The 108,724-nt window shown below is 50.6% G+C and overlaps 9 protein-coding genes and 3 long non-coding RNA genes across 19 annotated transcripts; 3 read left to right on the forward strand and 9 right to left on the reverse strand.

The window, feature by feature from the left end:
- Nucleotides 1–20,895: 20,895 nt before the first annotated feature.
- HOXA1 (homeobox A1) lies at nucleotides 20,896–23,713 on the reverse strand. Of its 2 annotated transcripts, XM_047850338.1 has the most exons (3): nucleotides 23,169–23,713; nucleotides 22,871–22,965; nucleotides 22,279–22,410 (listed from the first exon to the last, which is right to left on the reverse strand). In XM_047850338.1, exons 1-2 carry the CDS (start codon nucleotides 23,523–23,525, stop codon nucleotides 22,906–22,908), a joined length of 417 nt encoding a protein of 138 aa, XP_047706294.1. In that variant the 5' UTR covers nucleotides 23,526–23,713; the 3' UTR covers nucleotides 22,279–22,410; nucleotides 22,871–22,905. The 2 variants fall into 2 exon arrangements, with proteins under 2 accessions (XP_047706293.1, XP_047706294.1); XM_047850337.1 differs by having other exon boundaries at nucleotides 20,896–22,410; nucleotides 22,871–23,713.
- Nucleotides 23,714–23,854: 141 nt separating this feature from the next.
- LOC125160895 (uncharacterized) lies at nucleotides 23,855–27,731 on the forward strand. The gene is made up of 2 exons (XR_007150402.1): nucleotides 23,855–23,992; nucleotides 27,354–27,731. It is a non-coding gene; the product is annotated as an uncharacterized LOC125160895 (long non-coding RNA).
- Nucleotides 27,732–27,821: 90 nt separating this feature from the next.
- On the reverse strand, nucleotides 27,822–31,015 carry HOXA2 (homeobox A2). The gene is made up of 2 exons (XM_047850336.1): nucleotides 29,685–31,015; nucleotides 27,822–29,037 (listed from the first exon to the last, which is right to left on the reverse strand). The coding sequence occupies exons 1-2, from the start codon at nucleotides 30,073–30,075 to the stop codon at nucleotides 28,298–28,300; spliced, it is 1,131 nt and encodes a 376-aa protein (XP_047706292.1). The 5' UTR covers nucleotides 30,076–31,015; the 3' UTR covers nucleotides 27,822–28,297.
- A 3,662-nt stretch (nucleotides 31,016–34,677) lies between these two features.
- On the reverse strand, nucleotides 34,678–49,358 carry HOXA3 (homeobox A3). 2 transcript variants are annotated; one of them, XM_047850333.1, is made up of 3 exons: nucleotides 45,691–49,358; nucleotides 37,822–38,467; nucleotides 34,678–36,419 (listed from the first exon to the last, which is right to left on the reverse strand). In XM_047850333.1, the coding sequence occupies exons 2-3, from the start codon at nucleotides 38,345–38,347 to the stop codon at nucleotides 35,620–35,622; spliced, it is 1,326 nt and encodes a 441-aa protein (XP_047706289.1). In that variant the 5' UTR covers nucleotides 38,348–38,467; nucleotides 45,691–49,358; the 3' UTR covers nucleotides 34,678–35,619. The 2 variants fall into 2 exon arrangements, with proteins under 2 accessions (XP_047706289.1, XP_047706290.1); XM_047850334.1 differs by lacking the exon at nucleotides 45,691–49,358 and adding an exon at nucleotides 41,318–41,441.
- Nucleotides 41,407–50,032, forward strand: LOC125160896 (uncharacterized). The gene is made up of 3 exons (XR_007150403.1): nucleotides 41,407–41,704; nucleotides 42,246–42,339; nucleotides 49,065–50,032. It is a non-coding gene; the product is annotated as an uncharacterized LOC125160896 (long non-coding RNA).
- A 6,325-nt stretch (nucleotides 50,033–56,357) lies between these two features.
- Nucleotides 56,358–58,053, reverse strand: HOXA4 (homeobox A4). Its single transcript, XM_047850340.1, has 2 exons — nucleotides 57,354–58,053; nucleotides 56,358–56,801 (listed from the first exon to the last, which is right to left on the reverse strand). The coding sequence occupies exons 1-2, from the start codon at nucleotides 57,985–57,987 to the stop codon at nucleotides 56,455–56,457; spliced, it is 981 nt and encodes a 326-aa protein (XP_047706296.1). The 5' UTR covers nucleotides 57,988–58,053; the 3' UTR covers nucleotides 56,358–56,454.
- Nucleotides 58,054–68,394: 10,341 nt separating this feature from the next.
- HOXA5 (homeobox A5) lies at nucleotides 68,395–71,300 on the reverse strand. The gene is made up of 2 exons (XM_047850335.1): nucleotides 70,406–71,300; nucleotides 68,395–69,422 (listed from the first exon to the last, which is right to left on the reverse strand). The coding sequence occupies exons 1-2, from the start codon at nucleotides 71,298–71,300 to the stop codon at nucleotides 69,172–69,174; spliced, it is 1,146 nt and encodes a 381-aa protein (XP_047706291.1). The 3' UTR covers nucleotides 68,395–69,171.
- A 1,537-nt stretch (nucleotides 71,301–72,837) lies between these two features.
- On the reverse strand, nucleotides 72,838–78,541 carry HOXA6 (homeobox A6). Its single transcript, XM_047850342.1, has 2 exons — nucleotides 74,673–78,541; nucleotides 72,838–73,257 (listed from the first exon to the last, which is right to left on the reverse strand). The coding sequence occupies exons 1-2, from the start codon at nucleotides 75,112–75,114 to the stop codon at nucleotides 72,998–73,000; spliced, it is 702 nt and encodes a 233-aa protein (XP_047706298.1). The 5' UTR covers nucleotides 75,115–78,541; the 3' UTR covers nucleotides 72,838–72,997.
- A 3,617-nt stretch (nucleotides 78,542–82,158) lies between these two features.
- Nucleotides 82,159–85,529, reverse strand: HOXA7 (homeobox A7). Its single transcript, XM_047850341.1, has 3 exons — nucleotides 85,354–85,529; nucleotides 83,641–84,228; nucleotides 82,159–82,669 (listed from the first exon to the last, which is right to left on the reverse strand). The coding sequence occupies exons 2-3, from the start codon at nucleotides 84,017–84,019 to the stop codon at nucleotides 82,341–82,343; spliced, it is 708 nt and encodes a 235-aa protein (XP_047706297.1). The 5' UTR covers nucleotides 84,020–84,228; nucleotides 85,354–85,529; the 3' UTR covers nucleotides 82,159–82,340.
- Nucleotides 85,530–89,979: 4,450 nt separating this feature from the next.
- Nucleotides 89,980–93,836, reverse strand: HOXA9 (homeobox A9). 2 transcript variants are annotated; one of them, XM_047848656.1, is made up of 4 exons: nucleotides 92,892–93,836; nucleotides 92,778–92,860; nucleotides 92,515–92,604; nucleotides 89,980–91,402 (listed from the first exon to the last, which is right to left on the reverse strand). In XM_047848656.1, exons 1-4 carry the CDS (start codon nucleotides 93,092–93,094, stop codon nucleotides 91,164–91,166), a joined length of 615 nt encoding a protein of 204 aa, XP_047704612.1. In that variant the 5' UTR covers nucleotides 93,095–93,836; the 3' UTR covers nucleotides 89,980–91,163. The 2 variants fall into 2 exon arrangements, with proteins under 2 accessions (XP_047704612.1, XP_047704611.1); XM_047848655.1 differs by having other exon boundaries at nucleotides 92,515–93,836.
- A 2,404-nt stretch (nucleotides 93,837–96,240) lies between these two features.
- LOC125160091 (uncharacterized) lies at nucleotides 96,241–99,203 on the forward strand. Of its 3 annotated transcripts, XR_007150129.1 has the most exons (3): nucleotides 96,250–97,545; nucleotides 98,144–98,277; nucleotides 98,640–99,203. It is a non-coding gene; the product is annotated as an uncharacterized LOC125160091 (long non-coding RNA). The 3 variants fall into 3 exon arrangements; XR_007150127.1 differs by lacking the exon at nucleotides 98,144–98,277 and having other exon boundaries at nucleotides 96,241–97,545; XR_007150128.1 differs by lacking the exon at nucleotides 96,250–97,545 and having other exon boundaries at nucleotides 97,552–98,277.
- On the reverse strand, nucleotides 98,393–105,160 carry HOXA10 (homeobox A10). Of its 3 annotated transcripts, none has more exons than XM_047848654.1 (2): nucleotides 101,204–102,874; nucleotides 98,393–100,001 (listed from the first exon to the last, which is right to left on the reverse strand). In XM_047848654.1, the coding sequence occupies exons 1-2, from the start codon at nucleotides 102,165–102,167 to the stop codon at nucleotides 99,727–99,729; spliced, it is 1,239 nt and encodes a 412-aa protein (XP_047704610.1). In that variant the 5' UTR covers nucleotides 102,168–102,874; the 3' UTR covers nucleotides 98,393–99,726. The 3 variants fall into 3 exon arrangements, 1 of the variants encoding a protein (XP_047704610.1); XR_007150125.1 differs by lacking the exon at nucleotides 101,204–102,874 and adding an exon at nucleotides 102,881–105,160 and having other exon boundaries at nucleotides 99,899–100,001; XR_007150126.1 differs by lacking the exon at nucleotides 98,393–100,001 and adding an exon at nucleotides 102,881–105,160 and having other exon boundaries at nucleotides 101,576–101,678.
- Nucleotides 105,161–108,724: the final 3,564 nt, after the last annotated feature.

A 108,724-nucleotide genomic window follows, 5' to 3' on the forward strand; every position in this document is an offset into this window, starting at 1 on the left:
CCAGCTAAGGAGGTTTAGGTCTTAGACTCCGGTTTGTGCTTTGGGAAAGTGAACTCTCTTTGTCACTGGCTTTGTTACTGGGTTGATGTGTTCTTGCAGTTGCTTGAAGCCATCTTATATAGCTTGGCAATGAACTGAGTACAGCAGAAGGTAAGCCATATATCCACTGGAGGGGAAAGGAAGAGACATTCTAATGATACCACGTGAGCCTGGACCAGCTGTCCTTGAAGACTGTCCCTGGCCTCTCAGGTGAGTCAAGAAGTTACCTGAAGGGCTCTAACACATGGCATAATTGCTCTCTTTTGTAATTAAGCCACACTAGTATAGTCAGATGGCTTGACAGCATAGCACTTTGTAAAGTCTGCACTCCAAAGGAAGATGCATAAGCTTAGAGCATAATTCTTACCAAAATACCTGAATGAGTTCTGAGAATGTGGCATCAGGGTCACCGAATTCCATCATTATTCAACCAATATAGCACGCCTACTCTGTGACTGTGCTAGGTGCCAATTCCAGCAAGGTCAGGGCAGCTCAGCGATGGAAAATAAATGCAGTCCCTGAATGTTTCTATTTACTCAGTGACATATCTAGCTCTGTTTGAGATTTGAAGTTTATTTATTTATTTTGAGAGAGAGAGAGAGAGAGAGAGAGAGAGAGCGCAGGGGAGGGGCAGAAAGAGAAAGAGAGAGAGAATCCCAAGCAGGCTCTGTGCTGCCAGCACAGAGCCCAACACAGGGCTTGAAATCAGGAACTGTGAGATCATCCCCTGAGCGGAAATCAAGAGTGGGACGCTTAACCAACTGAGCCAACCATGCACGACTGTCTGAAATTTTTATAACAAATAAATTTAAGAACATTTCAGTAACATAACTGTTACTGGCCCAACTCCCTCCTGGATGATTGGGGGTCCAAATGACACACCTAGGCTGGGGTTAGAAGAACAGAGGTGAGTATTTGTTTAAGGCTTCCTCTAGCCCCTGAGCCTAGAACAAGGAAGATCCCAACAATAACTTCCAGTAAGAAAGCTGAGTCCAAAAAACCCAATCCCACCTAAGCAATAATATGAGGGGAATGGGCACAGCGAGACAAAAGCAAGTGGGAGCCAATGGACAGTTCCAAAGCAACTGGCTGGAACACAAGATGGAAGAAGTTGAAGAATCTCTGAGACCCAGGTTAGTACACCTTCAACCCATACCTGAGAAAGGACTATAAAGTTGCCAATATATTTCAGACAAACAGTAGAAAAATATTGTAGAATCATCATTATTTTTATTACTTTTCTGGAAGAAATTCACTTGTCTAAATGAAAACCAAAGGGCACCAGGAAGAGAAGGAGAACCCATGGATTTCCTACCCTGTTACATGTTTTTGCTTATTTAGGCCATGAGATGGAAATGGTAAATTAGCAATCAACATCCACTACAACTCCCCTTGGGGGTGCCTTCCAGTACTGCAGAGACTAGAAAGCTCACATTCCCTTGCAGCAACAGTTCTGAAATCGGGATCCACCAAGAAGATGTACTCACATGAGACCTTGAGATCTGGAAGGTGGGAAAGAGGTGGGACCAATCACCCTGCTATTCTTTCTCTTGCTGCTCGCAGGTAGGGCTGGGGAGGAGACATATTGGATTTTTCCACAGCAAAATTCCAGCATCCAGTCACTAGTTTTGTTGAGGCTACTGTGGTGGGCTTTTGGATCCATAGTTCTATGGCAGCCTCCTGATTCCTGGCCTTCCTGATCAAGTAGCAGCTAACACTTCAGGCTAGTTCCGCAGTACTGTTCTGGGAGTCGCTCCTGCAGACTCTGAGAACACTGAGCTCATAACTCCAATTGTATAAAGACAAAATTCTCTATATTTAACTCTCTTCTTACAAGAGGTAAAATGGAATGGTCTCTCCTTCCTGAAACTGAACCATGAAACATTCTACTTCCTAAAGCATTCAAGATTTGCGATGATACGCAAGTCAAGCCAAAGATGAGTCCCACTTACAAGGTGGTATCATTTGGGCAAACAAGATAGTGCCTACAAAATAAAAAGCATTGGGGTGTATGCAAATGAGCGGAGCAGCTGAACACACAAATTGCAGAAGCAGCTGATAGCAAGACTGTGTCTCACTATCTTTGTCCTCAGGTAGAAGGGTTTCCATGGGGCACACTTCCATAATGTCAACCCATCCGTTTACCAGTATTAGCCAAGTTAATGAAGTCACCAGTACTCACTTGTTGTCATTTCCCCATTGTAGGCACTTAGGCCCAATGTGAAACGTTAATAAATTGAATAGGTCACCAAATACAGTGCTCTGGTCAAGATGGAGCTGTTTGGAAAAGGTTATGAATCAGATTAAAATCCTCATTTGTCACAGAGCCAGGGAAGTAATACTCTTCTCTGGGTCCCAGATCCCTCCACACTTTCCACAAAACTATTATATAAACCCCAGATTACAAGATTATTAGAAGGCGTTACCAATTAGAGTATGCACATCACTACCTGTTTCTCTCATTAAAAGGACAGCAAAGAACAATAACCATGAAATGCCATCCTGAGAAAAGCATGGGTTTGGGAGTGAATGTCGCAGTTGAATTTGGCATTCTGCAATGGCCCCGGAGGGGAGGTGATTCAGCTTAAGTGTGGTATTTGTGAAGATCTGATTCAAAACCTCTGCTATTTTTCAGCACTGCAATTAGAAGGCAGCGGTTCTCCCTGCCCCCTCCCCACCCCCACCCCCCCATGGAGTCAGGGTGGGAGCTCCAGCTCTACTGTGTTTAGCACAGCCTCAGGTCACAGACCCCACAAAGCCCCTGCAGAACTTCCAAAGTGACTCTGGCAAATTCCAAATGCAAGATTGACTTGCAAGCTACAGTGTTCTTTGAAAAACTGAAAACCAGAGAAAGTTCAGAGAAACAGGGTATTGCTATGATTGCTTATTGTTTGTGAATCATTTTTTTAAATGCATTTTGCACTTGGAGGAAACTGTAGAGATACCATCCCAGTTGCATTTTCCCTGATTGATATATGAACATTTTAGTCATTACGCATATGCTAATAATACAAATACTGTAATTTATATCTTTTGTTAAGGTGAGTGTATCTACTTTTCATTCATGAGAATCCTAGGAAAAGAACTGTTACGAAAGAGAAACTCTCCACTTTAATCACTGAAAGCTAATGAGGTAGCCTGCATTCCTATTCCTTAGCTCCTCTGAATGTCTATCCCCTTATTAACATCTCTGCTTTATTACAATAACTGTTTCATATACCATTTCTGTAATAAGGGAGCACGGCAACTGAGCCTAACTGCGTATTCTGCAGCCCTGTATATGTGTTTCCCAAAAACCGTAATTACTAACCAAGTTATAAAGATTTAAGCAAGAAATTTAAAATGTAAGCAAGACTTAGGAATAAAGAGCTACCAAAAACAAAACAAAGGGTACATTTTATCATAAAGTGCCATGGACGATTTTGAGCACTTTAGAATATATTGTTCCATTCCTATAAAATTAATTCTTGAGGAGTGTATGTGCAAAATGTGTACACGCACACAGTACCAATATTTGCAGATACAGTCAAATTAGAGTGTTTTAAACAATATAAAAACTTGGTGAGTGTACTTTTATGAATCTTAACAAGCTTACAAAGGAGGGAACAGCCTAATAAACACGAAACGTTCACAATTCTGTCTGTTTTGAAATGTAAAAAAAAATTAAAAAGAGCATGGAGTTGACATCACTGTTTGTCACCTAATCTGTGTGTCAGACCTTGCAAGTGGTTCTGCAGTTGCCACACAGTGGGGGCCTCCAGGCCTGTTAGATATCCGATTCCTGCGCTCTGCAACATATCTAACTCCTGCACTCAGAGGGGCTCAGGGTCATTCTTAGGTCATGGTGGTTAAAGATGGCTGTCAATTCACTGCTTGGGCTAGGTTTCAAAACTCCTTTATCTCTGTTGTATTGATGATTCCTAGTGATAGCTTAGGAAATTAACCACACCATCCATATGCATCTTAATGGCGTGTTTTGTAGCACCAAAGTGACTGTATTAAAAGCTCAGTGTGCTGTATTTGAAACAGTCTGTCACCCTCTGAAAGCTAAGAACTGGAACAAATATACTTTTATCTGAATAAACAGTTATGGCTCTATGCTGCCTTGCAAATTTTAAAAAGGAGGGTTGTCATAAAACAAGTTTAAACTAGCTGATCCTGCCTTTTCTCAGTGCAAAAGTAATTATTATTCAGTCAAAAAATATGCAGTGAAAAAGAGTAATTGCATAAGAAGATATTATAATCCTGAGACTATCCACCTGGTGTTTTTATTTTGATGAATACTCTTTTGGATCCCTATGACTGTGCAACTTAATGTTTGTCACAATTCTCTACGGCTAAGGAGAAAGACAAGCCTTAATTGTAAATTTGCACATGCTTTATTGCCAATGCGACGGCATGAACACATTTAACAGGACTGCCATTCCATTTAATTACTCTGATTTTGACATGGACCTACCACGTATAAAATTGATGGCATGAATTACAAGCACCATAAAAAATCACTGCTTTCTCTTCAAGGGGTGAATGTTAAGGTATTCCTCCATATTCTCTACAGCTATCTGCATTAGGTGAAGAAAAAATAAAGCATGGTAATAGGATAGCCATCCTCAAATTGCTTCCTTCCAAGCTGAGTTATGCTCGTGACATGACAATGATGCATGGTCTTTTTTTTTTTTTTTTTTTTTTAGCTTACCTGGGTAAGATCTATGACATCTAAAGAAACATAAATAAACAAATAGGCAAGCGGACAAAAATAGAGAAGAGCCTTCTGCCAAATTAATCCTGTGTTTCATCTCTATTATAGTTGCCATTTTCTTAGCTTTTTCTTGGCAATATTTGATGGTACTTGTTACACTTTTGCCTGAAACAGGTGAAAAAAAGCTCAGGAACTGGAACTGCTCAAGATCTGTGTGGACGGAAAAAAAAAAAAAAAGGATCTGTGCAGACGGAGATGGGGTATGGCAGGGCGATGGTAACAGTCATTGCCAGAAATCTAAAACTGACAGTAAGAGGAAGTTGGCAGCTAATTCTATTCAAGGGAGAGAGTGGTGGTGTGGCACCTGGCATTCTGGCGTGTATAGCCAAAGGGAAAGGTGTCAGTTATTGGCTGGAGGGGCATATAAAGTGCTGGCTTTGTCTTCCCTAAGTTGAGGGAAGAGCTTTAGTAGCACATCAATGTTTTATGTAGTCACTTTAAACTGTCTGCTACTTGAGTTCATTTTCTACATTCTTGTTTATGACTCACTAAAGAAAGAAGCTGGTGTCTTCTTAAAATGTTTCCATAAGCCTCCCGCCACTGCCCATGGGAAAAAAATCTAAATTTCTAAATACATCTATAAATCGATTATCCACATAGATGATGAATCAAGGCATTTCCTTTTTTTTTTTTTTTTTTTTTTTTTTGGTCTTTTAAACTTGAAACTGTCACTGAAAATAAGTTCATATTTATTTGGCTATTGATCAAGTAGAAATCTTCAATAAAAATATTCTGTGGTTTCATCCAAGCTTCCTTTGTCTTTCAATTAAGAAATGGTTTTATGCTACACAAATAGGGTGAGATAGTCAGAGGATTAAATCAATAGACTATAAATTATGAGTAAAAGAAAACATCAGGTCACTGCCCTGACACAACAGATTTATTATTAAAGTAGGTAACTCCATGGCAATTCACTACATTAGTTTTTATAAAGTAAGAGACAGGGAGAGATCAATGATAACTTTGGCTTACTGTTGCTTTTAATGGTTCATTTATAATAGCTACTTATCTCCTATTATTTTAGCTTGCTATAATAATGTCAAGCCAAGAAAAAAAGATAATAACCATTATGGGAATATATATTTAATTCAAGTCTGACTGACTATTCTTTAATCTGATTCATGTATTTGTAGAGTGGCCAGAAATACTCTAAAATGCACAGTGATTCTTAGGTATACATAAAAACTCCATTATACAGTCTACATTAGGTGTAGAGTACAAAAAAATCTCGCAGTTTTTAGCTGTACTCTCAGAGGCATATTTTCAAATGAACACCTATATTGCAAGGCCCACCCATAGCCCACCAACTCAAACCTGCTTGGTGCTATTAACATCAAGAATAACAGCTGAGGGGCACCTGGGCGGCTCAGTCGGTTAAGCATCGGACTTTGGCTCAGGTCATGATCTCGTGGTTCATGAGTTCAAGCCCTGCATTGGGCTCTGTGTTGACAGTTCAGAGTCTGGAGCCCATTTCAAATTCTGTGTCTCCCTCTCTCTCTGCCCCTCCCCTGCTCATACTGTCTCTCTCTCCTTCAAAAATACGTAAACATTAAAAATAATAAAATAAGAATAACAGCTGAATTCAATGAGGTGCCTGGGTGGCTCAGTTGTTTAAGCGTCCAATTTCAGCTCAGGTCATGATCCCATGGCTCATGGGTTGGAGCCCCACATCAGGCTCTTGTGCTGACAGCTTTGGAGCCTGCTTCAGATTCTGTGTCCTTGTCTTTCTGCCCCTCCCCTGCTCATTCTCTCTCTTTCTCTCTCTCAAAAATAAATAAAACATTAAAAAATTAAAAAAAAAAAAAGAATAACAGCTGAATTCTAAATGGACCCTTCAGCCTCACTATGTTTCCTGGAAACTACTGTCTTTGCAAATATGAAGCATATTTTTGCTCCAGACACATACACGGACCCATACCCCATTCATGGATTCTCTATAACCTCCTTGCCATTCTTGAATATTTATTACTCTGATTTCAGTGGAGGTTTCATACAGGCCTCCAAAGGCCATCTCAAATGAGGAGGAATAAAGTCACCTATTTCTTTTGATAAGGCCAAAATACGGAGGTCCTCACCAACCAATCCCCTAGATATTTCCTTCCAGGGAAACTAGAATGAAATAAATATTAAAGGAGAGGTGGAGTCATTGAATCAGGGAGGGAAGGCTCCGTACTACCACCACCACTATTTCTTAGTGATACAGATATGATAAATTTTTAAAACTTGGGTCCTTTTGGTAACAAAAGGTGGCTCTACAACTGCTTGCCCCTGTTGGTTGTCTTGTCAGTAACCACTCTTGATTCTCCACACCTCTGAGTTACATTATTGGTACTGCACATGCAATTTCACTCTATTTAAAAGCAGTATTGGGGCGCCTGGGTGGCGCAGTCGGTTAAGCGTCCGACTTCAGCCAGGTCACGATCTCGCGGTCTGTGAGTTCGAGCCCCGCGTCGGGCTCTGGGCTGATGGCTCAGAGCCTGGAGCTTGTTTCTGATTCTGTGTCTCCCTCTCTCTCTGCCCCTCCCCCGTTCATGCTCTGTCTCTCTCTGTCCCAAAAATAAAATAAACGTTGAAAAAAAAAAAATTTTTAAAAAAAATAAAAAAAAAATAAAAGCAGTATTTACTAATATCCAGAATATAAAGAGAACTCCTAACACTCAACAACAAAAAAGCTAAATAGCCCAGTTTAAAAATGGGCAAAGGACTTGAAGAGATATACAAATGGCCAATAAGCACATGGAAAGATGCTCAATAGCATTAATCATCAGGGAAATGTCAATCAAAACTACAATAAGATACCACCTCATACCCAACAAATGTTGACAGGATATGGAGAAATTGAACACTTGTGTGCTGTTGGTGGAATGTAAAATGGTACAGCCATCATGGAAAACAGTATTGTGGTTCCTCAAAAAATTAAAAATAGAATTATCATATGATCCAGCAAATCCACTTCTGAGTATATATACCCAAAAGAAATGAAAGTGGGGTCTCAAAGGGACGGTTGTACACCCATACGCATAGCAGCATTACTGATAAAAACTAAAACATGGAAGGAATCCAAGTGTCTACTACTGAATGAGTGAATAAGCAAAATATGAATGTTATTTAGCCTGAAATAATATACAGTGGTTGCTATTTAGCTTTAAAAAGGAAAGAAATTCTGCAACTTTGCTACAACGTGACAGTTTTTAGAGGAACCCTGAGCACATTGGGCTAAATGAAAGAAGCCAGTCACAAAAAGACAAATACTGTATGATTCCACTTATATGAGGTACTTAGGGTAGTCAAATTCATAGAGACAGAAAGTAGAATGCTGGTTGCCAGGGGCTAGAATAAAGAGGGGAGTGGGGAGTTACTGTTTAATGGGTATAGAGTTTCAGTTTTATAAGAAGAATTCTAGAGATGGATGGTGGTGATGGTTGTACAACATTATGAATGTGTTTAATGCCACTGAGCTGCACACTTAAAAATGGTTATGATAGTAAATTCTGTGTATGTATATCTTATCACAATTTTAAAAATGGGGAAAAAATAGTGGTAACTATTTAGAATTGTAGAACTCTCCAGAAAGGCTAAACTATGACTGGCAGTACCAAGCATTAAAAAGGCTGTGGGGTGGGGCGCCTGGGGGGCTCAGTCGGTTAAGCATCCGACTTCGGCTCAGGTCATGATCTCGTGGTCCGTGAGTTCGAGCCCCACGTCGGGCTCTGTGCTGACAGCTCAGAGCCTGGAGCCTGTTTCAGATTCTGTGTCTCCCTCTCTCTCTGCCCCTCCCCCATTCATGCTGTCTCTCCCTGTCTCAAAAAATAAACGTTAAAAAAATAAATAAATAAAATATATATATATATATATATATATATATATATATATATATATTTAAAAAGGCTGTGGGGTAACTGGAACTCTCGTACACTGACAGTGAGGATAAATTGGTATGACCACTTTAGAAAACTATTTGGCAGCGTGTACTAAAGCTAAACATATGCCTCGCCCATAATCCAGCAATTCCACTCTTAGGAATGCATCTAAGAGATGGGAGTGTATGTTCTCAAAAGAATACTGTCAAAAGACATCAGCAAGGATGTTCATAACAGCTTCACTCAAAATAGCCAAATATTAGAAGCAACCCAAATGCTATCAGTAGAATGGATAAATGAAATGTGGTATATTTATACAATGGAATGCCATACAGTGATATTTATTTACTTATTAAAATGTTTATTTTTGTTTATTTATTTTCACACAGTGATTTTTGAATAAACCATTATTACTAGCTAGGAGATGAATGAATCTTACAGATATTACATTTTTAAAAAGCCATACAGTGCCTACTGTATGATTCGATTTATCTGAAACACAAAATAGGTAAGATTAATATAATGGTAGAAATCAGAAAAGTGGGAGGAGGTTACTGACTGGAAAAGGACATGAGAGAACATTTCAGGTGCAGAAAAGTACTATATCTCGATCTAGATGGCCATTATATGGGTATGTAATGAATCTCAAAAAGATTATAGGAGCACCTGGGTGGCTCAGTCAGTTGAGCATCCAACTCTTGATTTTGGCTCAGGTCATGATCTCACCATTTGTCAGATTGAGCCCCATGTCAGGCTCAGTGCTGGGCATGAAGTCTGCTTAAGAAGCTCCCTTTCCCTCTCCCTCTGCTCCTCCCCTACTTGTGCGCACAAGAGGAAAAAAAAAATGATTATAGGGAAAAAGTCAGACGTTACAGTCTACATATGGTATGATTTCATTTATGTGACACTTTGGTAAAGGCAAAGTTACAGGGATAGAAAACAGAGCAGTGGTTGCCAGGAGCTTGGGGTAAGAGGGGACTGACTGCACAGGCCACAAGGGACTTTTTTGGGATGATGGAAATCATTTACATCTTGACTTTAGTAGTGTTACATAACAGTATATAATTATCAAAACTCATCAAACCATACATCTAAAAAGGCTGAATCTTGGGGCGCCTGGGTGACTCACTCAATTTAACATCCAACTCTTGATTTAGGCTCAGGTCATGATCTCATGGTTGGTGGGTTTGAGCCCTACATCAGCCTCTGCGCTGACAGCGTGGAGCCTGCGTGGGATTCTCTCTCTCCTCCTCTCTCTCTGCCCCTCCCTGACTCATGCTTTCTCTTTCTCTCTCCCTCTCAAAAATAAATAAACTTTAAAAATACTAAAATAAATAAAATGATAAAAAGGCTGAATTATTACAGCTAAATCGCAACTCGATACCTCCTTTAAAAATATTCAGCAAACCGTACTGTTAAGATTAGTCCACAGTGTGTATTTACCACACTTTATGTATGCTACACTTCAACAAAAAAGCTTAAAAAGTAAAACAAAAGTAGAGGTTAAACGGGTTAAAAGACATGTGTTCCAAAACTCTGCTACTGGTTTGCTAAGTCAAATGCTCACTCTAGTTGTGGCAATGGAGTACTACTAACATGGAAAGCCTTAGGTCTGGAATGAGCCCTAAGGATTCATGGAGTCTCACCACCACCAGAGAGAAGTGGTCTGTGATATGTTACATAGCTACCCGGGGTGAAGCCAAAACAAACCTAGGACACTGACTCTCAACTAATACTCTAGCTCAACTGCAGCTCAAGGAGGGGTAAAAAAAAAAAAAAAAAAAAAGTCAAACTGATAATGTGGCATTGAATAAGCAGCAAATTTTAAACCAATTGTGTAGCACTGGGCCTCTGCACACATTTGCTCTCCACTTCCAAAGGTACTGAGAAAACTAACTGGAAGTTTGCAAAGTGCCTTGAGCTATTTAAGCAGCTCTATCTGTAAAACCTGAGGGATCGCAGATCCTCTGATAACATAAAACACAGATTATAGCAGTCTCTTGATCCAGAGGCTCCACTCAAAATCAAATCTTGGCATAACTTCTACCCTTTCCTGTCCAGGCGCATCTCCAATATCACCTAGTCAGCCATGCAAAGTACCCCAACTGTTCTACTACCACCAGCAGAGATATTTTAGGGTACAATCCAGGTTATATGACCCTGAATTAACTCTTCTGAAAATGCAGTTCCTCTGCAACAAAGTCAACTTTTTTTAAGTGCACACATGCACAACCACCTAAATCAAATCTGTGTGCCGGTAGTTCTCAACATTGTTCTCACAAAATTGCAAACAGGAGCACAGTGGGCCTTACTTCTCTCCCTAAAACTGAGCTATTAAGGAAGTGCTAAATCAGTGGCCCCTAGCTCCCCTTTCTTCTGCTTCTACCTAGGTGACCCTTTGACCTCCCATCCTCTTCCACCCCCACTAAGGCCCAAGCACCAACTTTTCTCTGACCTCCACCCCCTGTCAAGACAGAAAAGACTCTAAGTATCAGTTATTTACACTTTTTGATTGACTGACGGGTTACACTTTAGTTTCATTGAGTTTTAGTTGTATGTTAATTCAAACATTTACATTTAAACCATTTTACACCTCATTGCCTATGAAAAGCCAATTTTCCATTAAAGAATTTTGAACTTCAATTTAACTTCAGCAAGCAAGTAAAAAAAAATTTGTTTTGGAAACAAGGAAGAATTTGGAACCACACTTTGGGTTCCTAAGCCTCAGGAATAATGAGCACATTAGAGTAGCTGAGAAGCTACAGACAGAACGCAAAGAATTGTTCCCTCATTCACTCAATCGTTCTCTCATTCATGCATTCCACAAACATTTATATTTATCAAGTGCCTACCATGTGCCAGGTATTGTACAAGGCAGAGAGAATCAATGACTAATAAGATACGGTGTCTATCCTGGAGAAGTTTACAAAGAAAAGGCACAAACGGAAGAATTTCAACTCCGAAAGTAGTAAGTACTCTGAAAAGTAGAAAATGCTAAGGGAGGACAGCAGACCAGGGATTCACTCTCCTTGGAGCACGTTTCACAGAGGACAGACCCATGAGCTCAGCTGCAAGGAGTTTGATAGGGCAAAAGGCAGAGAGAGGGGTTGTTTCCTAACCTTCTGGCCAAATATAAGGGGAGGGTGGGTGGGGGGTGGTTACTTTTTTTGTGCGGAGGGAATTTAAGGAAGGAGAGGCTAATAATGCCAAGCCCAGCGTCTCCTGCAACCGCAGACATGAAGACAACTTGGGCTGTGGCGACAAGTGGGCCACTTCCTTTCATCTGCCCCGATGCGGTGAGGCCAGTTGCTGATAAGCCTTGCCCACATGCCCTTAGCCCCTCAAAGGGGAGGGCAGGTGCAAACATTGTCATACAACTCCATACTCTGCCTGTGCTCCTTAAAATGTTGGTTTTGCATCAGGATACATCGGTGGAAAATAAATTGTATCCACGTCTTTTAAATGGTTACTCTTTGGTTTGGCTCTGTTTTGGAACTTAGAATTTCAAGGCCATTGACAGATGGAGAAACTGAGGCTTACTGAAGTTTTAGAAGTTTCTCACTGGAACATAATGAGTGGTTAGTAAAGTTAAATTTGCAGCCTGTTACGGTTAAATCCTCACCTGTTGAAGCCTGACTTCTTAAGAATGTGAGAATAATGTAAGACTAACCTTAAATTTAACTTTAAAATGTTTGTATTTTAGGTGTTAGGGAATTTCTCACTGTGAGTCAGAAAAGGTTGCACAGCCATAACGAAGGTGTTAGGGATGGCAGTACCAGGTCTAGTGGTTTAGCATCAGGGTTCGGGGCAGGGGCAGTTGTCTCATCAGACTGGCTCCGGCTGCTAAGCTTTCCATTTATCTAACTTGATTTTCAGTCTCCCTGGCAATTTTCTGAGCTACATGTATCTTCCATTTCCGATTAAATCACCAATAAGGCTATGGTCATAGGCTATGGTGAAGAGTAATGTATATAAGGCTCTTAGCTCAGCATCAGATACAAAGAAAGCCTTCAATAAATGTTAACATAAAAAAAATAAGTTGTCACGGGGTGCCTGGGTGGCTCAGTCAGTTAAACATCCGACTTTGGCTCAGGTCATGATCTTGCAGTTTGCGAGTTTGAGCCCGTGTCAGGCTCTGTGCTAACAGCTCAGAGCCTGGAGCCTGCTTCAGATTCTGTGTCTCCCTCTCCCTCTGCCCCTCCCCTGCTCACGCTCTGACTCTCTCTGACTTTCAATAATAAATAAACATTAAAAAACATAAGTTGTCACAAGTTGCTAAAGTCTGGATGTCTCTAGTAGAGGGATTCGTTTTTATATAACATAATGAATTGCAAGTTTAGTCCTTGTGGTCCATGGGGAACACACCAGTGTCCCAGAATGCCCTCAAGTTCATGGTGCCTGAATCAAGCAGCAACAAGGAAGCTAACATGCTATCTGAGTGGGTTGGGCAAGACAGTTAAGAAGTTTGGCTTTCTTCTTGATGTTGTTCCTGTCTCATCTGTCAAACCATATAAAGAATTTCTGAAGTGGAAGAAATAAAATGGATCCTTCAGTTTCTCTTTACCCATGGGATAAGAGGGATCTCAACAGCCACCCTTTCTGTAGGATTCACAGAGGTAAGTAGGAAGGAAGAAACCCTCTGGCCATATATCTAGTTATCCAAATCCATCTATTCTTAATAACATTTAGATCTTCAATATTTAATAATTAGTGTAATTAATTACTATAATTACTATATTTAATATAGTAATTAAGTACTGATGTTATTAAGATATCTATCCTGAGATTAATTTTGCCTGCCATTTTTAATGTCCACTTTAGTACATAGTAAAGATATAAGCAAATATTTTTTCTTACCACTATTGCTGCTAGCACCTTTCTGGGCTTCAGTTTCTTCACCTGTTAAATAGAAAGACCAGATTAGATGATCTGTGATTCTATAACTAAATAATATCAGTACTATTATAATGCTTGTAGTTATGCCAAGTCCTCGTTCACTTACAAAAGTTAGAAGAGTAGGAAGAAGCAAACTATGTTCTTCTACATACAACTCTTAATCTGACTTTGTGTAAATTGAGTACTGGGAATAACTGGCTTTTAAAAACTGGCTCTCTTCAGGCCTCATAACATATTTCTTCAAGTTCTTGTTCAGCCTGGTTCCTCTGGTTATTCTTAATCAAGAGGTGCAAAGTTGGGGTTTCTTTTAAGTTTTATTTATTTATCTCTACACCCAACACGAGGCTCGAACTCACTACCCTGAGATCAAGAGTCACATGATCCTCTGACTAAGGCAGTCAGGCACTAAGTTGTAAGTGCTAAGTTGTAAACTACGAAGACTAGTGCTTTCCAGTGAAGATAAATTCTTCTCTTCTTTTTCTTCAAATGTGAATTGTGACTGGATTTGCAGTGTATAAAATAACCAAATGAAAACTGGAAGATGGAATATTGTGCAAATGTTTCCAATCGTACGGATGCTTACTTTCATGGAGACAAGACATCTGTATTTCATATTGCATATTCCCATTTTTGTCCACTTGTTAGGCGTGTGACAGACAGAACTTGCGCATATAAAGGGTATCTTTCTTCTCCCTGCAAAGATTAGTGCCAGATTTGAAAAAAAGCCTCTTCTTGTTAAATTACTTCTCTCATGGACTTTATTGTTAAATTTGATCTCTCTCTTTAGCTTTGTTTTCATGCAAGTATTTGTCATTTGCTTATTTTCCCAAGAATGTGTAGCTGCAGTTTGCATACGTCTGATATTAAAATCATTTTCTCCCGCTAATTCTTTACCAATGAGCAATTACCCACTATAGTCCTTGAATTGAACGGAGATGGCCTGATAACTCTTTGTAGAGGGTTCATGTGATTGGCCCTGTGGAGAAGCACTACTATTCAGGGGATAAGAGTTTGGGCTCTGGATTCAATGGACAAGTTACGTAACATCTTGGACCCTTCCATTTCCTTTGCCGTAAAATCAAAAATACACTAAAAATACCTCCTGCTTGAGGCTGAGTAAGGATTAAACGAGTTAATGTATGTGTAGTATTTGACATAGGGGTTGGCTCAGAGTCATCCAGGATACATATCAAATTTTCAGGATACTGAGAAGCCATATACATTTTAGAGAAATACTTAAAAGTCAACAAGAACAATCACCTTATTTTATAACTTAAGCTCCTACTGATGCTATAGAAACCGACCCTTCAGGTTACTGGAAGTCAAGGGCCCTGCCCTCAAGAAGCTTGAGATCCTCTTGGGGGAGCCAAGACTAACACAAATGGATAGTCTAGTTCACAGTCTCACGGTCACAGTTAAGTACTGTAGAACAAAGCTCCCCGTGTAAAAGGTGGCGTTTTGAGGAGGGGCTCAGCTGAAAGAGTGGGAAGTAGTACAGGAAACTTTTCTAGAAACTTTCTAGAAGTGAGACTTGAGGTAAGGCAGGGTTTGACTCGGCAACTGAAATGGGGGCGAGGACATTAGAGAAGCAAGGAGTTCCCCCGACTAGAAAAGCACTAGTCTAGTCTCTCTAGGAACATCCAATGTTCAGAAACTTCTACTCACCACTCCTGCAACCCCCACGTCTACCCTAGTTCACCTTAAGCTGAACTAGGAGGAGAATGAATATGTTACTCAATTAAATGTATTTTGGAAATAGCCAGGAGGCGGTAGCAAGCAGGGGGTAAAATCTCCCTCCCCCCTTCACATCTTAAAAGATGAACCCGGGGGCTAGGCTTCTGCCCTGGGGTTGTAAGTTGAGGGTTTAGAAGCCCTGAGCCCTCACCAGGAGAAGGCAGGCTCCCGTCTGAGGCATTTGAGGCCGCAAGTCTCCGCTCCGGCCACTTCCTGGAGCACCTGGAAGCTAGGCGAGGCTGGCGGGGAAAGAAGGAGGGAACGCGGGGCCCAGCGGTCCCCGGAGACAAAGCGGGGCTCTTGGCAGCCGCCGGGGACGTGTCCCGACCCACGCTCGGTTCGCTGCCAGCCGGGGCCGGAAGGGCCGCGCCGCCCGCACACCCGCGAAGGGCCCGGAAGCTGCTTCCGCCCCGCTCCGCGTGGGGCCCGCGCGGGACGGGAAGGGAGAGGCGGCGTTTGCCGAAGAATCCGGAGAGAGAAGGCGGGGGGAAGCTAAGCACGGAAAGACGTCTTAACCTCGGTGGCGGGACTCCCCGCCACCGCTGCGGGGCGCCGAGGACCCGGCGGCCTCTCCCCACCGCAGGAGGCCCCGCGGGCGGCCCCAAGGCCGGCGCGGCGCTGGCGGAGCGCGAGCTCGCGCGGCCGCCGCTGCCCCGCGAGCCGATGGCCCGAGCCGAGCGCTCCCCGGGCCTCGAGCAGCTGCCCCTGAGCGTCCTAAAGGAAGGACCTCATTTGTTCCTCCGAATGAGACTATTCCCGGAACAGTAGTACTGATGGGGGGAGGGGGGGTCTACTTGTTTAAATCCTTGCTTTCTGCATTCTCGCTATGGTTCTGTGGCGACTTTTCTTTTTAAAAGGAAGCAGGCTGTGAAATGTCCAGTGTGGCTAAAAAGTATCCCAGTTTAAAAAGGAAAAAAAAAAAATTCTGTAATTTTCCCCCTTTATTTTCAGTTGCAAGCCGTGGCGTCTTTTAACCCTAAAAGACCAAGCTTCAAATGAAAACGCAAAACAATCTTGATTTCTATCGATTAGGCTTGTGGCTGGACGCTTTCCACCACGTTTTCAAATAGGAAAACATTTAATGGGCTGTTTAAAAAATGGAGACACATGTTTTAGTCGTGTCTGGAAATGTTGAGGAAAGGAAACGTCGGTCTTTTCATTTGTTTCCAATAAACCCAAAATGCAGTCTTTCCAGAATATTTTACAGGAAATAATTGGGGGGGTGAGATTGGGCGGGGAGGGGGGCGGGGAGGGTTCATAGACTAGCTTCCACCAGCAGAGTTGCTTGATTGGTATTTGCTTTTCAGTTCTGCAATCGAAGGTCAACTAGATTTGATGGCTGGTGTTAGTAGAAATAAGGCTCCCAAGCGCTGAGGATTCCAGTTCAGATCTTCAGACACTGACAGCCGTAGGTTTCCCCTTAGGCAGCAGGTTCTACTGAGACCAGTAGGACCCCACCAAGCAAGGAAAACGTGGAAAGTTGTATTGCAAGGAAATATTATGTTTAAGTTGTATGTGTGTTTGGTACATGAGTGAGTCGTTTAGAAAATTAAGAAATATAGACAGAACAGTGTTCGGGAGGCTATGCTGTGTCACAAACCAAACAGAAACAAACACAAAAAGATTCAGGGTTAAGACACCTCCTGGAATGTTCCTTGCTTTCCAAGCCCTTTCTAGCTGACACCTCTTGACAATTTAATGGAAGTTGAACTTGGGCACAGGCAACTCCTCTTTCATTTATTCTTCCCTAGTCTAGGTTCAAAAACAACAACAAAAATATGTGCGTGTTGAATTTTACCTGTTCTATTTTTATATTTTAAGACATATATCTTAAACATCAAGTAGCCCAACGTTGTATTGTTCAAACAAGATGGCAGAAACATTCAACTGGGAGGTTGTTTCAAAGATTCGAATAATTTTGGTGGCTTCAAAATCAAGGACTTGATTGAGTGGATGGCTAGTAAATCAGAAGTGGAAAAACATGAACTATCTCCAGCCTGAAATAAATCACATAGAATAAATGAGAAGGGGCAAAATCATTCAGGAATTTAGAATCAAGAAGTGCAGTGGCCTCAGATTCTAAGCTATCCTGGATTTTATTTAGGAAGATACTAAGTCAAATTAGTCCACCTCTGGGTGCCTTATCTTTCCAATGCATAAAACAAGAGGTTGGGTAAATGGGTCCCTTTCAGTTCTGGTCATCTACACACCAGAAGTCCTAAGGCAGGACTTTTGTGTGCTTTCAGAAATACAGGCAAAAAAAAGTAGGCTTACCCACAACAGAGAGTCACCAAAGCTAGCCATCTAGGGAGTAGCTTCTCTGATAAGGACATGCTAACTTGTGTCCTTGTATGTATTGACAAAATACATACAAGCATTTCTAATACACTCTTAGCATTTCTAAGAGTGAGAGAGTTATTTTAGGGTCCCATCCAAAATAAAGAAAGTTGTTGTCCATGCATTGATTTCAAAATTTTAAAACAGAGGGGTAGCCTGTCATTCAAAACAGTAAATTAAAGACTCAGACTCCAAGAGCTTCTACTGCTTAGAATGATTATTCTTTGGGAAGAAACAGAAACAGCAGTGACCGTTTTGTTTTGTTTTGTTTTTTTCCCACAGACGTGCTCAGCCATCAGAAAAGCTTAATAAATCCCTATTTAGTATGCATTTATGCGGTGATTACATGAACTTTGACCTCTGAAGAGCTGTAGCAATTAGCTTCAGTGACCAGCACCTTCTCCTTCCATTCCCCACTGGCTTCCTTGCGTCTTCCTTTCTCATCTCAATAGTCTGTGCACTAGGAGAGCATAAAATTTTAAAGTTGACTTTCTACTTGAGATACTTGCTTTTGCACGAGTGAATTACCTCCTCCTCCCCTCACCTCCTGTCTAAAAAGTCATCTCAGATGGATATTGGGGCTCTGATTGTCGATATTACTCAAACGCAAATGGATTTCAATTCAATCTTGCCCTGTACTTTCGCAAAGGAGATAAGCTCTAACGGCCCAAAGAGCCTCATTTCAGAGCTCTTGGCATCTGAAATAAATTGGATCTTTTCTGTCAGGCTAATTTAACATTTTAAAAATATTCAGTGTAATTTATTTTAAGTCAAATGAAACCTAGTGGATTGGCAGAAAGCTGGAGGAGAAGAGAGGAGAAGGGCAACTGGAAACTCCTCTCCCCACCTACCAAAAAAAAAAAAAAAAAAAAAGCCAGGAAGGGAGAGGAAAGTGTTTTAAGTTTCTAGTAAACACTATTTAGCAAAAGAATAATAGGAAAGTTGCCCCTTTCCCAAAGAGGGATGGCACTATAATTGTTGCCTTTAGCGGAGAGCTCAGATAAACCGCTGGGACTCATTCTAAAGTGACCCATCGCTACATTCATCTCTTCTTGAACTTTCGGTGAACCTGAGATTAAACAGGGGTGAGCAGCTAAGCAGTTTGTTGTTAGCAGCCTTTTCAACAACCCTTTCAGACTGAGTAAATATTGATCGGTTTGAATCTGATTGCCCCAGAGGAAAACACCAAGGCATCTGAATAGCCTCCAAAAGTAAACTTTCAAAGGTGAAGCCGAGAGCAGACTTGAGAGCCAGATCTCAACTCAGCCTAGGTTGGGGACACCCTGAATTTCAGGAGGACTTTGAATGAGTGTGAAGGAAGTGAGGAGAACGCATTTGAAAACTGGAATTTTGTCTCGCAATTATCCCAAGTCCCTAATTGAGACTCTTGTCCTTTTTAAATTTATCAATAAAATGCTATGTTCTGTGGTCCCGCTTTTGTTGTTTCAGTCACCATTGCTGTCATTTTTCAAGGAGCTAACCATGCTCCTCAGAGACCAAGACAGAAAAAGAGAGACCTAGAAATAGGATGTGGTAAGCGCCTTTGATTTAATCGATTGGGACAACTAAAAAGATACAAATGTTTTCCTTGTTGAAAGGTATATTAATGTTTCCTAAATGCATTGCTTGTTAACTGATTTATTCCATGACCTAGAGGAGGCTTGGGATGTTTAGCCATAATTTATCGTTCTCCTCTCTCTCGGCTACATTAAAACCAGCACCTTCAAGATTGGAATCTCCAGGATTCCAGCGGGTCGGGCCCTGCTTTTAGATATTGAAATTACGGCAGTGGCATGCAAATGACACTTTAGCACATTAAAGAATTTGGAAACCAGCCATCTGTTTTGCTGTGTGGCCTTACACTAATAAACAAAAGATACTGTATAAGGCCAGGGTGGGAACTGAAAGAAAGAGTTGGCCGACTTTGAAGTTCTCCTCCATCCACTTGAGTCTTTTAGAGGCAAGCCCAGAGCCCAGGAGCCAAGAGGGGAGGGCAGCGGGTGCCCTTGATATGGCCGCAGCAACCGCGCCTGCAAAGTCTAGGCTTGCCCCTTTGACGGGGAAGTACAGGAAATCTCATGGGTGCTCTAGGAGGCCTGCAAATTCCAAGTTTTGTAGGATTTCTCCTCCCACCCTCAGCCCATCCTCTGTAAAACACCCTTTGGGGAGGAAGGAAGTCAGATGCCTCTATTTGTGATGCTGTAAAATTTCTGCTCTACTCTCGGGGCTAAATGAAAGCTTCTGCAAATGTGTGAAAGTGAAGGAAAAGTGGTAAGAGGTCTAGAAGGAGAGCCTTTGATTTGCTGGCTTCCTCTATTTGAGAGCAGACACCTGCCTCAGTTTGGAAGCAACTTGAATATCGGAAGACTTCATAGAGGCTCCCGCAAGTTCAACTGAAAGAAACTGCTGAGCCCAGAGAAGAAAATAACAACTTTTTTTTTTCTGAGTTATGGGATTAGAACTAGGTTATGGATTTAGAATTAGAGCAGACCCATTACAGCCATGATGGCTATGAAATCGAAGCTGAATCTAATGGGGATGAGATGTGTAACCCAGAGGGAGTGGGCAGGGGGACATGTAGAGAGTGGCAGGAAGGGATGGATATTGACAGGAGGGATGGGAGGAGAGACGCAAGGGTTTACTGAAAACAGACCACACTCAATTTAAGGGGCGAAATATATTGGAACACTGTCTAACAAGCCAAAAAAAAAAAAAAAAGAAGAAAGAAGGGTGAGATGGAGGCCTCACCCTCAAACAGCTTTATACTGGAGCTAATTAAATGTGAATCTCTTAGCTCTTGGTTCACTGATGTGAGGAAAGACTGACTGAAGAGTTTGGGCTTTGGAAGGGGGTTCTGTTTATATATACGTCAACATTCAGTTGGAGGTGAAAAGGTTAGCACTTGACCCAGGAAGTATCCGTGTTTGTTTCAAAAATAGATCTGCTTCATAAATTTCTTCACCATTCATTTTTTCCAGTATGAACTTGGATTATAATAAAGGAACTGTTGTTATTTTAAAGAAAATCAACCTAGTAAGTAGGTATTAGCTAGGTGCAATGACACTCATAGGGGAACTTTCAGCTACATAATGAAAAGCATTTGCTTTTTTTTTTTTTCCAAGAAAAGGCCCACCTCTGAAAATGCACAGCACCCTTCTCCCCTTCCCCACATGAAACGAGCCAACGCTGTTGGAACCAGTAAATTGTAGCCAAGCCAAATTCAGGGCCACGTAAGCATATGTGAAACTTGAATATATTTATTACAGACATCTTAAGACCCGTAAACTCTGCTCTAGATCACATCACTCCAGGATCTCAGAGCTGTTCATGATTGTACAGGAAATGGGGAATATCATAGGCTCACAAGGAATAACTGATATAACTCAGTGTGGTACTTCAGGGACATCAAAACATTGTGCGACATGCAAAAGACTATTCACGAATCACACAAAATATACATTCATTGTGCCATCCATCACATTAACAATTGAGCTGAAAATACATCATATCCAGCTAAGATAACTGTGGAAGGAAGAAGCTGGTTCGAATAATACCTTTAGGTTCTGAATAATCCAGCACAAATTTTAAAAAGAATGTGCCCAGAGAAACACTAAATGGGTGGTGATAGGGGGAGACCCAGCACAGGAAGCAAGGTTTTTGAACCTCGTATTCCGCAGGCCTTCTTAACTCACTTGAAAGAACACATGCAGGCTACCCTCTGAGGCATCTGATTGAGTTTAAGTGAGTGATTTTATTCTTTAACCCATAACATATAAAATTGTACCAGCTTTGAGAGTTGCCTACCCTGTTTTAGTCGCTTAATCTAAACATTTCTAGAAAATCTGTATAAAGATAAATCTCTCGGGACAAAGTATTTACAACCAGCAAACTCACACACATGAAACTGAATTAAATTAAGGGATGAATTAATTGTGTAAACAAGCTCATAGTGCCTCTCTTCCTCATGAGCTCCTGGACTCTCCTCTCTCTCTATCCTACTTTAAGGGCAAAGTAGGGGAGAACTGTAAATATACAGATAGGTAAAAGATAGGCCTCCCTCTAACATGTTTCTGCTGGCAAAGGAGACTATATTCCAAAGGACATCTGAAAGGAACAGACTGTGGAAATCTCCAAAGTAGGGAGGAGTGTTGGGGGCCATCAGAAAATTGATTATGGCACCCAATCTGCATCAAGGAGTTAGCACACACACACACACACACACACACACACACACACACACACCCCAATCAAGCCTCTACTCCAGGACTCTCTGGAAACACACTGTCCTGGCCAGGAGCTCCCCAGATAGGATCAGAAAGAAAGAGAGAGACTGTAAATGGAAAGGAAGATAAGCTAAGAATGTGCTTTGCTTAAGGAGTCCCCAGCCTGCGGAATAGCCTGGGCTGCGGAGTCTGGGGCTTGGTCGGCCTCAGTGAGAGGTAGTCAGAGTGTCTGAGGTAGAGGACCCCGGGGAAGGAATGCAGGGCGAGGAGCTGGACTTCTCTGAAGATTCTTCGGCCTTCTCCTCACTTCCTGGCGGGGTGGCAGGAGAGATGGGCAAGAGACCCTCCTTCTCTCGTTTCTTCTGCTTCATCCGGCGGTTCTGGAACCAGATCTTCACCTGGGTCTCATTGAGCTGTAGGGACGCGGCAATCTCCACCCTGCGGGCACGCGTCAGGTACTTATTGAAGTGGAACTCCTTTTCCAGCTCAGTGAGCTGCTTCGTGGTGAAGTTGGTGCGCACTGCATTGGGTTGACCCACGTAGCCATACTCTCCAACTTTCCCTGGGGGCATGGTGGGGAGCGATGAGAGAACAAGGTAAAAATTTTTACAATCGATATGAGATCCCCTACAAGCTTCAGATAAAGGGGAGATCAAGAATTTCTCAACAGAAACTCAGCTGGGAAAGGTGACTGATGAGGTGTAAAGTGTTAATCTGAAGTCAACCATTAGCAAGGTCAGACCAGTGATGAATGGAGCCTGGAGATATTAACAGAACCACCCCCACCCCCACACATCCCTACCCACTTCCTATTCCAGAACCTCTAAAACTCAGCCCCTTTGGAAACACGACAGCCCCAGATGTGCCTTTGCCCCAACACACCTGGGCAATCTGTCCACACCGGACACCAGTGGGAAGCAAGAACTTTTTTTAAAAAAAAAAGTATTAATTTTCCTTGGCAACTAAACATACTAGCTCCTTCCAGAACCATCAAGGAGCATCCAAGGAATGGCAAGACTGACCTGTTTTGGGAGGGTTTCTTTTGACTTTCATCCAGTCAAAGGTCTGCGCTGGAGAAGATATCTCTGATGTAGGGGAGCGAGAGGCTTCTTGGTGGCTGGCGTGGAGAGGGGACAAGGAGTTATTATACGTGGCCAGGGCCAGGCTCTGGTGCTCTTGTCCATATGAGTGGTGAATGTACTGAGGCGAGCCCACCGCGCCCCCGGCATAACCCTGGTGGTGGTGGTGATGCTGGACCATGGGAGATGAGAGATTTCCAGAGTAAACAGCGGGAGCGCACGAGGGGTACCCACCACTTACTTCTGCTTCCTGATTTAATGCGTAGGGGCTGTAAGGCGCGCCGAAGTTCTGCGCGCCATAGCTTGGACCACAACTCGAATGGGAGTAGGACACCCCCAGGTTCCCGGGAGTCTGGTAGGTGGCCGGTTGGGGGTGATGGTGGTGGTGGTGGTGGTGGTGGTGGTGGGGCGGGCTGATCTGCACCCCCCTGCCCACTAGGAAGCGGTCGTCGCCGCCACAGCTGTTAGCACTGACCGCGCACGACTGGAAAGTTGTAATTCCATGGTCGGAAGGGTAGGCTCGCGCTGAGCAGGTCCCCGAGTCGCCACCGCTGAGGATGGGGTATTCCAGGAAGGAGCTCATTCTTGCATTGTCCATCTGTCACTGAGGGACCGGGTCCTGCGAAGCCCTGGGTGACCGTGCCAACTTTCTCACTTCCTCCATGGGGCCAGAGAAGAAAAATGATATGAATGTACAGTGCGCAAGAGGGGGGGCGCGAGGGCGGAGGGCGCAGGGGGAGGGGCACGTGACTATGTCAGCCAATGGCTGAGCCTCCTGCGAAAGTTTGCTGGCTCCCGCGGTGATGGATCACCGTTTCAGTGGCATTTAAATCCCCGGCGCTCCTCCAGTCTAGGTGACGCGCAGTCGCCCCCCCAGGCGGCCCAGGCGGCGGCAGCTGCTGCGGCGGCTGCAAGGGCAGATTCGGAGCGCTGGGCCGAAGGGGAACAGAAGCCACCTTCTGCGCGCGCCGACTCCGCTCTCCCCCCTTCCGGGAGGTGGGGGCTGGGAGGCATCCCCGTCTCCGCCCCCTCCCCACCGTGCGCAGAAAGATGAACTGGCAAGAGGTGAGAAGGGAAGGGGGCTCCGTCTCTCTTGGGTCGGGAATCAGTGGGCCGGAGCTCGCTGGCCTCCCACTAGCTCAGGGGCCGAGCCCGCAGAGCGCGGAGCAGAAAGGGTAGCTCCGCGGGCGCTTTCACTACACAGTCCCTGCTGTGGTGCCGGGGCAGTGAGGAGCGCAGAGGACCGTGGCGTAGGACGAGGCTAGGCCACCAGCTCCCCGAGCTTCGAAAGGAGAGGGAAGTGCGCAGAGGGTTGGCTGGGAGGAACCCGGCTGGGCGTGGAGGGGACGTGAGCAAGAAAAAAGCAAAAAAACACAAAAACCAAAAAAGCCTTCCCTTCCCCAAGGAGGGTCTCTGAACCCTATTCCCCCACCGCAACTGATTATTAACGAGGCAATGAGGAGCTTTTGTAATTCGACGCCCGGGAGCGGGTGATTGGTAGTAGTTAAGGTTGCCGGAAAAGGCCGAGGGTGGCCGGCTCTTCGCCCTCCCTCTTTCCTCGCTCTCCGCCCCTTTCTCCTCCCCACTCAGCTTTGCTCCGGGAGCCCTATGGGATCCGGAGCAGCTCGGCCGCTGGATTTTGAAGGGTAGGAGGCGGGGGAGAAAGATGACGCTAGCGGACGTGGCCAGCGTGGGGGCCGGGCGGTGCGCTGCAGGCCATCTGCCGGCTCCCCGGGACCCAGGAGTCTGCGCGCTTCAGCGGGGGCCTCAAAGGGCGAGACCACAGCTCCAACTAAATACGCTGAACTCCCCCCACCACGCCCCAACAGTGGTGCTTGTTTTGTGGAGGGGGGATGTTAGGAGTTGTAGGGCTTCCTTTATCCACTAACCGCCCCCCCCCATTCTACTGCATGTCTGAAGTGGGGGGTTAGGGGCTGGCAGGTGGGAGGGGCGGTGGACAGATGGCTGATGGTGGACGGGACATTTTCTTCTTCCCCCAACAACACCTCCTCCCCTTTGTATCTATGTAGTTCCTTGTGTGAACGTTCAAGTCTTTCTCTAGAGAGACACGTGCAAATCTGAGCGTCATCCCAGGCCAGGGGTCCTGTTCTCCATCACCCTCATCCTACCCTGATGCTGACGGGGTCGTTAATTGCTGTTTACTATTAGGTTTCGTGTCAACCCTTGGCTTGTAGAGAGAAAATGCCAAACTGAGACCGAGAATTGATGCATTCTTAGGTAAAAGAAATCCAGAGATCATCCAAGAAGCTTTGCAGCCAATGCAGTATAGATTTTTCTCTGACCCTGCTTATCACATCGGAATGGGACAGATAAAATTTATCTGAGGACGGGGTCCCCACTCCCCTCTAGTTTTCCCTCCCCAGTTAGAAGAAGGGAGTTTTGTTTGAAGCAGGCCCATCATAAATGTGTTAGCCAACCTTTCAGGTTTCTGCATTCTGTTCTTCACATACAGAAGTTCCCCCACCAAACCTGCCCCCACAAGAGGGGGAACTCTTGCAGACATTTGACTATGGATTCCCCCAGTAGCAAAGACAATTTTTCCCTAAACATTTACTTTTGAAATAGTATTTTTCTGTGACCTTTGACCCATCCCCAACCACGGTTAAGAGCGAGCCCAGCCAGGAAAGGTCACTCCTACCCCAATTTCAGCACCTGGGGACACTCATTTTCCAGAAGGGAAAAGGAAAGGAGGCCCTCCTGGAGGCGGCTTCCTTGGGAGTGCCAGGCCTCCTGAGATGGGGAGGGACGCGGCTCCTGTCGGGGAGGCGGTAGGACGTGAGAGTGTCGGTGCTGGCACTGCGGACGATCTGCTTTCCGAACCAAAGTACGTTCTTTCTCCTTGCCTCATTCCTGTCCCTTTGTTGGCTTCTTCGGCCCGGGTTTGCGCAACCCCCTGGGCTGCAGGGCTTAGCGCCACAAAGCCGCCCGGGACCGCAACCGTTCTCCTGCCTCTGCTAGTTCTCGGCCTCTGTGCTGCTCTCCTTCCACTTCTCTTCCTCCCTCCGGGCCTCTTTCAGAGCCAGCATGGGTGGGGGTGTTTTTCTTGGGACCGCTTTCATGCACTTGCATAGAGGCCCGCAATCTCTCCGGCAGGCAGGCGACAGACCTGCCTCCGCGCGCTGCTCCCGGCTCCCGGAAGGCCGGACTCCCGCAGCAGAGCCTGCTCCGCCCCGGCTGGCCGCCCAGAGCGCTGCTCTCCCGGTGTTACTTACAAAGGCGGTCTCCTCTGGCCTCGAGCCCGCAAGGCTTCCGTAGCTCGGTTCTTCCCCCACCCCCCACGAAATCCTGGGGCTCATCCCGCCTTGTAGGAGACTCTTGGTTCTCCTGGCTTGTAGGCCAGCGCCCCACGACTGGAGCTAAAGTCTCTTTAAATGCTCTGGGAGAGTGGGCGAAAGGAGACCTTGGTCACTATTTAAATGATGGCCTGCAAGCGTCTTGCTGGGCTCAAAGCACCTCTTTCAGGGCTCTTCTACTAGAAAGGGAAGGAGCGAGGAGGAGACAAACGCCGCCGAGGCCCCGAGCTGCTCATGGCATCCGCGGCTCAGCCAAGCTGTTGTTTTAAAAGAGCAATAAAAATGAATTATGACTAAACGCCTTCTAACTTAATGCTTTCGGACGGGGATCCCCGGCAAATACGTAAGAGGATTTTTATTTGTGCATGTGTTCCTGCAATTGATCTCTTTGATGACATTCTCATTCATAGAAAGCGTTTGATTTATGAGCGTAGGACGAATCGCAAACAGCAGCGGCTCAGCCCTGGCTGCGGCCCGGCTGCCCTGCTCAGCTCCGCGCCTGGGGCTGGAGACCCGCCGGGGTGCTCACACGCCTCCGCCGCTGCCAGGATGTAGGGGGCAAAAGGGTGAAGGAAGATAGGGTGCAAACCCATGGAGAAAGATCGCGATTTCATTGTAACTTCCAAGCCTTAACTATTAAGAGCCGGGTTCCTAAATCAACCCGCCCCCCCACACATGTTGCTTACACACTGCGTTTTCTCACGGTAAGTAGCCATCACAACAGAGCTCAGTTAAGGAAAAAATCAGCATGGGGAGATATAAGAAGGGAGGGGGGGGAGCAAGACAGCCCAGGAACGTGCCCTAGATTACATTTTATTGATATTTCATTTAAAGTGCTTTTTCTCTTTCTCTCTCTAGAAACTGGGTTAATTTATAACCTAGGGCGCAGAACCTCTCCATTTTAAATCTCAACTTGGTAACCTGGCTTCAAAGCTTTAATGATCCATTATTTGCCATGTAAACAGATTTAAGAATGAAATATTGATTTTTCTGACCCTGAAAAAAAGAATCCTAGAATGACTGGACCAGAGGATTGGAAAGAACGCTTTCTGAAGTGCATTTTCCAGCTAGTAACCATGTTTTGTTTTATTTTTGTTTTCTCTACCTTTTAGGTCTGTTTGCCTGGACCCATCAACATCTGGGAGACTAATCAACCACACTGAAAATGTTTCCGGGGATTGTGGGGGAGGGGGTTGGAATGTAGATGTTTGAAACAAATGTGTATAAATAAATGAATTGTTGATAACTTAGTTATTGACCTGGAGACTGGTAGCTTGTTAAAGAAACTCCATGTTCCTTCTTCCTGGAGTTGGGCGGTTTCTGTAGGCACTTTTATTTCTCCACTTTCAAAAGCTTGGGCTTGGCCCAACTGTGAGGCTGCCCAATCCTGTTTCTATTATCAATTTAAATCTATGGCTTGAACCTCTACACTGAAAAACCAAATCCATTCCCTTTAAAAAGAGAGGAAAAAAAAAAAACATTTCTCAGAAGTCCTATGTTCTGGCTTTCTTTTTTGTTATTGACTACTGAAGACTTTGAACATGCCCCCTTAATAAATATATTAAAATTGAAAAAGAAGATGAATTGTGACCAGAATTTTATTTACCAAGTTAGACTAAAAGAAGAAAAAGAAACCGTTATGAGCCTTGAGAAAGAGGGGGGAGAAAAAATAAGAAAGCTACTTATAGCAAAGGAGAATTTATTCTACCAAAAATACTCATGACAATGCATCCTAATGTAATACAAAAATAAAAAGAAAGTGAAGATACAATTATATGATCACTTTCTTGCAGGCCTCATATATTGCTTTCAGGAAATCACATAGAGGGGTGTTGGATTAGATTTAGAACAACTGAAACTCCAAAATAATCTGTAAAGGATGGCTCTGAAACTGGACCAGGAGAATCACTAAGCAGAAAATCTTCCACATTTAGAGGAGAGAGAGGGTAGGTCAGGAAGAAAAGAAAATAAAAATCAACTCTCAGAATAAAAGAAGGCAAAAGCACCTGGTCAAAGGGGTTTTTGTTTTGTGATGCTTTGTTTTGCTTTAATGTTTTTAGTAATTCAGATGCTGCAAGTCGATTGTGGTGAGTGTGTCTGTAAAAAAGTCAAAGCTGTCAGCTGAAATATCTACGGGACTGTCGAGGGAACCTGGCAAACTGGGCGAGACTGCATCTGAAAGCTGCAGGCAGGAATCTGTGGAAAAAACGTTAAAGTCCTGCAAAGAGGGGACCTCGAGGGCCTCGGGACTGTCATTGTTTAGGCCTGAGCCACAGTTCTGGCCCATTGTTGACAAGCAGTTAGAAACAGTGGGTGACTGGTGCTGAAAATGTTTCAGATTTTTCTCATTGCTGGTTAAAGGCGAAACTGGGAAACTTTGGGAGTCGCCATTGTGTCCATTGGGAGCCTGCTGCTGAGAGAGGGCATTTTGCTGAAAAGTGTAACCTTCCCTCTCCAGAAGGGCCCCGGAGACGCTCAGGGCTTGCTCAAAGAGCGACTTCTCTTCCTCGTCCTCCTCCACTTTCTCAGAGTCTTCGAGGCTTTTAAATTTCCCCTCGCTGTTGTGGTTCTCCTTGCACTGGGTCTGCCTCTTGTGCTTCATCCTCCGGTTCTGAAACCACACTTTCACTTGTCTCTCAGTCAGATCCAGCAGCGCTGCGATTTCCACCCTTCGGGGTCTGCAAAGGTACTTGTTGAAATGAAATTCTTTCTCCAGCTCTAAAAGCTGCGTGTTGGTGTAAGCAGTTCTCAGGCGTCGGGAGCCCCCGCCGCTGCCATCGGCGATTTCCAGGGATTCTGCGGAAAGGGAAACCAACAAGAGACACGCGCACAGTTGGAGGTGGAGGGGTCCGAGCGGGGTTATTCCACTGGAGAATAAATATAGCAGAAAAGATCAACTGCAACAAAATGGCCGCCCCTGGATGCAGTGGAGCTATTGTGCTGCCTTTCCTGGGAGCCCAGCCCGGGGAGACCCCATCTCTTTCCACCTCCACCAGATTCCTGCCTGTGGCTCCCCCCAACCTCTCCATCCGGGAGCAAACTTTATATTAGCCACACCACAATTTATAATTAATGCATCAGCTGCTTAGCTGAGCAAGAGCGATCTATCACTCTTCATTACTGTCAAAAAGCCAAACTCTAGGACAACTAGACAAGAGGAGGTCAGTTCCAACTCAAATAAATCATCCCACATTACACAAGTTAGGGAAAGTTTCCCCCCCCCCCTTCTTAAAAATATATATATGTCTCATTGTGCAGCGCAGGATCCCTTTTCTCTCCATCACACCCACTCCTGAGCCCACAGGGGAAGGGAAGGCAGCCAAGCATCTCTCCCTCTCTCCCCCTTCTCTCCCAGCCCACGCTCCCCTCCCCCATAACCGCTCCCCGGGCAGCCCCGAAGGAGCAGAGGGTCCCGGGACCTGGGGCCAAGTCTTTGGACTGACCTTTGTGGCTGAGGCAGGCAGGGCCGGTGGCGGCGGCGGCGGCGGCGGCGGCCGAGGCGGGCGGCAGCGCGGTTTTCTTGGCCGCCTTCTTCTCCTTCATCCAGGGGTATTCGGGCGGCTGCAGGGCGCCGGCGGGCACTGGGCTGCCGCGGCTGCCCGCGGGGCTCGGCTTGGGGCGGCCGCCAGCGCCGTGGCGAGGGTGACTGCCCGGGTTCAGGCTGGGAATGGTCTGCTCAAAAGGAGGAGGAATCAGTGTCGAGTGTGAAAGCGTCGAGGTCTTGATTGATGAACTTTGAAATGTATCAGCGACAGGGGGAAAAGATGTCAGGCACTCAGCGAGCGACGGCTGGCTATTGATAAAACCAATCTCTCGCTCAAATTCGTAATTCATGGCCTTCTCCTTGGAGCCCCCTCGGAGAAAAAGTTCCCTCTTCTGGAGGGGCTTTGGGGGGGCAAGGCCCGGGAAAAAGGCGAGAGCAGAGGAAAAAAAAAATCTATCATAGAAGATCGCTGCTGGGGTGTTTTTTTTCTAATTCACTGATTACAGCCGTATGGGGACCGCGCTACTATTAAACTATTGAATTCATGGAGACAAGGTTGAAATTGGACCGAATTGGCTGTCACATGATTGCTTCTGCCCAATGACAATTTGGGCTTTAATCAAAAGAAGCCACTGTCTGTTTGATTGATCCAAAAAAGTCGGGAAGGAACGCCTCATTGGGGGCCAGCGAGGCTTTATTTACACTTTTTTCAGGGCAAAAATACATATATGTGGGTGTGGGTGGGGATGCCCGGGAGTGCGTGGGGGCGAGGGTGCCTGCCTGCCTCCTGATCAGCACAGAACCTGGTGTGTGCGCTTGGGAGTGTGTGTGAGTGTGTGAGTGTGTGCGAGTGTGAGCCCTGCTGCCGGGCCCGCCGGCGGCTGCCCTCTAACTCCCCCGCACACTCCGCGCATTGTTTGGGACTGTCGGGAAGACGCCTCGCACCTCACAAATCATCTAAGCACCTCAGTCTGACGCCTGCAGTCATTAACAAAGTAATCCATTAATCTTCAAAGTTTTGACACCCGAGAGCCCCGCATCCCAGCCACATAAGTTCTGCTAAGGCAGGAGGAAGGAGCAGAGGGAGAGGGGAGATGAGACTGGGAGAAGAAAGAGAGACGGAAGGAGGGAGGGAGGGAGAGAGACAGAGACAGACAGACAGAGAGAGAAGACACAGAAAAGAGAGGATTCATTTTGGGGTCTCCCCTCTTTTATTTCCATTTTCCTCTGCCTTTTCTAAAGCCAGTTACTGGATCTCAGAAGTGATTCCTGTTTTCCTTCCTCTCTTTCCTTCCCTCTTTTCCTCTTCCCCCCCTGTCCCCTTCCCTCTCTCCTCTGTCCACCTCTCCTTCCCCAAACCCCTCCCGCATGCCCTCGCCCCCCTCCCAAAGCCCAGCTCGGAGTCTGCGCCCCCCCCCCCTCGCCGGACCCGGACCCCGGCCCATTGTTAGCTGGCTTTTCCAAGGCAGCTATGCATCTGGCTCCAGAGGGAAGCGGAAGACGGGGAGGCGGCTCTCGAAGCTTCCCAACCTTCCGGTGCCATCAACTTTTCAGGAGTGGCTCAAGAAAGATAGATGCATGTGCCAAGCAAGACAACAACCCCAGGTTCATGTGTCCAAATCTCTGTAGCCAGGGCGGCGACCAACCAAAGCAATGCCACCCGGAGCAGGCTCCTGCGGCTCCTGGCATTCTGGGTTTCATACCCGTAGGGCTCGGGTGCGGTGAGTATTTCTGATTTCCAGGAAGTCTGTTGGAAGTTAGCAGCAGGGAAGGAGAAGGCGCTTATTCCTCTCTCTCTCTCTCTTTCTTTCTCTTTCCCTCTCCTTCTTCTCCTGGTCCTTGTCGCTCTGATTGGGGGCTTGTTGGTTCAGATGCAATTCGTGTTCCCTGGCAGCCCAAATTGTCTCCCGCACCTTTCCGCTCCTTGGCCACCAGGGATGTTTGCACTCAGGTTCTGTTGTGGGAAACAGCATCGCAGGTGAGAGAGGGCAACCTCAGGAGGAATTATAAACGTTCTCTTTTCTCTGCTCACTCTCTCTTTTTTCCAATTCGGAGACTTGAGACTGAGGGCATCGTGGACTGTGCTGGAGGGTTCAAAAGATAACACCTTTAGGTACCAAACAATAACTTTTTAAAAATCCACCAAGCCAGAAAGAGGGGAGGAGGCTGAGAGAGAAATCTGAGGGTATCTCTTTTCCCTCAAACCCTGAGGATGATGATTCGCTTTTGCTTCCTTTGAAATGGACCAAGTGATCAGACTCCCCCAGGCCGGCAGGCATCCGTGGCAGGAAAATAAATCATTCTGATGGCCAAGGAGAGAGAGGTTGGTGGGGGAGAAAAATCTACGTAGAAAACAAGAAAGGCCGACCGCAGCACAAGGCTAGGACTCCTTCTCTAAGGCCGGCATCAAAGGGGGCTTGGGTTGGAAATTACATATAAAGTGGCCTCCGTCATTGACTGGCCCACAGCATTGCCTTACAGATAGAGATGCTATTTTGGAAAATGTGAGGTTTTTCAGTTTTCTTGCTTTTATTCCAAACAAAGCTCTGAAGGAAGTCTGGGCGCGATCAATCTTGCTCACCAAAAGCCTTGACAGCTTCTGGCCCTTAAGAACACATTTCAGCTTCGAGCTCTTTCCAAGATCAAATGTGGCCGAGCAAAGAGGAGAGCAGGAAACGCAAGTAAACAAGGACAACTAGTCTTTTAAAATATATCTTTCTGGCAGCAGAAAGAGTTATAAGGCTGCTTTTAGGAAAGGTGCTTTGCAGATTCTGGGATAGCGGCTTTTGCCATTTGCTTTTACCAGAAATAATATTGAGGGGTTAAGGGGAGGGGGAACTACGGAGAGAGAGCAGCGCTGCCCCCATATCGCTGAGGCTTTGTCAGGGGCTGCGTGGGTGAGAGCTTTCTGCTCGCCTCAGCGGCCTTAATTCAAACACCATCTGGAAGCAAACCCTTTTCTTTGACCATTCAACACTGAAATCTTCCCCAAATCTATTGCTTTAACCCAGGAATCTTTTAACAAGGACTTATTTTTAATATCTTGGAAGCTGGAGGTGAGATCAATATTTTTTCTTTGAAACCCAAAACGAATGTTTTGATTGCCAAGATATGGGAAATCATATTGGAATTTCATTTAAAAATCTGTGTCCTGAGGGAGGGAGGATGCCTCCAAACCAGTTGCCTCTCAGCTAAATAGCAGATTTTGGAAACGGGTTCAAATAGTGATATCCCTGAAAGATTTCCCTCTCTGAATGGATAGAGCTCCCTGGCTCTCTCTCTCTCTCTTTCTGTCTCTCTTTCTCCACTGTTCCTTATTTTACTAGGTACTTTTATACACTTCTCTAAAATTATTACTCATAAGACTTCCGTGTTGCTTAGCCTGCTCAGTTCAGATCTGAACAACTAAAAGAGCAGACGCTCCAGTCCTCACAAAGACTGGTTTTCCAGACTCTGCATTTTCTGAGGTGCGCCATATTTCGGCAGGGAGGTTGGGGTGGGGTGGGGAGTAGATCTACTCCTTCTGTAACCCAAACTCTTTCAAAAATGAAAAAAAAATATATGTGTATCAGGAGCCCCTGAACAGATAGGGGAGAAGCATCTCTGGCTGTGAGAGAAAAACTCAGATCTCTACAGCTACCTGGCTTTATACCTTCAGAGCCTTTTTCTTTTTCTTAAAATGTGAAAAGGTCCCCTAAAAGCAGCTCCTGTGGACCCAGGAGATACCCAAAAATGGCTCCGGTGCCTGTTTCTAAAGATCAGCTGAGGGAGCTTCTCAGGGGAAAGATAGTGGCCATGATGATGGATATTTTGGATTGCAAACAAAATGGCGACATTTTTCACCTCCGTCTCTGAAAGATACAATCCAGGGAGAAGGAGGATTTATTTCTCACATCAGATGCTTCTGATCCCCAGACGCAGGTGGTTCCTTGCTTCCAATTTAGAAAGGGGATGTTGATGGGGATACAGTTCTGAGGCTTACACTTTCTGAATTTGGTTCCTTCTCCAAGCAGTTCTTTAATCTGAAGATGAAAATATTTCCCTTTCCTGTGCCTGCTTTTGCCTCTGCCAGCCAGTCAGTAGGTAGCCCTATCTTAAATCCAGGAGTAGAAATGTAACATTTAGCTCCTGGAGCATCATGAGAAAGAAATACTTATAAAATTGCATTTTTATTAGAAAGATGCCAATCTCCCTTATCTCCCCTCCTCCCCCTGGGGCCACAGAAGGAGAACGAGGAGGGATGAAGGAGAGGAAATAAATCCAGAGAATGCCAGATCCCAAATTCCAGGATGAAGCCAAAGCTGGGACTCAAACAGTCCAGGGAAGGGCTCGGGGAGGCTCCTGGGAGTTCAGCCTTTCTTTTCTTCTGCCGGAGACCTGGGTGAGGCTGTCCGGTTCGAGCCTCCTAGCTCCCCGTGGCGATTTTAGGAGTGATTCTTTCCTCCTAGTGCGATAAAGGACCGAAAAGCATCTACTGAGAGTCCGGTTGCTCGAGAAAATGCTCGCCATCCTCCGCGCGGCTGGCGATTCCCAGGGTTAAGGCATTGACTGGTCCTCTTCGACCTAGAGGAAGATCTTGGAGAAGAACGCCCTGCCTTACTCCCCAGCGGGGCCTCTCGGGCACCTGTGCGTCCCCGCCGCGCTTCGGCCCGCGGCCTTTTGTTTCTCCCGCACTCTGCACTCACGCAGCTTCTGCGCCTGCGGCTGGCCCCTCCGTGGCAGCTGGGAATCAGGCTGCCCAGCGGGCTGGCGTTCGGCGGTTTGCAAAGCTGCCCGCCTCCGGGAGCTCCTACAGCCTTCCGAGAATTCGCTGCGCTCCCGGGCGAGCCGCCCGGCCAGGCCCCACTCCGGAGCTAGAGGGCTTGCCGCGGCCTGCTCAAGCCAGTTCGCCTCTGCCTGAATTCCACGCAGACCCCCGTCTTCGGCCAAAGAACCCCTTCTGAACACGGATATTATTCAGAATAAAAACTTTATTTATTTTTTTTTGTTTAGTTTCTCAGAATGTGAGCAGCAAGGAATGTAGAACTCTCGAAACAAATCTAGCATTTTTCACGTTTACAGATTGTTGTTTTTTTTTTTTTTTTTCAGTTTGGCCGGATGTTACAAACCTAAATCAGTCTTTTCAAAAGCTGGATCCTCTCTGGTATTATTGCATCATTACCGTTTTTATAAAGGAATTATATTTCCCTTTCAAATAAAAAATTTTTCTATGTACGCCAATACACTATTGAACAAAAGGCCCAAGAAACCTTCTGAACAATCAGGGTACAGAATTTCTTTAATATAAATACGAACGGATGGGGATAAATAATATTTAAAACTTAGATTATTCAATGCTTGCAAAAAAAATATAAATAAATCTGACTGTTCACCAGCATACACACACGGAAAGACGTACACTTAGTCGTCCTTGCACAGGGAGCCCCTGTTTCAAAGCGCCTTTGATTTTTTTCTCGCTCTTTACAAGAAGTGCAATTTAAAAAAAATCTAAAAGTTAAAAAAAAAAAAGTAATTGCTTCCCCTCGGGAGCCATAATGTACGAACAAATTCACATTGAAGAACTCGGCTAGAAAATTTGTTCATATACCCTGTTTCTGATCAAAGAGTAGAGAAAGTAAAGGGTGCAGGGCCAGCGGCCGAGCGAGGGGGTAGGAGGAGATAAACATCGCTACTGATACTGACAGCCATTCCAGCAACCAAGATTGCTACGTCACATAAACTATAAAAACGCGTTACCAAAGAAAACAAAACGAGGGGGAGGGGAAGGTAGAAGGGGCGGAGAACAGAAAAGAGAGGACAGGAAGAATCTTAAAACAAAACAAAACAGGGAAACGACGAAGAAAGGTGGGGGCGGGGGGGGGGTACTCTCCTGGCGCGCAGCCCCGAGCCCACCATCACAGGTGGGTGAGCTTGGGGGCTTCCTGAATTCTTCCCTGAGAAGGATGGTGGGCGGTAAGGTCCGTGTAGGTGGGGTGAGGCTCCCCTGGCCCGGGCCCGTGATGGTGGCCGCTGCCCAGTGGCCCAGCACCCCCGTAGTCCATGGCTGCCGAGGCGGCGTGGGGGAGGTGAGTTAGGCCAAAGAGGGCAGGCCCAGAGTTGCTCATGGGCTCCACATAGCTGCCCCCCACGAAGACGGGGCTTCCCTGTAAGTGTGGGGTCCCATAGCTGCCGTTGCCCTGCAGGCCATGAGCGTGCGGGTCATAGTCGGGTGTGCCCCCTGCCCCCGCCGCGGTGTAGCGCTTCTGTGGGGGCGGTGGGGGCGCGCAGCTTGGCAGGGGTGCGGGGTAGGAGGCGGGGGGCAGCCCATAGGCACCCTGGGGAGGCTTGGAGAAAGGCGGGGGCGACTGGGGCTCGTATGGGACGCTGTTGACCAGCGAATGCATAGAGTTCAGGTAGCCGCCCGCGCCGGGGGGCACCGGGCTACGACTTGGGGACTGGCCCCCTGATGACGTCAGCATGCCCTTGCCCTTCTGATCCTTCTTGTACTTCATGCGGCGATTCTGGAACCAGATCTTGATCTGGCGCTCTGTGAGGTTCAGCAGGTTGGCCATCTCTACCCGGCGCGGCCGGCACAGGTAGCGGTTGAAGTGGAATTCCTTCTCCAGCTCCACCAGCTGCGCGCTCGTGTAGGCGGTGCGCGCCCGTTTGGACGACGCCTGCCCAGGCGGACTCTTGTCGCCAGCGCAGCTCTCCCCTGCGAGGACAGAGGAGAGAGGAAGAGTGGCGTCAGGGGCTGCCCGAGGCCCCGCCTAGCTCCTGAACCCGCCAGGCCCCTCCTCACTCCAGGGCCCAAGATCCCTTGGTCTGTCAGGGCCCAGAAAGGGGGAGGAGGAACTAGGTGCTGTCCTCTGTCCTGGAGGGGAAATAGTGCCAGCAGCTGGGTAGCTAGCCCCTCATTCAGTTAAGGTGCAAATCACAGGCTTCCCTAAGGGCAAGAGATAGGAAAGCAGAACCCCCAGTTTGCCTTCCTGATCTGTATTTTTTTCCTGGAGCTAGCTATTCACTTTCTGAATCATGTAGTCATTCAGGCCTATCAGACTACAAGCTCCCTATGGGCAGGTCTCCCATCTTCATTCCCTTCACAGTAACTGGGATGTGGGGCACCTATTATACACTCAATAAACCTTTCTCTCTTTCACTGTCTGATGGAAGGATTGCACAGTTGCCTCAACTGGCCACTTATTTGGTCTACCCAGTGGAGACAGGTGGAGTGGAAGCCCCAATCTGGAAGGCCTTCTGTGCCCAAAGGAAGAGATCACATCGAAAGTACCAATTTCTGGTGGGGAGGCCCAGGCCCCTGGCGGGGTCCCTTTAAAGCATTCTTCATGTTATCAAGCTGCCTCCCCAATTTAATCCACTAATCTTGTACCCTCCTATCCTCCCCTTCTCCCTACCCCCACCTTGGTTCTGCAGGGTCCCAGATGCTCAGGCTCAGAGCAGAGTACTGGGAACTGGAGAAGGCAGGGGGAAAGGTAACCAAGATGCTGGGAAGCCTAAGACCCAGGCCCTGTCCTCTAGTCTAGTTTCTGGTAGGCCCAAGTGGTTCCTATTAGCATGACAAGTCCAAATCCGCACCCCCAGGAGATCCCTGGCTGCCTTCATTGTACTAAATCTGAGTAGGGCCTTCCCAGAGGTAAGGCAGCCACTCCATCTACTGGAGCAAAAAATAAAAAATTAAAAATAAAAAAAAATTTGTTTATAGGCAAAGCATTGATTCTGACTTGGATGGTGACTAGGCCTGCTTTTATTCTACCACATTTCAGTGTGGGATGGATGTCACTGTTCCACTAGAAAGGAGTTATGCTAAAAAGAGAGTGTGGAGCTCAGGTTTGCTATGCCCAAAGGTCCTAACTCCTAGAGTGTAACAAGAAGGGGTTCCAAACTCACTAGGCCCCACTTGCTCTTGAGGAAGTCAAGAAAGACTCTCATCAGGTCTGTCTGGGGGTTTCCTGGACACAGAGTCCTGTCACCCCCCTAGTTGAAGGAGAAGGAGCTGTTCTTGAAAATGTTCCAGCGCTCCCAGACTGTGACTGGAGGTAGCTTGGGGGGCCGGGAGCCAGGCCAGGGGACCCCTCCTCTAGAAGGTACGGCTTTACCTGAGCTGGAGCCGCTGGTTTTCTGCTTTGTGTTTTGCCGAGACTCTTTCATCCAGGGGAAGATTTGTTTGGCCACGGTGGGTGAGTTGAGTAGGGGGCTCTTGGCTGCGCTGGCAGGCGTGGGGTTGCTGCTGGCATTCTGAGGTGGGGAAACTGAAGAGGGGGGCGGGGGCGCGGCAGGAGCGGGTGCTGGGGGCTGTGGTGGGGGTTGAGGCTGCTGTGGAGCAGGGGGCGCGGCCTGGGGGGGCGGCGGGGCCAGGGGGGGCTCGCCGAGGCCTGGGGGTTGGCTGGGCGGGCCACTCAGGGTGCGCAGACACGCCTCGCTCAGCTCGTGCGCCTTGGGGTGGCCCCCGGCGCTGGCGGGCGACTGGAGTGAACAGGCAGGTCGGTGGTACTCGCCATCAGTGCCCAGTGCTGAGGACGCCGGATACGGCTGCTGATTGGCATTATAAGCGAACCCGTTGGCTGCCTGGTAGGGGTAGCCACCGTAGATCGCCGAACTGTCGTAGTAGGTCGCTTTTTGCATCGCGTTGTCTCACAATCTTGATCGCACACTCTGACAGGGGCTTGACACCCTTGAGGGCGCACATTGGCACGCCCCCGAGGTCACGTGATACTCCGCCGCCAATGGCTGCCCCGCGCAGACCTGGGGGGCGAGAATCGCAGCGCGGTGAGGGCTCCGCGCAAATCCATCTTACTCTCAATAGCTAAGTGACATGAAAGCCATAAAAGAAAAAGTGGTCAGCAATATTTAGCAGCACGACTTGGCCCCGGGCGCAGAGAGCCGCGCTATAAAAAGCCGCTGGAATTTACTGGCAGCTACAAATATTTGCTTAACTTGCGTCTGGAGTTAGGGGGTTTTCCGGGGAGAGAGGAGGAGAATAAGTGAGGGCTGGAAGCTGGGGCTCCAGAACCGGAGTCCTAAAGAAGAAAGGTTGATGGGCTAGAAAGGAACAGGGCTGGGATTCTTCTTTTCCAGGAGAGAAGAAACTTGGGGTGTCCCTTCGTCTCTGCTCTTTGGCCTTGTCCAGCGAGCCCTGCGACTCCTTCCCTCTCAGGATCATGGGGAAGGGGGCAAGGAGGCAAAGGAGAGCTTAGGTTGCCAATTTGTTCTCCAGTCCTCGCTTTAGGACTAATATTTGGCAAAAGAGCCCTGATGCGGGGTGACTTCCCATCGAGCCCCTTCTTGGATCTTTCAGCACCCAAGACAGGTATGCACAAAACATTTTCAGGCAATTGCCCTACTACCCCGCTGGATTTCAGAAGCTGAGCTTGCTGGGCAGTTAATCTACCCTTGGGCAGGGGATATGACCTACCTCCTCCAAATGAGCCCCTTGTAGCCAAGAAGGGAAGAGAAAAAACTTTGGAGGGAACATCCTGCGTGGGAAAGGACCAACAACAACACTTGCTCCAGCAAGTCAAACTCAAATCCTGGACAGTTCTTTACTCCTTTCCTCTCCCTATTTCTCAGGCTTGACCCAGCAAGCCACTCCCACCTCTTCTCCCCTGTTACAGAAGGTCCCCAGACCCTCCTGCCTTGGACTTTCTGAGGTGCTGTTATTCAGGATAACTACCAAATTCTACCTGTTAAAACATGATGGATTAGAGAAAAAAACAACCCACCAGGAACCTGAAAAACCAGCGTTCATCTCCATGACCACGGCGTGAACTCTCCCTCCAACTTAACGATAATAGGTTCTGTCTTAGAAACTGCTATGTAATTTGATGTATGGGGGTCATTTGGCTCCGGACGAGGGATGGAAGCACAAGCCATAAAATCCTGCCAGAGTGCCCTGATCTTTGTGTGCTCTTGTTGTTGATGTTTGTTACTTGGCCTATTTACCTGCTTCAGAAACACCAAGTAAAGGTCAAGACTGGAAATCTTAAAAGCAACTGAAAGCCTTCTCAACCCCTTATTTAAAAAATATTATTTAGAAAGCAGTTTGCAGAAGTGAAACCTGTTTTATTTTTGTTTTCAACCTGTGCATGGTCAATCTCTCGTTCTCAGCTGAGAAAAGTTCTACGTGAGTTAATATGCACACACACACACACACACACACACACACACACACACTCAGAATGTTAGTGTGACCATTTAAGAAAAAATACAATGACAAATTCAAGAAGAAAATGGTTTAGTTCATGCCCCAACTATGTATATTTGAGTCCTGGAGTCATTCAAGTTCTCTAGGAATAGCAGACACTTTGTTAACTAGAAAAAGCCATCCACAAGCAGATGACTACAATTTTGTTTTTAATAATGGGCTCCTTTGGATTTCATTATTAAACCAACAATCTGACCAACATATGGAAAACAAGCACAATTAATTTTCCAGAACCTCAATTAAAAATTACAGCTTCCCTTATTCGAAGTTAGTGTGCGTGATCCTGAGCCCTGGAATATTGTTTCTATTTTGGAAGCTACAGATACTATGATCAAAAATTTAAAAAGGATAAAATAAATTTTAAAACTGAATAGTAATTGAATGTCTCAGTTTCCTGTTCTTTCACTGAAAATAGTTCTATTACATTTGGCAGTGTTACTGTCTGCCATTATACATTTTTAAGATACCAGGCTTGTGTAAAATAAAATGTCAGGTTAAGAAAATTACTCCAGACACCTGAACAGCAAGATATTAGATAAAACAAAATAAAGGTGATTTTGAATGTGCAACATTTCAAGTGACTTTTCAATCCATTATCACAAGCTACACTGGCCTGCTGCTTACTTAAGTCTTTTCATCAAGTTGATCATTGTCTTGTAAATAACAAAAATACCACTAAAAACCAAAGAGCACACAACAACCCCCATAAACTAAAAATATGAATTCACCTTGGAGATCCCACCAGAGTCCTTCCTATTGTTTAAGGTCAGCAGACAACCACCTTGGGACCCACACAGTTCTCCCCTCCCACCCCACCCCAGCCCCCAAAGTTTGCAATCCAGTAAAGAAGTTGGAGATCTGCCAGTCAGGAAACTTGCTTTGCACCCCCTCAAGCAAGGGCTGGGGGTGGGAGGAGATTCCTCCTAAAAGATCTGTTTCTGGACAATAACCCCCAGGTGCAAGAGCTGAAAGAGAGTTGAGGAGGCTAAATTGAGTGCAGAAAGCAAGCCCTATTGTCTTTCTGGAAGATCTGCCCAAATTCAACCTCCTTCCTTCAGACACCGCTCCCTCTTTCCACTCCCGCCCCTTCCTCAGCCTGCCCTCACCCCGAGTTTAAGCGGGAATATCGGGTAAGAGCCCCCTCGTCCCCTTGCCCACCCCTCCCTCCCCAACCCAGAAAAGTTGGGGCTGGGCTAGGGGAGAGGGAAGAGGTGGGGGCGGGGATGGGAAAGCGGCCTGAACTCGAAGTGTAAGGGTATCAGTCACTGCCGGGAAGGAAGCTCCGGCTTGTGAACTCTTCTTGAACCGAGATTTAAGTCTGCAGCCATAAATCACCGAGACGTAAACTCCGCCATTCAGCGCGGAGAGCGGCCGGTTGTGGCCCTGCTTACCTTAACTTCTGATGAGCGCCGCAAGCTCAGGCTCGGGCTCGGGCTTGGGCTCGGGCTCGGGCTCCGGCCCCCGGCCCGGCTTAGCGGCCCGGCCGGGTCCCCTAGGCGCGGGATGGGCACCGACCCTCAGCATCAGCCGAGACGGCTGGCGGGAGGGAGACCCCGAGGCCCGGACGCCGCGGCGCAGAGCGTGGCCGCCTCGCTGCTCCGGCACGGCTCGCCCAGGGCGGACTGGGGCGGCTTGGACCCCCCCCCTCCCACCCACCCCACCCACCCACCCCTCCCCCACACCCCCGCCCCCTGCCCTTCCCGAGGGCAGCAGCCGTGGCCCGGAGATAAGCGCTAGCGCGGCGCAGGGCTCTGCCTGGGCTAGTGGCACCGACTTGGGTATGTTTCTTATGAATATTACACGCGGAGCAGCGTCTGGCTGGGGGGTGCGGTGGGGGGGTACTGGGGGCGGGCGGGAGGGGAGGCCGAGGCGGCTGGGGAAGCGCGGGGCGGCGTGGGGGATGGGGCTGAGGCGAGGGGAGGGACAGGAGCGAGAGGGGGAGCTCCGCGGCGGCGGGAGGAGGGCAGCCTCCCCCCAACCCCCAACGCCCTCCCTCTCCTCGCTTCTAGGCGTCACTAAAGTCCAGGAAAATTATGCTAATGAGGACAAACGGCTCTCACAAAGGGGCTCTCTTGCCGGGCTCTATTTCTTGGGAATCCATTTGAGAAACCACGTAACCCTCTGCCCTGAACACTTCCAGTTGGGGTGCAAGGGGAAAGAGAACCATAAGGAGAGTCCCCCAGACTTTGAGCACTTTACCAAATCTTCCACCCCCAACCTGAGAACCTCAAAGGCAATCCTTGGGGGACAGGGATAGGGCCTCCCTTCTCAAGAGACCTCCCCAAGAGCCAACTGGGCTGTCTTTCATTATATTTTTAGGCAGAAACTCTTAAAATCCTGGCAGCCAAGAGGGAAGTAACCTGGGGGAAATGGACACAAGTCCAGGCAGTGAAGTGGGATGCGCTGGGCTCAGGTACGTACTAGGGTGCCTAGAAACCTGGGTCTCCAGCTTTTCTATGCCTACTTCATAGTACAGACGGGCAGCTCACTCACAGGAAAAGACAGATAAAACTCTGACCCCAACACAAACCGACGTCTATAATGTTTTCTTCTCTAATTAGTGGTATGCAGGGACACTGAGCAAAGGAAAGGCCTGGGTGTGCCCCGCAATACTGCCACAACTTTAAGGAGGATGGTCTTTCTCTCTTCTAATGCCTCCCTCCACTCTCCAGCGAACTCTGCAAGGGTATGTGTGTGGCAAAAAGAGAAACGGAGCTTTCATGCAATTCCAAGGTGTCAACGGCCAGTCCTTCTCAAAGGAAGGTGTTAAAAATATAAGTAGTATGTTTAAACTGTCAGGGAGCCAAAGTGTCACCTTAAAGCAAAAACAAAGCCAAGGGAAAAGGGAGAAATCAAAAAGCACTCCTGGCCAGGGTGGCCTCATGCATACCAATGGTTTTTGTCATTTATGGCTGGGCAAGATTTATGACTCGGCGCCCCAAAGCTGTAAACAGAGCACAAAACAGCAAACACTTGCTCCTTATGGCATATTGCGGCAGCGCAACTTAAAAGGGGGAGCCGGGCGGCGTAGGAGGTGAGAGCCGCCGCAAAAATCGCTCGGCTGCATTTTCTCTTCAAACTGGCCTGGTCGGATGTGGCATTTGAAGAAAGAAGGCGTGGGTCAATAATCAACCCGCACTTTCTCCTCCAAACTGCTGACACGACTCTCACCGCCTTCTCAGCTAAGCCAGCTGCAGGGAAGGCCAGCTTTCCGTGAGAACCTGCCAGGGGAGGGGACCGCCTGGGCCAAGAGGGCCGAGGGTTCCGAGGTGAGGGCTGGGGCATCTGGGGCGCATACCTTTTCACCCGCACCAAGACTGTGCCGGGCAAAATGCTGGGACTGGACTTGAAGAGCCATGGGAATTGAGGGAGAGCTGGGGTGGGAGCTTGGGACAGGGTCTCTGCTGGATGGTCCCAGACTAGATGGCTTCCGGGCAGCTGGCTGCAGTGGGCACAAATCTGGCTCTGACCTCAAGACTGGTCTCACACCCTGGCATGCAGACCTCCGGGTTTGGGCCTCTCTGCTGAAATCCACAGGACTGGCTTTTAGAGCAAGGCAGGCGATGTGATTAAAGGTAATAATTTATGATTGCTGAAGGTTCTGTGTTACTGTTTTTTAAGAGAAAAATACCGCCTGCCGATTTTCACTGCCAGAAATTGCCCACTGCTGCGGCTGCGGTGTCTTTTCTAGGCAAATCCCGCAGCCATTCACCCTGCTCAGCCAAAACCACTGAGGTTATCTTTGTGGAAAGGACCCCTTTGCTCCCCCAAACCCCCCTCCTCAGTCCCTGTGCTCCCTTATGTCTTGCCCACGGGGACTAGAAGAAAACATTTTCCCAGTGCTAGAAAAATATCTGAAATAGCGAAGGTGTGCTTGTGCCTCTCTACCCTTTGCAGGGGCCTCCTTGAGAACAGGTCTGCGGGTTGGGGGGGGGGGGCGCTGGGGTCCCTGCAAGGCTGTCTATAAGCCAGGGAGGAAGGTAAGGCACAAGAGGCACTGAAATCTGGGAATGGAGAGGAAAATTAATGAGGAAATACACTTGCCTGTGAGGGTGAGGCTGGCATTTTGAGGGTAAAAGGGGACTAGCCTGTTTTTTATAGCTGTAGTTTAGCTATTATGGAGTGGCTTTAGCTCCTTGCGTGAAGGAAAAACCAACTGGTGCTCTAGAAACTGGACTACTGGTTTCTTTTCACTGTGCACACTTTTATACAGAACAGTTTGAGAGTCCATCCCTAGATATTTATTCCGCTGGCTGGCACTGAAGTGACAATAAAAAGATGCCTTTAACAAACCTCTATTCCCTCTCTCATTCTTTCTAGCGAAACTATATTATTTATGAGTCTTTAACTGGGTCAAAAATGCGCCAGAACTGGGTCATAAATCATATGAAATGCTGACAAGTAATTGAACAGCAATTAAAGCTTACATTTTATTTCCAAGGGGTGTTTTAGGGCACTTGAAACCGCCTCAGTTAAACACGGTTAGCGCCCGAGGACGGCAGCGGGGGAGGGTAGAAGCAGCCTTTCCCTTCTGGGGATGTAAATCCCTCTCAAGTAGGGGAAACCTGATTTGATTTTTTTTTTTTCAAGTACAGAAAGAAATAAGATTTTTTTTTTGTTTAAGTCACGGAGAAAATCTGATTCCCGACTCCTTGTAGACACCCCTTTCCTCCACCCCAAGATCTCCAAGAGCAGAGAAAAGTGAAGTTTCCTTCACCGTTTCAGGGAGTTTTCATCCTTCCCAGGAGTGCTGGGTCTCCAAAGTGCAATTAGCACAGGCTTTCCCAGTAATTTGCAAGCATGGTTTATCTCTCATCTGCTTCTATCCTGGCTACAGCACTGTTTCTGGGGTCTGAAGCCGGAGAAATGTCTGCCTCTGCTTCCTGCGGACTCTGCCTCGAATTCTCTCTAGCCCAGGGTGCACCAGCCAGTCCTTAAAACTCTGCAAGCCAGCTGGGTGCATTACAATGGGGCATACAGGCCATGCACATTATGAAGCCCAAACCCAGTTCTGGCTCCCGAAATTTAGACTAACAGAGCTTCTGGGCGTCGGGCACGCTTACCCCTATCCTAAGCCTCTCCTAGATCTGAACTGTCTTCACCCCTACCCGGGTAGAGTACTGGGGAAACAATGGCGCGTCCTCCGTCCTCCGGGTCTTGCACCTTCGGTCCCGCGCGTGGGAAAGCGCGTCCTCCAACCAACCCAGCACTGAACAAAGTGGCCTGAAGCATCATCAATAAAATGGCAGCGCGTCTGCACACTCATTGATTTCCCTCTCCCAGCTGCTCTGGCTGCCTAGGTCAGCCCTACCTCTCCATCCCTGGCCGCCAGCAAACGCGGCCAAGCCGGGAGAGATTCCCCTTCCCATCCACCCAGCCCCCACCCCCTCCAGGCCGTCTCGCCGAGCAAGCGCCGCGCGGGCCACCTCGGCCAGAGCCGCTGCTTCGGGACCCTCCCTCCGCCTGCGGCTCAGCTCCTGGGACTCAAGCCCCGCTGCAGTGGACAAAGCCGCCAGAGCGCTGGAGGCTACCGGGCTCACCTCGCAGCCCCCAAGCGCCCTTTCCTTTACATCCCCCTACACTTTCCAGAGAATTAAACTCAGTCTGAGGTGCTACTGGAGATCTTTCAGATGGTTTCGGTTCTATGAGAGAAACAAAGGAAGAGAGGGGCTGAGGGTCCTGTCGGTGAACCAGGGTCTCCTCGCCTGACCTTTGTCTCTCACAGCCCTAACTCACTCTAAATATGAACAATCGGCGGAAATACCTTAAAATAAATTCCATCCTCCTGGTGTGGCCTCGAGTCCCATCGGCTAGCTCGCCCAGAACCGCTCCATGAGCGCTGAAAACTGCAACCCGCTAGGAGAGCGCTCTCCGGAGAAGGGGAAGGAGAAGGAGGAGGTGGGTGCGTGGGGGTGGGGGGAGAAAGCTCTCGCTCTGTAGAGAATCTAGAAAACGTAATCACAGGCGAAGCCCGCCCGGGTCTCCGCTCCAAATGCCACAATAATGCGCTGTATTATGTGCTCACGTGGTCATACGTCAACTTAAATCCTTTTATTTGAAATAGGAAATCACTGAAGGGACTAGGTTTCCAAGCAGAACATTCAGCTTTGGGGGAGGGGAAGTGGGGAACCTTGCCCAGCAGTGGGGAAGAGTTTCATCTAGGGCAGTAGGACGCTGGGGGCAGCCCCCCCAACATGTGCCACACTGGGCCACTTATCTCCACTTATATTTCTGTACAAATGATCCAAACAGCAATGCTGTCCCCATTCTCAGAGTCCATGTAACTTTCTGTACAGTCTTCCACACGCAGACAAGCTGAAGCCTGCACACCCAAGCACGCCAGTCTCCTCTGGCCTGCTAGCCAGTACGTCAAAAGGCAAGGCCCGGGCCCTGTTTCCAGAAGAAAACCCAGTAATGACTGGCTTAGTCAGTGGACTCCCTCATGGCCTGCCATTGTATGGAGTTTGCTACCACCCACGCCAAAAGGCCCCAAATTACCTGACAAAAGGCTAAGTTGATTTTGTTCAATGGGAGCCCTCTAGGGAAGAGGTGCTTGCCTCTAGAGTGGTGGGTCAGGGTTTTGCAAAATCTGGAGGGACTCAGTGCCCTGGCTAAACCTACACTTGCGTACTTCCTCAGTGCACAGCTGAGCGATACATGAAATTATAGGCTTCTAACAATGGAAAATGTAAGGGGAAATGATCTAATTGACTCTGTAAGAGAAAAACTATATATACAACCAATCTTTGCTGGCATCCCTTGAATTAACCTACAAGGTAACCTGGGACCCTTTTGCAGATGGGTCTGTCCACCCTCCCCTAAGACAAGTCTGTCCACCAGCAGAAAATGAACAGGACCAACTCTGCTCTGGAGCAACTGAGCTGAACCAACCCCCCCTCCCCGGCCCTGCCCTGCTTCTACTCCTGACTTCTGCTTGGTGACACTGTCTACTGATTGTAACACTTCACCCTCTCAGGACCTGCCTTAAAAGTTTCTTTTTTCAGGTCTTAGTTTCTGAACTTCTTAGTTTCTGAAGTGGTGGGCTCCTGGTGCCTTGTTCTTTTCTTTCTTTAGAGTGGATCTTCAGCTGGCTAGGCCTCTCTAAGAGTGAGGACTCACTTAGAGCAGCTATAGGATTCCTCCTCCTCCTCTCCTGCCCTGCAGGGGCCTAGTGAGAATGTAAGGCCCTCAGTAAGGGGGCCTGGTCACGGGGGTGTCCAAATCAGAAGGGCAATAAAAGAGGAGGAGACCTAATCCTTTGGAAGTGAGCCCTGGCCTACGCTGGTGGCAGTATTCCAACAAAGTTCTGTCTGTGGTAGAGCTGGGAGAGAACCTCTCTGTGAACTGACCCAACTCTGACCTAAGCCACAAGCTGGAAAGTGAGAACCCAAAGTGCAAACCTACTTCTCTCAGGTATGGGGTGTGGGGGATAGAACCAAAGGCCGGTTTCCCAAAAAGCACTCTGCAGTCCCCCAAGGACTCACACAACTAACACATTGTCCCCTGCTCCCCTTATGCAGTCCCCCCACCCTGCCTGTGCCAAATATTTCACACCGAACTCTCCAGGTAGCCTAGAAAGGACCTGGAAGTATTGCCAAATTGCTGGCAAACTCCCATCTCCCCCAATCAAAGTTTCTGCAGAGACTTCAACTCAAAGATGAGAAGCGGCCCCCTTCAGAACTCTCAGAACAGTCTGGAGCAAATCGTAACTCCGAGGCCATAAATCAATGAGAGAAGTATTTGGTACTGCTTCAGAGAAATGCCTTAACGCCAGGAAGGCCCAGCGGCATCTCGGCTCTAGCCAGGAGCCTCCATTGCCGCTATTAACAGCCCAGTTAATGCTCCAACTGCTGTTTAACAATTAACATTAACGACTTGGGTTGGAATGGGGTGATTTGGTGGGATGTGGAGGAAAAAATCTGAGGAAGTCAAAAGAAATTTAACTTTTGAAGTGAAAATGGCTTTCCTAAGAGAGACCTTGGTCTGGGCAGGCCACCAGGGAACCAGCAGCTGAGAGTCCTCCCTCACCACTCTGAAATCCACTCTCCTTGAACAAGGCTATGGACCTTTTAAAGTTCATTTCCAGAGAACGAGAATAGAGATACTCAAGTATCGAAGCCCAGCCGGGAAAATCTAGCTACGGGTCCCCCCCTTCCACTCCAGCCCCCAACCTGGCCAGGGCTGGAGACACATGCCCTGAATCCATTTCACCAGAGCCAAAAGTTGTCTTGGAAGGAGCAGGTGAGCATGGATACAGGGCTTTAGTCAATATTTGCAAGGCTGTTGGCAGATTAGATATATCTGTATCCAAACACTGCAATCTGATTTCTCTGTCAAAAATACACTTAACATTTTTCTCCCTTTAGTTAGCTCTAGTGGTTTTTCTTAGTGGCTGGTAAGGCCTGCTTAGCCCACTTTTGTCTGTGTGTGTGTGCGTGCGTGTGCGTGTGCGTGTGCGTGTGTGTGTGTGTGTGTAGGTTATATATCATTATTTAACATGAGATATTTCCTGTGGGTGCAACTGCAGTACAAATGGGCTCCAAGTTCTCTGGACACATATGGATGTGTATATCATTTTATACACATGGTCTCCAACTCCTGTGACTATGTACATATGCAGTGATTCTGTTGTGTGCAGAGATTCAAATCATATGTACACAGTGAGTTGCAAATTCCTAAAATACTCAACCTATACTTGATATAAATAGACATACAGGAGCTGAGAAAGTAACCCAGGTTTACTATTCCCCTGTTTACCTTCTATCTGATAAGATAATAATTGTATCCAGAACAACATATCAGCCTTACAGCATCACTGAATAGCATGTTGCACTTAATTAACAACTTGATATCTATTTGGGGAGCAAATTTTAGGGAAGACTGAGGCCCGCGGAATAGAAAACAAAAACTCAGAAAACTTTTTAAAATAAATAACTCCTGAAAGAACAAAGCAAACCCATTCCTTCATACCAAGCTTCTGAAAGCTATTCCAACAGCCCCTCCCCCAAACAGGCACAAAATTTATGGATCTTTTACAAGGTAATAAACCACAGTAATTACCTCCCTGCATCCCAAAGTAAGAGAACAAATTAAGCCAGAACTTGGAAAGAATTTTAAAGAGTCTTCCCTTGTTTCCAGTAGGAAAAGAAAACGCAGAGACCTGGGAAACGCGTGCTTTTCCCGTAGGAAAAAGAGCAGTTCCGCCCACCTAAAGGAACGGAGAAGACCCGCTGCCTGCGACGTCTACACATTCGAAAGGCAGCAGCAACCTCCCTCATGCCGCGGAAAGGCAAAAGGATAGGAGAAACTGCAAGGCGGCGAGACAAGTTTCCTCAACGCAGATCTGTGACTGACGACCATTCCCGAACTCACAGTCTCCGCGGGCGCCGCAAACAGTCGACAGGGAGCGCGGCCCACGCAGCGGCCGCCGCACCCGTGGCCTCTACTTGCTTCTGCCCTGCTGCTCGGTGTAGGGGTTTGTTTGGAGCTCGCTCGAAGAAACAAACACGCTCCTCTGACACCCCCGGCCGCCCCCGCACGCACATCTTTGGTCTCTGCAACCGCCCCGCCTGCACAGTGCCGGCCTTTTTCGGGGCAGACTCTTTGTCTGCCTGAAACCCCGCATTCCCGGGGCGTGCAGCTCAAGAGAACCCAGCTCCAAAACGTCTCCGAGGTTAAATATTGACCAGAACCTCCTTCAAGGGGCTGCAGCTGCCTGGACGAGGAAACTCCTCCCAAAGGCCCGTGCAAAGCCCGGAGGAGTGAAGAGTTGGCGCAGCGCTTACCTCGAAAGATGTTTAAGACTGAACCAGTGATTGTCTCCAACTCCGGGCACTCAGGGAATCGCCTTTTCCGGTGTCCTGGCGCTCTGCGGACAAATAAACAGCAGAGAGTAAACGGTGGCTGCGAAGGAAGGGAGCTGGAGAACCGGAGTTGGAAGTGCGGCCCTGCGCGGGCGCCAGGGTGGCCCCCGGGGTGACGCGGACACGGAGGAGTCGCCAGGGCACTCTTCCATGAGGCGCACTCGTTGCTCGAAAGGGTCCAGTCTAAGAATGGCCTGCAGATGATGATTTATTTTTGTAAAATAAATACATACTCCATCTCCGCACCCACATTCTCCTCTTTCTTTTTACGGGGGCTGGGATGGGGGAAGGGGGTAGGGAGAAGAAAATGGATAGGCGGAGGAAGATGGGAAGGTGGAAGAAGCTTTGCCGTTGGTGCCAGCTCTGCTCCAAGAGCTCCTCACGCACCTCAACTTGGGGAATGTGAATGCACGCTTTATTTTCTTTCGCTAACAAAGGGAAGCCCTGTCTGGGAGCATTCAATCACAGACTCTCTTGAAACCTCACTAATAGTGCTCATTTCTGTTTGACTCGAAATCAGACCCCGGCGCAGTCTTTGGGCTGGGGGGCAGTCTGAGAGGTTTTGTCTTCTGGTTTATTCAAGCCCTGGGTGCCTCACTTCTCGGTCCCAGTGGGCTGGCGGGACCACCTCAGCGCCCAGTCCCTGAGAGTAGGCCAACTGCAGCTGGTTGGAAATAGGGGAAGACTAGGAAGGATGCAGACATCTGACAATACCCGATCTGGGGGCCCTAACCAGCCTTGCCTTGCACAGCAGTCCCAAGCCAACCGATGCCCTAATTCTGCTGCCAACTTGTCTCTCAAGGTATCTGCAACCCTCTCTTGCTCTCTAAGCAGCAAATGGTCAGCCAACTTTCCAGAGATGGAGAGAAGACGCTGGGGAAGGTGGAGAAGAATCATCCCCAATGCTGAACCCCGGCTAGATTCTCCACTGCCTGGGACTCTGCTGGGCCGGTTGCTTCCACAAACCTACTCCCCACTACCCCTTCACCCCCCCCCCCGGGCCGGTAGCCTCCCCACATGCCAGCCTGCCCCCAACCAGCCCTGGATGCCTGATCCCAGTCCATGCAGTCCTGTTGATGGCCTGAGAGACCACCAAATAGCTGACAAGCCCCCTGACCCTCAGGCTTCAGGGCCCCCTAGCACACTGAACAAATGGTGGAAAACCAGCAACTAGTTGCCCTCTGCCACCCTCTCGACCTGTAGCCCTCACCCTCCATCAGGCCCTTGGGACTCAGAATCCACACTGGGCCCCTTTCTCTTATTCAAATTTGCCCTCTAGGTCCCCACAGGGAGTGTCTCCGGCCTTGGGGCTCCTGGAGGGACCCTGAGCGTGGTGGGGCTTAGCTACCCTGCACAATGCCACTCAACTTCGCCCCAGAAAGAACCGCTATGCCGCCATCCGCCACCCCTCCCCACCAACGACGCTTAGGAGTATTGTAATTATTATGGTTATTATTGTTGTTGCTATTTCCTTATCCCCAAGTCAAATATTCATGGCTGCCGTTCCCCATAAATCGTTCAGACTAATGAGTCACAAAGAGATGTTGCCCAGGTCTCTTTCCCTCTGCAATGGCCGCCGCCGCTGCCACCGCCGCCGCCGCCGCCGTGGCCTCTCTCTCGGCGTTTTTGGCGCTCGCTTGCTCCCTCGCTCGCCCGGCGCGGGTGATTTATGAACACCGGGAAAATTGAACAAAGCCGCGCGCCGGTCCTGTGGTATCTCTGCAGCCTTCCCCCGTGTGAATCAGAACATTATCAACTGTCTGCGCATCCGTCCCACTTCATCACTAAAGCCGGGATGTGACCGCAGAAAACCCAGCCCAAACTCACGTTTCCCCGGACGCGGCGCGCTCCCCGGACTTGCAGAAACCCTGAAGAAAAAGCCCCCAAACCCGGCGTGGGCCCGCCAGCTCCGGTCCTCCCCGCCGAAGGGCTCTCTCTTCAAACCTCCTGAAGGAGTTAAAAGCCTTTGGAGATAAATCTGAGGGTGTGTGTTTTTAAAAATCAAATAGGAAGTTGGGGTCTCACTTCTGAGAGATTCATTCCTAGTGCGGCCCTGACGACTCCGATCCATTCCTGACGATCCGCATTAATTATTTAATGAGTCACGTGACCTCAAAAGATTACAATTTCAATATCTCCCTCGAACTGGCGCTACACCTTTATCTGCTGCAACGACGGTCCTTGTTTGGCTTTTTTAGTTCCCAGGCCTCCAGAACGCAGACACTCCTTGCTCCTTGCTCAACTCCAGGGCAAGCGACTGCCATGGAAATCCCAGGGCCAGCATAGAATTAGTCATTCTGGATCTATGAGCATTGTGGACAGTGGGGTGCCCACCGCTCTCCCAGGCACCCAGGCATCTGTCCCCTCCTGGGACCAAAGGTCAGCCCACCTGTGTCAGTGCCCTGGCTAAGGCGCTTTGGTGACCTAATCTCCTGGGGCCGCTTTGATGGCGCTTCAGGCGAGAACCCACCCTACCTCCCTGGACACCTCAGCACACCTGTGGCCATCCTTGTCAAGTGTTAGCCCAGAGGCAGGTCCATTCCAGGCAGAATAGGCTTGCCCAGAGGAAAGATGCCTGTGCACTTACCCCTCTCCAAGGTGAGACCAAAGGCTCTATTCAACCTGCACATTCATTAACAGGAACATGGGGGAACATTCAACTGCCTTAGTTTCCTCTACCATAAACTGAGAAGATTGAACCAAAATGGCCTCCAAATCTCTTTCACCTCGGACATTCTTTGAACCGAGGATCTCTTGTAGCCCCAGAAATCAAGCCCAGAGACAGGGGAGCTGGCCTGAGTGGGTGGCGGGAGTTACTCCATGAGTGTGGGGCCTTGAGACGTGATACCAGAATTCCAAGAGAGAAGTTTCAGACTAGAATGTTTCATCAACAGCCCCAGCACCCTCCCTGATTCCAACAAGAAGTGAGAACCCACATTCTTTCCTCCTCCTATTTTTCCTAGCCCTTAGCCTTTGATAGAGGAAGCAGAGTTCTTCTTGGGCCCCTGGGGTATAATATAGAAGAGGGGCAATAGGAACAGCCCTTGGGAAGGCTGAGCCTATGTTCTTCAATACAGGGCTGCGGCTAGGCTAGGGATGCAAGCCAAAGGAGTGCAAAGAACAGCCTGCTCCCTGCACAGAACCCACCCATTCAGACAGGAAGCCCCCTCCCCCACTCTGTTTGCTACACTGATTCTTTGGGTGTCTTTTTTCCCTTTCATTCTAGAGTCCTAGATCAGTTTCTATGTTGCAACTGCTGGAGAGAAGGCAGTGGTGAGAAGAGCAGCCCAGTTTGGAAGCTTAGAAGATCAGGGGGACAGAGTAGAGATGGAGATACCCACCCTTCGGGGGAAGAAGCTGAGAGGTGGGGGGGGGGGGTGCGGAATGTGGGCACCCTCGAAGAGCTGGGTATAAAGTCAGAGATTCTGTGCAGAGGGCCCACTCCCCATATATCTAGGTAATCTTCCCAGGAGCCCCATCCTGGGTATTAAGTACTCTACTATGCCTGTCACAGTTGAATTCCCGCTGTAATAAAACACCGGGTATATCGTAGATTTCAGCAAAACTAGGAAAGAGAGCCTGCAAAGTGCCATTTTTCTTCAGGGGGGAGAGTGTTAAGTACTTAATTCAAACTGTGACCATTAAAGTGTCTCCCATCCGATTTAAGTTGATTTCAGATGTTGACAAAACTTTTATCTCCAGAGTCATGCACAGCTTGGCTCTGTGACTAAAGCAAAAGAGTGTGTGTTAGAGGGAAGGAGGGGGGAAAGAGAAAAAGAAGAGGGCAGCATGTGTAAGGGTCATTTTGGTAGGAGAATTATAGAGCTTACACAAAATACTGTCTTTAAAGGTCAAGGGTTTGAGGGGCCACTAGGGTTCGCGTAAAAAAAAAAAAAACAATTAATGAGATAGAAAATTTGTCCTCTGGGTGAACTCTTATGGTTGCCCTAGCAAAGGGAAGACAATGCATGATTTTAAAGCACAAAGTGGGATTTTTCTAAGCTGTTATAACAAGCTCCCTTAAAGACCAAATCTAAAACAGGAAAAACACTAAAGAAATGACACAATCCTTTGGGTCATTTTGGATCATTTTGGCTTTGTAACACTTACCAATACCTTAATAATTAAGACAGCTTAGACAAAAATGCCATTTTGTCCTGGTATATTAGAAAAACAATCTGTCCATCCTTTCTCTTCCTTTCCTGGACAGACTATAAGAGTAAGTGAAAGAAAGTTATCCCCTTTATCCCCACACAACTGCCTCCTGTATGAAGCTGGAATGAATGCCTCTGTACCCCTCCTTCCCTACAAAGGAGAAATATAAGAATTTACCTTACATGATGATAATCTGCCACTTGAGGTTTTGCAGCTTGACACTCAGTTTCCACCAAGAGTCTAGGCATTTTTTGAGCAGACAGCCGAGATGCTGCGTCTTTGCCCGAGACCATATTATTTGCAAGAAGATCCCTCGCTTCTCCACAGACTTTTCCCAGAGAATGCCTTTCAGAATTGCTGTTGAATTACAAAGAAGTATTTATTGTATGAGGTGATTAATGATTCCTGGGAAAATTGCTATTTTCAGCGTGATTTAATTTCGTTTTACAAGTGCGTGCAGTAGGGGGAGGGTTAATAAGTTTCAGCAGCAGTTGCAGTGTCCCCAGAAATCCCTGGCACCCGTTCACACCATATAAAACGTACTTCACGCCAGGTTTGGCCTGACTTGGGAAGGCATGCATTTGTTTGCTCCTGAATTTTCTTGGGGAGAGGTGGAGGCCCTTCAGAGACTGGTGTCCATCACTCTCCTCTCAGATATGGTTTGTTCATAGGTAAAGAACTGATCACCCTTGCCTGTATCACACACAGGGCGGCAGCGGCATGAGGAGGAACAGCACTGCCCGCTGGCTAAGGGTTTGCCATTGACGGAGAAATGTGCTTAAGATTCCTCTGATAGTCCAAAGGTAGGTGAGCGCCCCCTCCCATCTCTGCTAAAATTATAACGCGAACCTAACATTGCACTCATGTAAGGCCAGGTGACAGTTACATTCTAGGGGTGGCATGTGTTGGTTTTCTGCATCTTGTTGTAGAATACTCCTTCAGTGACAACCAAGTCTAAATCCTCTTTACTGATTTGTAAATCAGCACATAAACACTGGTTATAGAGACAGCCCTGGGTTTTGATTTTCAGCCTTTGAATCTAGATCTTTAGGTTGGGCAGAAAGATCCAGGAGCATTTAAGAAAAGTGACCCTCGCTCAGAGTTGAGCTTTCTTCCAGCACTGAATACTCCCAGGTCTGCCTTGCTTGGGGTATATTTTGAGGGTGGCATTATGCTTTTTCTTTCCTCAGAAGAAACTTTGGAGGGTTTATTAGGAAAATTCAGTTTGTTTTGAAAGCTCTGGCTTCAGAAGGAAAGAGGTAAAGAAAGAAAGACAAAAACCCCGAAGCTGTAGTGAAGTGAACCTTAAAGACAGCCAAGAAACAAAAAAGCAATCTCAATTCTTTGCATAAACTATTTTTTTTCTATCTCCAGGGAAACAGGCAGATTAAGTGTGAAGGTGCAATAAATACCAAAGGGACCACTTCTTTCCAAGTGTGCTCAGAGTTCAGCCTGTAGAACAGCTGCAGAAACTCCTGGGCCCGAAGCACTGCGTGGTTTCACCTTTCATTGCAGGGAAGGACACGTTTCTATGCCTTACAGAGACTTGAAGCCTGAAAGCCTGGCCAAGTTTGGGAAGAAGAGGAGCCCTCTCAGAGCTCAAGAGCCTTCCTGCTCTTTGGAACTTTTCCCACCGTGGGTCAAACTTGACAAGAGTTCAGCTCAAGTTGAATACACTCACACAAAGTGACTGTGAGCAGTCAGAATCCAAGTGAATATAACTTGAGCCATCTACAAGATTTTTACACACAAGGGCAGACATCTCCATCCAGAGAACCTTTTTTTTTTTAATTAAAAGTAGGAAACATACAAATGTGTCTTAGAACTTTTAATGGTTTTTAAAACACAGTTTATTCTTAGCACATGGCTTTTTATATAGCCACACCACAATTTGTACAGTTGCACATGGGTCGAAATGCACTCCCCTCTCCCCCGAGATTGTGCCTCAGAATAAGACAACAATATCTCTACAACAATATTTTAAATAAATGCAAGGAAAGGAAACTAACATGTGTCACATCTACCATCAAGGTCTATACATTTTGAGAATTAAATAATCTTGTGAGGTCCACAATGTCTACTCGTTTATTCAGTTCAATACAAGCTTGTATGAGCTGCCTTAATGTGGAAGGGGGAGGTAGGGAAGGTGGGGGAAAGGATCTGTTTCCTTCTGCTTGCAACAAACATACAGGTATATGTCCCCAGTCAGCGTGGGCTATCCAGCTGACTTTACCCATCTCAAAAGTATTGGTTGCCAAGTGGTCCTCCTCAGGTACCCAATCCTGGCGGCCTTATTCAGGCCAGCCAGCATCCTGGCTATTGTCTGCTCTTAGTTGGCAACCAGCACACTCTCTTTGGGGGAGAATGTCTTCTTTTTTATTATCCTTTTTCGCCAAGCTGGGTTTTGTTTTGGGGTCTGTTATAGTCCAGACAGGTAGGAGTATGGGGAAAGGGGCAGAAGACAGGAGAAAAACAGGTGGGGGGATGAAACTGGTCTAGATCTCTGAAGGTTATATGGAGGAGGGAATGGGTGTTGAGGCGCCCTGGTGGGGGTGAGGATGCAGGTGCGGGCTCTGAGTTTGTGCTTTCCCTGGCGGGCCTGCTGAGGCCGAGGCCGAGTTGGAGGATCGCATCTTAGTGTTGGGCAATTTGTGATCTTTCTTCCACTTCATCCTCCGGTTCTGAAACCAGATCTTGACCTGGCGCTCGGACAAGCAGAGCGTGTGGGCGATCTCGATGCGGCGCCGCCGGGTCAGGTAGCGGTTAAAGTGGAACTCCTTCTCCAGCTCCAAGACCTGCTGTCGGGTGTATGCGGTTCGAGAGCGCTTGGGCTCCCCTCCGTTATAACTGGGGTTGACTGAAAGCCCATAACCCCGAAGGAGAATGCCAAGGAGGAGGGAGTGGAAGAGAGGGAAAGGAGGAGGAGAGAGAAGGTGGGGTGGGGAAGAGCAATTGGACATCATCATTATATAATAACCTGACACCAAGTTCACGCAAGATACATAAAACGGCAAAGAAAATGTTTCACAGGCTATTGACAACGGGAAACACCCGAGAGCCATAAAGAATGGTGCTGGGCATTGGGGCTGAAGAAAAGCTTCAAAGACACATGGCCTGAAGCCTCTGCCAGGGCAATTAAATTTATGGGGGCTATAATTACTGCCCTAACAGTTTGGCGTCTCGTAAATCTCTCGATAAAGGGACCCCGGGTACAAAAGGGTTCTCACGTTAGGATCAGGCGGCTGGCTGGCGCGCACACACCCACATCCCACTGTAGCTTGGGCCAGATGGGGGCTCCCCTCCAGAGGCCCCCTTTCCCTCGGCCTCTCCCCCTGACCCTCACCGCGACCCCCGAACCCCGACCCGGCCCCAGCCCACCCTCCCGCGCCTCCCCGGCGGCGCCACATACCGGCGCTGACATGGATCTTCTTCATCCAGGGGTACACCACGGGCTCCTTGCCTTTCAGGCCCGGCGGGCTCTTGTCGGCCAGGAGCAGCGGGCACGCGGGGGCGCTGCCCCCTGCCGGGACGCCCGGGGTGGCGGGAGCCGCCTCGCAACGCCGCGGGGGTGCGGGGGGCGCCGCGCGGTGCTGCGGGGGAGGTGGCGGCGGCGGCGGGGGCTGCCGCCCGGGCGGCAGGACGTGGCTCGCGTGCAGGCCGTGCGCAGGACCCTTGGCTCGCGCCGGGGGCTGCTCGGGCTGCGGCTGCCGCCCGGGGCTGGCGCCACCGCGGTAGCCATAGGGGTAGGCGGCTTCGGCGGCACCGTGCGCGGGGTAGAGCGCGGCAGCGGGGTAGGAGGGTTCGCGGGCGGCCCGTGGTGCGTAGTAGGTGGCGGGGGGCTCGCGGCTGTTGCCCGCGTGGGGGAGCTGGGGCTGCTGCGCCGGCAGGTGCTGGGCCGCGGGCGCTGGGGGCTGCTGGTAGCTGGGGCCCCCGCCTGGGCCGCCGTCTCCGCCGCCCGGGCCGCTGTGCTGCGCGTACTCCTCAAAGGGAGGGAACTTGGGCTCGATGTAGTTGGAGTTTATCAAAAACGAGCTCATGGTCATTAATTTGTGAAGTGCAAAAATACTAATTTTTCTCGCGTTGTCGTTTTTCTGGGCTCGCCGAGGCCCCTCCCCCTCCTGCCTCGCTTCCCATCCCCCCTTTCCTCAGCTCCCTTCCCCTCCCCCGCTGTCAAGCGCCCACCCCTCCCCTCCCCTCCCCCTCCCGCCGCCGCCAACGCCACCAAAGTTCGCGCCGCTCCTCCCCCCTCCCGCGCGCACGCGCGCGCGCGCTCGCCTCGGCCCCACGCGCGCCCCGCCTAGTACCCCCACGTGACCCGCTCCCGCCAATGGGCGCGCCGCGCGCGCGGACCCGGATCAGGAAGCGCGCGGGCGAGTGATGGATGCTGCTGTCCGGCCCCGGGCGGAGGGAGGGAGCTGGAGCTTTGGTCCCCCCCAGCCCCCCAACTTTGGGTCCTGCTGGCAATTCGGGCCCTGCCAGGGCTTCTGGTCCTCTCGGACGCCCGAGTCGGGCCCTTTTCGTACCCTACTCCTGGTCTAGGCCTCGGGGCAGCCGAGTGGCCGCGGCCCATCGCTGACCTCGGGCCCAGCCTAGCCTATCCTGGCGTCTTCTAGGGTTCGAGGCCGGCGGAGGGAAGGAATGGCGTGAGGACCAAGGAGATATCCTGATTTTAACCGTGGCCCCGGATTAAAACGAATAAGGCCAACAGATCCATATTTTCACCAGCTGATCCCCTTCCCCACAACGTGCTCGCCGAGTCCGCCCGAGATCCCCTGCTTTGAGAAGCCCGGCAGGAGCCGCAAAGGGTGGGTGGGTGAACAGCTGGGAGAAATCGGCCAGAGGAGCAAGGCCATTGCAATGTAACCGGGTGGGCATTTTTCATTTTTCCTTCCTTTTAGAGACAGAATCTGCTTGAATTTTTAGCTAAGAAAAATCAAAACCTTTCTGATAGCATCTCATTTTGATGGAGGTGTCGGTATGAGACTTAAACATGCTTGCATTTAGTAGGTGCGGCCGTGAGAGAGAAGATAGCCAAAGGGTGGCAATAGATAGCGACGCCTCCACAAAATCGAGCTTCGAAACCAGCAACTTCCTATTTCAGAACAATCCCCAAACAAAAACAAGCTAGGGACAGAATAGCTACCGTGCCCAGTCTGATCGCTGACGGGTCTTTTCCCCCGCTAAGAATTTTAGATTTTGTCTTTTGGACGCTGCTTCCTAAGGCTGTATCTGAGGCTAAAGTTACACCTACAGGACAGTCTATAATTTCTGAATTGCTGAAAATTAGCATATTAACGATATCAGTAGCTCTGGAAAGTGGGGGGGGGGGAGAGGACTGTTGCCTGCCATTTGGTAATTGAAATCTGATGGGTAAACTAATTACGCCATTATTAAGAAATAAATTACTTATTAATTCCACCTAATGTTGATCTTTGAAGTAAATACTGATGCCTTAACTCATAGTGTGTACTTTCCCTTTCTTTTCCTGAGTGACAGACACACCTGGCTCCTCTACTTTTCAGCCCAGATTAAAGCAGTGCAAAGTAGCACAGTCACCATTCTAAAAATACTTTCATATTGGCATGAAAAGCAAGGATTTTTCAGCTGGCGCACCTTAGTTGGTTTTTCAGAGAGCAGGATAAACAGCCTTCTCACAACTGAGTCTGAACCGCAGACAAGGAAAGTTATAGCCTAAGCCTGGAGATACTTCAAAAGGAATGTCAATTCTATCTTCATTTATATCGGTTACTCATATGAGTTACTAAATGCTGGAATATATCCATTTGATGGATAGTCATTTAATGCTTAGCCACATAAAGCCTATTATATGGGACTAATCTTTAAACTAATTTAGGAAAAGAGGTTAAAAAAGGGATCATGTTAGCTTTCCAACTGGAATCACCCTGAAGCGGTACAAAGAGGTTTCCCACATTGGATGTGTGTCTCTGAAGAGTGCTGTCCATCGACATGGGGCACCCTGAAATTTTTTGAAATGAAATCTGAGCCACAGACAGAAATCAATCTTTAGACATCCTCTCTAGAGTTGGGGGGAAATCTAGCCTGTGATACAGCTGCCTAAATCTGTATTTCTCAAAAGCAAGAAAAAATAATATAGACATATATACTATTTTATATGCACAGTATATACATATATGATATAATTTGCAGAACATGGCTTTCTAAGCTTCAGGGGGGAAAATGACAAGGAAAATTTGCCTTCCTCCTTATGTCGTCAGCCTTGAGTACTAGGGTCTTAACTATGTCTGTTTAGTATTATTTACAGACACTAAAACACAAAATTCATGTTGTTTAGCCTCAGAACCTTCTACCGAGTTTCTATTTTAAAGTATTAATGAGGCACAGGCACTGTTTTGTATATGGTTAACCTAAACGGGTTAACTGTGCCTGTGTTTTATGTGGTTCTATTACTTGAGGAAGATGGGCTTACACAGAATCCCCCAAGGCCTGTAACTTGTCTTTGTGGTTCCTATCATAAACACAAACGGAGCCAGGACCACCAAGTGTTATCTCACACACCGACATTTTGACATTTTACTGCAAGATTTATGGCTGTAATAAACAATCTCAGTACCTTTTCTGATCCTTCCACAATCTCTCTTTGCAAGCCATAGCATCGTTCCATTGAATCAAATAATCTTTTGAAAAACACTTTAAAAAGCACACACACAAAAACGTCTTGCCTTTACACAAGATCCAACACACCAGAGTAAAGCCAGGAAGAGTCTAACTCAATTAATAAATAAACTGAAGTTTACCAGCAGCATCTCGCCAGAGAAAAGATGGGATGCCCTGAAATCGAGCAGAGAGAGAGCATGCTAATCTTCTCACACCAACTGGCTCCAGTCCCTAGCAGGGTGAAAGCGTTATCCTTTTCTTGGGAAACTGGTGAGCACATTTGCTCATTTCCACGTGCAGAGATAACATATATTCCCAACAAAAGCTTTCTTAAAATCCCATTAAATGAAATAACTTTTCATCATGTCCTCGAATCCCAGATGGAAGAGGAGAGCGAAGGGAGTCTAAGGGAGAGGGAGGGCGAAAGGGAGGCAGCGTTTGCAGCCTAGTTTGAATCTGATTTGAATCATTTTGAATATATTTGGAACAGCCTTCCCTCTTGAATGCAACCCTGTCCCAAGTTTCAAAGTGACCGAACAGTGACACCGTGTGCATTTTGTTTCTTATTAATCTTACACATTGACAGTCTTTGTTAAATCACAAGGCGCGCCCTTCACCAGCCGACATTTTCATATTTGTTAGACGCGCTGACCTGAAGTTCACCTCGGCCTTGGACTTTGCGCTTCTAAAAGGTCTATACAGTGCCTTTTAGAGAGCAGGGTGCTTTGCCCAGGTCACTCCTTCTCAGGGAAACCAAGGGGGAAAAGCAAAGGAAATGTAAACGTTATGGAATGTATTGACTGTATTTGTCCTTTGTTCTTTAGAGCGAGAGTTCTCCAGACTGTTCTGTGTCTGGAGCGCATACGGGAATAGCTGAATTTCAAAATGCCTGATGGTGGTATTTGAGGGCTTCCCCAATACCTACACTAGGCATACGATTTTAGAGAAGCAATACTTAATCAGCCATTTGACCAAGTAATTGTTTAAGGGCAGTTTCCTTGTAGTAGTTTATAATAGTGGACACAACCCACACATCAGGATTGAAATTGATATCAGGATTAAACATGAATTTTAACCTGGATTGTGCAAGAGGCCTAAAGATAAAAATCCTCCAAATAAAAAAAGTAGGTACTCTAAAAGCAGTAACTTCTGCAGGTACTTTTTTTTTTTTTTTAAACTACAAAAACTGGCTAAGAGGTGTCTATGCTTCTTGAAGCTGACATGTTTCTAAGGTGTGGCATGCTTTTAACCAATAACACGATAGCAAGGTTTTCTTGAAGAGACACATAATTGTCTTGGTGAGTAATAGAGGGGGTTTCAGTTTTCTTCATTTCGCTAGCCCAGATGTGGTGAAGTGTTCATTGTTGTAACAGCAATCACCACAGTTGTTTCCTTCTATTTTCATCTGGCACACCCCCATTTGGCTTCAAGCTCTTGGCCAGAGTAAAAACTTTACACATTGCACAGTGGAAGCAATCTGATGACTTCCATGAAGTCAGTGCTTGGGAAATATTTACTTTGCCACTAAACGTACCTGGCACCAGGAAATCCAATCAACCAGAGTATATTGGGATGATCTCAAAAATCCCTGCAAGAGTCCACATTCTGAGTAGTTGAATTAACTTCTCTCTAAAGTTAAAAAGAACAACGTAGGAAAAAAAAGCGTTTTTCTCCTCTGTTTTCCTACACTGATTACTTGAAGTTCAGTAGATAGAAAAGGAAACTATGTCCCCACCCCCCAAAACAGATTCTAATGGCACCAATGGCTAATGTCCGGTGCATGAAAAATAAAATATTGTTTAGTTTTCCACTTGCAACTCACACATGAGGCATTGGTTCCAGTTGGCTTCCTTAACACACTATTCCCTTTCTTTTCGACCCTCTCACCCTTCCTCCTGAGCTTGCTTCCCCTCTCCTTAGCTTTTATTCCAAATGTATTTTTAAAGAGTCTTTTCTGGAGAATAGAAGTCCCTCACGGTGGTCTTAATGAAGTGGTCTGGCATTTATGGATTCCATTTTCCTGTCCAAATGGAATCTTCTTTACAGTTCAGTCATTCACCTACAGACGGTGGCATTTCTCTTACATTTCGTTCAGGGTTAACAACAAACGTAACGAAAAATTTCCAACAACAAGAACATGTTCACGGTGCCCATAAGCATTTCCTCGCTGGTGGAAGGTGGAAGAATCCTGCCCTTCGAGGAGCATTTCCACTTCTTTCCTCCCCTTCCCAGCTCTGAGAACTCTTTGCGACTAGTGGGTGGCGGTTTCCCAAAAAACATTCTGTGTTTGAAAACTGCAAAGAATACATTTTGCAAGGAGTGCCTGTGCTTGCCCTTGTCCTCACACACTTTCGGGACCATTGTATGAATGAAAAAGAAAAAGAGGCTGGCCAATCAAAATAAAAATTTTCAAATAAAGGAAGTTTCCTGTGCCGTTCTCTTGCCTTTGAAGGTATGGTGAAACATTGGAGACTTGCTACATTATTTCTTAAAGATCCACTGATGAGTTCTGAGCTTTTTAATTTTGTGACAAACCCACAAACAGCCTCCTGGTTCCCCAACATCTGAGGTGTCGGTGCTTCAGTCATCTATGCCTATTTACCTGCTGCTATTCCCTCAGAATGGGAGCGATAATTCAAGATGAAATACAGCACGTATTACTCTTGAAAAGAGGAATTTTCTATCCTTTCCTCCGTAATTGAGGTCATTCAACCACTAGGGTTCACCTGGAGTCCATACCATGATACACGCGTCACTCCGAGCCATTTTATCTTTTGTGCTGATAGTCAAGATCGCGGCTCTAACATTGACATCAAACTCTGTCTGGGCAGATGACTAAGAGTGCTGCACAACATAAACTTTTGACCCTCAACTTTTTGACCCGCAGTTGCAACGCACTAACCACAAAGATACACAAAGCTGTGCCTCTTCTTTCAGGGGGCAGGGTTCCCCCCTCCCAGGACACCCTGCTTCTGCCGGTACCTTTTGGATTAAGAGGGTGGATTGGATATTTTTGTGTTTGTCACTGTATTCCCTGTCAAATCAGCCTCCTACCTCTTCTTGTCAGCACTTAAATAGGAGTGAGATTGTTTTTAAAATCACTCATCATCACATTTACAGGGAAAATTTGGAACAGGACGGTGGAACCTTGAGAAAAGTGAAAGAAAATAGAGGATGGGGAGAAAGCAGGCAGTGGGAGCCGGAGGCATTTTTCCCCCCTTTATTTAAAAATAAAGACGCAGCCCTAATTGTTGGGAGAGCTGGCCCAGGCAGGCGAGTTGACTGTGAACTTGTACTAAAGCGTGCTCTGCTGGCGATTCCTAGGGTGTGCAGATTTATCTTCTCTGCATTTACTTAACCCGGCAGTGAACTGCACGAGCGTCATTTGTTAGGCGATGACAGACTTCACCTCCAGCAAGGGCTGCTTCACAAAATCGCAATAATTACCCAATAACCTTCATAACAAATATTATTATTGAAAAGACTGGTTTGTGGGGAGGGGACCTGGTGGAAGGACAGCTTCCTTTGTGAAAAAACACCAAACAAAACAGACCTAGGCATATCTTCACTTCTGGGGGTTAGAATGGCCAGCACTGTGGGTCCCCTCTCCTATGTGGGTGGGAACCTAGGCTGACCCCCTCAGCCCCGTCTGGAAGCCCCGTTTATGGTTCTGTCATTGACTAGAAAGAAATTCTGCCTTAGAAGCCAAAGGGATGGAACCCACAACATTCTGCACTCTCCATGGTAGAAGAACCTCGGGACAGACTCTGGAGCTAAGGCAGGGGAGAGGCTTCGAAGGGCAACTTTTAAGCTAAAAGGATTGTTTTCCTCTTTAATAGCCCATCTTTCAGGATGTAATTTGCTCCCCCCTCACTAATTGTTTGGCTATAATACTCTTCACATCTCAACAAATGAACACGACTCTGTTTCTGGTAGAAAATTCTGTCTGTCTTGCTCTCCCAGAGCCGCCAACAACGAAGCAGGGGAAAGAGCTGGAGAGAAGGAACCTCGGCATAATGTTGTGAAATCAGACCATGGAAACCCTTACAAACCCCTAAGTAAGTGTGACCAGAAGCTTCCTATTATATTTATAGTTCAGGAAATATTGTCTCTTCAGCTTGTAGAAACAAACGAGGCCCTGCACATACCGAACACCTTCTCCTCTTACAAGATGAGGAGCACAGACAGACATTTCTGCCACCGGCTAAGGCTGGATGTCTTCATAAAGACCTTAATGACAGAGATTTTTTTTTTCTTCTAAGTAAGTTCCTCTGCAAAAACAACTCCAAAGAATGTACAAGAAGAAATGCCTTACCTACAAAATGAGCAGGTAACAAGCCATCCTCTTTATTATGCTTCCTATGAAAATAGGAAGAAAAAAAATTCTCCAATAACACTCACATAGGTCTGATTGGATGCTGTATGTTTTTAAAGTCATTTAACTCCATGTGAGTTAACCTGCTCTCTTAGAAACTCTGAAGTTTTATAAAGATTACAACAGACAGAAATAAGCAAGCTGGCCATATTTATAGGCTGTATTTTTTTTTAACTCAGGGGAAAGATTGTCTATATTGGGTAATGCTGGATATCGGTCCAATAGCCTTTCTGCTCATCCCCACACCCCAGGGTGAGATGTGGCCACGGAGGTGGTGTGGGCGCTTCCTCCAGGCAAGCTACTCAAATGAACCTGCGAGAAGTCCTATCACTCTTTTCTGCTACTAATTTTAGTCACCAAGAAATCACTCAACCAAGATCACCAAATGAGTAACTAAAATAAAACCTTAACCCAATATTTTCCAAGAAAGAACCCAAAACTCAGAGCAGCAAAACAGAAACTCCAGAATTCTCAGAGACACACAAAATAACAAAAGAGAACGCAAATAGAGTTCACATTCTAGTTCCCACTAAGATGCGGACACTGAGCGCTGCAATGCCAGTCTTTTCACAGGTCATGCAAGATGACTTCAGGGATTTGCCTTGCCACTGGTTCGGAGAAGTGGGACTTGTGGGAGGGTTTTGATTTTTCAGAAAAACTTCCCAGGTTTGCTTTTGGGCCTCTGACTTTGGGGACAACTGTTGGACTTATGTTGAGTGTCTGCACAATAAAGTTTGTTGAAATTCCAAAACTGCACTTGAAATCTTTTCACTTTTTAAGCCCTTAGCAAATATCTTTAGCAATTAGCACTTGAGAAAACTATCCAGCGCCTAAAGAGACAGAAGGTCCTAATTTTTTGTTTGTTTGTTTCATTTCTGAGTTGGAGAATTTGGCTTAATTCTTCCAGGGAATGGGGGAAATCTGCAAGATCCCTTGTGGGTATCCATCCAGAGAAAGACCCCAGGACAGGCCACAGCATCCCCAGTCACTTTGTCACTGAAGAATGTCAGGGTTTGGGGCCAGAGGGGGTGGTGGCTGAGGCCAAGTTGGAATTGTACCCAGGAAAAATTTACTTCACCTTACTTCATGGTGGTGCAATATTGGGAACTGTTTTGGAAATCATAGATTATGTAAATTTCCTGGGATCAAACAGAAAGAGCAGCTAACAAAAGAAAGGCGGAAATCTCCTACTGACAAACGACCAATTTCTTCCCTAAACTACCCTTTATGATGTGTCAGGAAAAACAACCTAATGGCTCTGGGGACTTTTAAGTTGGGCATTGAAGACACCTCCACTTCCCCTCAAACTTTAGGGCACAGTTTGGAAGAGAGAGTTTGTCTGTATGTTGAGGGGGAGTAAATTTCTCTAATCTTTAGTGTTATCTAGGGGGATCCCTAAGTTGCCTTTTGAGCGTCCTGTGCCTGCATGTTTTAATTCTACAAAGGAGGAGAGGAAAAGGAAAGGAGAGAGCGAGAAGAAAGGGAAGGCGGAAGAAAAGAAAGCGCTTTAACTCCTTTCATTTAGCCTGGGGATTCAAAGACTAAAGTTAAATCCGGCCATAAAGTTTATTGCTTCAGACTCACAGGCGGGTGAGAACAGTCCCACCGAAATAAAAAGAACGTGCAGGCAAACAAGGTTCAGGGCCTGGTCCCGGGTGCGGGGGAGGGGGTGGTGAGCCCTTCCCCCCCCCCACCCCCACCCCCAGGTGGGGACCCGCGGTCCCCGGCGTCCTGGGCTCGGCCTGGCAACCCAGGGGCCCAGCCTGGAGGTGCGGCCGGCGCCTCGCCGGCCTCTGCCACCCTCCGGCTCTCCCGAGCCAGCCTGAAACTCGGCCCCGAAGGCAGCCGCCTCAATTCAGTGCTGCCAAATGACCCCGGCCCGCGAAGACATATTGCCACAGCCCCGTAAGGAATCCCGCCAGAGTCCGCCTCGGCCCAGCCCGGGCCTTTCTTTCAAACTCCAAGCACTCCCCAGCGCAGCGCGGCCCTTGGCGCCCGCGGCCGGCGCCCCACTGTCTCCCAGCCCCCACCCTAGGGCTCCGCTACCCCCCGAAGAGGCAGCCCCGCCAGCCCCGGAACGGGGGGCGGCCACGCCAAGTCCCCCCACACAGGCCCATTCGCACACAAAAAATCATCTTTTGCGCCGGCGAGAGCAGCGGAAGTCATTAACATTCGCAGTGGTGCAGCAATTAAAGTTAGGCCTGGGGACGCGGCGGCCACAGGCGCTTTTCACCGGGGTGCCTCCGCAGAGCTGGCTCCTGGCGCTGCTCTTGTGGGCAGAGGAAGAGTTGGCTCTGCCCTTTTGAATTCAGAGGCAACCTCCGAGTTACTGAACCACAGAGAGAGAGAGAGAGAGAGAGAGAGAGAGAGAGAGAGAGGGAGGGAGGGAGGAAGGGAGGGAGGGAGGGAAGGAGATCGAGGAAGAAAGTTTTCAGAGTACAAATAAACTTGAAAGCGCTCAGGAGGCAAGCTTACCTTAACTCGGAGGGAGCCATTTTTCAGAGAGTTTTGAGAACTTGTGGTTTGGACACTTCTGGACCTAAAATTGACAATTTGAATGACCAGGCGGCACACGTAGCCTGCAAAAGAGTCAAATGGAGTCCAGCGTCAGTGAGATTATATGTTATGTGGTATATAATGTTGGATGTCAACTCCCCAAAACCATAAAACTTACTTTAATGGCCCCACGTGACGTTTTATAGCCAGTGAGCCGATCTGTCTGTGCTATGGATGATTTTACGATCTAATTCATAGACAAAACCCTATTCATTTGGCACCCAAATGTCATATAGCCGGAACTGGGGCTTATAAAGTTTACTGTTTTATAACTTTTAAAAGGAAAGACGGCATCAGTGTAAGCAGTCGGTAAATGTGCAAATCTCTAGTTGCGCTTTAGCTGCCCTGAGGAGTTTCCCAATCGAGCTAGGATGGGGTAAGTACCTTCCATTTGTAGCAAATTAATTGTAGCAAAAGAAGCCAACCGGGCTCAGGGTGAGGAATGGGAAGGGGTGCCTGGGTGGGTCAGAGGCAGAGGGTTTGGGGGCCACAATGTGGCACAGCAGCCTCTTGAGCAAGTGGAGGCCTAGGATGTGACCTCAGGAAAGAGGCAGCATCAGTGTGGGCCCTGAGGGCTGTTAACAAAGCCCTGTGCTTTGCTCCTTTCTCTCTCTTCCTCTTTTTTGTACCCAGCAAGTTAACTTGGTTTCCTCAGAGATGGGCAGGTCGGACTCAGGCTTGAGAACCACCTACAGCGTCTCCACCTTCTGCCCTGCACTCTGATGGGTCAGAGTTAGGGAGGTCGCGGGTCAGGGTGTTGGTCTGAGGTCTCCTTCACAGGCAGGCTGCTCAGGTAGCCTCAGACTCCCTGCCTTCCGGCACTGGACAGACAGACGGAAGAACAGAAAGAGCCGCTTGCTATTTGGCACAAACCAGACCAAGAGAACTTACAATAGAAAGTTTATTTTTTTGTTTCCAGTCAGTATTTTTTCCTTAAAAACAAATACAAAAAAAAAAAAAAGCTGATCACAGTTTGCTTAAACAGCCAGACTCGGACAATATTTGTAACTTTGTTCACAAAAACATACATCACTGAAGCTGCGCTTATAAGAGCCACTTCCAGAGTTCGTGCAAAGGGTCCTACAAAAGGCACGCAGGGACACACCGCTTGGAGTCACAGTTTTCGTCACAGAGTCACTAGTCACTACACGTCAAACAAGTTAAGTTGTGTCTCATCAAGTCACCTCTACAACAGCATTAATTACACAAGGAATATAGGTAGTTTGAATAAAAATATCTTTAACAGCTTGGAGCTATTGAGACAGGAACACTTCCACTCACATGCACAGTTAAACAACTGGAGTGCAACACAACATTGGCACTAAACGAGGTTGAAGGGGGACTTTTTTGTGTGTTTTTTTTCCTCTTTTTTTTTGTTATAGTTACTTCAAGTAACACAGCTTGCTTCATATAAATAAGTTAAAACATCTATTTTTTTTTCAAGACAAAGCCATTCAGGACAAAGAGATGAACAGAAAGCAGATCTACTTATACAGGCGCTATAATGGCAATAAACAGGCTCATGATTAAAAGATGAATTAGGGCAACAAGAACAGGGCTTCTTCACAGAAGGAACACAAGGGAGTTTCAGAAAGTCACCTTAGTACTGACACTACGCGGGATCCGCTAATACTGCTCAGTACTTTAAACGCTCAAATACTCAGGGGCGGAAGGCCCCTCCCGCCGCCGCCATGCTCATGCTTTTCAGCTTATTATCTTTTTTCCACTTCATTCTCCGGTTTTGGAACCAGATTTTAATTTGTCTCTCAGAGAGGCAAAGAGCATGTGCTATTTCAATCCTTCTTCGGCGGGTCAGGTAGCGGTTGAAGTGGAACTCCTTCTCCAGCTCCAGGGTCTGGTAGCGCGTGTAGGCCGTCCGGGCCCTTTTGCCTTCCGGGCCGCCTATGTTGTCTGCAACAGAAAAGTCAGCGATTTAGCCACCAACTCCTCAGCCCCTGGTTACCCAAGTCAGCTGGACGAGCCAGGGTTCCTGAGCAAGGAACAGGGGAGAAAAAGCTCAACAAGTCCTCTCTCCTCACCCGCCCACCCCTCCCGAATTTCCTTCCCTCTTCCTTTCTAGACAGAAAACAATACAATTTGGACTCTGGGAACAATCGGCCCATCTGAGGCTGGAGCCGCGTCCCGAAGGATCGCCCGGCTTTCCTTCACCCCTCTCCTGCCCTCTGGCCCTGCCCCTGGCACCCCGAGGCGGGGAACAGCCCTCCCAGGCAGCCCACCTCTCAGAAACCCACGGAAGCCAGGCCCTTTCCTGAGCGTCCAAGTGGCCTCCAGGTCACCCTCCCTTAAAGTTCCAGCCCTGCGAGCCGCCTTCTGTTCCAGCCTGCACGCTTGGGGCGCCTGCTTTATTTTCTTCCCTTTCCTGCTGTCCCTTCTGCTCCCAAACTTCAGAATCCCGCCGGCTCTCGCCTCGATTATTCCCCCCCAAGCCCCTTTTCGGGGACTCTAATTAGTAACGCTGTTTCCCCAGCGTAGCCCTCCTCATAAATTATCCGTCCTGACAAGCCCGATTCACGGCCCCTACTGCCATCCTCTACCTCTCTGCGCCCTGCTCGGCTGGCTTGACCCGGGAGCGCGTTCCGAGGCGCTGGGGTTCGATATGGCATTTTTCCTTTCCCCCCCGTTGCACCGTCTAAACTTGCTTGGCCAGCGGCCCTTCTCCACCACCCCCCTCCCCATTTGCGAGCGCTGGGCGCTGCAGAGAAGAGAAGGTGAAAGGAGGGAAGCAGGGGAAGGAGAACGGCGGGGAGAGACTCCACAGGGCTGGGAGAGGCGAGACCAGGAGAGAGATGGGGAGAGAGGGCGGCAAAGGAGAGAGGGGGGACCGAAAGCCGCGCCCCCGCGGCCGCGTGGATTTAGAAAAAGGCTGGCTTTACCATGACTTATGTGCAGCTTGCGCATCCAGGGGTAGATCTGGGGTTGGGCGGGCGGCGCCGGGCTCGGCTCGCTCTGCGCGCTCGCCTGCTCGCTGCTGGCGGGGGCGTCCTCCTCGGCTCCGGACGCCGTGCCAACCCCCTCTCTGCTGCTGATGTGGGTGCTGCCGGCGTTGGCCGAGGCGCCGCTGGAGTTGCCCAGGGAGTTTTTCCCGCCGTGGTGGCTGTCGCTGCCGGGCGAGGGGGCCACGGCGGAGCAGGGCAGCGGGTCGGGCGGAGGCGAGTGCGTGGACGTGGCCGGCTGGCTGTACCTGGGCTCGGCAGGCGCCGCGCTGGCGCCGGCCGCGTAGCTGCGGGCGCGCTCCCCGGAGCCAAAGTGGCCGGAGCCGGAGCGGCCGACGCTGAGATCCATGCCATTGTAGCCGTAGCCGTACCTGCCGGAGTGCATGCTCGCCGAGTCCCTGAATTGCTCGCTCACGGAACTATGATCTCCATAATTATGCAACTGGTAGTCCGGGCCATTTGGATAGCGACCGCAAAATGAGTTTACAAAATAAGAGCTCATTTGTTTTTTGATATGTGTGCTTGATTTGTGGCTCGCGGTCGTTTGTGCGTCTATAGCACCCTTGCACAATTTATGATGAATTATGGAAATGACTGGGACATGTACTTGGTTCCCTCCTACGTAGGCACCCAAATATGGGGTACGACTTCGAATCACGTGCTTTTGTTGTCCAGTCGTAAATCCTGCCTGATGACCTCTAGAGGTAAACTCGTGCACTAATGGGGGAGTTGGGTGGAGGCAAGAGGGGTGGCGCGCGCGCCCCAGGCGCGTGCCCGCCACCCGCCGCCGCCGTTCAGTCGGACTCGAGCGCCACCCGCTGGAGGCAGGGCGCATCGCTCCGCTTCCGACCGAGGGCTGCAAGGGCCGGGGTCGAATTGAGGTTACAGCCCATTATGGCAAAATTATTGCATTTCCCTCGCAGTTCCATTAGGATGTACCAATTGTGAGGCCGTCAGCTGCCGATCGCGCGCCCGGCGAGGATGCAGAGGATTGGGGGGAGACGGTGACTTGGATTTTATTTACAACAACTTTATTTCCCCGCTGTGCAGCCCCTCTTATTTTTGTGTTGAGGTTGGGGTCGGTTTTGCCCGTCGTGCCGGCAGCTCTGAAATTTGAAAATACAGATATCACCTTCGGGGAAGGGGGGAGGCCATTTAGCCAATTGGAGAAATAAATCCTGCCCGCAGCAGCAGCTACAATTACGGCTCTGTTTTTTTTTGTGAGTGCATGAGGGACAGTGTCCCTGCCGCTCTTAAATGACAGGCGTCTATTAAAGATAGCTTTTGTGTAGTGTTTCTCCGAGGCGAGGTCAAATTCCATACACTTTTATAACCGGAGTCGATTTTTCTTTCGTGCAAATATGGTTTTCGTGTCATTAGTTCGCTATTTGATTTGCTTTAAGTATCCAGCCTGGAGAATCTTCACCACCAGGTCCCTTTCCTCGAGCCAAGCCGGGCCCCAATTCGGAGGGTTCTCGGTGAACCCAGCGAGTGGGCCCAGGCTCCCCGCAGCCACAGAAGCTGTTTGGGGGCTGGGAATCCGTGGGCCGAGTTATTAGGGTCTTGCTTAGATCTCCAGGAGTAAAATGAGGGTGCTAATGGAAGCATTTCGTGTTAGTGCCTAGGATCTTCGTAGTTATTTTCCTGGGTCCTGAAAGACGAAAGTGAATCACGAATGTAGCCGAAAGGCATGGAGGGTACTTCCCGCTGGAGGCTGAGAGTCGCAGGCACCCCTGGCACATTTGGAAACCAGGACTCTTGCCGTTCCCAATGGCCCTGGGCCCCCTCCTTAGGTCCTGAAAGCTACTCTCTGGTGGCTGCGCAGGCACTGTCGGAGGCGGGGATCCGGGATCCGGAGCTGGAGACTTCGGGAGCCCAGTCTCTCCCGGGGCTGTAAAGTTCCACCCGCGCTCAGGTTGGGTCGGCTCAGCTGAGGCTGCTTCTCTTCCACGGACGGTCGCGCGCGGGGCCGAGAGACAAGGCTGTCTCAGGGCCCCCTTTGTTCCTCACGCTTCTTCCTGTCTAGGGGCGGCCTGGGATGCCACCAAAGTGCTGGGGCCCCAGCCTTTATGCCCCCTCTTTCCAGTGGCCGGAGTCGATTTGGTGGTGCCCTCCGGGACTTGGTGGCGAGGGACCGAGGCGAAAACGCCCAGGCACCAAAAGGGGCTCGGCCCAGGTTCTTTCCTCTCCAGCAACCCCGCGTCCCGAGCTCAGGGGCGCGCAAAGGCGCTAGCACAAGAGCCGGGGACGAATTCGGGGCGCGCCCTGGGATCCGAAGCCGGCTAGGGCAGCCTTGGAGAGCGGGACTGTGTGTGCAGTGCGCCCCGCTCCACCGCTGAGATTGGCTGTGTGTGGGATTTTGTGTGTGTGTGAGAAATAAGTGCTCAGGCGTTTGCAAAGCTCCCGGCTCCCCTGAAGCTGCAGAAGCCCCCCGGATGGGGGCAGGCGGGGGAGAAAAGTTGGGGAGCAGGCGAAGGCAAGGGGGCAAAGCCGAGGGAGGTTGCGGTGCTGGCCTGGTCCCTGCCCAGGCGTCTACTCGCCCGCCTTTGCCTCAGCGTCCTCCCCGCTGGGCTGTGTGGAATTGATGAGTTTATTTTCCTTTTTCCACTTCATGCGGCGGTTCTGGAACCAGATCTTGATCTGGCGCTCGGTGAGGCAGAGCGCGTTGGCGATCTCAATGCGGCGGCGCCGCGTCAGGTAGCGGTTGAAGTGGAACTCCTTCTCCAGCTCCAGCGTCTGGTAGCGCGTGTAGGTCTGGCGGCCTCGGCGCCCGTGACTTCCATACACGGCACCTGCGGGCAGAAATGGCCGGGCGCCAGTGAGCCAGGAGGATCCCGGCCGCCGAACCAGTCAGACCCGCGCCCTGCGCCCCTGGCCTCTAAGCTGGAAACCACCCCTCTCCACTCCAGCCTCTTTCGCTGTGTCTAAGGCCGAAAGCGGGAAGGATGGGAGAAGATGATTTCATACCAAGCGAGATGTTTTCCACCTAAGACAACCTGAAGTGAGAACTTATTGTTTTTGAAAAATCTGCTCTGCAAGAAAAACCATTACAGGCAAAAAGAATAGAATGAGCATTCTTAATTCAGGGTACCTGGGTCGTGTTTTTGTGGGAGTGCAGAGCTTGTGTCTGGAAGTGATGGGTGTGGAGCCCTGTGAGTAGGGTAGACACTCGGAACTCACACACGAATCTCTGTGAAGGTGTTACTGTGGCCAGACACGTCAGGACTCGACATGTTTTTTTGGAAAATGAAAACTGGTCAGCCCTCTCAAATCTTTGCAAACGCCCCCAAATTGTATGGCCCTTCTGCAAAATGCAGAGCTCCCTTGGAAAAAAAACAAAACAAAACAACACAAGGCTTTTAAAGCAAAACACTAGAAGCTTAAAAATCTGCACTGGGTTCTGTCCTAGGATTCTCTGTTGAGTTTTTGGAAACCAGAGGCAAAGGGATGGAGCTATGGGCCATCTGGGGTTTCTGGAAATGTAGGACTGTGATGGGCTATCTGTTCTGGTGCCAAAGGAACCCAAGGTTGGGGGGCTCCCCCCAGGCTGGGTGTGTGAGACTCAGGCAGGGCCTCAAAAGGAGGCAGAAGTTGGCTAAGAGTGAGCAGTTGAGTGGAAGGGGGAGGAGGGAAGGGAGGAGAAAGAGGAAAAAAAAAATCCTGAGGCTGGGGATGTGGCCCTCCAAGGCTTTGGGGAGACACTAGAAGAGGCCAAGTGAGAGCCTCTAACTACATGGGGTTTTGAAGGGCAGAGAGGAGAGGGATTGGGGGTGAAGGGGAATGATCAGTGATGGGTGCAGAAGGCCATCTTCTACTTGGGGATCTGTGCAGGGTGTTTCCAGGGGGAAGTGTGGGCAGGCACTCCCTCCCCTCCAGCCTCACTCTCTGTTCAGGTTGCCCCTGTCACAGGGTCTCACGTAGGGTGGCAGTGACCCCTCTCGATCCCCTAGAGTGTCACCTTACATGGACACCAGTGCCGTGCCTTCACTCTGCCACAGCTTGATTGCCTCAGTGGGAATGGGTTAGTTTTCTTTTTTCTTTCTTTTTCTTTAATCTCTTAAAAAAGCCAAAGAAACTTTGTTCATTCTTTCCTCCTTTCTTTCCATTTCCTCTTTCTAATTTCCGTCTCCTCCTTCCTGCCTTCTTTCCCTGCCCCCTTCCCCCTCTCCCTCCACTCTCTTGGGGGGGCTGCGGGGAAATGCCTTACCCGCGCAGGAGTTCATCCGCTGCATCCAGGGGTAAACAGGGCTCGTGTACTTCCGGTCGGTGCCTTCGTCATGGAGGGCTTTGCCCGGCACGCTGCTGCTGTCGGGTTTGTACTGCTGCTCGGGAGAAAAGTGCAGGTAGTCCCCGGGGCCCCTCTGCTTGCCACTGCCTGAGGGCGAGGCGCCACTGAGGTCCTTATCAGAATAGAAACACGAGGCCCCGTACTCGTAGGACGCCCGGTTGCAGGCCAGGACCGAGTTGGACTGTTGGTAGAAACAAGGTGAGGTGTACGTCTTGTCCGGGAGGCTCGACGCCCCGTACGAGGCCGGGAAGGGCCTCAGCGCGTCATAGCCAGCCGGGTAGAGGGGCAGCTGGCCCAAGAAGGAGTCCTGGCCGCTGGGCAGGCTCCCGGGGAAAGTGGGATTCACAAAATAGGAACTCATTTGCGCGCCCCTCTGCAGGACTGTGATTTGTTGTGTATTAGTACATCTGGCTATAACTATTAGTAGTCATCGAACTGGTTTGTTTCTGGATGGCCGAACGCCAAAAGCGACAGCAGCAAATCGCACCAGCTGACGCGGCGGCGGCCAATGGGAGCGAGCGCTGGAGCCCGCTCCCCGGGGACCGCGGCGACCGAGGCAGCAAAGTTACAAACAGCCCCCAGCCCGCCCGCCCGCCGCCCGCCCGGCAGATTAATGGGCGCGCACAGCCAGCCGGCCCGGCTCTCTTTCCGAACGCCAGCGGCGGGCACGGCCCGGGCAGGGGCGTGCGAATCAGGCCGGGGTAGGGGCACTAGAGTCCGGGCCGCCGCAAAGGCCCCGCCAGGCCCGCTCCCTCCTCCTCCCCTTCTTGCCTTTTCGGATTTTGCTGGTTTTTCTTTCCAAACAGGAGACCTGACAGCCCCGCGCCGGGAGGGGCGGTGACCACGACGGCTTAGCTCCCGGCCGGCTTGCCCGCCCCGCAGGGCCCTGAGCGTGCCCCTCCCTCTGCACTCCCCCGCCCGTGGGTGCGGGTTCCGGGACTGAAGAAGGGGGCCTGAGAAACCAGGCCTTCACGCCCAGCTCCTCACTCCTGCGTCTTAGGAATCCGTGCATCCCTTCCCTCTTTCCTTCCCACTCCCACCAAGGGCCTGGGCCTCGCTACCGCCTGGAGCCGAAGGCTCACCTCGAGCTGACCAGAGCTGACCAGACCGCGGCTAAACGTCTTCCCCTGGCAGCCCCATCCGCCCACATACAACACGTCTCCTTTGAGTCCAGACGGGCTCCCCTCCAATGGCCAACGACCGCCTGGCCTCAAAGCACCCCACAAGCTGTGCGTCCCCGTACCACCTTTGAACCCAGGAATCCAGAGGCCAGAAACCACTGGTTTCAACAAGAAAGGGACCTACAGGGGAGTGGCCTGGAGACTGAGCTTCGAAGCAAAACGGGGGAACCTGCTCCCCTCACCCAGCCCTTGGGACTCGTCCTCTCAACACCCGAAGTGCTCAGAGCTGAGACAGATCCAGATGTGGAATATCTGTCCTCTTTCTGGAGGCACGGCATCCCAAGGTCCCTGCCGAGCCAGGCATAGAGGGCAGCTGGGATGTCCCAAAGGCTGTGGGGTAATTGATGTGCTTGGTTTCTGGGGTGCCCGACAGCCCGCACTTTCCTGGGGTGTACCCTCTCCGCTGCCTTTCCTGGGACTGCTGGGGGCCTGCCGGTTGCAGTTGCCCCAGTGCCGGGAACAGTTGCCTCACGGGCTCCAGGAATTGCCTGCATTGCTTTTTGCCGTTGTCACAGGCCTGGCCTTTCCCAGACAGGAGGTGAAAAGCGTGTCCCTGGCTGCCCTTGCTTGATAGGTGTGCCTTGGAGATAGTTGACTTTTACAGCACATGGATCAATCTCATTTTGTAAAACGTGATATCTTTCCAATGGCATTTTTACAACTGTATTTGTTGGGCTTGTAAAACCCTTGAATTAGCTTTAAAATCCTCAATTCTGTGGAGGCTGAAGAAAGACTATTTATACAATTTGGTTGAATTTCCGGAGGATGTTTCTAAGATCTGTAAAACTCTGATGAATGCAGGCTGATGGGGTTCAGGACTTGGGGGTGGCAATGCCCTCCTGGAATCTGACAACGACTTCCTTAATCTCCTCCTTGCTTTTTGATTTTTTTTTTTTTTTTGCCCCTGCCCTCACTTCCCTCAAAGGGAGAAAACTGGGAAAGGACTGGGCTAAGGGTGGCCTCCACAGAACCTAGCAAGCACCCTAGAAAGTGGCTGCTGCCCACGCGATGGGGTCTACACCCAGAAGCCTTCTCCCTGTGCCCCAATCAATCCACGCTGGGAAAGTTTCTCCTTTGCATATGTAAAAAGGGCCTGGCAGGAGAAGAGAGAATGTAACATTTCCCTGGAATTTCTTCAGGGAATGGACCCGATAGGTGAAAATGAAAACTCAAGTAAAAAATTTTAAAGGGAACTATTTTTTTTTAAGGCTATGTCCAAAGAAAATCATGTTTGAGTTATTGTTTCCTACACAAGACCATCAGATGACAGTGACGTCGAGCAAATTATTATTATATAAGACAAAAATAACTGTTGGGAGATGTTGAGAAATGTTTACGTTTATAATTTCTGCTTCATACCTCCAGGTCTCACACAGCATTGGGAGTGATGGCAGTTGACTACATATACTACTATTGTTATTATTTGTTATGGGTTGACTTAGATTCTTGATCTAATAATTACCCCCCAGACAATGACAGAATTTGATTTCTCAGCTAAGAGCCAAAAACCATTGTGTTTCTAGCTTCTATAGGCAGTGAGACAGAAAAAAATAAATTAAATTGAAATCTCCAGGTGTTAGCCAAGGCTGGTACATATCAGGTTGGCAACGGCCCAATTTATTTCTCCAACCAGCTTTAGGTGCATATATATATATATATATATATATATATAGAGAGAGAGAGAGAGAGAGAGAGAGAGAGAGGCACACACACACACTCAGGCAAGAATAGGAGCCCCAGACGCTGGAGGGAGCCTCTCCTGGGATAGTGAGAATGGCTATCAGGACTCTCTCTTCTAGGTCAAAGCCACAGAGAAGGTCTACTTACCTTTCAGCTGCTCTTCAAGGGGGACTGGGTGGTGAGCAGGGCCCCACAGTCCGCCCTTTCTCTGGGCTGCCCACTCGACCTCCGCCAGCTTGGAGGGTGGCCCGCCGGTGTGTGGGGGGGACCTTGAGGGCCACCCGGGCCGCCTGGATCTGTAGCCCAGGCCAGAGCCCATAGCATACAGGTGCGGCCTCTGCCTGTCACAGGCCCTCGCCTGACGCCAAAGCCCGCCTTCCTTGCCATAGCCAATCCTCCTCAGGGCCAGCCAGGCCTGCAGGCCTCGGGGCCAGGAATGGTCTCTCCGATTTGAAAATCCCAAAGCGGGCGCCTTCCCCGAACCAGCGTGCGCCCCGGGGACGCCTTGGGACGCGCAGTTTGGACAGAAGCAGCCATAACGTGCCAGGCCGCCTGTGCAACCAGTCTCCATGGCGCTGGGGGTAGGGGGAGGACCCGAGTCTAGTCGGGCTTCCAGCTCCTATCAGGGGTGGCCAAGGCGGGGGAGGTTCCCGACAGGCCCTGGGAGGCCGCCCCTCAGGTCCTCCCTTGCCCCCCTCTGCTCGGCCTGCTTGGGAATCTCTGAGGGGCCCGCGCAGCAGTCGCGCCAGGCTGCACGACGCGGGGCTGCGGCTGGCGTCGGTCCCGGCGACGGCCACAGCGTGGCAGCAGCGAGCGCCCAGCGCGGTCGCAATAAATAATCTGCCCGCGGCAGCCGCAGTCAGGCAGCCCGCGGCCCTGCGACGCAAACGCGCAGCTTTATCCGCCCTGAGTGCACCCACAGCGCCGGTGGACGTCCCGAACATCTACAGCCCCTTCTTAATTTTCTAATGCACACCAAGGTATTATCTTAAGGTGGAAAAACAACAACAACGACCAGAACCACAGAACAAACAAAAAGAACTCGAGCCCAGAACCTCAGGATCGTTTCTGGTCGCAGTCCCAGGAAGCTCCCGGGGCAAATCTGGCCGACGCGCACCCAGGCCAAGCAACGGTCTGTGCCACCGCTCCACATAAAGTCAATGCCCACGGTACCCTCCGTGCCTCCCGGGCGGCTTCACAGTCCCCTTCCGGCTCGCGGAAAGTGGGGCGCGCGGTCGGCGGCCCGCTGCGCCGATGTGGGGGTGGTGGGGTCCCCCTATCGCCCAGACGCGGTTTGCGTCCTTCTTTCAACCTTAGCTGCGGGCCCCTGCCACTCTCAATAACACCAGTACATTCTCTGCACCGAAACTTCCCGCCAAGCAACACCCAGCCAATTAACCCCATCCTCTCCTCCAACACAGAGTTCCACCCACGCACCTAGTCCCTCTCCCCGCGCTTCAGACACATCTGTCATCGGAAAACCGCGTGAAAGGAAGCAGGCAATCAGCAGAAGAACCTGGCCGAATTAGTAAGTTTTTGTTTGTTTGTTTGTTTGCCCCCTCATTCTACCTTTCTCTCCAGAAACCGAGTCCCTCAGAATAGAAGGTGCTGTGTTGACACTAATAAAAAAGCAGGTCGATTAATTCACTTTGCCCTCACCTCTTCCCACCTCCCCAGGTCGGGAACTGTCTTCAATTGTTGGGAAATTCAACCGAGCCAACTGGGTCATGAATGAAAAAAAAAAAAAAAAAATCCAAACCCGGCAGACTGGCAAGGAACGCGGAGGGCAGGGCCACTTCTTTTTGGGCTCGGCAAGGTCGCTGGGGAAGAGGGGAGAGACCTCAGTGCTCCTGCCCCATGCCAGGGCGCTGTGCCACTGAAAGGAGGCTGGCATTCACTGCCATGGTGAGCGAGAGAGAGGAGAGAGGGAGAGTGTGTGTGTGTGTGTGTGTGTGCGCGCGCGCGCGCGCACGTGTGAAGGGGGGCAAGTGTGAACGGTGAGTGTGGGCGAGGGTGAGTATGCCCCTCTTCAAAGCCGCCCTAGTGCCCTCTCCCTCCGCCGCCGGCGCCGGCTGCCATCTCACCACCTTTGCTCTTGTCTCCCCACATGTCTCACCTTCAGATGGCGGCTCCCAGAAGCTCCTGCCCCTCTGACAGCTGTCGCTTGGGCAGCCGGGGAGACGAATTGTCCTCCTTCCTGGTGCCAGAGGACGCAGGAAATTAGCCAGGTTGCGAGTTGCGAAGCGGCCGCCGCGGCGCCGGGAACTGGACGCGCCCCACCTCCAGCGGGAGCGGCCGGGCCGGGCCGGGCCGGGGCCTCGTCTCGCTCGCCATCGCCGGACAAAGCGCAGCCAAGCCCGGCTGGAAGGCAGAGCTCCGAAGCAGGCAGGACGGAGCGGAGCAAAAGAATGCGGCTCTATTCTCGCAAGGGAAATTATAAAAAAGTTCATGTTCACGGTTCCCATCCACATGACCGACAGCGGCCAATGGAAGGGCCGAACAACTCATAAAGTTGTATTGCAAAGTTGTAAATTTTCATAAACAACAACGGATTTATGACCCTTTCCCCATCACTAAGAGGAGGCAGCTCTTACACCGGCGCCATCTTACCACCGAGGCTGCCCCGACTTGGGGACGCAGGTTTTACAAACCCAGTTGGGCCGGGTTTTATTAAAAGAGCAAGAAGAAGCGGGCCCAACCTAGGCAGGAGGCTGGAGTCGAGGTCTTCGCCCGCCGAGCTCAGGCTATTCTGCGCTGTCCCCATCGCCCTTCGCCCCTTACGCAGGCAGACCCTCATCCTTCCCCGCGCCCGGACGCCCCCGCCAAGCCTCCGCAGCCAGGGGGTCTGCGGTCCCTGCCCCTTCCTCTACCCCTCAGTTGCAGTGCTGTGCCCAGGCGCCCTTGCTTTGCCTGAATGCAGGGTGGGAGGGGGGCTGCGTCAAAGGGCCTGAATCCCACCTCCTAGCATGGGGCTGGGTTCATGGAAAATTCAGGATCATTGGCAGGGTAATACCCCTTCCCAAGCCCACCCCACAGCAGTAGGGGAAACGGTGGATTTTGGATTTGCTCACGGAATTTATGGGTTTTTAGAGAGATCCATAGACTATAATGTATCTACCGAAGATTCCGTTTTCTAGAGATCCGGGAGATGTTTGTGCACACACACAAAACCAAGACAAAAATCTCCAGAGAAATGCACATGTACAATTATAGACACACAGAAACACACACACTCAATTATGGACACAGAAATACATAAAATTATGGATTCCTGTAGTAATATACACATACATAAAAATGCACATACAAAAGAGGTACACACGCACCTATACAAATCCACACAAAAAGGGACCTGCCACACATAAACACCAAACCGTGGACACTCAACACCTGTACGTTATTCGTCCTTCCATGTTTGCTTCCCCAAGACCCCTTTGGGCATGCAGACATACCCAGGGCTTGCTCTCCAGCCATGGTCAACTCTCTTTCCCAGGCCCCCCTAGATAAAGCAGTCCATGTTTCTTTGTCACCAAGCATCTTTATTTTTCTGTTACATAAAACACGGTTAGCTGGGCAAGACAGGAAGCATGCCTTCCCATTCCTGGAACCCCAAGCTAAAGCCTAAAGGGACAAGGGGGGACGCAGGACAACACAAGAGATGAAGGGCATTGAGAAGGGCATTAGCCCTCCCCACCAGCTATAAAGTTAGCTCAAGACAACACACCATGCTACAAAGTCACCCCATTAACACATCCTTCCCAAGTCAAGACATTGCCTTACAAATGACCTCCAAGACTATATAAATGACAAAAAAAAAAATCTTGTTCAAATATACAATATTTGCTATTGTAGGAAAAGTCAGGGTGTACATATTCAACATGGCTGGACAGTAGGACATGGGGCCAGGGGAGGTGCAGGAGGCTGGGAGCATCTCTGCAGTCCTACTAAGCAAAGCTAACCCAGAGGTCTGCAGCTAGCTTGGGAGTGCTCCCCTCCAGAAGTGGGAGTAAAGGGCCTGAACTTGGGGTGCCCAGACCAGAGATGGAGGGATTCTAGGTTGCAGCACTTAGAATGCTTTGGAATAAATATATTATTTTTCAATTTAAATAGAAGCCAATACCCTGGTCCCCGGACCCCAGCGTCTTCTCAGTGCAGCCTCAGGGACCCCAAAGGCTGCTGGGCAGAAGCAAGAGGGGCCTGGCCGGGGAAGGGGCCGGCACTAGGTAGCAGGCGAGCCAGTGAGCACAAAATAGGTAGTTTGGGGCGAGTAGGTAGTACTGAGAAAATCAGGTCCTTGTCGGTATGGGGGAGGTGCTGGGTGTCTGCCAGTGTTGGGACGCGTCTGGGCTTCCTGGGAGTGGAGGCCTACTGGGGACTGGGCCCATAGGTAGTTTGGGGTTGCCTCTGGCCGAGGCCTGTGCTAGGTAGTATTTTAGCCGTGCCAGTGCAGAACTGGGCGGCCGGGGTAGGGAGAGTGTCTGCTGGGAGTCCTTGGGGCAGAGGGATCCCCAAGGGGACCCAGTCTAGGCGGCTGCTTAGTCCAGAAAAGGTGGGAGCTGGGATAGGTAATGGGGTAGATGGGTGAAGGTTGGGGATGGTTGTTTTTGTTTTTGTTTTTGTTTTTCACGTTTTCTTTTTATTTTTTCCACTTTTGTAAATAAATTCAGTGAGTCTCTAAAGACGCTTTCCCGACTGTCTGGTGCAGCCAGGGCCCCTACTCGGCCCCTCATTCCTCTTCTTCGTCGTCTTCCTCTTCGTCGTCTTCGTCCTCATCGTCGGCCTTGTCCGTGGCGGCGGCGGTGGTGGCGGCGGCGGCGGCGGCGGGCACTGCGCCCTCGGGGGCTGCGGCGGCCGGACCCTCATCTTTATGCTCTTTCTTCCACTTCATGCGGCGGTTCTGGAACCAGATCTTGATCTGGCGCTCGGTGAGGCAGAGCGCATGGGCGATCTCGATGCGGCGGCGCCGCGTCAGGTAGCGGTTGAAGTGGAACTCCTTCTCCAGCTCCAGCGTCTGGTAGCGCGTGTAGGTCTGGCGGCCCCGCTTCCTGTCGGGCCCTGGAAGCAGACATGTGGACACACGGACACACGGACAGTTTAGCCAACACAGACACAAGACAGTGCATTAGCCAGACCGCTATCCCAGAGCCTGCACCTTTCTCCCAGCGCTAGCCCGGGCGCGCGTCCCCCTCCGCCCGCGCCCCGGAACGGAGCTGGGGGAGGAGCGGGAGTGTTAGCGGAAGACCCCAACTGCGGTGCCAGACGCGCAGGCAGCTCTGTGAGGAGGCAAGGCGCAGAATCCCAACTTTACAACCGCCCTTTCCAGCCGGCTAGGCTTCCACAATGTCCTGCTTCCCCCTGACAAAGGGAAATTGTAAATATAGAGTGTGGGCAAGTGGGAGACGCTGCGCTTTTGCCATTCAAAGGAGAGCTGGACCGCTTCCCCCCGCCTCTTGCTAGGCAAGTGGGTGACCATCGGGCGGTCCGCTCTCCAGGGGCGCCTTTCCTCCCTAGAAGACCGCGCCCCCCATCCCCGGAACTTCCTAGGGCACTCCGACCCCCTGTCTCCGCTCTGGTTCCCCACCCCGCCTTTAAATGGCCCCTGGCACTGGGGCGTTAGAGGGGCCCAGATGAAGGGTTTGGCTCTTCCTGCTTTTGAGAAAGAAAAGCCAGGCTGAAAGGAAAAGGAGGAGGGAGGGAGAGAAGAAAGGGAGAGAGAAAGAGAGAAAGAGAGAATAGCGAGCAAAATGTTAAAATTCCAAGGCAAATGGAGTTAAATAAATTTACGAGGATCGAACCCATTAATTGGGTCATAAAAAGTTTTATGAGCCTCATTTACATACAATGCTACGGGCTCTCCACGCTATGGCGCCTCGACTCTAATTAAAACCAGAAAGGCAGCGCCGCCAGGAGTCACGGGGCCGCCGGCTCCCAGTCGCCTCTCTCGGCTCTCCGCGCTCCCCAGCCCCGCGCTCCCTTCTGCCTGTCCGTCCGCCCGCCCACCCGGCCCGCCTAGCTGCTGCGCCTACCTGAAGACCGCATCCAGGGGTAGATGCGGAAATTGGCCTCGGCCGGGCCGTGCAGCGCGCCTTCGTCCGCCTTGTCGCAAGCGCCTTTGGCGAGGTCACTGCAGAGCCCGGGGATGTTTTGGTCGTAGGAGGCGCAGGGCAGGTTGCCGTAGGCGTCGGCGCCCAGGCCGTAGCCGGACGCGAAGGGGCTCTGATAGAGGGGGCTGTTGACATTGTACAAGCCCGGTACGGTCGAAGCGAAGGCGCCGGCGCCGGCCCCGTAGCCGCTTCTCTGCGAGTTGGGCGCAAAGGAGCAAGAAGTCGGCTCGGCATTTTGGAACAGAGAAGCCCCCGCCGTATATTTGCTAAAAAGCGCGTTCACATAATACGAAGAACTCATAATTTTGACCTGTGATTTGTTGTCCGGCAGCTTTCAGTGTCGGTTTTACGAGGTAGCGTGATATATGATAACATTACACCCCCAGATTTACACCAAACCCCATTTTCTTTTGGACCGAGCTCGCCGCAGCACGTGACCGCCCACATGACCGCCTCCGCCAATCTCAGCAGCCCTCACAGGTGGTCTCGCTCCGCGGGGCCAGCGGCAGCCTAGAATGGAAGGGGAAGAGGCTCAAATATGTGGTCAACGAATCTGCCCGCGCCTGGCCCGCCTGGCGCGTCCCGCGGGAAAAGGACCCCGAGGCTCCGTGCGAGCGCTCAGTCCACCACAACCTGGACGCCTAGTCTGCAGAGGCCGCGCGGGGTCGGCCCAGCACAGCCTCCTTTTTGCCTATCACTGAACTCTGGACCAAGCCTTTGGGCCCTCCCTACCCCCCGTCCTGTCCACTGACCCAGCCTAGGGAGGGTCTCTGCGCAGTGCGCACCCGCCCGCCCTACAGCAGCCCACGGGCAAGTCTCAGCTCTGGGCAGATGGGTTCTTTGCCCGCGTCCCCCCACCCGCCCCCCACGCCCAGGTCCACTGGGCGATAGGCCGGCTTAGACTCTGATCCAGATGGGGCCGGCGCAGTGTCGCTTCCAGCTGCAGTGAGAACGCCACCGCAAGCTGGAACCATGTGGTTCGAATAAAGTCAACGTCTCCCAGCTTCCTTTCCTTAATCGGCAGCACACTGTTTATCCGCCTTAAAGGAAGCAGTGAAATATTTATCTATTGATGAGCCTCATTTGCCAACAGATTTATTAACATGGGGTTCCCCTCCCTCCTTCTGGACACCGCTGTCCTGGCAGGGTACGTGCATTCGCTCCGGGGCACCTGGCTGGTCTCTGGCAGCTTAAGAAACAGCTGGTTACTCTTTTGTCCTCCCTGCAACCTCTGGTTCCCCCTGGTTCAAGGGGAACCAAGTCTCTTTCCCCAAGGTTGGAGGAACCTTGGGCCCCACACCTTTCCAGGTACTCCTAGCGCTGGGACTGTTCTGGAAGCTGTCACGGGGGCCACCCATGGGCCTCTGCCAGCTCCTCAAGGGCTTGAGTGCCTGGGAACAAGCAATACATACTGTAGAGCCAGTTTGGAAAGGAGAGAGGGGGTCCAGGTGCCTGGGGACTTCAGCCCACTCTGGATTTCCATTTCTTTTGGAGACCACCAAAACAAATAAGAGGACCCCTCTTGAATGGCCACCCAGACTCTGGTGTCTTCACATTTGCAAGACTGGCTCACAGAGAGCGGAGCACACAATAGTCTCCCTCCCTCCCGTCAGGTCCTCAACGCATGGAGCTTACCTTTCCAAGCCTCCAACCCCTGCTCAGGGTTGGACCAGCCGAAGTCCCTGCTGCCCACCGCTCGGTGGAGTGTGGTGGGGCAAACCCTTCCCCTAAACGCCTCATAAACTGCTCAGGCCTTGCTGGAAGCCCAGCCGGCAGGTCAGTATGCCTTTTACTGCTCAGCTCGATTGCACACCATAAACCCGACCTCACAATGGAATTGCCCCGGAAATTCTCCTCTAAATTATAGAGTTTGGTTCCTTGTGTACAAAGCACTTCCCATCACTTTCAGAGAGTCCAGGCCGCCCCCCGTTCACTGCACCCTCTCAGGGGGTCCCAGGAGCACAAAAGGCAACCAGAGGGTCCAGACCCGGATGCAACGGAGTCCCAGCTCCTGCCTAATGGACTGCCCAGGGGAGTGGGTGGGGAGGCAGGGCCTCTCCGGGCAGGTGGGCGCCTGCTGGTTTCCCCTGGGGGTACAAGGGCTGTGGTGGGGGGCAATATCCGGGGATGCCCTTTTTGAAGCATCAGGATGATAGCGTGTCTGGATTGGAGAACGGAGGATGTAACATGGGAAGGGAAGAAACATCAAATATTCCAAATAGCATCGCTTTCTGGCAGGAAATAAAAACATAAGAAAGTTAAAGGAAGACGAAGCAAGCAAGAAAGCTAGGAGATCAAAGAGGCGGAATTAGACAGCTTTAGACCAATAAATTGTTCCTCGGGTGACACAGAGCAAGATGCAAAGAGAAAGACCGGGCCCCGCCGCCGCCGCCGCCGTCTGTCTAGACTCGGGCGGCTGGAGCGGCAGACAGCGATGGCGTTTAGAGTAAAACCTGCCCTGACGTGAGATGACCCAGACCGAGTGGGGAGAGATTTCAGGGAGCGCGGGAAGGAACGCGAGAGGGCTGAGAGCCCACGCCACAAGCTCATCCCTGCTCAGCGCAGGTCCGGGGCAGGTCCAAACGGTCCTGGCAGGACGCGCTGCCCCTCGGCTGGGGCCAAGGAGAATCCAGATACCGCCGGCAAGGCCTTGGCCTTTCTGGGCCCAAGTCAGCCAACTGGGCCGAGTCCCGCGGGTGCAGAATTTTTTCTTTCGTTTCCGGGCTCCTCTCTCTCCTCCTGCCTTCTGGGGCAGGGTTTTAAAACGGAAAGGCCAAAGTCAGGCTTTCAGTAAGGGCCCCTTAATCGCGTGTTCTCCAGCCATTGGTTTCCTACGTATTTGGCTGAAAAGACACAAATGCACTGGGTTATATGTGATAATATTCACAGAAATACTCGTTGACGCTCAGCCTGGAGCAGGCACGTGTAGGTGGGTTTCTCATCAGCCGAGCTGTCTTTACAAAAAAGCATTTTTTTCCCCCCTCACCGCTCTCATGGAGCTGGGTTCCTCCCTACCAGACAGAATGTATTTCCCTTGCTTCTTGTTCCCGAATAGTCCTCAATATTTAAATCCAGCTAAGAATGTTAAGGCCAGCCCTGAGGTTGCAAAGGGAGCCTGTCTCAGGTCTGGTGGCTGGCGATTTGCGTGTCTGAACGTTTCCACCCGCGCGCCTCGCGCGAGCTTGCGCATCGGTTCTTCATCCACTGAGCAATCCCCGGTCGCGGCGCGGGGACAAATCCATCCCCGACGAGTGCAAACGAGATGGGGCTGACGCGGGGGGTTTTGTTTGCGCGGCTAACAGGGAAGCGCTTCCCAGGCAGCCGAGCGGGAGAGCCGCCTCCCAGCCACCAGCCGGCCAAGGGCAAGAAAGGCCCCGCGTGGCTGTCCGTGAGGCCTCTGAGATCTCGACCGGCCGGCACCTACCTGGGGCCTCCATACTCGGTGGAGAGAAGCGGTGGCCACCGATCTGCTCCTTCGCCATTTATTTGTAGTTACATAAATCGAGCTTTGTATCTGCAGCTTGGCTACATGGCCACGGGCGGCTCTCGGGGAAGCTATAAAACCCTTCTTACAATCGGATGCTGTGAAATACTGTGTATTATAGGAGGAAAGATAATGAGGGCGTGTGTCTTCAATACCAACGTGTGTATATAAATGGAGAAAAAGAGAGGCGAGGGACGGCCGGGAGGGAGGAAGGGAGGAAGAGAGACAAGGAGAGAGAAACGCTCAGGAGATCTGTCAGCCAAAATCCAGTCGCCAGTTTTACAGCGTGTACCGCGCGGAGATGCAGGTTGTAAACATTTTGTGGGCTTGGCAGAGACTATTACAACCCAAATAAATACACCGCGTGGCGTGTTCACAGGGCTCCGGGGTGCTTCGAAGTGTTTGTTCTCTGTTTGCTTTGCGTGTTCCCTCTGAAAGCATTCTGCACCAGGGGCTGATCCTCGCACCCGCAACTCGTGGCCGCCTCCTGGAAGGTTCCGGGGCGTGTTCCCCGCCCAGGGTCCGGGATAGGCTGGGCCTAGATTGGGGTCCCCTCCCTCCTCCTCGCCTCCTGAGCAGGGGAAACCGGAGTAGCCTAAGCAGCTCCACTGCAAAAAAAAAAAAAAAAAAAAAAAAAAAAAAAATCCGGTGGCGAGAGAAACCAAGGGCAGCTTTCACGACGTGAGCTCCCATTCTGGAGCTAGGATATGTTGTTATAATTATTTTAAATATTGCATTTATTTTAGAACAATCAAAACAGTTTCCGGTGTGCCTGCTCCCAGGGATTCCCCATCCCGCGCAACTTAACCGCTAAACCCACACTGGAAAGTCACCAGAATGCCTCCCCCCTCCCCATATTCAGCCGCCAAATTTTATTGTCACTTATGCAGCCCGGGTCCTGGGGTCCTGGCTCTCCTGCGGGTGCTGGCTCACAGGGCTTTGTACCAGGGCGCAGCGTTAGGGAGCCTCCCCGGCCGCCGCCGGGCCCTTGGCCAAGGTATGCGCCCTGTGCACACCCTCTGGGGGGGGGGGGGTCACCGAGTCCCGGGGCTGTAGGCCTTAGTCCTTGTGTCTGTCCGCTGGTCAGCCGGGCTTTCCGAGCGTTGCGCTGCCCCGAGGCTTGTCCCAGGCTGGGGACGATGACCCTAGAACCACCCCCGCGCCTGGAGCGATAGCCCCGCAGCCGCGGGAAGGCTGCAGCCACGCAGCGACAGGCCTCCGGAATCCGGGAAAGGAACAGGGGAGGGAACGGTGCAGGTCCGGCGAGCCCCACCGCTTGCTTGTTTCCCAGCGAGGTTTCCGGCCCGGCGTGAGCAGCACAGAAAATATACGACCGCAGTTCATTCAAATCTGGGGCTCCCATTCGAGAAAGGCTAGCGTCAAGTCGACATCTTAGGAACTTCCCAGGGTTACGGCGGCGGGAGATGGCGGCGCGGGCTCCTCTTGCGTGGAGCCATACTGCCATCTGCTGGCCGAATCTGGGCACTGCAGCCCCAGCAGCGCGGCCTGAACTTCGTCGGCTGGCTCCGCGGGCCGGGCACCTTATCCCAAAGCTGGGCGAGGGCCCTGTCCCTGGGGAGTGTGCATGGAGCCCGGAATCTACGCTGCCGAGAGGGCAGTGCCCATAAAAGAGCTGTTTCCGCAGCCGCTTTATCGGCTGCAGACAGAGCAAACAAATGAAAGGGCTTTGGTGGAAAATCTTAATTGGGGCTGGACAGTTGTAAACTAATTAAGGGCCGAATTCCAGACAGTTCGCAGACCCGGCCTTTATGGCACACCCTTAACTGCCCATTCTTTGAAGTTCCTTCTGTCTGCAACAACAGAGGGCGTCCCAACCTGGCGGCGGGGGTGGGGGTGGGGGCGTGAGGGGAAGCCCCATCCTCCGGCGCCCTGGTTCCCCCTTTACGCATCAGAACACAGATAACTTTCCAGAAGTCTCGGGGTGGTGGGGGGAGGGCGGGGAGAGCGAGAAAAGAATGGGGGGAGAGTAGGCTGAACCCTCTGGCCACATCTATAAGGCGCTTGGGCCTCCGAAGTTGGAGCCGTTCCCCCCGCAGCCTTTTACACCCCATAAACGGTAACAGCCCTCATTTTCTTTTATGGCGCTTCAGGCTCGTCGGGGCTGCCTAGGCCCTGCCTCTGTCAGGACTTGTGCTTGGGAGGGGAGCGTAGGGCAGGTCCCAGAATCCCCTGGGCCAGCTTGACAGGACGCGGAGGTGCGGGGCGCAAGGCCTGGGTCCCTTGAGAGCCCCCAAATGTCTGTCCTGGCGGCCGCGTCGGGGCAGTCGGGCTCCTGTTTCCCTCCTCGGAGACTCCTCAGGAGGCAGGCCCTTCAGCTCTCGGTCCTGCCCTCCCGTTCCTTGCCCCCCCCCCCCCCCAATGCCAGGGGAAGGCTCCGGGAGTCTCAGTGGACCATGGCTGCGGAAATTTCTCGGGGCGCCCGGAGCAAAGAGTGGCCTTTCACTGCTACTGGACAAAGATACTGGGATTGCAGCCCAGCCCCTCAGAGGCCTCTGGGCCTCCCGGCAAAAGGGACAGGTCAAAACCAGGAGCCGGGCCTCGCCTCCCCTTGTTTCCTAGCCTTCCTCGGTTGCTTGCGCCGCCCGGCAGCTGGCCCCAGTGGGAGCGAAGCCCAGCAGGTTCCCGCTCTAAAAGCCGGCCAGAGGTAAAACCGGGATTCTGTCCTCCTCCACCCCAGTCCGGCCCGGCCGCCACCCAGAGACTCTCCCCCACGCTCCCCTGTCCCAGAGAAGAAGGTGCAACGAGCTGACCCGCAATAAATAGAAAAGAATCAATATATTTTATTTGGCAAAAAGTTAAATATCTCAACACAACAATTTGGTCAGTAGGCCTTGAGGTAACTATTGCAAAATATACAGTGTATGTTGAGCCCGATGGAGACCCCAGATTCATCAAGGATACAAATCTACAGTAGCCCAATGGCGGTTTCATAGTGTATAATTTATTATCAATAAAATTAACTCCATTACAATAAGCATTCATTTTCCCCCCGACTAAAATTAAATGTAAACCATAGGTAGTAACCTTCTGCACATATGTATAGCTCCGAATTTCCTCCATGTTCATCCGGTGCAAGAACAATATGCAAGCTTGTCTGATTAATTTTTCTTTAATATGTGGATTATATATACAATGGATAAGACAGGTCTATAGAGTATGTAGAGACTAAAATGCCCGCATTTCAAAAGAGGAGAAAACCCATGAATCTGTGCATCCTGGAGAACACTTTTTCTTTCTTTTAAAATTTTATTTCACTGGGAAATCCTTACAGCTAGCTTACAATCAAAGGTTAACAGCCTAGTTATACAGAAGACATATTTCACTACCGAGAGCTATACTCTATGCAACTGTTTTTCTCCCTCATCAACAACCTGAGTTGAAATTGAATTTTCTAGCTTTCACAATCACAACGGGTGCGTCACCCAGCACAGAAGTTTGAGTCACAAAACATAATCACCACAATAAAACACAGTGTTCAAGTATCTGGGCAGATCACTCTGCCGCACAAAGAGCAAATTAAATTAACTACACAGACTAAAAACTATACAGCTCGCCATCAACAGTTGTGCATTACAAAAAGGTAGTTTTTTTTTGTTTGTTTGTTTGTTTGTTTGAAGTCAGGAACAGGTAGATTTTTAAAAATATATATACAAGCTAGCACACACAGCCATCAGCACTAATGCTCTCCCCCCCCACACACACACCTTTTTTTCCTCTTATAGAAAATGGAAAGCTTACAATACCTCCTCCTTGAAAGCGGCAGGCTGAGGAACCAGCCTGAGCCGGGTCTGCCAGGGGGAGATGAGGCCTGGAGTTTAGAGCCGCTTTGTGCGGGGTGGTGGAGGCTGGGGTGGGATGGGGGTGGGAGAAGGGGACGACGGGCAGTCCTTTCTCTTTCTCTCTAGCTCGCGCTCTCTTTTCTAAATGACCTCCAGTCGAATCACTCGTCTTTTGCTCGGTCCTTGTTGATTTTCTTCATTTTCATCCTGCGGTTCTGGAACCAGATCTTGACCTGCCTCTCGGTGAGGTTGAGCAGTCGGGCCACCTCGTACCTGCGGTCCCTGGTGAGGTACATGTTGAACAGAAACTCTTTCTCCAGTTCCAGCGTTTGGTGTTTCGTGTAGGGACAGCGCTTCTTGCGCGTGGAGCGCGCGTGGAGCCAGTTGGCAGCCGGGTTGCCTGCGAGGGAGACAGACGGGATTTAGGAGGAGGAGAAGCACTACCCACCCCCCTCCGCTGGGGGCCAGGGAACCTCCTAGGGTCTCCCGCCAAAGTGCCGGGCGCTGCTGAATTGGTTAGGGAAGGCTGCCGGACCTCCGACACAATGGAACGGTGGCAGACAGACAGAGGAACGGTCACTTACAATTGCACGCAGTAAAACCTCAGCTTCCCCCTCCCTGCAGAGGCCCTCTTTTCTCTTCCTCTGTCCTCCTGTCCTTTTCCTCTCCTTCCCACCCTCTGCACTTAGGGCAAAGAGTGAAATTTGGAAATAGATCTTCCTCTTGCCAGGCAGGGCGAAACCACCCTGCCCTGTGTTCGTGCAGCATTAATATTCTCTTCTCCCTCTCACTAACACACGCGCGCGCGCGCTCTCTCTCTCGCCTTCCCCACCTTTCCTTCTACTTCCCCCACTCCTTTGACCTCTCTGGAAGGCCGTGAGAGCTGGGCAGCCGGCCTGGCGCCCCTAGGCGCCCCGAGGGCGTTGATCACTTCTCCACTTTATTTGAATAATCTTGCACGGGGACCCTCGTGGCCCGGTCTCCTACAGCCTCATCTTGGGCAGGATTTACGCCGCCACTGGCTGAAGGCAAGAAGTGGAAGGAATCGGCCGTCTTCTCCAGCGTCTAGGCTGCAGTTGCTGCCGCCGCTCCAGGACATCTAGCCGCACAAAAGATTCTCTCTGCCGAGCTGCTTTCGAAGAACGGCCCAAAGTATTGCTGTCCTGGTACCGGGCAGCCAGGAAGAGGGGCTGCTGGTCTTGGCTCGGCCAGCAGCGCCCGCCCCGCCCTCGCCCTCTCTCTCTCTCTCTCTCTCTCTCTCTCTCTCTCTCTCTCTCTCTCTCTCGGCGGCAGCCGCCTCCCCTCCCCCCGAAACCCGGCGACCAGCTTGTCATTGCTCCCTGGACTTGGGGCCCCATCCGAGGCATCCTAAACAGCAACTTCTGGTTCGCGGCCCCTGCTCAAGAGGCTCCCAGCGCAGGCGAAGACAGGCTCAAGAGAAAGCTGAAGGGCTGGCAGATCCTGGTGGCCGGCGTGGAGGCGGCGGCCGGCCTGAAGGGAGGAGACACTTACTGGGATCGATGGGGGGCTTGTCTCCGCCGCTCTCATTCTCAGCATTGTTTTCGGAGAAGGCGCCTTCACTGGGCTGTTTTTCTCTATCAACTGGAGGAGAACCACAAGCATAGTCAGTCAGGGACAAAGTGTGAGTGTCAAGCGTGGGACAGTCACCCCTTCTGGCGGACAGTGGTTCAGGTTTAATGCCATAAGGCCGGCTGGAGGGCAAGCCCGCGAAGGAGAGCGCGCCGGGCGTGGGCTCCAGCCAGGAGCGCATGTACCTGCCGTCCGGCGCCGCCGCCGCCACGGGCGCCTGGGGGTGCACGTAGGGGTGGTGGTGGTGGTGGTGATACACTGCAGCGGGCACCGCGTTGGCGCCCGCCGCGTGCACCGGGTTCCACGAGGCGCCGAACACCGCCGCCTTGGACTGGAAGCTGCACGGACTGAAGTCGGGGTGCTCCGCCAGCGCGGTGGCCTGCCGGGGAGGCTGACCCAGGGCCCCGGGCGCGTAGCGGCCCGCGCCCAGCTCGTCCGCAGCGTCGGCGCCCAGCAGGAACGAGTCCACGTAGTAGTTGCCCAGGGCCCCGGTGGTGGCCATCGCTGTGCCCCGCGCCTGGCCGGTCGGCCCGACCCGCGGAAATTATGAAACTGCAGATTTCATGTAACAACTTGGTGGCACCAGGGGGGGGGGGAAGTACAGTCACCTAATAAGTTGCCGGCGCCCGCGCCCCCATTGGCCGCGCGCGTCACGTGCCCGCCCGGCAGAACAATAACGCGTAAATCACTCCGCACGCTATTAATGGCCCGGTGTTTTGCAGTCATAATTTTTATAGCAAAAGCCATATGTTTTTATGCAAAGGGATCGCGGCGCTCCACGATCGGGTTTGTTTTAATTGTGGCCAACGAAGATTAAAAGATCAAATCTGGCCTTGCCTCTGTACTCTCCTCCCCTCCCACCGCCACCACCAGACACACACTTCTTAAGCGGACTATTTTATATCACAATTAATCACGCCATCAGCAAGGCGCGGGTCCCGCGTGCGAGTGCGGCCAGTGGAGCCCCTCACATAAAATTAGACAATAATTGAAGCCATAAAAAAGCAGCCAAATCGCATTCTCGCTCTACTGTATTTAAATCTATATTTATGATATTTCATAAGGAGTTATTGTTTCAGAAGCCACACAGGCTGGTGGGAAGTTGGGAACGACCAACAGATTCGTTTGCTTCGCCGTGGCTCCCAGCTGTAAAAATTTACGAGGACTTGGAAAGGTTAAATTAGACTGTTGTGTTTGGTTGGCGAGCTCCCTGTAAATAATTCCTGCAGTCCCGGGAGATGCGAGCTTACCCCGGGCCGGCCGCGAAAAGTCAAATTCAACGCAGTATCCGTCCCAATCGAGCCACCGCCGCCCCTGCCCGAGCGCGCTGGGCAGGGACAGGCCTCTGAGTGGGGCACCGCCTATTGTGGGGCCCTGAAATCTGCCCGATTGGATCTCAGGGCGCTCGGGCAGCTCCCAAATTTGCCGCTGCGCCTCCAGCGAGCGCCCCACCGAGGAGCGGCCAGCTGTCCCCGAGGCCAAGGGTTGGAGGGCCTGGTTGTGCCGCGGGGTTCGCTCCCAACCCCGCGCCCCCGCTCCCTGCTTGTTGTCAGCCGGGAATCAGGATCCCCAGGCAGACGCAGCAGGCGACCCAACACTGTGCCCCGACCTCGAAGGCCCTCACGCTGAGCTCTTCAGGCTTTGTCGCACTCCCCAAACCCGAGCTGCGAAAAAAACACGAGGCAGCCTCAGTGGAAGGAGAGATCGGCTTTGGAGAAGGTAGTGCCTCCAATGAGACCGCGCGGCTCCAGTAGCTGGGAGGCCCGCACCAGAGCGGCTGGCCTCGGGGGCCCAGTATGAATTCTTCAGGGTTCGCTCCTTCCTTCCTTCCTTCCTTCCTTCCTTCCTTCCTTCCTTCCTTCCTTCCTTCCTGGCCACTGTCCGGGTTCCCCCCTCGGTTTCCACCAGGCCAGACGACTCTGCAGAGTCACAAGGCCCAAAGCTAGGCAGGCCAGGGCAGCTCAAGTCCAGGGCTAGAAATTAAAACGGGGAGGGGCACGGGGCATTGACTTTAATCCCATCCTTTAGCTTGGCCAAATTGAGGAAGGTATTTCTCACCCCTTAGAGTCTTTAAGGGGTAAATTAAAAGGCCTCTGCCTCTGTCAGTTGGAAGAAAATACCCACCCCCAAATCCGAACGGAAAGCAGCGACTCCTAAAAAACGGGGTAATTAAATTCACGTGTGAACACTGTGCCTGCAAGAGTGTGTTTCTCATTAACCCACTTCCCTGGCGGCGAGGGCAAGCGGCGAGGGCGCTTCCATCCCCTTTTCTGCCTTCATTCTCCCCAACAGTTCCAGTAATCCTCCCCCAAACCCTGTACATCCCTGTCCCTAACGGGGACCCTCAAATGCCAGGCTCTGCCTCGGGGCGAGGCTGAGACGCCAGGCGGAGACCAACTGGGTGCCCCTTTATCCGCTCGCGCCGGAAGAGGGAAGTGGCCAACACAGTGAACTCCGACGTGGCTGGTCCTGGTCGCCTCAGCCTCCTCCCCCCTAATATTTTCCTTTCCCTGTAAATTCCTCCGCGTTATCCCCACCCCCACCGCGGCCCGGTGTGTCCCAAATATCGGGCAGTTCGCGGTGCCTCTGAGATTTTCATGAAGATTTTCATTAAGAAATATTAACCCTAGAGGAAACCTCGCTCCTAATTGTAATTGTCTGCGAAAAGGCTGGACTCGCCTTGTTGGTTTTCGACTTTTTGTGCCCAGAGAAGACACAAATTATTACTAGTATATTTTTTTAAACAAAAAGGCTCTTCCTTTAAATGGCTTTGGCCCCCAGAATAGGACAGTTACTACATAATCAGCAGGCGCTGAGTGTTCATCAGTACTTACTTGTGCCTAGACGGCGAGAAAAATTACAAAAACAAAAAAACAAAAACAAAAAAACAAAACAAAAACCCCTAACGTTATCCCCTTTCAGCCCAGAGATTTGGGGAGAAAATATTCAGGCTTTTGAGTCAGCTTTTATTTTGGAAATGAAAGGGACTATGTGTGTATAAAAAAATAATAAATGGGTATAATTACAAACCATCTCTTTTCGCCTGAGAGTTCTAAAACCTTGGCCTCCAAAACAAATCCAATACTCTGGTCCAGAAAATAGCACAGAGGAGTTGAGGGGAAAGCAGTGTGCCGGCCTTTCAGATAACAGGACCGCAGGCAGAGCAATGGAAACAGCTCCTGCAGCTGGAGTGGGGTGGGGAATCAAAGGTTGGTGGGCATGAGTCTGATGGTGTGTGTATGTGTGTGTGTGTGTGTGTGTGTGTGTGTGTGTGTGTGTGTTTGGGGGCCAGGGAGGGATGAAAGTATGAAAGTTGTTTTCAGTTCCGTAAGGATTCAACTGGCTTCCAATGGTGGACTACAACTTGGAACAAGGGCTCAAGTTTGTATTACAATGGTTCTGGAATTTAGGATTTCTTTCTGCTATTGTTTGAAACAGACTAGAGCTGGAAGGGTCCCTGCCTCCAGCACCTTTCTGCACAAGGATGCCATATCTAACAGACTCTGAACCTGACAGAAGCTACTGGCAAACAAGCAACCAATCTTTGCCCTACCAGGGTTCCCTTACCGCGACTAAAGCCTGAGCTGGGACCTGCAGGCCCAGGAGACTTGAGGAAGCTTCCAGGCGGAATTCCCTGCGTAGCCAGGCTCCACATAGCTTGGCTGGGCCTCAGCACAGGTCCCAGCCTCAGGTGCCCAGTTAGGGTAGGGAGAGCCTCCTTGCCCTTGGTGTGGGCACACAAAAACGCCGCCAATGCCCTCTAATCGGATCTCTTAGGCTGCGGTTGCCAATCCGCAGAGTAAGAACGCAAGGCCGCCGCCATCCGGTCGTGATCATAACCGAGGCCTTGTCTGTGCAGCAGCACACCAGGCCCAGATCCACAGCCCTGGACAGCTGTCCCACGCAAGCCCTTCCTTGGCAGATTCTGACCACAACTTGAGCGCGCAGAGAAAAATAAGACCCCAGCCCCAGACTCTCCCCAAACCAGCCCTGGGTCCCTCCCGGAGTTAGAGTTAGGGGGGCGAGGTGGTAGAGATAGAAAAGTAGGCACAGAGAGACTGAAGATGAAAGAAAAATAAAGGGAAGGGAAGACAGAAGGAAGAAGTAAAGGAAGGGAAAAAACAAAAAAGCACAAAGAGGAAGGAAGCGAGGAAGAAAAGGAAGAGTCAAAGGCGACTCCTGGGAGCCGCGGGCAGCTTACAGAAAGAAGGGTAAGTGACAAGGCCAGGATCCCAGCCCCTTTCCGCCCTGTCCCTCCTAGTTTGGCCTGAGTCTCTCTCAAAGGGATCTTTCCTGATCTCTACCCTGGATTGGGACTGGTAGTATCCCAGCCTTGCAGGAGAATGGCAGGATCCCTGGCCAGGCACAGGCCTGGAGTGGGGGGAGGCCCAGGATGGAAGCGTGCGCCCCTGACCTTGAATGGCTCAGGGCCCAGAATTCCTACCACGCCCCCGGCCTCCGCCAAGAAGCAGCTAACCTGACCATACCTGCTCGGGGCCAGGTGGGCACGGGGTGGGAGGTGAAGCCAGCAGCCTGACAAAGCTCTGAGAAGGAGGCAGGGACGCGGCTCCTGCACGGGGAAAAGCCGAGGTTGCCACCGCAGGCCTGGCACGACCAGGGCCTGGATGCCCCGCCCGGCCCGGCCCCCGCGCGCACAGGTACCTGGAGACGATTTCAACTGAAGTAATGAAGGCAGTGTCGTGCTGTCGAGAGAAAGGTGGATCCCAACAACAGGAAACTACCTAAATCACCGACCAGTTCTGGTGCTGCCCGCGCGGGGCTGCCTCGCCCGCCGCTGCCGCCGCCACTGCCGCCGCCACTGCCGCCGCCAAAGGGAGAACCCTGCGATCGCGCCCGGCCGACCCCCCCCCCCTTGCCAACCTGCGCCTGCGCTGCCACTGTGTGAGCGGCGCTACAGCTAAGGCATCACGGAGGGAGAAGCCACCGGCCCCGGTAAGGTAAACCTGGAAGAGGGAAGGAAGGAAGGTAAAGGAGAGAGAGGAAAATGGAAGGAGAGGAGAAAGCGAGAAGAGAGGAGAGCGAGCAGTGTGCGTGCTCGTTTCCCAAATCTTGCTTCTCAGCGAGCACGCGCCGAGCTGCGGCAGCCCCGAGCAACTCGAAAGCGCCAGGGTCGGCACACAGCCCGGCTCCCAGTCTGGTCTCGGCCTCCGGCGGCTCGCTCCCCGCCACTCGCTCTCCCCCTCTCTCCCTCCCAGCCAGCCAGCCAGCCAGCCAGCCGGGGCGCGCGCTCCCGCGCCCCCTCCCCCTGCCGTCGCGCCCCCCCCCCCCACCTCCCGCGAGCAGGAAACGCGTGGCCCCGAGGAGGGCGACCAGGTGGGGGAGGCCATGCTGGGGGAGGGGGCCATGCAGCCAGCAGCAGTCTACCTAACTGCTGCCGCGGACGCTAGTGACGCGCTCTTGGCCCAGCCTGCTCCCCGGATTCTTAGGCTGGGGGTCATCTGGGACCAGGGGACCCACAAAACAACCGGCGTCTGCGAGCCTCCCTGGGGCTCCCGAAAGAAATCCTGTTTGGCTTCCTCTGTCTATGCAGCTCCCCTCTCAACTGAAACCACTGGTCCAAGACAGCCACAATCCAGATATACTAGCAAGTCATAAAACTGAACAAAAGCCGACAAACCTTACGGCACCAGGGCTATAGGGCCCAGACAAATTACGACCGTCTAGGTAATATTTAAATAGATGCCTAAAGTAATTGCAGGGGGCGCGGGCTAGTCCTCCTGTTGTAAAAGTGGTGGCCGGGATAAAGTGGAAGGTGAAGATAAGAAGTCAAAAAAAGAGGTAAAATTAAAAAGCTTCATTCCACAGCTTTTATTCTTCTATAAGAACATAAACATCATCTTTTTTCCACGCACAGCAGCATTACAATATTAATTTATTCTGATTTAAGATTAGAAGTAAATAGAGCTAGAACTAACATTTATAATAACGATAGAATGCATTTGCATAAAACAAGATTGGCAATTTTTCATAATAATAGACATTTATACAGATTTGTATTTATAATTTTTCTTTTTCTGCACCTACAGGTTTGACCCTTTTATGCATGTAACTTCACAGTATAAAGGAAACCCAAACAAAGTCTCCCTTCTCTAGTCTATTCCGCTTGCCCCAGCCCTCCTTGGGTTCTATGAATTTTAGAAAGGAAAAAGAAAGAGGAAGAAGAAAAAAGAAAATGAGAAAGAAAACTCTCCACAAGACAGGGAGAATTGCGGTGTGCTTGTCGTGTGTTACCAGTGGTAACAATTACTTAATGACAAAAAAACCCCACTAAATCCACACGCATAAACAAAACTACCTTAGGTTATTTATCTACAGACAGAAGGATATGGAAATTCAGAGGTAAGTGAAATAATTTAGTCCCACAATGCAAGACTAACACAAACTGGAAGAGAAGTTTCCTTCTCCTGGTCGTTCTTTTTTTTTTTTTCTTTTTCTTTTTCTTTTTTTCCTTTTAAAGCTGGGATATCTTGCAGAGGAAGGAAAGATTAATCTTTCTTACTCTCAATTTTTTAATCAGCCAAAGTCAAGCCCTTTTGCCAGCCTGCATGTCCATGCCTGTAAGCCCTTCTCTTTGCCAAGGAAGAAAGAAAGAAAGAAAAAAGAAACCCAGGGGCCTGTGTCCCCTGATTAAACACAGCCCAGCACTCCAGGCAGGCGAGCCCGGTGGCGGCTCCTTGCACCATTGACCTCAGGCCAGACACCTCAGCGCCTACAATGGGACCTCGGCCTTCCGGCTAGGTTTGCCCGCCCCCGCAGGAAACCAGCTCCACCGGGAGGACCGGAGCCATTTCCAGCAGAGGAACCCCGAGACAGCAAACCAGCCCAGTCACCACTCGACACTTCAGGACAATAGTTCTCTCTCTAGAAATTTAGCACGATATGGCTTTTTCCCCCAGAAAACAAGTAAACCAGCACCAAGCAAACAGACAAAGAAACAAAAAGTCAGAACAAACCAGCCCTGCACAGATGTAACGGCCAGCGAGATGGCGAGTGTGGGAGGGAGGAATGGGGCTCCGGCACAGGTGCGAGTTCCTGGGCAGAGGCCGAAGACAGAGGGAGGAGAACGGCTCTCTGGCAGCGGGGAAAAAAAAAACGGCGTTGCCTGGAGCTTCATCAGGAAAAATTAAAATTGGCTGTGAGCTCCCGGATCCGGTTTTCTCGGTTCATTTTCTTCAGTTTCATCCTGCGGTTCTGAAACCAGATTTTAACTTGTCTGTCCGTGAGGTGGACGCTGCGGCTGATCTCTAGGCGCCGCTCTCGAGTAAGGTACATGTTGAACAGAAACTCCTTCTCCAGCTCCAGCGTCTGGTGCTTGGTGTAAGGGCAGCGCTTCTTCCTGCCGCTCTTTGCTGTGAGCCAGTTGGCTGCGTTTTCGCCTTTGGAATTGCCTGGCATTCAAGAGAATAAAGAGGGGAAGGTTAAATCGGGGCCAGGCTAGGCTGTGCGCAGGGGTGAATTTGGGACTTCTCTGCCATGAGAGGGATGCCCTAAGTCACACGGAGTTTTGCGGCCGTCACCCCCCCCCCCTTAGCTTGCTCAAGAAGAGCATTCCTCCAACAGGCATGTGCAAAATGGACAGGGCCTTCAATCTACACCTACCCTCCCAGCTCACATGTCCCTCCACTTTCCCCCAAACACCTGTTTTAACACAAAGCTGCCAGGCGCTCCCAGAACGAAAGAACGAAAGCCTGCTGCTGTACGGCAAGCTGTACTGCTTGAACTTAACGCCTTTCTCTGCTTCTCGCCCCAAGGCAGACAAGCACTTCCTGCAGCCCCCAGGCAGGGGGCATGGGTGCCTACTAGGAAGGGAGGGGGGCCGTTTGTGTCTCACTCCAGTCCCCTGATTGCCTAAGGCCCAATGAGGAGAGGGACAAGGACACAGTTGGGACCTGGAGAAGGCACAAAAAAACTGATTCGGGGTCAAGGGCCGTCCCTCACGTCCTTCCAGGAGCCGGGGACATGCAGTCTGGGCGATTCCGAGTTTCAGGGGAAGTGAAATGGTCCCTTTCGGACTCTCAGCTCAGGGCCCCGGCGTCCGGGCGGGATTTGCCTTTTCTTCTCCCCGCAAGGAGGATTCCCGCCCCTCCAGCAACTTTGAAAAAAGCATGGGGGATCGTAAACTCGAACTTCGCCGGTTAATGGGCTTATTTATTGGTGCTGGCGGCTGCTTATTTTGGATGCCTTACAAACATCCGCGCTATCTGCGGGCGAGCCACTTTCCTCCCTCCCCCTCCCCCCGCGTGGGCCGCGCCTCGCAGACTGGGCCCAGACCACGGCTTAGGGTGCTCCGGGCCACGGAGAAGGGCATGCACGAGAGGGGGGCTGCTTGTCCCTGTCCTCGGCCCCAATTGGGGTGAGCTGAGGCCAGAGCGGAGGACGTCTTGGTGTGGGGCTCTAAGTCGGACATGAATTTTTACTGCGTCCCCACGCCCAAATATTAAAAAGCAAGTTCACAAGGTCAGCCTGCCTGCAGCTTGGGCCAAGGCCGGCCGGCTGCTGCGCGGACTCCTGGCGCTCTGCTCTTTCCCTTCTCTGGGTCGGCTTGCCTGTCTGCCCGCCTGACTGCGCCCCTTCAGCGCGCCCTGCTTACCCAGGGAGTCCTTCTCGGGCGAGGCTTTGCTGCTTTCGGAAGGGGCTGGGGAGAGCTCCTCCGCGGCCGAGGACGACGCGTGCGCCTCCTCGTCGCCCTGCGAGCCCCCGCCGCCGCCACCGCAAGTCAGCGTGGGGGGCGGCGGTGAATCGAGGGCTCGCTCTTTCCGGGCTGCATCCGCTGAGCCGGAGGCGAGTGCGGGTGGCGGGTCGAAGCCGCGCCCGGGGGGCTGAGCGGGGAACGGGCCGGCGCCGAGCTGCTGTGCGCCGCCGCTGCTGCCGTAACCCTTGGCCGTGCCATAGGCCTGGGAGAGGCGGAAGTAGCCGGGCACTGGCACCCCGCTGGAGGTGCTCAGGGCGCAGCCGTCGGGCGGCGGGCCTCGCGGGAAGGGAGCCAGCTCGGCTGCGGCGGTGGAGCCTTTGGGGCATTTGTCCGCCGAGTCGTAGAGGCAGTAGGAGCTCTCCTCTTTGATGTTCTGCGCGAAAGAGCACGAGGTGGCCTGCGGCGGGGGTTGGGGTGGTTGCGGCGGGGGCGGTGGCTGTTGCTGGGGCGGTGGCGGCGGCGGCGGCCCCTCGGGCTGCTCCATCCGGCACGACCGGGGCGCGTCTAGCCACAGGTCTATAGGCGCGGGCGCGTAGCTGTGCGCCCCAGGACCCAGACCCCCGCTGCCGCCGCCGCCGCCCGGCGACGCCGCCTCATTGCGCTTGCCTCCCAGAGCCGGGAAGAGCCCGCAGCTCTGCAGCCCGTAGGGCAGGTCGGCCGCCGGTGGCAGGTAGACCCCGCCGTGGGCGTAGTAGCCGCCGCCACCGCCGCCCCCGGCGCCGCTGCCACCGCCGCCAGCCTCGCCTCTGCCGGAGCTGATGAGCGAGTCGACCAAAAAAGAGTTCGCGGCGGGGCTCTCCGAGCATGACATTGTTGTGGGATAATTTGGCGAAGGGAGCAGATAGCCCTTTCTGGCTGACATTTCTTGTGCAAAACATGCTGAATACGATTAGCAATCCCCCCGCACCGCGGCGGGCGCCCGCAGCCAATCCTGAGCCAGAGTTTCCGCGCGACCACTCCCAGTTTGGTTTCGTAGGCGCGGGGCCGCTCTCCGAGGGCGCCCTCTGAGCCCACAATTGATATAAATATGTAATCTGTATTGATGGGCCAGGAGACGCACACCCAATACCTCAGCCCAAAGGCCAGGAGCTGTGGGGGCTGCCCCAACGTGGCTAGTGGGGGGCCTGGTTCCTGGGCTAGCCCCGCCCACGCTCGGACGTGAGCCCTCCTGCGGGGTCTGTTTGAAGGGCCCTTGGGCCCCCGCGCAGTTAACAAGTGGGGTGTTTATGGTGCGCACCCCGGCCCGCCTTGGGTGCTCCCCACTCTTATTTCGGAATTAGCCACTAGCCCTCCATATACTCTAAACACTAAGCGGGCCTATTGTAGGGCCTCAGACTCTTCCCATTCGGCTCCGGACCTGGAACTGTCTCCTGCAAGTGGCCGACCTGGCCGTAAGGCCACAAAGAACCTCAGAGTGTCCGAGATCCAGAGCGCACTGGAAGCCGGCTATTGCCACTTCTTTCTTGATTCCCATACGTAATTTCCCCCCAGATGTATTGCCCTGGCTTCTCAACCCCCACACTCTCCCCAGCCAGTCGTTGATCCATTTAGGATCTTTGTCTCTGGTATGCTCACCTGGCTTGCTTTCTCTGAAGCTGCTGTCGGTGGACCCTGGTGAGAGCTGGAACGAGAAGGGGGGTGGGCATGGTAGAAGCGACTGGCAACCTTGGCTGAAAGACTCCCCTACCCCTATTCCGAGGTCAGAGCCAGGTCCAGGCACCCCATAGCCCCATTTCCCCGGTAGCTTCCAAGCTTAAACGCCGTTTCAGGGAAGTGAAAGAAACATTGCTCTTCTGGGTCTTGGGTTTGACTGGAGGCGACGACCTGGAGGGGTAAACTTGGAGAAGGGGCGGCGGATGAGCACCTCTGCCGTACAATTCTCAAGCTCTCCCTTTAGCCTTGGCATTCGCACGCTCTCGGAGGTTATGACTAGAACCAGTGTCACCACACTCCTGCCTCTTCGTCCCCTCCCCTCTTCCCCCCTCCCCTCCAAACCCGCGGCTGGGGCAGCCCTCACTCCCGCGGTGTGCGCATTTTAACGAGGCCCGCGGTGAGGAAATCCGTTCCCGGCAAGCCCGGGCTGGGCTCGTGGCCCAGTTATAGCAGCATTTGGAGGCCAGGCCCTTTGCTCAGCAGACACCGGGGCCTCCTTTTTCTCTGGCCGTAGGAACGCTCTCTCAGTCAATGGAAACTGCTGTCCCAGGGCGCTAGCCCCTGTGTGGGCCTCTTGCATATCTCAGGAAATGCGACCTTTTCCGGCCCGGATCCAGTAGAGTCCAGGAGGTCTCTGCCTTGCCCCTTGCCGGTGGGCTACAGCTCTCCAGGATGCCCCAGGCCTGCCCGCCGCACCAGCTCCAGCCCCTGCAGAGGCCTAGACTGGGGCTGCTAAATGCCGGGATCCCAGGAAGCAGACCGCTCAGGCCTCTGCCTGCAGCGGGGAAAGACCCTTGCATCCCGGGTGATTTGCCAGGCACTTGGCCTTGTTCCTCCCGGTGTGAACCCAGACCGAGAAGGAAGCCGAGCCTGAGAAGACCCAGAGAGGGTGCACGGGAGAGCTGGCGGAAGAGCCCTGAGGCTGGCTTCTGAGATGCAAGCAGTTGCGGAATCTGCCTGTTGTGGCTGCTCTCCGCCCGCCCGCAGCGCGGGCGGCCGCGCCACAGTTTGCGCTGCGCTCTAGCCGCTTCCACCCAACTGGCCTGCGCCTGGCGGTGACCGGATCCGCAGGCTGGGCATCGGGGGTACAGAGGAGGGGGATAGGGAAAGACAGAGAGACACAGAAGGAGAGAAGGCCAGAGGGAGAGAAAAGAGAGGGGGAGAGAAGGGGAGAGTGTCTGAGAACTAATTCTTTCCAGTCCACAAGCTCCTGAGGCCGAAGTAGCAGCCGCAGCCGAATCAAGTATGTGTGGAGAGATCAGGAGCTGTCCTTCACTGCCCACCTCCTTCCCACGAATAAGGCCAAGGCAATTTCTAATCGGCTAGGCCCACGAGATCGACAAACTTCCACATGGAAAGCTTCAGAGCTCGGAAACCTAGGACCCTTCTCTGGACGGGCTTGGTCCTTATCCCACTCACCAGGAGGGTGTAACGCATTGGGACTGTGGCGCTCAGCAGTGCTACTGGGAAATGCCACAAAACTGAGGACTGCTTGAGAAGGGGCTTTGCCTCTTAGCACTGCTCATGCCAATCAAGAAAGCTCTGCAGAGTGTGAAGTAGGTCCCAAGAACAGGAGAGGGTTCCTTGAAAAGAACGCGTCCCAGCAGGCCAATGGGCCAGGACTTGGTTACTCTCCCCACTAAATGCACAAAGCAACTTCCCAAGGCTGTAGATTGGAAAGGGTCAGTGGCCATGGGAGAGGATGCTTGAGATGGCAGAGGCTAAGAAAATAAAGTGAAAAGTCAATGATCTAAACCCGTCTTTCTCTTTGAAAGTTAAGGCCCCTTTGGAAAAGCTAAGGGCAAGCTCTGATTCTTATCCTGTGAAAAATGCACATCTGGGCATTCCCACAATTTGACCCATCATTCTCAAGGAGTTCACAGACTCCTCACAGTCTTCTCCTTGGGCCCTCCAGAATGTTCCAGGACCCTCCGGAATCCAGCAGCCCTGCCAGTTTGACTGGTAAGACAAGCCGGTTGCCCCGGCCCTAGGCAGTTCAGGCTTAGTCTGGTCAGGGCTGGTAGGGTGACCAAATGGGCTTCTAGGCTGGATAAGATCCAAGAGCATGCAGGTGCCAACCAAGGTTACAAAAGTCAGCTTGGTGCTGCATCTGCTATATGAAGGTCCCCTTGGCTGCCGACTCAGAGGAGGTGGAAGGCTTGCTGCAGCCTCTCAGACCATGGCATTGGCACTTGGGTCTTCACTGACCTTTGGGAGAGCTGGATGTTTTTCTCCAGTGTCTTTTCTCCCCTTGCAATAAACCAAACGGGATGTTGAGTTTCTTGCTTAAAAAAAAAAAAAAAGGATGACGATGATGAAGAGTGTGTAAGCCCATGTGAGAGTTCTTCTCTGGCCCAGGACCGCCACCCCACCCCCACCGGGGCTTGCCGGGCCTGAAGCCGAGCGGAATGGACAGCCTTGCCGACGCGCCGGGGCGCCGACTGGCCTGCTGCCGCTGGTTCGGATGAGAAGATATCCACGCAGCAGAAACTCAAGTTAGAGGCTACTGCCCTTTCAGCTGGTCTTGGAGCTCCCAGCATCCCCGACTGCCCCCGAGCCTCTGCACTCCCCAGACTGTAACACTGAGGTGTTAACTTTCTCAATAGAATATTCCGTTTATCGATTGCCTGGGCTTTCCCAAGGTTCTCCATTCCCGAGAGAGATTAAGAAAAGCGATTTAGTTGCAGCATGTGTAGGCTTCTGGACACTCTCTTCCCTCTAACCCATTTGCCTTCTTTTCTTCTCTCCTCTTCTCCCTCCCTCCCAGCTGCTGAATTTCTCTCTCTCGCCCTCAGGATGCTTTTGACCTAAAACTCTCGGTGCCTGCTTCCTTCAGCCAGGCCTGTGTAGTGGTTATATGGCAGCCCCTAAAGCCCACATTTTATTTAGGAGTAAATATTGTCCGTTTCTACCTGGGTAATAATGCTTCCCCTCCCCGTGGCCATGGAGCCGAAGTAATCGCCAGGCCGGTGGAAAAAGCCCTTTGGCGAGGATTACGATGCATTTCACCAGAGAGCGGATTCCTACTCCTCCTGAGTAGGCCCTCGCAAATGACCAGAAATAACAAACTGTTATTACCAAAAAACACCTCTTTTTAAAAATACTGGGTACTGAGATTGAGATAGCCAGTAAACAATCTGTATCTGTAAATTGTTCTCAGGGCTTTCCGGGGTCAGAATTATCTGACCCGTTGTGGAGTTGGGCTGTAGCATCACAGAGGAAAAACAAACGCTACTTTCACATATCTGTTTTAACAAAAATTATGGACTTCTCTGATTCTCTCCTTTACTGTATAGTTAAAATCTTTTTTATTGTAAGCGATGACATTCTTTTCTCGTTCATCTTTAAGAATGTCAGCATTTCCAGGGATATTTGCTGTGTCTGCTTTGAATTAATCAGGTGCAATCTATCCCTCAACAACGCACTTTAAACTTTTCTCTAAATCCAGCCATTAAACTGGCCCTTCTCTCGTGATGGGGGAGTGTTGGGGCCTTTTCTCATGCTCCCTAAGTTACAGTATCCTTAATTTTGTCTGTAATAAACTGCTTCTGGCCTTGAAACTAGAAGCGGTTCTGGGATTTTAGGGAAGGCTCAGGCTGCAGACAGCATGGTGCGGGTGCCCACTCGGTGTGGTTCCTGTGGCTGCCTTATTCTGACAGAATTTGGAATCCCGAGCTCAACAAAGACTAGTGACTTTTGATAGGCAAATTTATGAACACACACACAGGCACACAGGCAGCGCCTATTTTTGAGATTCCTGCCCCCACTCACCCATGCACTGTATGTTTGTAAAAATAAAAAAACCATTTCAAGAAACTAATGAGAACATCGGAATAAAAACTTAAATATAAGAAAAGAGGACATTTGAATCTAGCCTCTGAAATCTTAAGTCAAACGATTGTTTTAAAATGTGTTTTATGACAACGCTGATGGACAGATTGTGATCAGAGTTGATTCTCAGTGCGAGCTTTTGAAAACGTATAGGTATTTACCAATACCATTTTTGCATATTTTGCAAAATATGCAAAAGATATCATTTTTACATCTAAGAAATCACCACAAAACCCCAGCCCGGTTTATAATGGTACATTTCGAATAAGCAAATACAGACTTCTCTGGAAGCTTCAAAAATCATATGTGACTTTTTTGAATTGGCCTTCTTCAGAACAAAGGTTTTCCCGGGGCACCTAGTAGGAAACCAGCGGCCTCCTGGATGTCTGCCCCAGGGAATAAGCCAGCCCCAGCGGCCACGGTTGCTGACCACCTCATTGTTTGGAGTAGAAACTTTATTTTTCCCAGCCCCGCCATCTCTCTCTCTCTCTCTCTCTCTCTCTCTCCCTTTTTCTCTCTCTTTTCCTCTCTCTCTTTTCCCCTCTCTCTGCCCCCCCCTCTCTTTTTGTTGCCACCACAATCCCGATCCCAGTAGAAGCAGAACTCTTTCGCTTGGATGCCCCCCATCCTTGGCTCGTCCCATTCTGAACATTTCTAGAAAACTGAAAGATCGCCTTGGGTGAATTGATGGCGCAGGGAGCTTAAATCGTCAACTTTTCCACTTAGGCCTCCCCCTGCTTTCCAACCTTAGTGAGCGATGGGAGAAAGGGGGGGGGGGGGTGGGCTGAGCGCCTATAGCGTCACCCAGAGCGCACAAACCCAGCCACTTTTCCCAGTCCTGCTCTGACATCGGCCACTTCCCCACTCCCGCCTCAGCCAGATTAAAATAGCTAAACTTGTGGCCTCTTACCTTGACACATTTCCGAAATCACTGCCAAGGGACAGCAGGCTTCTCCGTGCCGCGACGCCTGCGAGGCCTAAAGAAGGCGCGTTGCTTTAAATTACACCAATTACTTCTCGAAGGTGACCCCCCCTTTTTTCGATACTAAGGGGAGCGGGACAAGTGAAATAATGTAACGTGCTGCTCTTAGTATCAGAAGCGAACAAAGGCCGAGAATCGCGCTGGGGTTCCCGGCTCCCCGGCGGCTTTGACATTGATCGGACGTGCGCCATCTCGTGGCGGCTGAGCGACTAGGCCTAGCCCGAACTTCAGCACGGAGCCCGGGAAAGGGAAGCAGGCTCTAGGCATAGACTGAGGGAAAGAATGTGCCCAGCCCGCTGCTAAAGAGATCTCATTTTTACATCTAAGAAATTGCTGCAAAACCCCAGCCGGGTTTATAGCGGCGCATTCCAAATATGCAAATTGGCCGGCCCCGGACGGGTTTACGACCACATTGTCACAGCCATCGGAGGATGGGCTTTTATAGGGCTCAGAAATCAAACCCGCGCCCGCTCGCCGCCCGCCCGCGAACAGTCCTCCTGGCTAGACTCTCTAGCAACTTGCAAGACTTTGGTTAATCTTTAACCGTCCCAAAGGAAGTCTTTCCTTAAACCCTGGGTTTCCCTGCCCACCCCTCACTGCCCCCCAAGAGAGTCGTTGTTCACCTCCGTGTCTGTTCATCAACCTAGACATTCATCTAGGGGGTCTGTCCCATTCCCTTTTGAGCTCGATTTCCCCAGTCGCGCCAGTTAGACAAACACACAAACAAATAAACAAAGCGAGGTCTGGGGTCTGAGGCCTCTCTCCAAATTCCACCTTCTCTGCAGTTCTGGCCCTGCCTGGGTGGCTAGGGAGAGGGTGGGGGTAGAGGTGGGGGGTGGGCAACAAAAGGCTCTGGCCTTTCCGCTCTGCCCCTCAAGGTTATGGGTGATGTCCAAATTTAAGGCAGAAGTTCAAAGGCAGGAAACAAAGAGGAAACCGGCATCTTTCTTTCC

The sequence above is a fragment of the Prionailurus viverrinus genome, chromosome A2 (genome assembly GCF_022837055.1).
Source record: "Prionailurus viverrinus isolate Anna chromosome A2, UM_Priviv_1.0, whole genome shotgun sequence".
Taxonomy (NCBI): Eukaryota; Metazoa; Chordata; class Mammalia; order Carnivora; family Felidae; genus Prionailurus; species Prionailurus viverrinus.

Bases quoted from the DNA above. Each gene is read 5' to 3' on its own strand.
- HOXA4 (XM_047850340.1), bottom strand. From the start codon at position 57,987: ATGACCATGAGCTCGTTTTTGATAAACTCCAACTACATCGAGCCCAAG. The intron at 56,802-57,353 runs GTATGTGGCGCC...ATGGGCTTTCAG, and splicing joins GAAGATCCATGTCAGCGCCG to TCAACCCCAGTTATAACGGA.
- HOXA2 (XM_047850336.1), bottom strand. From the start codon at position 30,075: ATGAATTACGAATTTGAGCGAGAGATTGGTTTTATCAATAGCCAGCCG. The intron at 29,038-29,684 runs GTCAGTCCAAAG...CCCTTTCCGCAG, and splicing joins TGCCTGCCTCAGCCACAAAG to AATCCCTGGAAATCGCCGAT.
- HOXA1 (XM_047850337.1), bottom strand. From the start codon at position 23,525: ATGGACAATGCAAGAATGAGCTCCTTCCTGGAATACCCCATCCTCAGC. The intron at 22,411-22,870 runs GTCAGTCTTGCC...CCATGCCCCCAG, and splicing joins AAGAAACCCTCCCAAAACAG to GGAAAGTTGGAGAGTATGGC.
- HOXA6 (XM_047850342.1), bottom strand. From the start codon at position 75,114: ATGAGTTCCTATTTTGTGAATCCCACTTTCCCCGGGAGCCTGCCCAGC. The intron at 73,258-74,672 runs GTAAGGCATTTC...TTCTGCCCGCAG, and splicing joins GCGGATGAACTCCTGCGCGG to GTGCCGTGTATGGAAGTCAC.
- HOXA7 (XM_047850341.1), bottom strand. From the start codon at position 84,019: ATGAGTTCTTCGTATTATGTGAACGCGCTTTTTAGCAAATATACGGCG. The intron at 82,670-83,640 runs GTAGGCGCAGCA...GTCTGCTTCCAG, and splicing joins CCCCTGGATGCGGTCTTCAG to GGCCCGACAGGAAGCGGGGC.
- HOXA5 (XM_047850335.1), bottom strand. From the start codon at position 71,300: ATGCGCCCTGCCTCCAGCGGGTGGCGCTCGAGTCCGACTGAACGGCGG. The intron at 69,423-70,405 runs GTAAAGCCAGCC...TTTCTGTTGCAG, and splicing joins CAAGCTGCACATAAGTCATG to ACAACATAGGCGGCCCGGAA.
- HOXA9 (XM_047848655.1), bottom strand. From the start codon at position 93,094: ATGGCCACCACCGGGGCCCTGGGCAACTACTACGTGGACTCGTTCCTG. The intron at 91,403-92,514 runs GTAAGTGTCTCC...TCTCCCTCGCAG, and splicing joins CAAGCCCCCCATCGATCCCA to GCAACCCGGCTGCCAACTGG.
- HOXA10 (XM_047848654.1), bottom strand. From the start codon at position 102,167: ATGTCAGCCAGAAAGGGCTATCTGCTCCCTTCGCCAAATTATCCCACA. The intron at 100,002-101,203 runs GTAAGCAGGGCG...CTTGAATGCCAG, and splicing joins GCCCGAGAAGGACTCCCTGG to GCAATTCCAAAGGCGAAAAC.
- HOXA3 (XM_047850333.1), bottom strand. From the start codon at position 38,347: ATGCAAAAAGCGACCTACTACGACAGTTCGGCGATCTACGGTGGCTAC. The intron at 36,420-37,821 runs GTAAAGCCGTAC...CTGTCCTCGCAG, and splicing joins AACCAGCGGCTCCAGCTCAG to GGGAGAGCTGCGCTGGCGAC.